Raw genomic sequence first — 144,179 nt, 5'->3', positions numbered from 1 at the left:
ATTAAGCTTTCAAAATAATAAGTTGGTTTACTTGTACCCTACCATTATGACCAACTAGTTGTTGTTGTGTTTTAGTAACATTTTGAACTAACAGAGTTAAACATATTTTGTAGGTTTCAATCCATTGTAGTTATTATCTTTACTGATACTCAAATCATCCCAGTAGGGTGTAGTAAAATATGTTACTAATTCATATTGTTGCTTTAAATTCAAATTTATGACTCCAGAGAAATTGAATTAATAGAATGTATGTTTATAGGAATGTGTGTAGTGTGTATATATTTGTCCTCAGGGTACATTCCATTATAATATATAAAATTACTGGATTATAAAGTCACTTGGAATAGTTCTCTGTGTGATCATGAGACCAATTAGATACACATTTTGATTTATTTTACTTTTAGGAAAATATTTCTTAAAAAGTAATTTTGTTTTATAAATATGTAACATTTTGCATGATTCTTAATGTCAAACCTATAAATTTAGATTTTTATAAATTTAGAATTAGGCCAGGTGTGGTGGCTCATACCTGTAATGCTAACACTTTGGGAGGCCAAGACAGGTCATCACTTGAAGCCAGGAGTTCAAAATCTGAGACGAGCCTGGCCAACATGGTGAAACCCCATCTCTACTAAAATACAAAAATTAGCCAGGTATGGTGGCATATACTTATAATTCCAGCTACTTGGGAGGCTGAGGCATGAGAATCTCTTGAACCCAAGAGGCAGAGGTTCCAGTGAGCCAACAGATATTGTGTCACTGCAATCTAGCCTGGGCAACGGAGTGAGATTCTGTCTCAAAAACAAAAAAAAAAAGAAAAGAAAAGAAAAATAAACAAGATTTACTGTAAGGAATTGGACTATGTGATTATGGAGGCTGGCAAGTCCCAAGATCTGCAGAGTGAATCTGCAAGCTGCAGACCTAGGAGAGCCAATGATGTAGTTCCAGTCAGAGGGCAGGAAAAAAGCTGATGTCCTTGGTCAAAATATGTCAAGCAGGAAGAATTCTCTATAATTCAGAGAAGGGTCTGCCTTTTTGTTCAGGCCTTCAACTGAGGTCAGGAGTTCAAGACCAACCTGGCCAACATGGTGAAACTCCATCTCTACAAAAATACAAAAATTAACTGGGTGTGGTGGCAGGAGCCTGTAAACCCAGCTATTCAGGAGGCTGAGGCAGGAGAATTGTTTGAACCCGGGAGATGGAGGTTGCAGTGAGCCGAGATTGCGCCACTGCACTCCAGCCTGGGCAACAGAGCGAGACAACATCTCAAAGAAAAAAGAATAAAAGAAATACAGGTAATGATTATTTGTTTACATATTATCTATGGCCACTTTTACACTAAAATGCGAGAGTTGAGTCATCGTGATAGAGATCTTGTAGGTCTCAAAGCTTAAAATACTCTCTGATCTCTGCTCTCTTTTCTTTGCTCAAAATTTTGGCTTCTTATTTCTAATATCCCCTGGTTCTGTTCTTCTCCCTCACTTCTATCTGAATTTTTTCCTTTGCCCATCCCTGGTCTGTCTGTCCTGCTCAATTAGATCTACTCCCAGCAGTTTTTCCTCAACATGAAACTTTGTCTTGGAAGGAAGCTTCTGTTGGTTAATTTATTTTTTCTCTTATTTTTTTCATTGTTCATTTGTTTATTTTTTGACATGGAGTCTTGCTTTGTCACTCAGGCTGGAATGCAGTGGCATGATCCCAGCTCACTGCAACCTCTGCTTCCTGGGTTCAAGCGATTCTCTTGCTTCCGCCTCCCAAGTAGCTGAGATTACAGGTGCCCACCACCACATCCAGCTAGTTTTTGTATTTTTAGTAGAGGCAGAGTTTCAGCATGTTGTCCAGGCTGGTCTCAAACTCCTAACCCCAAGTGATCTGCCCACCTTCGCCTTCCAAAGTGCTGGGATTACAGTCCTGAGCCACCATGCCTGTTCCTGCTGGTTAATTTCAAGAGTTGATAAGGCCAAGACCACTCCCTCCCTTTCATAACTTATCACTGTATTGTTCTTTTACTTACCCACAAGTTGGAGTTTATACAAATTCCTCTCAGGTAAACTGTTTTTCTCAAGTTGGCCAACTATGCTTTCCAGTGAGCATCTATCTGTTCGTGATTTTGAGATTCTACTTTGCATGGATCTGTCAGATACCCCATGCTTCCTATGTAAATGCTGATACCACATAGGTTTTATTGCTGGTATTTTGTCCCTATCTATTTATACTCTGGGGCTGATGGCAGTACTTTTTCACTTAGCTTGTTTTGAGTTTGTCAATAGGCTTCGGCTTTAGCTGCCCTAGTTTTGTGTATTTTAATGGGAGAGAAGTGTGGTTATGGGGCATTTAAGAACTAAAGAATTATTCCACTACTACTACCATCTTGCCAGAATTCCTAATATTTGTATTGTAAACCTAAATGCAGTACTAACTAGCTGGATGAAAACTATGCAGGGAATGAATTAGATTGTCAATAATCCCTCCTGGCTCTAAAACATTATGATTCTAATTTTCATTCTTGCCGGTAACCAATCTGTTCATTCTAGAAACTAGCATTAATTGAGCTTCTATTGTGTGCCAGTGCTAGGTTTAGGTTTTTATTAATATAATGATAAATAATTTATATGTCTTGCTCTCAAGGAATTCACAGTCCAGTGAAGGAAACAGATGTACACAGACAATTATAACACAACATAATTTTGTATGGTAGTAAGAGTAATGAAACGTATCTATGGGCATCTAAAGGTGAAAGTATCAAACTCTGCTTTATGGAGTATGACAAAGGCTTTGGAAAGGAGCCAGTGCTTGAGATGAGTGCTGAACGATGAAGGTCACCAAGCAGAGGAAATTGGTCTTTATTATCTTTTAAAAAGTGTGCAATAAATATATTTTAGAAATATTTTAGCATAATTTTAGAAAAGCAGGAAAATGTATGCTATTAAAAAATATAGCCGGGCGCGGTGGCTCAAGCCTGTAATCCCAGCACTTGGGGAGGCCGAGGCGGGTGGATCACGAGGTCAAGAGATCGAGACCATCCTGGTCAACATGGTGAAACCCCATCTCTACTAAAAATACAAAAAATTAGCTGGGCATGGTGGCACGTGCCTGTAATCCCAGCTCCTCAAGAGGCTGAGGCAGGAGAATTGCCTGAACCCAGGAGGCGGAGGTTGCGGTGAGCCGAGATCGCGCCATTGCACTCCAGCCTGGGTAACAAGAGCGAAACTCCGTCTCAAAAAAAAAAAAAAAAAAAAAAAAAAAAAAAAAATATATATATATATATATATATATATATATAAAAGCCGGGCGTGGTGGCTCACGCCTGTAATCCCAGCATTTTGGGAGGCCAAGGAGGGCAAATCACGGTCAGGAGTTTGAGATCAGCCTGGCCAGCATGGTAAAACCCCATCTCTACTAAAAATACAAAAGTTAGCTGGCCCTGGAGGCACATGCCAGTAGTCCTAGCTACTCAGGAGGCTGAGGTAGGAGAATTGCTTGAACCGGGAAGGCAGAGGTTGTACTGAGCCAAGATCACGCCACTGCACTCCAGTCCGGGTGACAGAGCAAAACTCTTGTCTCAAAAAAAGTATATATGTAAATATAAAGTAAATTTGATGCATGAAACAAAAACGGTTAGGTGAATGAATTCAGAAGTCTTTAGATTAGGAATACAGCACAAGACTCTTGTACCTATTCATCATAAAAGATTAAGTTCGGTCCCTCTGAATACAGGAAGGATAATCATATTATGTTACCTGCCATAGGGAGATGAGTATGGATTCAGTACAGCGTATTACAATGCGTGAATTAAACAAAATCAGCAATGGCCACTGCCATCATAACTTCCAATGTGGAAGTCTCCTCCTCAGCCTTTTCCGCCCTCCCTTAACCTTCAAAGAAGACTTTTCACATAGAACAAAAGAACCCTCATAGTTTTAGAACTGGTTTTTCACTCTCCTGCTTTTCAGCAGCTTTCTCATCAGAGGCTACTTCAGATTGACGTGGAGAATGAAAGTGACCACCGAAAAGACCATCAGGTTACATAAGTGCTCTCTTTCGGCAGGATCCTGACCTATGAGGAGTCTTTTCTTTTGCTGTCTCTCATGGCAGCACTTTGAAATCCAGGAACCAGGTCTCCGTATAGGCAAATAAAAATGAAATGATGGGAGCACAGAGCCAAAAAAGATACACAGTATCTACATAAGAGGAGGAATGGCTGGAGGACACCACCTCTTCTTTAAAGAGGGCATGTGTCTATTTACATTTAATTCTGTTATCCACAGTAGAGTTACAAATAAGAAGCCAAAGGTGATAAACAAGCAGAAAGACCTTAAGCAACACTGGTTACACCTGGCTCTTTCTTTCCTTGCTGCTGCTGCAGCTCGCACAGAGAGGGTTCTCCATGTGTTCTGGCAGGAGGTTCACACCAGACGGAGGGTTAGGGGAGCCTTTCCCCTGCTCCTCATTTCCTAGGTGGTTCTCAGATTGACCTCTATCAATGGCTCATGGCCAGTGACTGCACTCTGACCAGAGAGTTGGCCTTCTTGGGCAGCAGGATGGGCCCAAATAAGCCTTTTGAACATACCAGGTAGAATGAACTGCAGGCCCATTTGTGAATCTTATAACGTTCTTTCCTCTAGTGACTGAGATCAGATGGTTAAGTAAATAAATAAATTACAACCATGTCTGTTTTCCAGTGTTATGACTGTGGAATTTCAGATAATTTCTTTACTCAGCTATCCAAACAGTTGAGTCTCCTCTGTGTCCTGACCTAGAAGTAGATATCATTCACCATGCCTTTCAGCGTCCTCTGGTGATAAGTGATTTTAAGTATCATTGAATATAATTTTTTTTTTTTTTTGAGACGGAGTTTCGCTCTTGTTACCCAGGCTGGAGTGCAATGGCACAATCTCGGCTCACCACAACCTCCGCCTCCTGGGTTCAGGCAATTCTCCTGCCTCAGCCTCCTGAGTAGCTGGGATTACAGGCACGCGCCACCATGCCCAGCTAATTTTTTGTATTTTTAGTAGAGACGGGGTTTCACCATGTTGACCAGGATGGTCTCTATCTCTTGACCTCGTGATCCACCCGCCTCGGCCTCCCAAAATGCTGGGATTACAGGCTTGAGCCACCGCGCCGGCCCATTGAATATAAATTTAAGTTTTACTGCTGAATTTCCCGGAGATGAATTAATGAAAATCAGAGTCCCATTTCACTGTGGAGGTAACTTCTGACATTTAGGAATTGAAGAATTTGAGAGAAAAATGTAAAATTATGCCATTGCTTTACTTTTAAAATAAAGATTTCAAAATAAACCAATGACGAATTCAAAAGGGAACTTCAAAACTCAAACCCTCAACCCACAAGTTTTTTTCAGACTGCCAGATGCTCCTTATCTTCCTTTCACATTTCAAATATCTAGTATGCAGGGATCCGTTCTACTTCCATAATTATTAAGGACTCAGAGATGAATACAGCCATCAAACAAACTATAATGGCTGACTTGAAATTGTTACTGAACAAGAAATATTTTAAACCCAACTTGTACTATTAGAGTAAGGAACTACTGAATCTGATAATTGTTTGGGATTAATAATTTATGGTACATTAGACTCCATATTACTCAATCAGTTGGCTCTTGAGAAGGTAGTTGAACAATTATCAGAGATCATAGTGCAATCAACAATGATCTATTTTAAATCAGCAGTTATTAGGCTGGTGCAAAAGTACTTGCAGTATATAAATATAATATAAACTTCAGCTACATATTAAAATAATGGGAGAGGGGAATTTAAAAAATATTGATGTCCAGTCCCCACTCCTGAGATTCTAATAAATTGGTCTATTGCTCCAGGACATTTTTTTTTTTTTTGAGACGAGGCTGGCTCTGTCACCCAGGCTGGGGTACAGTGGAACAATCTAGGCTCACTGCAGCCTCCGCCTTCTGGGTTCAAGCAATTCTTCTGCCTCAGCCTCCCAAGTAGCTGGGATTACAGGCATACACCACCACACCCAGCTAATTTTTGTATTTTTAGTAGAGACAGGGTTTCACCATGTTGGCCAGTCTGGTCTCGGAACTCCTGGCCTCAAGTGATCCACCAGCCTTGGCCTCCCAAAGTGCTAAGATTGTAGGAATGAGCATCCATGCCTGGCCAAAGATCATATTTTTTCAAAATCACCCCCACCCACCCCCACCGTCACCATCCAGGTGTTTCTAATGTGCAGTCAAATTAAAAACTCCTGTCTTCGTCTGTTTTGGTTGCTATAAGAAGTATCATAAACTGGCTGGCTTATAAACAACAGAAATTTATTTCTCATAGTCTGGAGGCTGGGAAGCCTTAGATCAAGGAGCAGTAGATTCTGTGCCTGGAGAGGGCCTGCTTGGTTTATAGATGGCCATCTTTTGCTGATTCCTCATATGGTGGAAGAAGAAAGGAACTTTCTGGGGTGTCTTTTTTTTTTTTAAGATACAGAGTCTCGCTCTGTCACCCAGGCTAGAGTACAGTGGTGTGATCTTGGGTTATGGCAACCTCCACCTCCCAGGTTCAAACAATTCTCTGCCTCAGCTTCCTGAGTAGCTTGGATTACAGGTGCCCACCACCATGCTACTCAGCTAATTTAAAAAAAAATTTTAGTAGAGAGGAGATTTCACCATCTAGGCCAGGCTGGTCTTGAACTCCTGACCTCATGATCCACCCGCCTTGGCCTCCCAAAGTGCTGGGATTACAGGTGTGAGCCACCATGCCAGGCCAGGGGATGTCTTATAAAGGTACAAATCCCATTCATGCAGGCTCTGCCCTCATATTCCCAATTTCCTCTCAAGGCCCCACCTCCTAATGCCTTCACCATGGGGGTTAAATTTTGAATGAACATAAAAATTCAGGCCATAGCACTATTTATCTAGATTAGTTTTTTATGATAATTTATTCTAAATCACTATTCTCTGACTTTAATAATTTAGAAAATAAAAATTACAAAGCAAACATAATAGCACTGATACACTGATTACAACAAATTAAAAAAAGATATGTGTAGAGAGAAGGTACAGATGAGCCACTAAATGACTTCTTAATTTTTCTGTAAAGTTGTAAGACCCTTGGAATGAAATAATAAAATTTTTATGTAGATACCTAATTGAAAATAGAAGTTAAGTTAATAGAATGGAAGTCAACCTCATTTATGATAGGTGCTGGTTAGAACCCATGTTCCCAGATTCTTATCTTAACATTTCTTTAAATAGTGCCTTGATTTTTTTTTTTTTTTTTTTGAGACAGAGTTTCGCTCTTGTTACCCAGGCTGGAGTGCAATGGCGCGATCTCGGCTCACCGCAACCTCCGCCTCCTGGGTTCAAGCAATTCTCCTGCCTCAGCCTCCCAAGTAGCTGGGACTACAGGCACACGCCACTGTGCTTGGCTAATTTTTTGTATGTTTAGTAGAGATGGGGTTTCACCATGTTGACCAGGATGGTCTCGATCTCTTGACCTCGTGATCCACTTGCCTCGGCCTCCCAAAGTGCTGGGATTATAGGCGTGAGCCACCGTGCCCGGCTCTTGATTTTATTTTTTAAAAAAGTAAAGGTTGCTCTTCAAAAATAATTTTAAAAGCCACAACCAATTATTAGAAACTTTAATAAACGTTTGAGGCACTTTATATTTGTCAAGACCATGGACTCTGGAATTAGATAAATTACAGTATAAACCTGACTTAAATATTTACTACCCATGAGACCTTAACTTCTCTGAATCTCAACTTCTTCATCAGGAAAACAAGGATATTGTAGTATGTGTTAGTCCCTTCTCAAACTGCTAGGAAGAAATACCAGAGACTGAGTAATTTATAAAGGAAAGAGGTTTAATTGACTCACAGTTCTGCATGTCTTGGGAGGCCTCAGGAAACTTACAGTCAGGGTAGAGGAGGAAGCAAACACGCCCTTCACATGGTGGCAGGAGAGAGAAGTGCAGAGCAAAGGGGGCAGAAAACCACTTATAAAGCCATCAGATCTCATGAGAACTCACACTATCACGAGAACAGCATGCGGGAACCACTTTCATAATTTAATTACCTCCCACGGGGTCCCACCTATAACACATGAGGATTACAGGAACTACAATTCAAGAGGAAACTTGGATTGGGGCCCAGCCAAACCATAGCATAAGAGCATGAGGTAGAAAAAACAATGAGAGCAATTTCTCTCCTGCTTACATGGCATTGTTTCCAACCCTAAGAACTAAAGAAAAGGAAGGTGAACCCCGACTTCTCTGTTAAATGCGTTAATAAACAAACAAGAAAATCCTTTAACATACCCCATTCTCTAAATTAGTCCTTCTATATACATTTCAGTGTCTGGCATGCCATGGTAGGATAATAAGAGAATCCGAATCATTTAAAGCAATGCCTAGCATAGACTGTGCACTCAGCAATATCATATTGGTTGTAATTACCATGTGTTTCTCAATGAAGAAGATGGGAGTTTTTGTCTTTTGGGTTAAGAAAATTGTGTTTGCATCCTAAAGAATTTATATTACCTAAAATAGTCTTCCATAAAGTCCAAAGGACTTCACAAATATATAGTTAGTATTATTATCAATCCGTCAGGCAGTTGGCATATATGTTTGCAAAACTGCAAAGGAAGAAGACAACATCCTTATTCCTCTAAAACCTGTAACTTAGTGGAGCAGGGGAAAAAAAATAAGCTCTGCCAGCCAAGTGCAGTTCCAGGCTGATCAGCTTATTGAGCTGATGTCATACTGGATGCTAACCTCTCCTGTGTTATTCATTCGATTCCTCAGACATGAGCTAGGGGAGCATTGAGGGAATTAGGAAAAACAGCATCTGCAGGTCTGACACATCAGATCCATTTATATTGTATTTCTGGTGAAGGGGGATCAATTCTACCAAGAAAACAGACATGTTGATGTCCTTACCTATCAAATAAGCTGACTTTCTGCCAAATGGGATGTAATCATAAGCCAAGGGTAAGCCTCCCAATCAGGAAACCAGCAAAAGACAAGATGACCCCAAATTCCCTTTATGCTTTATGGGACTTGTGTTTGATTTAAAGCACTGTTAGAGATTGAAAAAAAGAAAAAAGATTGTACTAAGATGATGTCATCTACTTAACAGGAAAAAACTACACTGCAGCATACCTGTAGTAATTATAGTTGACAAAAGAGATATTCCAGCCCTAACATAGAAAAGGTATCATCTTCATTCTTTCCCTCAATTACCTTACTTTCACAATCAAAGTTTGAAGCCATTCTATTTCATTTCTGTGAAAAACTCCTGCAAACTGTAATTGTCCATAACTTCACGTGAGGCAAATAAAACTTTCAAGTAAAAACGATGACTTTACTATATTCATTAACTCATTCAACAGATACTTATTGTAAGGCTACTCAGTGCTCGGCACTGTGCTATGGAAAATAAGACAGGTTCTCTGCCCTCATAGACATTACAACCCAGTAGGAAGAAAGAGACAGTAAACAAGTAAAAAAATAAATAAATAAATAAAATCACTGAGATGATTAATGAAGTACCATGAAGGACATAAACATTCAACTTTGAGAGAGAATAACGGGCCACCTGCTTTAGATGTGAGGAGGGGGCTCCAGGGATTGGGACAGGGGTGGATCACAGAATTCCTTCCTAAAATTATTTATCCTAACGGCAGACATCAGAGATGTTCCAGCAGAAGAGACCACACTCTGGTGCGTGCATGCATGTGTGTGGGGGTGGGGTGGGGACGGGGTGTAGTTGATTTTATTTAAGGAAAACCAAGGTTTCCTACAATACATGAAAAGTATCAGAGAGGTATTGAAATTGACTCAGGTGTGAATAAGATTTTCCTTCTTGCTTGATTTAATCGCTAACTATTTGTGAAATCTAAAAGTCAGGCAGATGCTGGACTAGTAAAGGGAAACTAGTGATGTAGCACTGAGGCTGCCAATAGAATAATCTAGGAAAAAGACAGTAGATGTCTTAAGACTTTTTCCAGACTGGCCTGGAAACTTAGGTCTACACTGAGGTGACTTCTTGAGAATCTGGCCCCTTGCTGAGAAGACACTCCATGGCTGTAAACCTCATACAGACACTTACTTCCTCCAGGATCTTTCATTATTGGCACGGAAGGATATAGAGTCACAGAAAAATGTAATCTTGGATTTAGAAAGAAACCTAGAACAGTGTTTTTAAAACACAAAACCACCCTGAGATTTTGTTAGAAATGTAGATTTTAATTCAGGTGGAACCTGACATTCTGTACTTCTAACAAGCTCCCAGGTAAAGCCTTATAATACTTTAAGGAATAAAACAAGACATTGTGTTCAGGCCCTGCTTTGCCTCATCCTACCATCATCCAAACCTCTGTTTTCTAGACTAAGCTCCATGAACTTGTATCCCCTTGTAAATCACACCATGAAATGTCCCATTATATCAACTATATATTGAGCATATAGTTGGTTCTCAATACACTTCTGATGAATAGGTCAATGAACAGGTGAGTGGATGAATGAACATCCCTAACAAATACCTATCTGCCTCTGACAAAAACCTCCTGACCTCAGGATTATCAACCAACGAAGTATTTTTTTGGAAAGCTTTCACCATTGGAAATTTATTTATACTAAGCCAGCAACTGTCTATAATTCAAATCATCAGTCCTAGGTCTGCCCTCTGGAGAAACACATGGCATCTACCTACCTACCTACCTTCCTTCCTTCCTTCCTCTCTCCCTCCCACCCTTCCTTTTCTTCTTTCTTTTCATTCCTTCCTTCCTCCCTCTTTTTCTCTTTATTTATTTATTTATTTTTACAGGGTCTTGCTCTACCACCCAGGCTGAAGTGCAGTGGCATGAACATAGCCTCTTGGGCTCGAGCAACCCTCCTGCCTCAGCCTCCAAAGTAGCTGAGACCACAGACATGCCCACCATGCCTGGCTTATTTTTAAACATTTTTTGAGAGATAGGATCTCATTGTGTTGCCTAGGCTGGAACATCCTTCTTTTTTTTTTTTTAGACGGAGTTTCACTTTTATTTTATTACCCAGGCTGGAGTGCAGTGGCGCGATCTCGGCTCACCGAAACCTCCGCTTCCCGGGTTCAGGCAATTCTCCTGCCTCAGCCGCCTGAGTAGCTGGGATTACAGGCATCCGCCACCATGCCCAGCTAATTTTTTGTATTTTTAGTAGAGACGGGGTTTCACCATGTGGACCAGGATGGTCTCGATCTCTTGACCTCGTGATCCACCCGTCTCAGCCTCCCAAAGTGCTGAGATTACAGGCTTGAGCTACCACGCCCGGCCCTTGGAGCGTCCTTCTTTACTGACACAATCAGGACTGTGAACTGCTCAATTACAAAAAAAAAAAAAAAAAACCACTTAAGTAAAGGGTCATGTTTTAAAATGGCATATATGTCCCAACATTTTATCTTAACTTAAATCAGTGCACATTGATTCACCAATCTGTGTAGATGCAAGGTTGAGAACATGAGTTCTTTGATAAATTTTATCAGTTTATGTTGTCTATCAGCATAAGCCATGCCTCTAATAACACGTCACACACATGTGAACTGATACTGGAATGGGAAAAAGGTACATCAGTGGGAAGAAATAAAAACTGGCTTGGGCCAGTCTGCGATGATAAGGCTCATTTCAAGCAAAGGCACTGTGTTGTGTAAGGTGGAGCAAAGGTGAGAGCAAGAAAACCTGGAATGTGGCCACAGAGCCGTGGAGTTGAAATTTCTCTTTATTTACATTAAGTCAAGTTCACTACCTGCATTAGGTGATGCAAGTACTCATGCTGTTTTCAGACTGTCTTACCCATATCATAAGAACTAATAAAAAATAAATAAAAATAATCCCAGAGTTGCTAAAGATCAGGCCAATAGAAAGTATATGGTTGGTTCTCCTGCCATTTAGTAAGACACTCCAATATTTATCAATTCACAGATGGCTAGACTCTTCTTTGATTTTCATTTTGAGAATACTTTTCATCTTTGTCCAATAAATTGTTATTTAGTGTATACATTTCATATATTCTTTAATAAATTAATCTGTCCTAAAAAGTCACTTTTCCATGATCCATGATTGTTGGATCTCATTTTCCCTCTATAATTCTATTCCAGAAGAGTTCCTCTATTAATGCTCAACTTAAAATGTGAAGACAGTCCAGGCACGGTGGCTTATGCCGGTAATCCCAGCACTTTCAGAGGCTGAGGTGGGCGGATCACCTGAGATTGGAAGTTGGAGACCAACCTGGCCAACATGGAGAAACCCCATCTCTACTAAAAATACAAAATTAGCCAGGTGTGGTGGTGCATGCCTGTAATCCCAGCTAACTCAGGGGGCTGAGGCAAGAGAATCACTTGAACCCGGGAAACAGAGTTTGTGGTGAGCTGAGATTGCGCCATTGCACTCCAGCCTGGGCAACAAGAGTGAAACTCCGTCCCAAAAAAATAAAAAATAAATTTGAAAACAAAAAGGATATTTTCAAATATGTATTTATTCTTAAAATGTAGTGAAATATTTTATTTAACAGGTAGCACCTATCCCAAAATACGAATCCTTTCACAAAGGTTTTAAAAATGTTTGTGCATTCACAGGATGCACTTACATTAGTTATCTTGCTTAAGTCTCAAAGCAACTATGGGAGGTCGATGGTATCTTTTCCATTTTGAAGTAAGACAAAAGGAAACTCAGAGGTAGTCAGTGACTTGTAGTATATATAGGTCACCCAGTGGGAAAGTGGCAGAACTAGGGCTAGAAGAAACCTAGCCCTTTGATTCTTTGGTCTTTCCTTTAAATCTCACAATAGTTTCATTTAAGGTCAAGAGCAGTAAATGGGGTTTCCACCATTTTACCCCATGGCTCTACGATGCCCAAACCTTTTTAAACAATATTATTATTTGAGTTAAAGATGCCCTTCTTCCTTCCAAGAGTGTGTTAAAGCCTCCAAGATTAAAGTGAAATCAGATTAATTGGAAGGTTTCTTTTTTCATACTTACTTATCAATTAATTAACTAATTATCTTAGGACCTTGATATGTTGGCCAAGTTGGTCTTGAACTCCTGGCCTCAGGCAATCCTCCCACCTCAGCCTCCCAAAGTGCTAGGATTATAGGCATGAGCCACTGTGTCCTGCCTAGGTTTCTTTTTAAAATTTTGTTAGTTTCTTTTAGGATTTCATAATATATCTGGGAGTAGTTCTAGACAACATCACTGAGTATTTTGAAACTAGGACACCTGGGTGCAGTGGCTCACGGCTATAATCCCAGCATTTTGGGAGGGTGGGACAGGAGTGTTGGTGAATGTGAATATACATTCATGGGCGTGTATCTCATGTCAAAGGTTCTAAGTGCATGCTGAGAGGTCTACATGCTCAATATTTGTGATCCTTCAGTCTCAAATTCCAACTCTAATGTCCATCTTCAATTGGATGGCTGATATGTATTCTAAATATGTTGTGTCTAAAACATAACTCTAATATCCATGCCTCTAATACTCAAAGTTTGTTCCTCTCACTTTTAATCAATGTTACCACGCACTACTCACCTAGCAGCTTAGTCAAATAGCCCAAAGAAGGTCCTTGATTCCTTCTTTTCCTTAGCTCCTAAATCATCAGAACTTTTTTTTTTTTAATTTATTTTGAGACAGAGTCTCGAAGTGTTGCCCTGCCCGAATGCAGTCTTTACTTAGCGTCCAAAATAGTTACTGATGGTTGAATCTGGAAAGATTATGCATATAATTAGAGATTACATTTTTCATATAAATAGAAATATAAATGAGGAATATTCTTTATAAACAAAAGATCTGAACCTACGACATGCTCTTTTGACTCTCTTAATAATGAAAGTTCTCTGACATGGAATAAATTTAAACCAAATTCACACTAAATGATTTATAGGATTGCTCTTATATTTTTCCCTCTGAATTTTGAATTTTCCACCTTGAGTGTCAAGAAAGGCCATTAAAGTTGTTACTAAAGATGGTCTAAATCGGAGACTGCTTCACAGTTGCTGAATATACTTCCCCCCTACCCTCTCCACCTGCTGTTTGTAGGGTTCTATATTTATCCACTGACCTGGATAAAAAATTTTTACTAGGCCAAGCAGTGGCTCACACCTGTAATCTCAGCATTTTGGGAGGCTGAGGCCAGCAGTTCACCTGAGGTCAGGAGTTTGAGACCATCCTGACCAACATGGAGAAACACCATCTCTACTAAAATACATAATTAGCTGGGCGTGGTGGTGCATGCCTGTAATCCCAGCTACTTGGGAGGCTGAGGCAGAAAATCCAGGGAGGAGGAGGTTGTGGGGAGCTGAGATTATGCCACTGCACTCCAGCCTGGTCAATAAGAGTAAAATTCTGTTTAAAAAATTTTTTTTTACTGTAGTTTTTAAATAGTCCTTTGATAGATATGGTCTGACGTCTGTAATCCTAGTACTTTGGAAGGTTGAGGTGGGAGGATAGCTTGAGCCCAGGAGTTTGACATCGGCCTGGGCAACAAAGTGAGACCCTGTCTCTACAAAAAATAAAGAATTATCTGGGCTCAGTGGCACGCATCTGTATTCCCAGCTACTCAGGAGGCTGAGGTGTGAGGATCACTTGAGCCCAGGAGTTCGAGGCTGCAGTGAGTGGATAGCGCCACTGCACTCTGGCCCAGGTGACAGAATGAGACTTCGTCTAAAAACAAAAAAAAGATACACCAATAGCATGATAACTCTGGCAGAGTTGAGATAGGAAGTAAGAAGGAAAAGTTTCTCCCACGAGTGCATAGGACACCATATTTCCCATTTCTGGCTGTGCCTACTTGCTTTTAAATCACGGAACCATTTGGGAACAAGGCTCCGAATTCTGAGGGTTAATCTGCCTGCTTCGGAGGATGAAGGAGGCATCCAGATGGACCACTGGACCCTCTCTGAGTGCTATGTAAGTGTCCTTGGAGGGTCTGAATTTTCTGTGTTGAATCTCTCTTCACTTCATGACATTTCTCCTCCTTCGGGTGAAGGCAGAGAGTGCTGTCAGACCTCTCTCACTGTACACACTTGACTCATGAACACTGAAATGACTAAAATTCATACATCAGCCTACTCCTCCTCCTCCAAGTTGGTCCCTAATGATCCTCACCTCCTTGTATTTATCTCTTTGTGTAGGCTCCTCCCACAGTGAATCAGAGCTAAGAACTGCTCTGAGCTACCAATAGAGTAACCAACGGGTAGCTTCTAAGGCTAGGCCATAAGGGCATTGCAGCTTCTATCTTGTCTTGGATTGCTCACCCTGGCTGAAGCCAGTTGCCGTACTCTGAGGATACTCAAGCAGCCCTGGAGAGTTTATGTGGAAAGGAACAGAGATCTCCCACCGACAGCCAGCACCATCCTAACAGCCATGTGAATGAGCCATCTGGGAAGTGGTTCCTCCAGCCTCAGTCAAGCTTTCAAAAGGCCTCTGCTGACATCTGACTACAAGTACCTATCCAAATTACTCCATACTCCTGACCCAGAGAAACTGTGAAAGATAATTATTATTAAGTTTGGGGTGATCTGTCATGCAACGAAGATGACTAATGAATCCTTTAAAAAGATAGTGGTGGTGGTGTTATGAACAACAAAATGAGTAGAACTTTCTATTTTGTGATGTTATAAGTATGCAATATAAATTTACTCATGAGTTTTCCAGAAGAGAAACATTCAAACAACCAATCTGTAGACTCTCTTAAAACTCAAACGCTGTGCTAAGGACTCAATACAACGGAAGTTGTGATGTTGGTAGAAAAAGAAAGCAAATACATGAACTTTGTTAAATTATGATGTTTTAGGAACTCAGCCTGTATGACAAAGGAAAGCACAAAAGTATTTTGGACCTTTTATTTTTATGTCACAAACAGTTCCAAAGTTCAGAGGAAGGAACTTCAGTGTTTCCTTTACACCAAAGCAGACTGAGCTGTGTTATTTTATTTATCTGAGAATAGGAAGTTATGTGATTATGAATTCTGAGTATCAGAATTATTCACAGCAAAAGCCTCTTAGGCTCTAACTGCTAATCCAAACTTTTCAGAAAGAAAGTTTTGTGTTCCCCCTCAAACCCCATGGAAACTTGTTTACCTTTCATAGGAATCTGAATTTAATAAAATCACTTATTAAGTCATAAACATTTTCCATGCAAGCACCCCAGAACTTAAAATGTAACACTATAGAGTACAGCCCTGACGGTGCTGCTGTTAACACGTGGAAGTCCTTTCTTACTCCAAACATAGTATCTATGTGGCAAAATACTGAACAACCTGTACCATTTTAATAGGTTTCAAGTTTATCTCACAACTGTTATCTCATTTGAGTCTTAATACCCCTCTGTAGGTGGGCGATGCATCCCATTTTAACTGATAAGAAAACTGAGGCACAGAGGTAATTAGCAGCCTCATTTCCTTGAACAATTTACCAAGTTACTTTCTCTCTCTGGCTGGTAAGTGGGTTGAACTGTTTTCTGAGGTCTCTTCCACTCCTAAAATTTCTTTAATCCAAGTGAGTTAGGCAAGATCAACTCAGTATGTGAGATACCAAAAGCACAGATATGCAATTGGCAGATCTGGATCTTATCTTCACCACCGGCTGGCCTATAATACTTGCAGAAATCATTTTAGCTTTTTGAATCTCAGTAGCCTTCTTTAAAAGAAAGTTACTAAGCTACACCTGATCGAATTATTTGGAAGCCCAAACGACATAAAATACATACATCACGTATTTGATCTGGGAGTTTGATCTCATTAGTTAATCTCCCTGAGCCCTGGGTCCCCATGCATAAACTGCAATGACAGGCAGGAAGCAATTTCACTTTTGGTAATGTACAGTGGATGCTGTGGTACATCCCCCATGGCCCCTTCATAACTGTGACACTCATTCTCCAGCCACCTGGGGTTTTCAGCTAAGGGTTCTCAGCTTAGTCCCTCTAGAGAATTACTTGCTGCTGAAGGCAACTTATCTATTGTCACAGTCCCTTCCCAGTAAGTGGCCCACATCCAATGACTGTTAATGCAGGGCTATGAAGGGCGGGCCCTCTTGTCTCAGTCTGGGGAACATATGAAAACTATCTCAGTCCACAGCTCCCTCTGAGATGGGCAGAGCCCTTTCATATAACAGTCCCACCTTGCCGGGCGCAGTGGCTCATGCCTGTAATCCCAGCACTTTGGGAGACCGAGGCGGGTGGATCACGAGGTCAAGAGATAGAGACCATCCTGGTCAACATGGTGAAATCCCGTCTCTACTAAAAATACAAAAAATCAGCTGGGCATGGTGGCACATGCCTGTAATCCCAGCTACTCAGGAGGCTGAGGCAGGAGAATTGCCTGAACCCAGGAGGCGGAGGTTGCGGTGAGCCAAGATCGCGCCATTGCACTCCAGCCTGGATAACAAGAGCAAAACTCCGTCACACACACACATACACACAAAAACAGTCCCACCTTGTTTCTTTCCCTCCCTCCTAGATGCTGTTCCTGAGAGTACTCCCTCCCAGAAACTTCTTGTGTGCAAATTTCCATCATCTCAGTGTCTGTTTTCTGGAAACTCAACCATCCTGTTGTAACATGATGATAAGGAGATAACAGACAAGAAAATGCTTTGAACTGCAATGTTATCAGCAACATTAGGTACTGTTTATCATAGCATATAAGGATTATCTAGAAAATCCAGAATGATGCATTTTTTAATTCCTCCCATAAATTGTGCTCTGACTCTCTTCTACCATATGGCCCCAGGGAAGAGAGAGGGCAAATGCCACCTTGCACAGAAGTAGGAGACAATGTAGGAATGGTGTCTTCTAGTTAAAAAAGGAAAGTGTAGGGAAATTTTCAGTTCAGGGAGAGGAGGGATAAGAGGATAGATCAGAGAAAGGAGTTCAGATGCTAATGTCCACACCTTACCCCTCTTGGGGGTGGAAATCTGTGTGGGGAAGTGATAGAAATATCCAGATAGGTTTAGGCAAGACCAAGAACCTTGGAGCTAGTGGCTGGATTCTCTGAGAATAGGCAGAGTGAAGAAGAGAAGAGACACTCCACTAGCACAGTATGGTTAGAAGCAGTGGCCAAGCATTGACAGAAAGGATCCAGATGCATGAGCCCAGTTCTCCATGCCTTGTGTGTGACTGGTGTACAGGCAATGAAGAAACTCAAGCATGCCTTCCCTTTCTTCCAACCAGGGGTTGGGAGGCCAGGATACTGAGGATAGGGACAGAAGCCTGGGTTAGGAAGAAGAGGAAAGAATTTTGCAAGGCCCCAAAGCACTAAAGCCTACTAAAAATATGACAAGTTGACTTCAGAGAGAAATCGTGATGGAAGAACTCCAGCCTGGAAGAGGGTTTGAAGATTGCATGATAATCAAGGAGGTAGAAAAAAAAAAATCACTGTATGCCATGGTGTAGAAATGTTTTCATTTTAAAAAGCATTATTAAAAACAGAGTTATAAACAAAGTGATTTATATGTTTTGGTTTGTGGTCTGTTCATGTTATATGTTCAGAGATGTTTACTTTATATCTTAATTACTTTTTAAAAGCCTTAATACTTTGGCCTTGATAAATTTTAGTATATAATATATTCCTCATTGATAGCTCTGATAGCTTTAATTTTCTGGAAACTATCAAATTTCGCCATCTTTGTATTTCATGGGAAGTTTAGTGAAACCATTCATTAGTAATCTAGTAGTAGTTCTGACTTGTTGACATTTCCATTATAAGTTCTAATTTTGAATTATTTGTGTATAACTGAGGTTTTACTTTACATTGGGCTGAAAGTTTAAAAGAATTTCAGATAGCCTTTGTGAATACTGACTTAGATTCATTACATAAAACAGAACCATATTTTATAAGAACATGAGAAAATTTGTAATTTGCTTTTATAATGAAAAGAAGTTAGACTTTTAAGTATGAAGTTTAGCTGGTAATTAATGTAAATCAGATTATTTTGCTTTAAAAAATAACCTTTGGCGGAAGGCTGAGGAAGAAGAATTGCTTGAACCCAGGAGGTGGAGGTTGCAGTGAGCCGAGATCACTCCACTGCACTCCAGCCTGGGCGACAAGAGTAAGTCTCTGTCTCAAAAAATAATAATAATAAATAATAAAAATAAAAACACCAAGCTCTATTAAAACTGCAACAGCATATTTAAACAACAAAAAAAAAAGCTACTGGCCAGGCATGGTGGCTCAGGCCTGTAATCCCAGCACTTTGGGAGGCTAAGGCAAGCAAATCACTTGAGATCAGGAGTTCAAGACCAGCCTAGCCAACATGGTGAAACTCCGTCTCTATTAAAAATACAAAAATTAGCTCAGGAGGCTGAGGCACAAGAATCCCTTGAACCCAGGAGGCACAGGTTGCAGTGAGCTGAGACCATGCCACTGCACTCCAGTCTGGATGACTGACACTCAGTCTCAAAAAAAAAAAAAGGCTACTAAATAGTGAATGCTTGTATAATCATAATGAAATTAGAATAAATCTATATTAACATTATGAAAACAAAATATGAAAAATTTTTGTATTTTTAATAGAGATGGGGTTTCTCCATGTTGGTCAGGCTGGTCTTGAACTCCTGACCTCAGGTGATCTGCCTGCCTACGGCCTCCCAAAATACTGGGATTACAAGCGTGAGCCACTGCGCCCAGCTGGCTTGGTGATTTTAAATATCAACTTCCTCTGCTCTTGTCTTCAAATTCTAGTCTTGACCATGTGATTTTTTTTAACACACAGTATTTTTTTATCAATTACCATGGGAAGTTCATATTTCATAGGCTGACTGGGAGAAAATAGTAATTTGTGATGCTAATATGTCAATTTATTTATAATAGAGTAAAAATATTATATTGGCATTTATAGAATCACAAAATAAGCGATTTTTGTCAAGCTCAATTAATATAGAGCAAATTTTGTCTAGTTTTAGGCTATGATGTAGCAAACAGTTTATTGTAACTGTGTTAAATTTTCTCTTCCAGTATAACAAAACAAATGTTAACAGTTGCATTTACGATCTTTAGACTGTTATCTAAGTTTATTTATTATTAAGTAATTGCATTTAAAACAAAGAAGTAAAATATATTGGGAAACGGTTATGTTTAGAGAAGGCATCTTAATGTCTTATATGTCTGTAATGTAAACATACTTTTTTTATGCTTAATAAAGAAATAAAACCAATAAAAGCCCCCCAAAATTGTAGTAAAGTGCATTTATCAAATTGAAAAATTCAGGTGGTCTTAACACACTTTTGGTTTAGTATTAACTTCAGTGTAGTAACTCTTAAAGTAAAATTTTTATTTAATATATGCCTCTGAGATTTCAAAAAAATGTACATATGTTCATAGAAAAAATATGGACAGGATATACTCCAAAATGTTAATAGGAGTTTTTTTCCTCAAGGAAAGTAATTTATTTCCTTTTTCATATTTTCTGTATTTTCCAAATTTCCTATAGTAAGTATATTACTTTTGGGTCATAAAATAAACCAATAGGCTGGGTGCATGGCTCATGCCTATAATCCCAGCACTTTGGGAGGCTGAGGTAGGAAGATCACCTGAGGTCAGGAGTTCAAGACCAGCCTGGCCACCGTGGTGGAATGCCATCTCTACTAAAAATACGAAAATTAGCCAGGCCTGTTGGTGTATGCCTGTAATCCCAGCTACTTTCGAGGCTGAAGCACAAGAATCACTTGAACCTGGGAGACAGAGGTTGCAGTAAGCCTAAATTGTGCCACTGCACTCGAGCTTAGGTGACAGAGAAAGACTCTGTATCAAAAATAAAAATAAAAGTAAGACAATAAACGCTAACAAAGAGCTTGAGAGGAATGAGCATCTGATTCAATTGGTAAAAATACTCTTTAATAAGAGGACTGGAAAGCAGGCAAGGAGAGATCATAGAGTGTATCCAGGAGTTTAAGGAGAGCTAGTGAAAGATTTGAATCTGGCAAAGATCACTCTAGGTGCTGTGTAAAGAATGGATTACAAGGGAGTAAGTGAGAGGTCCTTAAAAGGACTTACAAAGTCCTCTTAGTAGGCGTTTGCAAGAATCTGAAGGAAAAATCTCTGAGTCTTTGTTTAGATTGAGAAACAAACTTTGTGTACTTTCTCAGATCTCCAGAGTGCCTGTTGCTTTACTTTTGAAGTTGGAACAAGTACCCCACCTTGGGCTTGGGATCTGCCTTCCTGAGAGCCACCAAATGGCCAGATGACACAATCCAGAAGTTAGAGGTGTTTAGCCTTCCATGAGGTAAAGTTTCACCCATGACAAATGGATCCAGGAGACAGACAGGGAGACACACTCTTTTTTCTCATGTGGAATAGTCCAAGATGGAGTTCTTCCTTGTTAACCTTTCCAGAGATATCCCATGCCTGCGGAGTGATGTATTGTATGACTGCACAACAGTAAACAGTATAACAGTGCATCTCACTGCGTCCCATCTTCCATTGCTCCTCCCCATCCTTAACAGACTGCTTCGTGGCCCGTTTTCTACGGTAGCTGGGCTTGGACCACCTTCACCAACATAGCGTCACCAGGAGCGAGTGAAGAGAGAACGAAACTGCAAGAGATGTTTAGAAGGCAGTATTGGCACCAGTTTGGTGGCTGACCTAACGTGGGGAGTGAATGAGGGGGCTGTGTTTAAGATGACGCCTAGGTTTCTTTTTTTTTCTTTTTTTTGAGACAGAGTCACTCCATTGCCCAGGCTAGAGTGCAATGGCACAATCCTGGCTTACTGTAGTCTCCGCCTCTCAGGTTTAAGTGATTCTCCTGCCTCAGCCTCTGGAGTAGCTGGGATTATAGGTATGCACTACCACAACCAGCTCACTTTAGCATTTTCACTAGAGACATGGTTTTACCATATTGGCCAGGCTGGTCTCAAACTTCTGACCTTAGGTGATCCTCCGGCCTTGGCCTCCCAAAGTGCTGGGATTACAGGCATGAGCCAGCGCGCCTGGCCCAACTCCTAGGTTTCTAATTTGGACAACTAAGTGGTCAGCACTAGCACAATTCCTAGCACATGTTAAACCCTCAGTGAATATTTACTGGATGAATAAATGCATGAATTATGGGACCATAACTAAGGTAAAGGCTGCAGAAGGTGTTTATTAATGAATCATATGTAGAATAAACTCAAGGAGATTTTAACAAACACTAGTCAGGGGTGTTTGCAGTCCTTTCTAAAGAGGCTTTCATACAGTTATATATGAATGAGTCAAGGTCTCAGAAAGAGAGGTGAAAAGCTGAGCCTAGAAGGGTGCTAACAGCCTGTCCACAGTTCAAACAGGTTTCATTCTTGTTTATGGATCTAAACTGTTCAAAATAATACAGCTGAGTTTAAACTGTTTCAATTGCCCATGATTCACAAAGCAACCAGGCCCAGTTCACATAGTGCTAAATCTAGAACCTCTCATTTCTGAGCTATTTTCATTTTATGAAAACCACAGAAAAACAGAGCTTCCAAAGATTATCTGGCCCAATCCCCTAGTTCAGGAATGATTTGGCACACAGGTTTAGCAAGATCACTGGTATTTATTTTTCTGTAGAGCTGACTGACATTCAACTACCAAATAACAATATTATGTTATGGAAATGCAAGCCAAGAAAAGCCTACAGAATTGAAAAGGAAGAAACATCTTTTGTTCAACTATAATTGGGTGGTGACCCCTGAAAGTACAGTTTTCTGCAAAGTTAGGGATATTTTGGCCTAAATGGAATTTACGGCTAAGCAAAAATGCTAGACTAGAAGTTGTTACAAAATAATTATTGTACTTGGTGCTAAAACTAAAATTACTGGTCTAAAAGCATAATGAAAATTCCAGTGCCAGTCATATCAGAGTCCTATAAGTACTCAAGTTATAAAGTCCCCAAGAAAGGGAAGGATCAAGTACGGCCAAACAGGTTTGCTTTAAAAATACTTAGACATGGCTTACTATGTTTCAGGCACTGTTCTAAGAAGTTTACATTATTAAATTAATCCTTATAACTATCCTATAGAGGCAGTACTATTATTAGCTCCATTTCACAGATAAAGAAACTGAGGCATTCAAAGGGTAAGTAACTTCCCCAATGTCACACACTAACGTGGTGAACCCAGGATTCAAACCCATTACAGAACTGGTCTGCATGAAAGGGGCATGCTGTTCAAACTATCAGCATCTTTAAATACCCAGTACAGCACATTGATCATACTGTGAACAGTACAGGGGAACTACGAGATAAAAGTAGATTCACATCTCTTATCTCATACTTGTTCTAATGCATTCACTTACTGAGCAAAATAGTAAACACATTTCCTCACACTATTTATATTGTTCTCATTCTCTCTCTATTTACATTGTTCTCATTCTCTGTCACTGAGTGAAAGTAGTTTGATTTATTGAGTGCCTTTTCCATGCAGACACAGTTTTGAACTGGAGATTCCTTGTGGAACAGGATTGACCAAGTCCTTGTATTTATAGAACATGCATTTTACAGATAAAGCAAGCAATAATCAAGTAAACAGGTAAACAGGATATTTTATAAGAGATAGAAAGAGTGAGGCACGTTGGCTCATGCCTGTAATCCCAGCACTTTGGGAGACCAAGGAGGGTGGACCACCTGAGGTTGCGAGTTCAAGACCAGCCTGACCAACATGGTGAAACCCCGACTCTCCAAAAAATACAAAATTAGCCAGGCGCATGCCTGTAATCCCAGCTACTCGGGTGGCTGAGGCAGGAGAATCGCTTGAACCCGGGAGGTCGACGTTGCAGTGAGCCGAGATCGAGCCACTGCACTCCAGCCTAGGCAGTAAGAGTGAAACTCTGTCTCAAAAAATAAACAAAGAAAAAAAAAGGAGATATGACGGCGACTAAGGCAGCACAATTGTTTAGGGAATGGCTATGGCTACAGTGCTTCATTTATATTAGGTGTGGTGATACGGGATGTCCTCTCTGAGGCGACATTTGGGCCTAAGAGAGAAAGCCATGTGATGGTCTGGGGGTTGAAAACAGGAAACAGCAAATGCAAGACCCTAAAGCAGGAGTCTGCTCGATATTTTTGAGGAACAGTGAGAAGGTCAGTTCCTGAAGAGGAATGAACAGGGAAGAAAGTGATAGAGGGTGAGGTGAGAAGATCAGGCAAGAGTCCAGTCATACGGGCTGTGGTGAGGGAGTGTGAATTTTATCCAAGTGTGAAAAGAGACTACTAAGGGACTTTGAATAGGAGAGTGAGCACATTTCATTTGTATTTTAAAAGGACCATTTTGGCTGCTGCGTGGAGAATGAAATATATGGTGAAGGAGTGGAAGCAGGGAAAATAATTAGGAGGTGATTGCAGCAGGCTGGCCAAGAAATGATGGTGGTTTGGACCAGTTGCTAGTGCAGGAGGCAGTAAGAAGGGACGGAGTTTGGGATACATCCATATCCATCAATTAGAGCTGACAGGAGGGGCTGATCCATTGAGTGTGGAGTGTGAGGGAGATCATTTAGAGAGATGAGGGAGTTGTGTTATAATTTGGGAAATATTTCTCAGGGAAGATGAGAAAAAAAATGGCATGGGAGATATCTGAAGGTAAAATGGGACTAGAGCCCTGACCAGAAAGACCACAGCTCTATCTTGGGGAACTTTCTGAGAACATGACAGGAGACCCACAAGAGGGCACACTTCTCTCTTCCAGCCAAAATCATGGACACCTTCCATTCTAGTCCCTCTTGCTGCTCAAAAGTCATCCTTCAGACCATGATTATAGACAGAGGAAGAAAATTCTACCTTTTTTGTAGGTAAGGTATTAGGAAAACTTACAGGGTGATCTACATGTATACAGAATCTATGCTATATATGTGCTAGAAATAAATACAGATATACTTCTTATTTTTAAAATATATATAGCAATGTATATATTAATATATCCATTGTATATATTGGAATATGTTGGCCAGGAATGTTGACTCACATCTGTAATCCCAGTACTCTGGGAGGCTGAGGCACGTGGATTACGAGGTCCAGGAGTTTGAGACCAGCCTGGTCAACATGGTGAACCCTCATCTCTATTAAAAACACAAAAATTAGCTGGGCGTAGGGGCATGAGCCTGTAGTCCCAGCTACTTGGGAGGCTGAGGCAGGAAAATCGCTTGAACCTGGGAGGTGGAGGTTGCAGTGAGCTCAGATTGTGCCACTGCACTCCAGCCCAGCAAAACAGCAAGACTCTACCGCAAAAAAAAAAAAAAAAAAAAACAAAAAACCAGTTAGTATACAGCTGGTTATAGACACTTTACCTTGCTTTATAGTTCAGTACTGGTCTGAGTTCCTTAGCCTCTCTCATCACTCCATGATTATTTTTCTTTCTCTCTCTCTCTTTTTTTTTTCTTAAGAGACAGGGTCTCACTACGTGGCCCAGGCTAGTCTCAAACTCCTGGGCTCAAGTGATCCTCTTGCCTCAGCCTCCCAAAGTCTGGGATTACAGGTGTGAGCCACCACACTTAGCCATGATATTTTGTCAAGCCCAAAGCCTCTCAAAGTCCTTCCCTTCCTGGTCGGGGCTCTGGAATACAAAGAAAATACCACGTGGACACAGCTACCTTTGAAACCAAAGAATTTTAGTGCAGGAAGGAAGAACTAGTCCAACCCTTCTTTAACTTTAAAGCAGAGGAAGCTGCTATAGTTTCAGCAGCTGCCCTGTATACACAATAGCCCTGACCTTTTTGGAATTGCACTTTCTGTGCATCTAGTATATTTTTGAGTTCCCAAATTTTCATTTAATACAGAGGTTGTCCTGGTCAGATTCTTCTATAATTCCACAGGAAAAAAGGGCTATGCATAAAAAGGAAGAGGATGTCTTCGACATACATTTGTTAATACCTTATCATCACCCCAGTGAAATTTTCTGAAAGAACAATCTTTTCAAGAAGCGGTTATTAATGGGAAACCCAGAAGTCAAACCCACGTTTTAAAAAGCTGTCACAGTATGACGAAAGGCTATGTATGCATCATTATCATTTCATCCAGTTTCCTCTAGTTACACTGAAAGATCTGCCAGGGCAAGGACTGGAGATGTGCCTAGACTGTGGTGGGTTTTATTCATTCAACAAATGTATTAAAACTCATACTCCTTTAAAGAAGGATCTCTGGAGGCTACTTTTCCCAGTTCCTATTGTCCACACCTTTCATTTTGGTGATAAGAGTCTACTCACATTGATTACAATAACAATTACCTTCCTATGCATCAAACCTTGTGTTAAGTACTTGATTTGCACTATCATTAATCCTTAACCCTTACAGCACCTCTATGCTACTCTAAAATGTACAGTTACATTTTTGAAATGATGAAGCTTGCCAGGCATGGTAGCTCAAGCCTGTAATCCCAACATTTTGGGAGGCCCAAGCTGGGAGGAATGCTTGAGGCTAGGAGTTTGAGGCCACACAGTGAGACCCTCCCCATCTCTAAAAAATAAAAATTAAAAATTAACCAGGTGTGGTGGCTTGTTAACTGTAGCTCTAGCTGGTTGGGAGGCTGAGGCCAGAGGACAGTCTGAACCCAGGAGTTTGAGGCTGCAACGAACTAGGATCTGTACTTTAACCTGGGCAACACAGTGAGACTGTCTCTAAGAAGAAAGAAATGGTGAAACTGAAGCACCAGGCATAAGAGATTGAGTAACTTGCCACAAGTCATAGAAGTAAGCATTGGAAGAGGTAGCATTTGAAAACTTACCACAGGCATTTAATACCCTGTTTTCTTCTGATTCTCAGTGACGCCTAGCAGTGTTTGGGAGGGGATACCCCAAAGCTTGTTCAGAGTTTCAGCTGGTGAATAAGGTGGGACCCATTCATACACTTAGCCCCTAATGGGAGATTTACCATGAAGTGAAGACTGAATAGTCACTGGTTTTGGAGGAGACTATGCGTCAAAGAGAACCATCCGATGAAAAAGGACCAACATCATTTAACATAATTTTCTTGATGGTTATGATTTTTTTCTCTAAGGATGTTTTCCCCCTGTGGTTTTCTAAATTGTCACAAAACATTTGCGCAACGACCTGGGGTGTTATGACACCCTTAGATGAAAATCTGAGGACAGCTTGGATGAAGGACAACTTTTAAGTAAGAACACAGTCCGCCCTCGCCTTGGTTAAACAAATCGAATGGAAACGATTTGTTCAGATGGGAGCATTCAATAAACGCAAGCTCTTCGAAACAGCCCTGAGTCCCTGGCAAACGCCTTTCCTCAGCGAATCGTCAAAACCCCGGCGTGCAAACAAACGTCTGAGCGGCGCACCCGCCCTGCGCAGACTTCGCCCGGCGGCTCGGGCGTGGGAGAACGTCTGGAGGACACCAGTAGCTCCTCCCTCTCGGGTTAAGGACTTGGGGAGGGGGAAGGGGGCAGAGGATCGAGGACCGCCGGGTGGGTCACCTGGTTGACGCCTCCCGCCTCCCAGGACGGTGCAGGGGAGCTCCAGGACGAGTCGCTCCACGCCAGGAAACGCCTGCGTCAGAGCGCAGGAACTGAGGCGAGAAGCGGAGGGAGCCCCGCCCTCGGGCCCGTCCTAGCGCAGTGCGCCCTTCCCCCGCCCCGGAAACGTCCCCGCCGCCCCTCCCTCCCTCCACCACCACCTCCCGGGGACCTAGGTTGTAAAATCCCACGCAGTGGGGCGGGCACAGTGACAGGGGCGAGGGGGGAGCGAGGCGCCACCACCCACTGGCACGGCACCAGCGCCCTCCAGCACCCAACCGCTGCCTCTCTCTCCCCGGCGCAGCTCCAGCCTCCCCCCGCCAGCCCAGCCTCCCTGCGCGGCTCCAGCCTCACCGCACCCACCCGTCCAGCACCGCAACCTCCCAGTCCCCTGGGCCCCCGGGCCCGCAGGCCCCCAGTCCCCGGCCAGCCTAGCTCGGCCCAGGAGGGCGCGCCCAGCGTCTGGATTCCCGCTGCGCGAGGGAGGAGCCGCGGCCTCCCCGCCCCTGGCGTTCTTTGACTCCCGGGGCCCCTTGGACATCTGGGTGTGGGGTTAGTACATTAGATGTGGCTCCTGGGCCGCCAGATGTGCGTTCCCCGCCCGGGGCAGGCGGCTGGCGAGTCTGGACGGACGCGTGGGAGGGACTGGGAGTTTTCCCTCCGAGCAGACTTAAAAGCCAGCAGAACCTCAATCCCCCTAGCTCCCCGGGACGCACTGCCCAACGGAAAGTGTCCAGCCCAGTCTGTGCCTCGCCGCCGAGCAGCCCTCGGGGCTTCTCAAAGCGGTAGAGAAAATAGGGCAGCTCTACAGGATGCCCCAAAGAAAACGCTCATATGTCGATCAGGCGACCTCAGTGCTGGCGTGGGACTACAGCTGCGCAGCCGGCAAACCCCAGATGGAGCAGGAGGAGAAGTGGCAGTAGAGTTCGCATCTGGGGCTTGCTCTAAAGCGCTCTTTGACCGCTTTTGGATTCCATATTTGAAGTTGAGAGTCGTATTCCACCTGGTACAGGCAGTTCAGGGCAGGAGAAAAGCCAAGTGAACTTTGTGACTCAATCCCCTTGGAATGTGCCTGGAATAATAATAGGGGACTTGAAAGGGTTTTATGACCGAGGTGGCTAGAGGAGACGAGTTTCCTACGCCTTGCAGTTGGCGGACGGCCGAGGGGGGCAGCATTGCCTTATGCAGAGCTTCTGCGCCTGCAAGTAGGACAAAAATAGGAGCATCTGGTTTAAATCAACCAAAAAGCATTTCTATCAGCTTAATCCACCGGCCTGCAGAACCGACAGAACAGGACAAGCCAAATATATTCCCGGTATTCTTTTAACACTCCAGTAATAGCTAAACCCAATCACACTTTACCGCTGGGATTTCTGTGTCCCACCATACAACTGTCGTTATTTTATAGATGTTTCAAATTAAACTTCCCTTTCTGGGGTTGTGTGTGGGCATGTGCTTAAGCAGTTACATTTGCAAGCAACGCTCGACTACGCTGCCCTTTTCGTTTTCCTTTTTCTTTCTCTTTTTTGGTATAAGGTCTTAGAATAGTAAAAAGTAGCTGAGGCCAACATACGGGGTGCTTACACCACTAAATATATAGCCGCATTTCCCTCCTTTAACGCCCTAATAAGAATTCCAAAGGCAAGTTGAAACAAAAGAAAATCGTGTCTGAGTGTAATGGGAGAACTTGTGCCAAGAATTACAGTCGCAGGGAAAATAACCTTGTTTTCTCCTTCATCAATGGCCGCTACCAAGCCCGGCTCTTGGAAAGTGGCCAACAGTCTGTCTGGTGGAGGGTGCTGCTAATTAGAGAGAGCCCATAAACCTCTCTGTCAAAGAGGGCATGTGACCTTCCCTTCAAGTCTAAACAATAAAGCTGGCGAACTGCAGACTGCACTCAACACTGGCTGCCCCGCGGATTCCCTAAATAGGAACAGGATGAAGGCCAAGCTCAAGAGGTTACCATAGCTCTGCTCCCACACTTTGAGGAATCGGTCACTCCACTTCCCCGTATAACTTGCTTCAATTACTCTCTACAATCTATTTAGAGGACAGCAGCTTGCAGAGAGCACTCATTGTCTAATCTAAATGAGGAAGCAATTATTACTTGCTGCAGTCTAATGTGCTTTGAGACTGGTGGGTCAAAGAGCAACCTGATTTCTTGTAACGTGTCTTTGCACTTTGGAAGATATACCTTTTTGATGACATTTATTTACTCCTGCTTTATGAAACATTTTTTTTCTATTGAGATTACAAAATTAAGGGGTTTTTCCCCTTCTCAGTCTTCAATGTCCTTTTTAATTTTAGAATTTAAGCTGAAGATCCCGACTACTTTTGCTTATTGCTTAATGCTAAATTTTTTTTTTTTTTTTTTTTTTTTGGTGCTTTCTTATAGGCATCTTTTCTGATTATTGCAAAATAGAGGTCTCTAAGTCTTTCCTTCTTTGTTTAATTTACCTCCCTGGGAGCCCCCTTCCTAGCTTTAATTTTATACAACATGTTGTAAACTATAAATAATACAGCTCCACTTTCCTAGAACATATGGAAACTGTCGCCTGCTATATATCCTAACTGTACTTGCTTTCAGCTTAAAGACTGAATAAAGTTAATCTCCTGTGTAAAAAGGCATTTGGCCTTTTGTGTGTGTGTGCGTTTTATTAGTTAAAACCCAGTATGGAACAGCACATGAAATTCTTCTTGTTGTGAACAGAGCACATAAAAGGGTTTACAAGGTGTGGTTTGAACGGAGGAAGCCTTGGAAAAAATGTTGGTGGAAAGGAGAGGAAGGAAGGAAAGCAGTTCCTGAGAGGATACTCCTCCCGTTTCAGCTGCATCCACTCTTCAAACTCTTCCTGTTTGTCTTAGTCCATAACTGATAGTACATTATTTGTCTTTATTTTTTTCTATTCACTTTAAAAGCATCCTTTCTCTCAGCACTAAGCTACTCTTAAAACGAAATCCATTAACTTCCAATGACTTGATAACTTTACTTCATTTATCATTCTGATAATTGGAAACTTTTGTATTATATAATACATGTATGGAAGGAATCATTTCCATGTTAACTTTCCAAGTATTCTGTGATCTCTAAGATAACCAACTGTGACGGAATTAACAACAGAGTCTGAAGTTACAAACGTTGCACTTGGGTCGTAGGTTGGTCACTGGCTTTTTTGTTTTTGTTTTGAGACAATGTCTTTGTGTCACTCAGGCTGGAGTGCAGTGGTGCGATGATCACAGCTCATTGTGGCCTCAATTTCCCGGGCTCAGGCAATCCTCTTGCCTCACCCCAGCAAGTAGCTGGGACTACAGGCATGCGCCAGCCACCATATCCAGCTAATTTTTGTATTTTTTGTAGAGATGGAGTTTTGCCATGTTGCCCAGACTGGTCTCAAACTGAGCTCAAGTGATCCACCTGCCTCAACATCCCTGTGTTGGAATTACAGGCATGAGCCACTGCACCTGGCCACAGGTTGGTCACTGATGACTCTCTGATTGTGTATTTGTAAAATAGGATGATGCCTCTTTGCAAAATGTGAAAACAAACATATACTACTGTTGTTATCACAACTGAATACAAGGGGCATCACAAGCCTTATAAGGTATTAATTCTTCTTCCAAATACATCACATGCTGTAACATCTCCTTCATAAGACAAATTAATATTTATAATTTCTACATACTGAATTTATGAATTTATATTTTGAAGTGAAGTTTCTTTTGGAATTTATTTATTTATTGAGACAAGGTCTCACTTTGTCAACCAGGCTGGAGTGCAATGGCACATCTCAGCTCTCTGCAGCCTTGACCTCCTGAGGTTTAAGCAATCCTCCTTCCTCAGCCCCACAATTCGCTGGAAATATGGGCAACACCACCACACTCAGCTAATTTTTGTATTTTTCAGAGATGGGGTTTTGCCATGTGGCCCAGCCTGGATTAAACTCCTGGTCTCAGGTGATCCACCCACTTTGTCCTCCCAAAGTGCTGGAATTACAGGTGTGCGCCACCATGCCCAGCTTTTAAAATTTAATTTTAAGGAAACTGTGAAATTTTATGTGTCAAATTTGGCTAGGCCATGGTACCAGGGATTTGATCAAACACTAGTCTATATTGTTTTAAAGGTATTTTTCTAGATGCAATTAGCATTGTCAGATAGACTTTCAGTAAAACAGATTACTCCCCATAATGTGGACGAGCCTTGCCTAACAGGTGAAGGGAGAATTCTACCTGCAGAATTGTCTTTGTACTTGAAACATCAGCTCTTCCCTGGATCTCTGGTGTATTGGCCCACCCTGCAGATTTTGAACTTCCCAGTCTCCACAATCAGCAGTCAATTCCTTGAAATAAATCTCTCTTTCTCTATGCATCTTATTCGTTCTTTTTCTTTGGAGAACCCTAACTCAGATACCTACTATTGACTCCTGGCACTACGATATCTACGATATCTACTGTAGCACTCAAATTGAGAGTGACTTAAATTATGCTTAGCATTGCCATGGGGGAAATGCCGACATATATCCCAACCGGTTTCCCAGTAGTTTGAGATAGCATCCTGTCAAAACACATTAGAATTCAGCCAGATATTCTTTTTTTTTTTTTTTTTGAGATGGAGTTTCGCTCGTTACCCAGGCTGGAGTGCAATGGTGCGATCTCGGCTCACTGCAACCTCCACCTCCTGGGTTCAAGCAATTCTCCTGCCTGAGTGATTCTCAGACTCCTGAATAGCTGGGATTACAGGCAGGCGCCACCATGCCCAGCTAATGTTTTGCATTTTTAGTAGAGACGGGGTTTCACCATGTTGACCAGGATGGTCTCGATCTCTTGACCTCCTGATCCACCAGCCTCGGCCTCCCAAGGTGTTGGGATTACAGGAGTGAGCCACTGCACCCGGTCTCAGCCAGATATTCTAACCTGGCTTCATTAACTCCTCTCCTCACACATCTTTTCCAGATCTCAGAATTAAGCTGTGATTGGAAGAGAAAAACAAAAGACTGATGTGCAAAAGCATCTGATCCTGTTCTCTCTTCTCCCTACGCAACTTTCTTTTTATGAGTATTCCCCAAGGTACCAGTTGAAAATATAAGAAACTGTGGCAGTCCTAAGGGACTTGAGGTTAAATGTCACCTTGAAAAATTTGCAAGGCTAATAAAAAGGTAGTAAGGTTTCAAGAGTGTGATGGTCAGATACAGGATGTATTTTGGAGATGGCCAAAACAATTTACCAACGTATTGGATGTAAGAGGTAAGGGAAGGGAACCAATTAAAAAGCAAAAACAAAAACTGCTCTGAGAGAACCATATGAATTATTAAATAACCAAGAAGAAATACTAGAATAAATAATACTTAAATAATCCAAACATTAATTTGGTTGGTAATGGTGAATTCCTTTTATTAACAGCACGAATTATATCCCTTAAATTAATTCTATGCTCCTTTACTTGGATAAAAGCATTGTGCAGAAACCTAACAGTGGTATTGTATGAAGTAGGTAATCAATGGATATTTTTGAATTAAAAAACAATAGATGTTGACTTGATTTGCACATAATACCAAAATCACATATTTGCCTTTTTCTTTCTCTTAATCTGGGATTGCCAGGTAAATAGAGTATGCATGGTGCCGTTCCTGCTTTTGTTGAGCATGGGTCTTTACTAATTTATACTTACAATTATCAATCCTGTGCTTTAAAATTTTAATTATCTTATAACAAGCAGTTTAAAAAACATTACCGGAGCCGGGCGCGGTGGCTCAAGCCTGTAATCCCAGCACTTTGGGAGGCCGAGGCGGGTGGATCACGAGGTCAAGAGATCGAGACCATCCCGGTCAACATGATGAAACCCCGTCTCTACTAAAAATACAAAAAATTAGCTGGGCATGGTGGCTCGTGCCTGTAATCCCAGCTACTCAGGAGGCTGAGGCAGGAGAATTGCCTGAACCCAAGAGGCGGAGGTTGCGGTGAGCCGAGATCGCGCCATTGCACTCCAGCCTGGGTAACAAGAGTGAAACTCCGTCTCAAAAAAAAAATAAATAAATAGAAAACATTACCAAAGACAGACCATAAGGAGAGTGTTTTAAGACTAAAATGCTGATGGGTAGGTAAAAGAGCAGAATGTTTTCCCAGGGAACAATTTATCAGCCTCTGCCCGACATACATGACATTTGTTTTGCGAATCTCTTTTTTAAGAACAGTGAATTTTTTTTTTTTTGAGATGGAGTCTCACCTGTGGCCCAGGCTGGAGTGCAGTGGTACAATCTCAGCTCACTGCAACCTCCACTTCCTGGGTTCAAGCAATTCTCCTGCCTCAGCCTCCTGAGTAGCTGGGATTACAGGCATTCATTACCACACCCGGCTAATTTTTGTATTTTTACTAGATACAGGGTTTCACCATGTTGGCCAGGCTGTCTCAAACTCCTAACCTCAGGTGATTAGCCTGCCTCAGCCTCCCAAAGTGCTGGGATTATAGGCGTGAGCCACCTCGCCTGGCCTCAATTTAAAGGAGGTCAAACACTGAAAAAAATGCTTTTCATATATTCACTGTGTTCTTTTGAATTTTTATTTAAACTTCTAACCTCTTTAGATCATTACAAGTATATACCTCATAATAAAAGTGAAAATAATTCCATTTTAAATACTATCTAGAAAGACTTTAACATGTATTATATGTCCTAGTGAAGTAACACAAAGAAACTTCTTAAAACATAGGATTTCTCTCTAAAGCTTAAATGTGAGGCAGACAGACGTCTAACTTTAAAACAGATGGAACCCCAGAACACTTCCAGGATACATAAATCTGAATTATGTGTTACATTTTATGCCTGAGACAGCTAACCAATCCAAATTGATGGTGAGGGTTTCTGTACTCATTGTGTCTCCTAGCTTCCCTTTCTAACGTCCAAATTTAACAACTCAATTATGTTTTTCATAATCCTATGGATGACCATACCAGAATGTTTATAATTTTTATAATTTGCTCAGTGATTTGTAATCCTGAGAGTGTGCATATTTTTGTAATCCCTACGTGTGTGCACATATTTAATCAACACATAATAATAAATAATACCAATTCATGGACTTCAACATATGTATACTGGCATAAAAAAAGAAATGCAAATTGTCACAAATAAAATGAGTTTATTTTATATTAAAGTTTTCAAAAAACACACCTGTAAAATTAGCCACATACTAGGCTTAGAGATAGACTTTACAAAGAGATTATTAGAAATCTGCAAATTTATTTTCTCTTAATTATTAAAGTACATAGATTTAAAAGGTGTTAGAAGACAAAATGTTAAGTCATGGTCAATGTCTTAAAAAAGAGTTATTATACATTAAATCTGTAGCATCCTACTAAAAGATTAAATCTTAGAAACATTTCAGGAAAAAAGCTACACTCTTGTTTCTGAAAAATTTAATCTTAAATGTTGTTTTTTAAGAAATATATACCACATACCACAATAACAATGATCTTCTCAAAATTTACCTAATTGCTTCACAAATGAGTCAACTTACAGAGAAGAAAACACAGAGCATTGCTTTTAAATATGTAACTCCTTAATTTTCCTGATAAAGATAATCAAATGAAAATTTAGTCCATTCCAATTAAAAATACAAATTACGCTTAATGTAAGACAGCATTATATATTTCTTAACAACATAAAAGTTCAAGCATTTTCAGAGAGCACAGACTTATTTCAAAATAGGAAAAAAGAAAAAATATTATCTAACTACAGTAATTTGGAATATTTACATACTTTATAACACTGTAGAAATCTTTGGTGGTAACATATGGAATAAGATCCCTGAAAATACTTTGATCGCTTTGTCCCATCAATCAGTGTAGTCAAGTATTTATAATCAGTAATATTGGCAGTATATTTTTTTAGCCAAATACACACACACACACACACATCTATATATTGTGAAGTATGTGAGAGGGATCTTATGCAGGACCTAGATGGGCTTACATAATTAATTATTTAGCAATAAGGCTTATTTCTGGCTCCTTTTTATACCAGGAAAAAATATGGTAAACTAAAGAATGGATCAATTCTTACTCCTAAACAAACTCTGGAAATAGTTAAATACTAATGGACAAGTTGAATAAATGTACAGCAAAATAAAATACCAGCTGTAATTTCTGGATAAACTCAAACAGCTACCAAAATAGTTCCCTAAATAGGTTTGTGCATCTAATGCCATGCCCCATGTGCGGGCAGAGGAAAAAGCAAGGCATTGTATTCTATGGTTCCATTTATCTCTTTTAAAACCAGTAGACTGAAAAGGAGAAACAAAAAAAGATCCATTCTACCTTAAACGAAACAAAAACGTAGAGGCTGATTAGACAAAGTTCAAAGAAAAGGGCACGCTAAAACACATGTAAGGGAAAAGAACTAAAATTTAAGAAATGTAAAAGAGAAAGAAGAGCAAAATGATATCAACAGTGCTTAAGGATATAAGAAAGGAAACATATCAGAGGCAGCACTGTGGATGTGAAAGAGTACAGTTAAACAGGACTTGTAGTACCTCTTTGAGACTATCTTTGACGAAGTATTTTAGGTCTAGAAGTACGCAGGAAGAAATAATTTCTTCAGTTTAGAATAGTAATATCAGTTTACTAAAGAACAGGTTTAATACTGAGACTACACTTTACAGAGATAAAATGGTACAAATCAGCCCCCACAGATAATGTTCTTGACTCACATGACCTTATTAGCAACTTCAGATGACACTGCCTTTGAGTAGGTAAGACAGGGAGAGTGTAACAGTTATATTGAGAAGTCTAGTACCAGGTCATATAAATAAAAGTCTCTTCTGAGAATTTACAATTAGAATTCATAGGAATTTGGAATAGAAATTAGAGTCCTTCCAGAAAATAAGAGGCTAAAAATTAGGGTAAAGTAGATAAGAGTTATTCAGAATTAAACTGTGGGAAAAAAAACTGAATATTTACTTGTGTTATAGATGAAGAATGTGAAATAATCCATAAGATATTTTATGACTATTATCATGAGACACTGTTTGCATTATACCAAAGTACTCCTGTGTAAACATTATGTTCTTGGCCAATACTCTGAGGAGGTCCTGAATATACATTACCAGCTGGCTTCATTTCTTAAAAGGGAGACAGGTCAAAGATCTCCCAAATCTCTCTCATTATTTTATTTTTTGGACAGACAAGTAGAACAGTCAAGTAAATTACCTGAACAAGCATTAACAAGTACAAATTTGATTACTAATCACTAAAACCACCACCAAATTTATACTGATTTAGGGTTCATAATGCATAGTTATCAGTTCAAGCTAAAAAAGCCTTAAGCGTTCAGTAACTCACAATCTCTTTGAGATTTAAAGTTAAAAAGTAATGTGTTTAATGATGACTGTAGTTTGCGTTTGTAAATTATCTCAGCCAGAAGAGATTCAAATGATTTTAGTCAACACTAGTTTATAAACTAGCAGTACATGTCAATGCCAAGCTTGTGAATGGATTGGCTGAGAAAAATTGTATGAGTTAGAAGGGATCTAAGTGCTATATTGGTCACTGATTCTATTTCACAAAAGCTACCATTTTTAAAAGCTGAAAATGTAAATGGTGTTGACAAAATGTTAAATTCAACTACTCTGTACAGCTAAATATAGAAAACTGGTTAATGTTTAAAGCAACTTCTTATTTGTTAGGAAGATAATTAAAAATAGTTAAAACTGAACAATTAGCTATACTCTTATATTATTAAAATCCAAGGAATTTAACAAATGAAACCCAAAGGAAAAGAGATGATATAATTCAAGGCATAGATTTGACATGTGAGAATATGGCAAACAATAAAGATATCGTCAGTAAAACTTAAAGTAAATGTACAGTTGTAAAATAAGTAAACAATTTTCAAGTGTGCAAAACTAGTCAGGAATAAAAGTGCTATGTGTGGATACCTGGTTTTCAAATATTTGTTTCAAAAACTCTCAGCTGATGGTGGAAAAACTAGAAAGTATTATACAAGTAAAAATTTAAAGAATATATAAAACATACTTTATTATCTTACATTATGTCCTTATTATGTCTTGGCTGGATCTGAGGCCTATTTAATTACTAGATATAACACAAAAGGAGGTAAAAACAGTACAATATCACAAAGGCTGATTTATCCTGAACCATAAAAAGGCTCCTTTCAAGTATACTGTGGGTTTGTATTTCATCTTTTATCTCAGGCACTCTATGCTGCTGATGAATTTGAAAACGGACAACATGATTTTCTATAATTTCTAATATACATATTAGTACATCTTGCATAACAGCCTTTAGTAGTCAATATTTGGAAGCAATTGTTAAAGAAATAAAAATGATCTAAATTCATGAAAATAAATCCCATCACTGCCACAATTTAAATAATCATTTAAATGTATAAATCCTGAATATATCATGTTAGAAGACGAAGCTGATGTATTTAGCATAATCTGTCTTGGGATATTTGAAGTGTAGATGACTAAAAATACACTTGTGGTCTCTTCTTCACTTTATATTTTAGTGACCCATACCGTACCTGAAGAGAGAAATGTTTTATTATTAAGAATTAGATGATTACCTTTAAAAATTACATCAGATTTAATAGTTCATACTCACAGTCATTTTTTAACCTTTTTGATATAAAGAATCAATTCTCCTAATAAGTGCACATAAGACAGCACTATTTATAAACTCATAAAAATGTAGTTGGTACTATGTTAGATATATGTTACAGATTATTACTAATGACATAAATGTGTATATATATATATATATATATATATATACATATATACATTTTTTTTTTTTTTTTGAGGCAGAGTTTCACTCTTGTTACCCAGGCTGGAGTGCAATGGCCCAATCTCGGCTCACCACAACCTCCGCCTCCTGGGTTCAGGCAATTCTCCTGCCTCAGCCTCTCGAGTAGCTGGGATTACAGGCACGCGCCACCATGCCCAGCTAATTTTTTGTATTTTTAGTAGAGACGGGGTTTCACCATGTTGACCAGGATGGTCTCGATCTCTTGACCTGGTGATCCACCTGCCTCGGCCTCCCAAAGTGCTGGGATTACAGGTGTGAGTCACAGCGCCTGGCCGATGACATAAAAATATTAATGTAACAAAAACATTTATCTCATTATTTGTTTTGTTTAGTACAATGTCAATAAACATTGATTATAATGATCAGAGGCCATTCACAGTCTTCCACTGTCTCCTGGGTACAAAGACAATATATTATTATGGTTAACTGTTTACTATTTAATCTTCATGTAGCATTAGTTGAAGGCAAAACTGTGTGGATAATTTTGTTTGTGGCTTTCTTTTTTTATGCATAGGGCTGGGACTAGGTATTTGAACTATGTGATTTGCTACATAAGAATGCCATTTTCAGGTCGGGCATGGTGGCTCATGCCTATAATGCCAGCACTTTGGGAAGCAAAGGCGGGCAGATCACCTGAGGTCAGGAGTTTGAGACCAGCCTGCCCAACAGCTACTAAAAAAAAAAAAAAATTAGCCAGGCATGGTGGCGCATGCCTGTAATCCCAAGCTACTTGGGAGGCTGAGGCAGAAGAATTGCTTGAATCCAGGAGGCAGAGGTTGCAGTGAGCCAAGATCATGCCACTGCACTCCAAACTGGGCAGCAAAAGTGAAACTCTGTCTCAAAAAAAAAAAAAAAAAAAAAGCCATTTTCTACTTACAGTGGAAGATAAAGAGTTTACCATTTTCAAAATTTTCTGATATCCTGATACATCTGATCTGAATAAAGATTTTAAAATATAAACTACTGGCTGGGTAAGGTGGCTCACACCTGTAATCCCAGCACTTTGGAAGGCTGAGGCGGGAGGATCACCTGAGGTCAGGAGTTTGAGATCAACATGGAGAAACTCCTTCTCTACTAAAAATACAAAAATTAGCCAGGCATGGTGACACATGCCTGTAATCCCAGCTACTCAGGAGGCTGAGGAAGGAGAATCACTTGAACCTGGGAGATGGGGTTGCAGTGAGCCGAGATTTTGCCACTGCACTCCAGCCTGGGTAACAGAGAGAGACTCTGTCTCAAGAAAAAAAAAAAAGAAAGAAAAAGAAAAAGAAAAAATTAGCTAGGTGCAGTACCATGTGCCTGTAGTCCCAACTATTTGGGGTTGGGGGAGCACTGGCTGAGCCCAGGGCGTTGAGGCTGCAGTGAACTGTGATCGTGCCACACCAGACTCCAATTTGGGCAACAGAACAAGGAGGCTCTATCCCCCCAAAAAAGAAAAAAAAAAATCAAACTGCTGTTGTACCATTCCAATCCTTCATTTATGGATCATTAATACCCTAAATGATAACCCAGCAGGGAAATCCTTTAAAACTAATCATTAGGAAAACAACTCAACACTTAACTAACCTCTTTCCGGCCTTTGGTGGTTTTCACAGATTTCATGCTTTGGGATCTTCGAAGCCCTTTGTGTGTTAACATCTCATCATCTGAATATGGCCCATCCGCTTCTTCATCTGTTTTCTCATCGCCGTCTTTCAGTGGAATTCCATAACCTAAACAAGTTATCAAAAGCAGCATGTTTTGGTAAAAGGACAGCAGTCAGCGCTGGCTCTTTGTCCCATTTGTGTACAGTTCTTTGTATGGTTTGCCCCCAGTTACCCTTTTTGCATCTGGAATGTGCTCCATGCCCTTTATCATTAAACTTGCCTCTTGCAGGTGAAACTCATAACTCATTCCCTGATCATTCTTATTTTTACTATGCATTTTTCAAAATAATTATAAAATACTTTATTTTTGAGTAACACATCATCTTGTTAAAAGGTTAGAGAATATAAATAGATACAGAGCGAAAAGTCTCTTCCCACCTCCTTCCTCCTCTTCATGAATTCTAAACAACCCAAGCATTTGTGTTGTAGTCTGTCATTTGTACTTTTGCCTTAACTTAGGAATTAAGGCTCTTCTCTTCAGTGTGTCATATCTTTTGTCAAGATTGGGAATGGTAGAGTTAACTTGAGGTGTTGAGAAAGACCCCAGGGAGCTAGAACTTAGGGCAAAATAAGGTCACTGGGGGAAGGTGATGAGGATGGGGATGTTAGCTGCTGTTGCAGTTGCTGAGATAAAACCCAGCCAGGTAGGCTACAGTAATTAGAAGTACCGGCTGGGCGCAGTGGCTCAAGCCTGTAATCCTAGCACTTTGGGAGGCCGAGGCGGGTGGATCACAAGGTCGAGAGATCGAGACCACTTTGGTCAACATGGTGAAACCCCGTCTCTACTAAAAATACAAAAAATTAGCTGGGCATGTTGGCGCGTGCCTGTAATCCCAGCTACTCAGGAGGCTGAGGCAGGAGAATTGCTTGAACCCAGGAGGCGGAGGTTGCGGTGAGCCGAGATCGCGCCATTGCACTCCAGCCTGGGTAACAGGAGCGAAACTCCATCTCAAAAAAAAAAAAAAAAAAAGAAGTACCACAGACTATGTGACAAATACTAGTCAAAGAAAAATAGAATCAGGCAGATCAGTGAGAGATCATATGCAAGTATGCTAGAAGGCTGTTACATGTAGCTATAAAGACTTACTACAGGCCAGTATGCAAACATCCAGGCAGTCAGGCTGGTTATTGTCAGGAAGTCTGAGAGCATCTCGTGGCTTGGTCTCAAGGACAACAACTTTTCCAACCCTGAAGCTGAGGTTCTCAAACTTGAGTACATATTAAGAGTTACTTAGAGAACCTTTAACACAAGTTCTGACACCCCCAGAATTTCTGATTCAGCAGACTTGAGGAGGGGCTGAGAACCAATATTTCTGACAAGTTCCAGATAATGCTTACACTCATGGTCTGGGGTCTACACTTTACTGCCTAGGGATGCTGGAGACAGCAAGACAGGTTATAAAGAAAGAGGTGAGATTAGAAATCCCCATGAAGTTATAAATAGTCTTCTCCTTGTCTCTTCTCTTTTAATAGAGACAAGGAGCAAAAGTGGAAAGATTTCCAGCCAGGCGCAGTGGCTCACACCTGTAACCCCAGCACTTTGGGAGGCCACGGTGGGCAGATCACCTGAAGTCAGGAGTTTGAGACCAGACTGGCCAACATGGTGAAACCCCGGACTCTACTAAAAATACAAAAATTTGCTGGGCACGGTGGCTGGAACCTGTAATCCCAGCTACTTGAGAGGGTGAGGCAAGAGAATCACTTGAACCTGGGAAGTGGAAGTTGTAGTGAGCTGAGATTGTGCCACTGCACTCCAGCTTGGGTGACAGAGCAAGATTCCATCTCAAAAAAAAAAAAGTAGAAGGATTTTCAGGGTCAGGAGGAGGCAAAGGATGGATTCCCTGCATGTGATAAAAAATAAACTGGGCTGGGCTCGGTGGCTCATGCCTGTTCATGCCAATACTTTGGGAGGCCAAGGCAGATAGATCACTTGAGCTTAGGTGTTCTAGATCAGCCTGGGCAACATGGTGAAACCCTTTCTCTAAAAAAAATAAAAAAATTATCCAGGCATGGTGTTGTGCACCTGTAGTCCCAGCTGCTCCAAAGGCTGAGGTGGTAGGATCACCTGAGCCTGTGAAGTCAAGGCTGCAGTGAGCTGTGATCATGCCGCTGCATTACAGCCTGTTTAAAAAAAATACGTATTAAAAAAATAAACTGAACACATGTTTATTGGTCTGCTCTTCTAAGACATGAATAATTTGAGAATCACTAAGTAAACTACAAAGAGTTGTTAATAAGCTTGTTACTCTCATAATAACATAAAGCAAGTATAATTTTATGCTCTTAGACTTCTAGGCTACAAGTCAGAAGAGATTTGGAAGCGGCATCAGTCATTATTTAGGCCAAGATCCTTTGTTTTCTTACAGTCGTCCAAGGAAGTGTGTGTGTTCTGGATAGAAGAGACTGCATGCACAGAGGCACTGAGGAGGGTGGCTAGGGGACTGGGGATAGCTTGGAAGAAATAGAGAGGCCAGTGTGGCCAGGAAGGGGAAGGATCAGTGGTCCTGGGAAAAAGCTCCTGAAGCAATATTAAGTGTGAAAAAAAATGTACATATAGAAATATAAATGAAAGGATTCTATCCCATGGAAGTGAGCTTTTAGGTAATTTTAAGTTTTTTCATTTTTTCTTTTTTCACTTGCCAAATTCTCTTTAAAAACTGTTTCTTTTGGCCGGGCGCGGTGGCTCAAATCTGTAATCCCAGCACTTTGGGAGGCCGAGGCGGGTGGATCATGAGGTCAAGAGATCGAGACCATCCTGGTCAACATAGTGAAACCCCATCTCTACTAAAAATACAAAAAAATCAGCTGGGCATGGTGGCGCGTGCCTGTAATCCCAGCTACTCAGGAGGCCGAGGCTGGAGAATTGCCTGAATCCAGGAGGCGGAGGTTGCGGTGAGCCGAGATCGTGCCATTGCACTCCAGCCTGGATAACGTCTCAAAAAAAAGAAAAAAAGAAAAAAAAATTGTTTCTTTTCTAATTGAGAAAAATAAGACAGGTTTCAGATTGTCATTGCTAGATTTTTTTTTCTATTGATGTTGCTTATGTAGTATTTGTGATCCCAATATGGTAAAACAGAATGAGGAATCAAGGAAAAAGTCAGAAAGGAAGTAACTGTGATCAAAAATTTATCTAAGGCCACAAATGGAGCATAGGACTACAGTTCAACAAACACAGTCCTTGTTATTTTAATTGCCTCTAATTTTGCATGATTAGGAAATGGAATTTCGTTTAAAAGCTGATTATACATCATATTCTTTTCTTCTTTCCTAATTCCAGCTAAAAAAAAATCTTATTAGCTTTCTAATTACAGCTTCAGGAAAAGTGATGGATTGATTCATTATTCTACAAGTATTTTTAAAATTCTGTTATGAATGAGGCAGTATGCTGAATTATGAGGATACAAAGATGAAAAAGACACAGCTGTCTTTTTCTACCCTCAAAAATTTTAGAGTCCAATAGGGGAAACAGATTGTAATAGGCATTACGATACTATAATAAATACTATAAGTTAAAGACAAGGTGCCGGGGAGCATACAGTAAGAGAATATAATCAGCATGGGGTGGGTTGGAAGGGGTGGGTTATGAGAAAAGGCCTTGTAGGAGGTGGTGGCTAAGCTGAATCCTTAAAGAGTCATGATTTGGTATGGCTAGCATTTGATAGGGTGGGAGAACTAGGCTGGGGAGTTAATATACCATGTTATCTAGTTTGGACTTCAACAGAGAGCAATGAGGCCTGTGGAGGTTCAGGGAGGGTATTGAAATGTTTTAAGCAGAAGCGTAACATGATTAGATATGGGATCTATAAAACATTCTTTCGGCACTTTGGAGAATGAATCAGAAATGGATAAGTCTGAGGGCAGGGAGCCTAAGTGGAGAGGTTACTGTAGTACAGCAGGTCAGAAATTCAGAAATGACAGAGTCCACAGAGTGAGGACAGAGCAAGGAGCCAAATTTAGAATTTATTGAGAAATGAAATAAACAAGTTTAGGCTAGGCGCCTGTCATCCCAGCACTTTGAGAGGCCGAGGCGGGCGGATGGCTTGAGGCCAGGAGTTTAAGACCACTTTGGCCAACAGGGCAAAAACCCGTCTCTACTAAAAATACAAAAAAATTAGCAGGGTATGGTGGCACACGCCTATAATCCCAGCTACTTGAGAGGCTGAGGCAGAGAGTCGCTTGAACCTGGGAGGCAGAGACTGCAGTAAGCTGAGATCACAGCACTGCACTCCAGCCTGGCGATAGAGCGAGACTCCGCCTCAAAAAAAAAAAAAAAAAAAAAAAAGTTTAATTAAACCAATCCTTGAATCAAAGAGAGAGGAGACACTAGAATCAAGCCAAATATTTTCATTAAAATATACATTTTTCTGGCGGGGCTCGGTGAGTCATGCCTGTAATCCTAGCACTTTGGGAGGCAGAGGTGGGAAGATCACTTGAACTGAAGAGTTCAAGACCAGCCTGGACAACATACTGACACCCCACCTCCATTAATATGTTTTAAAAAATATACATTTTCTGTTTAACTTAAAACCTGAAAATGAATACCTTAATTTTTTTTAAAATGAAGTATGGCTGATTTACTTCTGATTTTGAGATTAATAGGTTAATTTAAAAAACAAACTAAAAAGCTCACTAACTCAGAGCTAAACACTGTTACCATTTTAGTAATACCCTTCCAAACTTTCTTTTATGTATATACATTTTAAAAATTAGGGATGAGTATGGTGGCTCATGCCTTTAATCCCAGTACTTTGGGAGGCCAAGGTGGGCAAATCACCTGAGGTCACAAGTTTGAGACCAGCCTGACGAACATGAAGAAACCCCATCTCTACTAAAAAGACAAAAAAATTAGCCTGCCGTGGTGGCACATGCCTGTAATCCCAGCTACTTGGGAGGCTGGAGCAAGAGAATCGCTTGAACCTGGGAGGTGGAGGTTATGGTGAACTGAGATCGTGCCATTGCACTCCAGCCTGGGCAACAAGAGCGAAATTCTGTTACCAAAAAAAAATTAGGTATATTAATCCATTTCCTCATCTACTTATTATTGTTTTTCCCCTACAATCTGGATATGTTTTCATATCAGTAAGTACAGACTGACATTGTGATGTTTCACAGCTAATAAACCACCTTTTGCTTAATCATTTCTCCTAGGCGTTTGGTTCATTCCGATATTTGTTACTATAAACAACGAGATGAACATTCTTGTATATATATCTTTGAACAATTGTCTGATTATTTCCTTATGACATATTCTTAGAAGTTTCTTGCTGAGCTAAAGGGAATAAATTTTGATTACTGCCAGATTGTCATCCAAAAGGATTATTCTATTTTAAAGTCATACAGTGTCTAAGAGTGTTCCTCAACAGGCTTGCTGTGGTAGATTTAAAACATGTCTACAGATTCTCTTCCCTTCCCTTAACATCTCAGAGGCCTTTGTACCTGCCTTAATGAATCGCCACAAAACATGTGATGGAAGTGATGCTGCTTCTAGGACTTCTGCAAGTTTCTCTTGGCACAGTGGCCTGGGAGCCTTCAGCTGCCAGGTGAGAAGTCCAACCACTCTTAGAGACCACATGGAGAGAACAGAGGGAGATGGCTGAGAGGCTCCAACCATTCTAGCCAGCAGCTGCTTGACTCTTTTCAGCTCAGACAGCAGATGTGTGGGCTCTCTTTGAGATTATGACTCTAGCCCAGCTGCTGTCAGACCACAGCTGCAGGAGACCCTGAACAAGAATTGCTTTGCCAAGTCCAGTCACCCCCAGATCTGTGAGCAAAATAGATGACTGTGATTGTTTTAAGCCGCTGTTCTGGGGTGGTTTAGTATGCAGCTATAGATAACTAGATAACTGAAACAGTTCACAACACAGAACGCTGTTCATTAAAAACTTTCTTTTGGCCAATCTGGCAAATAAAAATTATTATTATTACTACTTTTTGATTATCTGAGGCTGAGAATCTTTTTCATGTATTTCTGACCAGTTGTATTCTTTGGTAGAATTGACAATAATGGGCTTCCTGGATTGTTGAATCTGAACCCTTTGCCTATAACATATAATTTCTGATAGTCTGTAGTTTGTCTTTTTTTTTTTTTTTTTTTTTTTTTTTTTTGAGACGGAGTTTTGCTCTTGTTACCCAGGCTGGAGTGCAATGGCACGATCTCGGCTCACCACAACCTCTGCCTCCTGGGTTCAGGCAATTCTCCTGCCTCAGCCTCCTGAGTAGCTGGGATTACAGCCACGTGCCACCATGCCCAGCTAATTTTTTGTATTTTTAGTAGAGACGGGGTTTCACCATGTTGACCAGGATGGTCTCGATCTCTTGACCTCGTGATCCACCCGCCTCGGCCTCCCAAAGTGCTGGGATTACAGGCTTGAGCCACCGCGCCCGGCCTTTTTTTTTTTTTTTTTTTTTTTTTTTGAGACAGAGTTTCGCTCTTATTACCCAGGCTGGAGTGCAATGGCTCGATCGCGGCTCACCGCAACCTCCACCTCCTGGGTTCAGGCAATTCTCCTGCCTCAGCCTCCTGAGTAGTTGGGATTACAGGCATGTGCCACCACGCCCAGCTGATTTTTTATATTTTTAGTAGAGACGGGGTTTCACCATGTTGACCAGGATGGTCTCGATCTCTTGACCTCGTGATCCACCCGCCTCGGCCTCCCAAAGTGCTGGGATTACAGGTGTGAGCCACCACGTCCGGCCCCAACAACAATTTAAAAAAAGGGAAATGTCTACATTAGGAACTACGTTATTTTTAACGTACAAATAAGACTGATGGTTCCTCTCTAAGGCATTTCTACCTTAATCAATGGCCAATACTTGATCACTACCTCTTAGATAATAGTCAACAACTTTGTAAAGGTATTCATTCTTGGGAGACCTTGGAAGAAAGTTCACTATTTTTTCTTTTTCCTGAGAAAGAGTCTTGCTCTGTCACCTAGGCTGGAGTGCCGGGGTGTGATCATGGCTCACTGTAACCTTGACTTCCTGGGCTCAAGTGATTTTCCCATCTGCCTCCCTGGTAGTTGGGTTTGTATCACCATGCTTGGCTAGTCAAAAAAATGTTTTTTGTGGAGATATTTTTCCTTTTTAAGGAAAACCAGTTTTTCATTTTTAAAATTGGTTTTAATTATAAAGATGATTTTCAATTTCTCTCAAAACTTTTTTTTTAATAAAAAGTCAAATGGCCCCGTATCTAATGAACTTAACTCATTAATAAAGAATGTATTGAAGATCTTAGTTCTCAGCCTTGCCTTTGAATTAAAACTTTCTTATTATATGTGATAAAGTGACTAATGAACCATGTCTAATTTACATGTATGTTTCTAAGATCATGATTTTTTTTAAGTTTGAGACTATATTCACTATGACATGTTCATAATTTATACTAGAATATGCCTACAAGTTAGCTCTTGAAGTAGAATATGTAATTTCAACACATTTTCCATGGGAACAATCTTATTTTCAAATTGAGTCATCTTTGATCACATGCTTAAAACTTTTAATCTGTGAGTCAATATCCTTATTTGTCCACAGCACTTACAGTAAAGAGTGTTCAACTAGAAAATTCCTTAGATGTCAGTGCACAGTTTGAGTAGAAAGAGTACTGATTACAGGTTAGAACTAGTGCTGGTGGTGAGAAGGTGTTGGTAACCACACCTACAGCTTCTAAAACTTCATGGCAGCAGAAGAGGCTACTTTGTTAGCTAGATAATCTCCAGAATCAGCAAAAGGCAAGTACTAATCCTTTTCTTTTTTTTTTTTTTTTGAGACAGAGTGTCGCTCTTGTTACCCAGGCTGGAGTGCAATGGCATGATCTCGGCTCACCACAACCTCCGCCTCCTGGGTTCAAGCAATTCTCCTGCCTCAGCCTCCTGAGTAGCTGGGACTACAGGCACGCGCCACCATGCCCAGCTAATTTTTTGCATTTTTAGTAGAGACGGGGTTTCACCACGTTGACCAGGATGGTCTCGATCTCTCGACCTCGTGATCCACCCGCCTCGGCCTCCCAAAGTGCTGGGATTACAGGCTTGAGCCACCGCGCCTGGCACTAATCCTTTTCTTTTTCCCCCCCGAGATGGAGTCTTACTCTTTTGCCCAGGCTGGAGTAGTGGCGTGATCTCAGCTCACCACAATCTCTGCCTTCAGGGTTCAAGCAATTCTCCTGCCTCAGCCTCCCAAGTAGCTGGGATTATAGACATGTGCCACCATGCCTATTTTTTTTTTCTTTTTTTTGAGATGGAGACTCACTTTCTCACCCAGGCTGGAGTGCAATGGCATGACCTCGACTCACTGCAACCTCTGGCTCTAGGGTTCAAGTGATTTTCCTGCCTCAGCCTCCCAAGTAGCTGGGATTACAGGCATGTGCCACCAAGCCTGGCTAATTTTGTATTTTTAGTAGTGATGGGGTTTCACCATTTTGGCTAGGCTGGTCTCGAACTCCTGACCTCATGCAATCCACCTGTCTCGGCCTCCAAAGTGCTGGGATTACAGTTGTGAGCCACTGCGCTTGGCTATTTTTTTTTTTTTTAAATATTGTTAGTATAGACACAGTTTCACCATGTTAGCCAGGCTGGTCTCGAACTCCTGACCTCGTGATCTGCCCACCTTGGCCTCCCAAAGTCTAGGATTACAGGCGTGAGCCACCGTGCCCAGCCTGAGCCACTGCACCCGGCCTGGCAAGTACTAATCTTATTTAGAGAAAATTTCAAAGAAAAAAAACTATGATTAAATGCAAAAAAGTAGAAAATACAAGCTTAGAAGTAAATTTTGTCCACCTAAATTCAGATAGTTATCATGTATCATATTATTTTAGTATCCACAAGCCCAATTATGAAAGAACCATGTCTGTGTGTATATATATTTTAATTTTACTGTAAGTTCTGGGATATATGTGTAGAACATGCATGTTTTTTACACAGGTATACATGTGCCATGGTGGTCTGCTACACCTATCAACTCATCATCTAGGTTAGAAGCCCCGTATGCATTAGGTATTTGTCCTAATGCTCTTCCTCTCCTTGTCCCCCACCCACTGACAGGCCCCAGTGTGCGTTGTTCCCCTCCCTGTGTCCGTGTAGAAGAACCATATATTAAAACAAGCACACCTGCTGATTCACTGGGGGCTGGTTTACTTTTCTTTTTTGCTTCTGGTAGAGGTTGGTATGGTCTTTGTCCCACAGGCTCATCACCTTGGATAGCTGTTAAATCATGCATACTGAAGCTTCTTAAACGTTCAGTTATTGCTCCTTGGCTCTATTTAACAGAGAATTGATAGATCCAAGAAAAGAATGCTTTAAAAATACTTAGTATGCTTACATTTAACTATCCCTGAACATTATATTAAGATAACTTCAGAAAAACTGAAAGAATTGTACAGTGAACACCCAATACTGTTTACAATTTGCAGTATCTGCTTTCTCACATATCTAGCATCTATTCATCCATGAATTCATTTTCTTTTTTCATGCATTTCAAAGTAAGTTGTAGACATCAGTACATTTCACCCCAAACATTTCAGCATCATATTTAATTTTAAAGTATAAAAGATGTATGATGACCTTACCCTCAGAGTAAATAGCATCCATAATGTTGCTGTCTCCCAAAACTAGTGCTCTTGGGCTTAAACTTTAAGATTTAGGGCAACTTTCAATTTTTTGTTTTACGTATTTATTTAGAGACAGAGTCTCCTCTGTCACCCAGGCTGGAGTGCAGTGGTGTGATCTTGGCTACTGCAACCTCTGCCTCCCAGGTTTAAGTGATTCTCCTGCCTCAGCCTCCCAAGTAGCTGGGATTACAGGCGTGTGCACCATGCCAGCTAATTTTTGTATTTTTAACAGAGATGGGGTTTCACCTTGTTGGCCAGGCTGGTCTCGAACTCCTGACCTTTAGGGATCTACCTGCCTCAGCCTCCCAAAGTGCTGAGATTACAGGTGGGAGCTCCCACACCTGCCCAAAGGCAACTTTTTAAAGTAAAAGAGACATGACATTGTTTTAAAGCTAAGCTAAGTCAGGACTGGTAATGGCTCTTCCTAGAACAGGTTAAAAAAATGTAAGAGCCAAAGAATCTGGAATACAAAATGACAGTAAATTAATGAATTAACAATCTGGCAAGACATATCTACTACTCTATATATGACTTTAAGTCCTTTCCCTTAACAATATGGCAGACACTAGGCAGAGGTGGGCATTTAAATGGAAATTAAGTGAAGTTAAATAAAATACAACATTCAGTTCTTTAATTGCATTAGCCACTTTTCGAAAGTTCAATAGCTGCATGTGGCTAGTGGCTACTGTATTGGATGGTGCAGATACAGAACATTTCCAGCACGGTAGCTCTGAAAGAGACATTTTCTGAACTGTTTATATATAACTACATTTCCCCTCCTAAAGCATAAAGCTTTGTAAAAGCAAAAAAAAAAAAAAAAAAAGAAATCTAAATTTACCTACTTTAAATTTGCATAGCATATAGATGAGTCACTTCTTATTTATAGCTAGATTAAAAATATTCTTCTAAGGGTTTTTTATACTTATTATTTCTTCTTTTCACACATATGAATTTATGATTTCCTCTAGTTACAGTGTTACCATAGAAACTAATCCATAATGGTTCATCTCTAAATTTCAAAGTCAAAGGTGCTACAAACATTTGGGCATTACTGTTAACTTGTATTTTATACTCAAGGAAAAGGTTTTAATTTATGAGTCTTGATTCAGTTACTCTGGGTTAATAAAATATTATGTCAAAACCAAATGCCATTTCCATATCCCACTTGAGCTGTGTATTTCTACCATATTTTTGAATTGTGATAAGAAATCATTAAAGGTCTATATTCTCAATAAAAATAATTGGATTTCACACATTTAAAAAACATTTATGGCATGGTTTAATTCATTATACTTGGCTCCTCCTTATTGGATATCATTTACTTATCAAACAGATAGTTGACAGGAGACTTTGGAGACACACTACGAGGAGGTGACCAGTGTTCATCTGAAACAGATGCCTTGTTTTCCTATTTCATCTTTGTAGTTTTGTGCCCTCTCTCAGCAATTCCTGATTTCTTTATCTACTGCCACATGGACGACAAATGACATGCACGTCCATGATACCCTTCACCAAATGCGCATGCGATTTCCAAGGCTGGCTATAATTCCCAAACCCTCACAATCAAGAAAGTACATTTCAGGATACAAATGTCTTGAAGTGTTAACAGAATCAGTCTAGTTTTATAATTATGTCATCCACAAATTTTGGTATGTTTAACAAGCATAATCAACAAATTTCTTGGGACATATGTCACAATGAAATCACATACTACTGTTACTTCTATTGTTGTGATTAGGTATATTTTGCCTCCAGAGCAAGACTGTAAGACACTAGAGGAGGACATTCTTAGGCTTCTTCTATTGTCCTGATACACCTGGTATGCTACTGATATTGAGCATGTAATAATTAAACAGAATACTATTTATGTCCCTTCTTTTTCATTACTCTTGACTGCTAAAGTCAAGAGTTCTCCATAGGTACCAGCATGTTTTTTTTTTTTTTTTTTTTTTTTGGAGACGGAGTTTCGCTCTTGTTACCCAGGCTGGAGTGCAATGGCGTGATCTCGGCTCACCGCAACCTCCGCCTCCTGGGTTCAGGCAATTCTCCTGCCTCAGCCTCCCAAGCAGCTGGGGCTATAGGCATGCGCCACCATGCCCTGCTAACTTTTTGTATTTTTAGTAGAGATGGGGTTTCACCATGTTGACCAGGATGGTCTCGATCTCTTGACCTCATGATCCACCCGCCTCAGCCTCCCAAAGTGCTGGGATTACAGGCTTGAGCCACCACGCCCAGCCCTACCAGCATGTTTTAATGTAAACACTGTAGGTTTTATGCAGAGGTTCAGCAGCAAGCTACAGGTATGGCCGCAAGTTTCTCCTAGTCCACAGGTGGACAGATGATACCACCTACCAAGGGTTCGCTTCAGGTTTAGATTAAACATGAGCAAGGCAATGCCCAGCCTTGAGGTATCTGGGTGATCTACCTACAGCCTGGATTTAAATTTAGCTCTTGAGTAACCAATGCTACTATTATAAATACTCAAGTATTATCAATCCCTTCAAGGCTTTCAGGAAAGCCACGTAATGTAGGGAAAAGCAAAAAGGGAATATGAGCCTTCTTTGAGAACCTTCAACAGTTTAACATCCATTATCTCCTTGGAAAATTGGACTTTCAGCTGTACATATTTTTATGGGCCCAGAATAAAATTAATGTAAGGGAGAAATTGGTGCAGTATTGTGCACTTTAAAAACATTACATAAATTACAAGTATCCAATGTAACCAGTTAAATGGACAGGTATAATTATAAAGTAATCAATTCTGAAGGCCACCTTATTCCCTCCAGTTTCTACATTTTCAACACAAAAAGTCCAGTAATAAAGGAACTATATTTGCTATATTAATGGTTAAGTAGAGATATCTTCCCTCTACCTTAGAATTCTATATTGCAAGAATAATATGGTTGCAAGTATGCAGTGTGGCTGTAAGTAGGCAGGGAAAAATGCAAAACTAACAACACTACAATGTTTAGGCAGATGGAATGGGTGACCTTTTTTCTTTTTAAAAATATTGTCTTTAATATTACAAAATTAGTCCATATGTAGTACACTATAAGAAATTCTGATCCATTTCTCACCCATGTTTCCTGTATCTAATGCTTTACTCCCATCAATAAAAGAAAATGATCTATTTTTGAGGCCACAAAGACAACATTATAATCACTTGTAAATAACAATGCTAAAAGGTATTGGTTTTGTTTAAATTAATAATGCTTTCTGTATCTATTTTCTTCTATTTAATTTATATAATATTAAGCCAAAAGTATAAGAAAAATGAGTAAAGGACCCAGTGCAGTGGCTCACGCCTGCAATCCCAACACTTTAGGAGGCCAAGGTGGGAGGATCATGTGAGGCCAGGAGTTTGAGGCCTCAGTGAGCTGTGATTACAACTCTGCACTCTAGCCTGGATGATAGAGCGAGACCCTGTCTCTAAAAAAGGAAAGAAGAAAGAATGAAAGGGAGAGAGATAGAGAGAGAGAGAAAGAAAGAGGGAGAGAGAGAGAGAGACAGAGAAATGAGGAAAGGTTCTAGTCTAGTCTACTGTATGGAAACAGCAGTCCTAGTCAATAAAGAGGAAAGGCAAGATTACCATCTACAAGATAATTCCATATCTCAGCACTTTAGATCTTATTCTCTGCAGAATTGTCTGTACTGTGTATGTTAAAATTGATCCTAACAATCAAAGTAACAGAGATTATGATGAGAATGCAAAAGTCAAAGTAATTAAGTATCCTGTAGAATAGTCTACACATTGAAACTGATCATTGTAAGCAGAATTGTTCTGAACCATCTGAATTTCAGGTGGCACTAAACTCTCAGGTTTTGGATTTAGATGGGCCCAAATGTCTCTTTAAGAAACTGAGAACACTGCAGGGGCTGACTTGGCAGAGGGCTGGGTCCAGAGCTAGCACACTTAGGCTCTGGAAGGGATTCTTTTGCTGTGAAGCAGCTCCCCACAAGGGCTCCACAAGAGCACATTTATATCCAAGGGCACTAGGACATCTGAATATCTATTCAAGTATCTAAGCACATGGTTGGCATCCATAAAAAGGGACCCTGCATGTATGATTAATTCTAATTTCTTTACACTCAAATAATGCTGCCTTTGTTTAAATACTTCATTTCCTGGTTAAACACTACATTAAAATTACTATATTTTGTGTTAAATAAGGGGAATTTATTTGGTTTATCAGCACCTTTGTATAAAGCCTTCAATTTATTTTCTTCACATTTTTAATCATCAATTAAAAAACATATAAGCAGCAATGCTTTATAATCTTACAAGCACAAAACATCCTTTTACAGAATAATTCTTATACTATTCAGTAATGAATAGCCACTAAGCTCTATTTCCTGTTGATCCTTGACGTTACATTATAATTGCAGATAAGGTTAGTTCCCAGTTTTTAGGGGAAAACCCATTTCCCTATGCACATTCAACAATTAATCTGTTAAAGCCCAGGATGGAATTGACTGCATTTGCATTAGGTGAATAATATATTTTAGTGTTTTTAAGATTATTGAAGAATATTGATAACATGGAGAAACATTTTAAAAAGGAAGTAAACATTATTTGTAACCTATCACCAAAACTACCTATTTATATATCCTTCTAGTTTTTTCTGACTCATCATACTTTTAGAGCAGCTTCTCAACCTTAACACTCTTGCTATTTTGCATTAGGTAATTTTTTGTTGTGGGGAGCTGTTCTGTGCTTTGCAGAACATTAAGCAGCATCCCTGGCTTTTCCTTACTCACTAGATATCAGTAGCAGCCCCCTCTCAGTGGTGACAACCTAAAATGTCCCTTGGTAAAAGGGTAGGAGCACAAAATTGCCTACAGTTGAGCACCACTGTTTTAGAGATATAAGAGGTGTTAGAAATCAGGTTTCACCTCTTTGTTTTTACAGGTGAGAAAAATTAATACTTAGATCAATGCGGATGATTTGCCCAAAATTTCATGGCTAATTTGCGGCAGAATCGGCACTAAAAAAAAAAAATCCAGATTAACTCAATTGCTGTAGCATTCAGTGTTTGTTATACCATTCTGCTTCCCTAGATTGTAGGAAAAATAGTACAACCTTCTTTTTTCCATTGTCTGGATAAAGGTTCTTTCCTGTTTTTGTTTTTTTTTTTTTTTTAATGTGTGTAATGCTAAGCAGCTGTATGTCCTCAAAGCCATTCACAAACAGAAAGCCATAAAAAAGGCAGTAAGATGTTAGGATTTTTGGATCATTTAAAGTCAATTAGATTTCAACAATTTTACCTGTAAAGCTCAAAAGTCTGTGGTAATTGATTTCTGATATCTGCTAAAGAAATTCACCAAGGAAAGGTTACCAGAAAAATTCAGACATGGTTAATCCAACTAACAGTACTTTGCTTCATCTGTCCTTCATCTGTCAGTAGTGTTGCTCACGTGCACGAAACCACCTACACTTCTCATGTGAAAAGCTATGGAATGCTGTACATCCTCAGCAAAATCCTTGTAAGTCCTTCATATGTTTATGCTTTGCTCAGCCAAATAGACTTGTACAGTGACCTTGCAAACAGATGCCTGGTAATGAGGTCATAGAACTGAGTAACATTTTCAGAAAATTGCTTTACGGTGTAATAAATGTTCTGATTAGATTCCTATTTTCACCTTTAACATGCTCAGGTGGTTCAACCTGGGAAACCTAGTCAGGATTATTACCTGTTCTTCAAGGGTCACACCAACAGTCCAAGAATTTTTAGCCTGAAAGATACTTTAAACAAACTATACATTGTAAAAATCTTAAATAATTCTGAAATCTTACTGTTGGCCTTCTTTCAGCTTCTCCTTAAACCTGACCTATTTCCTATTTCAGTTTCAATTTACTCTCAGTATGAAGTGTCTGGTTCAGTGATTCTTCTATGACAATACCCTTGTTTGACATCTGCAGAGATGAAACTAATTTCGTGTACTTTAAAATAAGCACAGTGTAACTTGAGGCAAATTGGGTTAACATTATGCTATGTTCAGCATATTTAAGGACCATTTCTAGTGAATACAGGCTCCAGGATGGGGTCTCCAACATTCCTATACTCATGATGAGAATGGTGACAGTTAGCTCATATACAGGGATGTTATAGATAAAAGAATCACAACATTGCAAACAAGTGGGGACAGTTCCAAATCCAGTATCCGATTTCATTTAGGGGATATAGGTTTCTATTTGTTTTGCAAGAGTGACTTTGATGATTTTTATCAATATTCCTATTTTTGGGGTGGACAGGTGATTTTAAGGTGTTAAACATATAAATTAAAAGAAACAATAAATCACGAAGAAGAGAGCCAGAGAAATACATACAGGATTGTTTTTGTTTTCATGGCATTTTAACAGAAAAGTATCCCTGTGAGATAATGCTTATTTTAATAATGGAGGGTTATGTGTGGGGTCTTATCACCCAGAGGTGAAATAAAATTTTCAGTTAGAAATAAAATTTTTGTGGGCTATTTCCTAGCTAATATAGACATTAGCTCCAGACAGACAGTGACTTGTGCGGGCAAAGGTTGTATCTATCTGGTTCATTACTGCATCCCAGTACCCACCATGTAGCAGGCATTAAATAAACAGATGCTGAATATGTAGGATGCTAAATAACAGTGGAGGCAAAGTATAAGATAAAAATAAATGAGAAGGGAATGAGGATAAGATAATATAGTGGGTACTGTTGATTCCCCACGTGAGAGTAGTAAACACAAGCCAAAATAAAACAAGTACTACACAAAATAGTCATAATATGTACAAAGGTATCTCGCAGAATAGAACAGACTAAATGCAAATGTTAAAATGAGGAGGAAAAATGGGATTTGTATGCTTCCTTGTTTAATACAATCTTCTAAAATGTTTTCTAAATGATTTTTCAACTTGAAATTTAATTTTCAGTTTTTCTCCACAGAACCATGCTGAAGGATGCTTTTAAATATGAAAAATTCAGAAAGCATCTTCATTGAGTGTAAATAAATACATGTACTTGGTTTGCAAAGTCAAAAATGTTAAATTTTATAACAAAAGGCAACAAGCCCTTAGTCCCCTTTTCCTCTTCATCCCTGGCCAATGTAACCCCTGTAAGCCCTCTACTTTCCTTTTATAACAGATGAGGATTGTAGTTCTCTTCCATTTTTCTTCTCCTTCCCCCATACCCTCAATATGGAAAAACTACATAGTTAAATCTTTAGTCTGTGTTCATTATTATAATGTAAATGCAGTCATACTCAATTATATTTCCTTTCTTATGTAACTTTTTTTCCCCCAGAGTTAATGATCACGCCTTTTTTTCTTTTTCATTGTCTTCCCCTCTTCCTCCTTACATTGCCTCCATGTTTTTTTCATGGTGCTCAGGGAAAATGTGCAGATGCATGGGCACCAGCTGCCTATAGCCAATGTGTAATCTGGTTGAAACATGCCCTCTCACTGGTTGTATTTTTTATTATTTATTTATTTATATATTTTTGAGGCGGAGTCTTGTTCTGTCACCAGACTGGAGTGCAGTGGCGCAAACTCAGCTCACTGCAACCTCCGCCTCCTGGGTTCAAGCAATTATTCTGCCTCAGCCTCCCGAGTAGCGGGGACCACAGGTGTGTGCCACCACGCCTGGCTAATTTTTGTATTTTTAGTAGAGATGAGGTTTCACCATGTTGGCCAGGATGGTTTTGATCTCTTGACCTCGTGATCCACCCGGCTCAGCCTCCCAAAGTGCTGGGATTACAGGTGTGAGCCACTGCATCTGGCCTATTTATTTTATTATTAGTATTTTTTGAGATGGAGTTTCACTCTTGTCACCTAGGCTGGAGTGCAATGGCTTGATCTCGGCTCACTGCAACCTCTACCTCCCAGGTTGAAGCAAGTCTCCTGTCTTGGCCTCCTGAGTATCTGGGACTGCAGGCGCCCACCATCACACCCAGCTAATTTTTTGTATTTTTAGTAGAGCCGGATTTTCCCCATGTTGGCAGGGCTTCTTGAACTCCTGACCTCAGGTGATCTACCTACCTCGGCCTCCCAAAGTGCTGGGATTAAATGTGTGAGCCACTGTGCCTGGTCTCTCACTGGTTTTAGTATTATCCCTGCGCAGCATGAACAATCCTCTTGTCTTTGTATGTCTAGAGATATCTCTCCTGGCACCTTTCATCCACCACAGCCAGTTTTGGCCGGCTGCACTTTGGACTTGCTGTGTGGTGTTCTCTCTGGGAGGTTTTGTCATCTCTTTTCTGTGATGAATAACTTGTTTCCCAGATCTCATGGGTTTCCATTTTTGTGGACCATTCCCTAGCTCTGTGAGCATAACTGTCCTGACAAAAGATGACCGGTAGGTAAATCTTGTGACTGTGCATGCCTAGAATTAAGAAATTTCTTAATTCTAAGTTCACACATTTGAGGACTCGACTGTTACAGTACTTGAGGGTGAAAATCACGATGGTATCATGAATGGTATTACTCCATCTTCAAGCATTCGTTGTCACTGTTTAGATATTTAACGCCATTCTGATTCTACATCATTTAAATGTGATATGCTTTTTATAATTGGAATCTTTATGAATTCTCGCCTTATCACTGGTGTTTCAGGATACCCAATGACTTCACTTAGAATCAGTCATCCTTTTCACTCATTGTGTTAAGTACTTTGTGGGTCCTTTCAATCTGAAGATTCATATTCTTCAGTTCTGGGAAATATTACTGTATTATTTCTTTGATAATTACAACTATTCCCTCTTTTTAGAATTCCCAGTGGCTGGATTATCTCTTGGATAATCTTTTTTAGCAGATATGAAAATCAGGAATGCATTTTCACTAAGCAAGAAATAAAAAGCAAAATGAACTTCTAAAATAAAACATAGTCCTTTAAGCTGAAAAATTTGCTATTTCTGTATTCATTTATAAACCTATCCTAATAAAAGAAAAAGCCTTTAAAAGCTAAAGAAGAGAAAAACTATACTATATTGAAGTGCTGATCATTAATAATCACTAATAATAGAGTTGTTTTATATGTGTAGTGCTGCATAGTTAATACATTTCCATTTAACCCTCAATGGAATGCTATTAGGTATATAATTTGAATGTTCCTTCTTGTTAATATATTCATTTTGATACTTGAGCCAAAGACCTCTCAGAAAAGTGAAAGTGCCCTCATTTCATATCCCTTCGCCATTAGTTATATAAAATCACCATTTAACTAGAATATTTATTTCCATAGCATTGTTTTAGTTCAAGACAACGAAAAGAGCCTAACTTCAAAGCAGAATACTATTCAGTCTCAATTTAACTTAATAGCCAAAAACTTAACTTTTCACTTGAATCTTGAATGGAGATAGACACATGATATTTATGTTTATTGGGCTCCTACTATATGCAAGCAAGCACTGTGCTTTTATACATTCTCACAGATATATTACCCCCATTTTATACATGAAGCAACTAAGGAACACAGAAGGGTATTTTCTTTCCATACCAAACACACCAAAACCAATTATGCTACAGTATTTAAAATAAACCACACAAATTACAACATGCAAAGAAATCCAAAACCATGATGCAAATTTTTATGGAACGCATTCATTTGATAACTCGGCTTGCAAACACAACAAATGACATTAGTAATTGACTAAGTATAAGCTCACATTTTAAGAACAGACTTTTTCATGCCTTATTTTGAATAATCAGTTACCTCAGATTGATTGAAGTAGAGGTGCAGAAGTAAGCCAGAAATCCTACCAAGATATTGCCATTGAGAAGAGACAGAAAAAGAGAGAGAGAAAGAACACCAAAGACAGAGAAAGAAACAGTGGTCATCTTTACTTCAGGTGATTTACTCAAACAACTTTAAGGTCATTAAGTGGGACAATTATGACTAAATGACATTTGTAGGTATGTATTATTTATTATCTACCTCTCATTTTGTGATCAATTAAGAGATTCAAAATAAGCAGAAAAAATATAAAATTAAAATATCTTTAAAATTATTTATTTGTTTTCCAGTATTAGAAAAATAAGCATACAGCAAGATTCTATCACAATTTTATAATGGTTTGAAATAAAAAGCCACCTTACTTTATTTGCTGACTTAATCTGACTGGATTAAAAAGGTAAATGAAGAAGTTACCTTCACTGCTGCAGTAACTGCAGCGGTAGCTGCCAAGTTTAAACCTTGCCGTCCAAAGTTTACCATGGTTTCATAGCCTCGTTCCTTTGCTTGCACAATATAATCATCAATCTCCTGGGGTAAAAAGCCAGAGATATCAGTTTTACTCAAAAACAGTGTTAAGAAGCCCCAACCTAGAACATTCTTCCTATAATAGTTTCATGAATTTTATAGCATTAGCATGTGTTAATAGGCATTTCTTTCCTTCCTTCCTTCCTTCCTTCCTTCCTTCCTTTCTTTCTTTGTTTCTTTCTTTCAGAAAGGGTCTCATTCTTTTGCCTAGGCTGGAATGCAGTGGCATGGGACAATAAGTACGCACCACCATGACTGAATAACTTTTAATTTTTTTGTAGAGACAGAGTCTCATTATGTTGCCTCAGCTGGTCTCAAATCCCAGGCTTAAGAAATCCTCCCACCTTGGCTGGTCTCAAATCCCAGGCTCAAGAAATCCTCCCACCTTGGATTTTCAAAGTGTTGGGATGACAAACATGAGCCACTGCACCTAGCCTAGGTGTTTTCCTTTCTGTTTTTGAGATGGAGTATTGCTCTGTCACTCAGGCTGGAGTGCAGTGGTGCGATCTCTGCTCACTACAACTTATACCTCCAGAGTTCAAGCAATTCTCCCGCCTCAGCTTCCTGACTAACTGAGATTATAGGCAAGCACCACCATACCTGGCTACTTTGTCTGGTATTTTTAGTAGAGCCAGGGTTTCACCATGCTGGCCAGGCTTGTCTCAAACTCCTGGCCTCAAGTGATCCACCCACCTCAGCCTCCCAAAGTGCTGGAACTACAGGTGTGAGCCACCACACCTGGCCTCAGCCTAGGCATTTCTAAAAATAATTTATGGAAATAAGTTATATATCTTACCCTTTCCTTTGAAGAAAGAAGTGGATGAAGGAATTTTCTATATATTAAACTTGCTCCTTTGGTATAGGGAGAAAGCAGCCATATGACAAAAGCAATCTTCAGCTCATAGTACAGGGGAAACCTAATAAGAAAAACATTTGGAAAAAAAACTGCCAGTGAAAAAATAAACCACTGTGGAAATCACAAAAACACTTTTTATAAAATTCAGTCACTATGCTAAGCTTTGTTTTTTTTTTTTTTGAGATGGAGTTTTCTTTTCTTTCTTTTTTTTTTTTTTTTGAGATGGAGTTTCGCTCTTGTTACTCAGGCTAGAGTGCAATGGCGCGATCTCGGCTCACCGCAACCTCCGCCTCCTGGGTTCGGGCAATTCTCCTGCCTCAGCCTCCTGAGTAGCTGGGATTACAGGCACGCACCACCATGCCCAGCTAATTTTTTATATTTTTAGTAGACTTGGGGTTTCACCATGTTGACCAGGATGGTCTCAATCTCTTGACCGTGTGATCCACCCGCCTCGGCCTCCCAAAGTGCTGGGATTACAGGTTTGAGCCACCGCGCCCGGCCCTGAGATGGAGTTTTGCTCTTGTTGTCATCTCGGTTCGCTGCAACCTCTGCCTCCTGGGTTCCAGTGATTCTTCTGCCTTAGCCTTCCCAGTAGCTAGGATTACAGGCATGTGTCACCATGCCCAGCTAATTTTTGTATTTTCAGTAGAGATGGGGTTTCACCATGTTGGCTAGGCTGGACTCGAACTCCTGACCTCAGGTGATCCAACTGCCTTGGCCTTCCAAAGTGCTGGGATTATAGGCATGAGCCATAGTGCCTGGGCTATGCTAAGTTTTAGAATGCAAAAGTTAGTGATCAGGAGACAACTGTGTTTGAATAATCTTGTTTCTACTATTGATCAGTTCATTAAAGTGTTACCTGAGAGATTCCCCTGCTCTAATACAAGAATCTTCCTTTGTAGTAAGCATAGGAAAGCTGCCAAACTGAATGCAGCAGTTAAGAGAGGGCACTAATACTATTTATCCAGTACCTAAGGTATGCCCAGGCTATCTGCAGAGCCAAACTGCCATGGAAGTACATAATCTACCTCATATGATAGCTGTGCCTGTCAGAGCACGACTTCATACACTTCAAGTGCACAATGTTTACCCCATACACACATCTTCATCTTTTTCATAACTCCCCAAAAATATCCCTTCCAATTTCATTTGGCCAGAATTACAGCACTCTGCAGACCTAAATTGTTCACTTGCAAGGAAAATCGCAAGAAAAATGGAAAGTATTACAATGGGTCTTCCCTGTTGGTCCAGTATACTTCCTCAACCAATGACTGTGGCTTTAACCATGTGACTTGCTTTGGCTAGCAGAAAATGAATGTGATACATGTCACACGCAAGCAGAAGCTTTAAACACCCTTTGACTTCCTCACTTCCTCACCCTCAACCTCGTGCTTTAAGCTCTTGCCTTCTAACATGAGAACAGCTGCTTCTTCAGCCTTGGTTTAAGGGGCCAGGTGAGGATTACACACCTGTGATCCCAGCACTTTGGGAAGCCAAGCTGGGAGGACTGCTTTAGTGCAGGAATTCAAGGGTGCAGTGAGCTATCATCATGCCATTGCACTCTGGCTTGGGCAACAGAGCAAGACCCTGTCTCTAAAACAACAACAAAGGTGACCTGACCCCAGCAAAGACGCAGCCAAACATTTTCCATCATGTAGCTTGAGCAAAAAAATCAAAGTTTGCTTTTCCAACCCACTGTACTTTTATGGTTGTTTCTTGCTGCAGCAAAAGTTCTCTAATGTATAATGAGAGGCTCAATATCTTGTCCACGACAAGGAACACATAAATGTAGTCCATTTATCACTAGGATAAATGATAACTGAGCAAATTTGGGTTCTTCTGCCAAGGCAGGCAGGTAGAGGGCAGTGAGGATGACTTACTGTGTAGGTCACAAAGAGGTCTGTGCCACACTGCAATTACAGGAGTTTCTGGATTCAGTTGTTCATGTTAAACATTTCCTATACTGTTCACTTTTAAATAACATATATAGGCTACATTTGCAATCAGAAAAAAATGAAGTCTTAAAAAAAGAACTTGGAAACTTAGATGTAGCATGGTTTGTGATCTATGTTCTGTCACTCAAAAACAAAGACACCTCCCCAACCAAACCCCTATATCAAAAATATAACATATTAATGAATGAGCTTTGGGGCACAGGAAGGGAAATTTTCACAGTATTTCAAATCAGAAGAGAGATACAGCGATGTTTGCAAATAAAGGAAGGTTGTTTAGAATATTTTAGTATGATGACTTCTATTTTTTTTTTCTAGCAAATCCAATAGGACCTAATGTACTACAAGAATAGGAGAAAGCAAAATGGGAAAGACAGCATAAGGAGAGAATTGAAAAGGTTTGAAACAGACCAGGCAGAATGTAAGTAGACACCGACCACGAGCAAGTAAAAGGAATGAGGTTCAAACTGATATCTATGTGAGCAGTTGATTAATTTTTTCAGCTGAATTTAGCAGCCCAGTTAAAAAAATAAAAAGGAATCATTTTGGCTGGGTGCCGTGGCTAATGCCTGCAACCTCAGCACTTTGGGAGGCCGTGGTTGGTGGACCACCTGAGGCTGGGAGTTCGAGACCAGCCTGGCCAATATGGTGAAACCCTGTCTCTATTAAAAATACAAAATTAGTCAGGCTATGGTGCCATGCGCCTGTAATCCCAGCTACTCAGGAGGCTGAGGCAGGAGAATCGCTTGAACCTGGGAGGTGGAGGTTGCAGTGAGCTGGGATCACGCCATTGCACTCCAGCTTAGGCAAGAGAGCAAGACCCTGTCTCAAAAAAAAAAAAAAAAGAGTAATTGTAAGGCTAATATAGACTGAAGGTTTGTGTGTCAAGGGCAGATGAAGATATTAGCAAAGTAGTAAACCAAAATATCTTAAAAAGAGAAGTTCTCTAAGTGATGGCAGGGTTTCGATGGAAATGCACTACTGAAATACACCACAGGGAGATTCGAGTTGTCCAGTTAAGTACTGCTCCTTGGTAAAATGTTAAAGCCTTGAGGATATAAACATGCTTTAATTTTGCCTTATCTATTTGGAACAGAGCAGCCAGGAAGCTGGTGTTGAGTGGGTGTCCATGTGGGTGCTGACGTTTTCCAGTTGGAATGTTTGTAGATGAGAGTTTTAAGGCTAGGGAGGGGGGTGCTAAAACCAGATGCTGTGGGCTTCAAAAGAGGAGTCATTTAGGAAGTGATACAGGGAAATTGTCTGAAGTCATCAGTACAGAAAAGGATGATGACAATCAACTTTCCCTATTCCAAGATACTGGGGGAAGGTGTGTGGGAGGTGAACAGGGAGTGGCGTATGGGGAGGAAAATGAGCTGCCTTTATTTGATGGAGGCTAAAAGGAAAGTAGTGTTCTATGGGAAAGCAGATGCCAAAAACAAGTTGCTGGATAATTAGGTAACTTGATCAAAATCACTTAGTAGCAAGAGCAGGGTAAGAACTCAGGACACCTGATAATGAATCTGTAGTTTGGCCACTTCCCAATAGTAAAACTTACCAAGCAACTGTTTGATCTGCTACTGTTTCAATCACAGTATAGAGAGCAAAAACAATCCAGTACATCATCCATCGAACCTGGAAATAATAAAAATGCTCATGAAACAACAGACGAAAATTATTTGCAACTCCAAATAGTTATATGTATGTATGTGTTTCTGGATACATAGTATTTTGGGTCAAATGCAGAAAGTGATGGTTTAATTTTCCACAGGTTTTATGTTTGAGTTCTTTTTTTTTTTTTTTTGAGACGGGGTCTCACTCTGTCACCAGGCTCGAGTGCAGTGGCGTGATCTTGGCTCACTGCTACTTCTGCCTCCCTGGTTCAAGCAATTCTCCTACCCCAGCCTCCTGAGTAGCTGGGACTACAGGTGCACACCACCACATCCAGCTAATTTTTGTATTTTTAGTAGAGATGAGTTTTCACTATGTTGGTGGTATGGTCTGGATCTCTCGACGTGGTGATCTGCCAGCCTCGGCCTCCCAAAGTGCTGGGATTACAGGTGTGAGCCACTGTGCCCGACTATGTTTGAGTTCTTCACATTACTACATCAACAGTCTTGGGATAGAAAGAGCAAAGATTAATAAATCTCTGGGAATTGATACAATATAATCTAGGAATCTAAATCAGGGAATTGGAAAAACAGGAAATATTTTTCTTAATTGGAAGAATGTTCTTTAAAAGATGTTATCTACTTGCTTCTTTATGAAGACTATATATTATTTATTTATTTTTATTTTTTGTAGACAGGGTCTCGCTCTGTTGCCCAGGCTGAAGTGCAGTGGTACAATTATGATCACAGGTCACTGCAGCTGCGACCTTCCACGCTCGAGTGATCCTCCTGCCTCAGCTGCCCGAGTAGCTGAGACTACAGTTGTGCACCACCACGCTTGGCTAAATTTTTGGTTTTTGTAGAGATGAGGTTTTGCCAAGTTGCCGAGGCTGGTATCGGACTCCTTGGGCTCAAGCGGTCTGCCTGCCTTGGCTTCCCAATGTGCTGAGATTACAGGCATGACCTTAACTATTTAATTGTTACATAAGTAATATAGTATAATATGATAAGACTACATTTAATCTTAGTCTTGAAAATTTTATATTTCTTCCCTATTTCCTGATATACAGAAATTGTTCAGAAAGCCAAGAACAATCCTGCGCTTCTTACTTCTATTAATGATACATCCCTAGCCGGGCTTGGTGGCCCACGCCTGTAATCCCAGCACTTTGAGAGGCCAAGGTGGGTGGATCACAAGGTCAAGAGGTCCAGACCACCCTGGCCAACATGGTGAAACCCCATCTCTACTAAAAATATAAAAATTAGCTAGGTGTGGTGACGCACGCCTGTAGTCCCCGCTACTTGGGAAGCTGAGGCAAGAGAATCACTTGAATCCAGAAGGTGGAGTTTGCAGTGAGCCAAGATTTCACCACTGCATTCCAGCCTGGCAAAAGAGCAAGACTCTATCTCAAAAAAAAAAAAAAAAAAAAAAAAGACGCATCCATAACGCTAGTTACCCAAGTGGAAGGTGTAAGTAAGGTTAGTCTTCTTCCTCTTCCCCTAATGTAAGCCTGTAATCTCCCACACATCTTTCTCCTTCTTCCGCTCTAATTCCACAATTATAGTTTCAGAATGTTTTAATCTCTTGTCCAAATCAGGGCATGCTGAATGGTCCCTGGCACACTGCCTTCTCTTGATATCTATTCTCCTCATAGAATGCTGCCAGATTACTGTTTCCTGAGTTGATTCTCCCAAATTTTACTTTTTCATCTACCTCAGTACATTGCTTTTTGTCTCTCAAGTGCACTGCAGTTTTACTAACAATTAAAATCTTTGCTCTTCTGTGCAATAATAATAGCAAATACACAATGCCATGCCAATCAGGGGGCTAGAAATTATGTTGATAAATATACCACATAAATTAATTCATTTAATCTCTGTAACAAACTTTACAAAGTAGGAAATATAATTACTTCCATCATAGATAAGAAAACAGTGGCACAGAGAGGTAAAAGAGAGGTCATTTGGCTAGGATTTGGGTCCAGGCTGCCTGACTCTGGAATTGGTTAACCCATTATATTAACCCATTATACCAAGCAGAGAGAGAAGATGTGAGAAAATGCCCAATGTGGGGTCCAAGAATGACTACCACTTTTCATGTTCTTACCTCATCAGTGACAAAAAAATTTAGATCCTTATATGTAACTGGAAAATGGACCTATTAGTTTTAATACAGATGTTTGTTTGGGTATTTCATAGGCAATATAAAACAATAACTCAAGTAGCTTTTTCAATTTTCTATTTACATGAACAAATCAATAGAAAATAGCCATGAATAACTTCTGAAGCAGTTGTATTGTGAAATAAGAATACTACCAATTTGTTCTAATTTATAGAGAATCCTGAAAGCTTAAAAAATTTCCCAAAGCAAATAATACGGTACATTATCTGTAGTTGAAATATAAGGAAATTGATTTATAAAATTATCTTAAATGTTTAAAAAGTTAAACTAATGTTCTCTTTAGTTTTTTACTTTTCATGAGTTCTTTTCAATCTCTCACCGTTCCCAATCCCAAGCTTTTGTCCAAGTATGGGGATTTTCCTCCAGGTCTAAAATCCTACGTGGGTCTCTGCACGTGTTATCTTTTCTTCCCTTCCCCCACCTTACTCATTTCTAAAAGAGGAAATGATGCTTTTACATGAGTTAATTTCCTCAGCCTTTCCAAATCCAAACACTAATTTAGTACTTTCACTTCTCAGATTATCTTTTTTTTTTTTTGAGATGGAGTCTAGCTCTGTTGCCCAGGCTAGAGTGCAGTGGTGTGATCTCACCTCACTGCAACCTCCACCTCCCTGGTTCAAGCAATTCCCCTGCCTCAGCCTCCCAACTAGCTGGGATTACAGGCACATGCCACCACACCTGGCTAATTTTTTTTGTATTTTTAGTAGAGACAGGGTTTCACCATGTTGGCCACACTGGTCTCAAACTCCTGACATCAGGCAATCCGCCCACCTCGACCTCCTAAAGTGCTGGGATTACAAGTGTGAGCCACCATGCCCAGCCCATAAAGTTGTCTTTTAGAGTCAATCATGACTATAGGCCTCCCTCGCAAAAAGAAATGAAGAAAAAAATGACTACAAACTAAACAATGTGCTTTTGTTAAGCTAGCAGGGATTTTGGGAGTCATCAAGCTTTTTAAAACTAAACAATCTTTTACTGAAAACAAACAAACAAAAAAAAACACGGGGCGCGGTGGCTCACGCCTATAATCCCAGCACTTTGGAAGGCCGAGGCGGGTGGATCACAAGGTCAAAGAGATCGAGACCATCCTGGTCAACATGGTAAAACCCCGTCTCTACTAAAAATACAAAAAATTAGCTGGGCATGGTGGTGCGTGCCTGTAATCCCAGCTACTCAGGAGGCTGAGGCAGGAGAATCGTCTGAACCCAGGAGGCGGAGGTTGCGGTGGGCCGAGATCGCGCCATTGCACTCCAGCCTGGGTAATGAGCGAAACTCTGCCTCAAAAACAAACAAACAAACAAACAAAACAAAACAAAAAAAAACCAAAAACGAAACTGTAAATACATTATAAGAGAACTGTTCTGGCTGAGTCTCCCATTCAACCTACCTTAGGACTCTTGGGGAGACTCTGAGAAACCCTTGTGCTCTATAAGTATGGCTGGAAAAACAAGTAATATAGTGAACTCCTCTCATTTTACAGAGTGCCAAAATCAATAAGTTGCTCAAGATCACTGCACTAGGAAATGGCTGAAGGAGGCACAGTCCATCTTGAAGCCCAAAGGATGCAGCTTTTTTTTTTTTTTTTAATACTTTAAGTTCTGGGGTACATGCCATGGTGGTTTGCTGCATCTATCACCCGGTCATCTACGTTAGTTATTTCTCCTAATGTTATCCGTCCCGTATTTCCCCATGCCCTGCTATCCCTCCCCTAGTTCCCCACTCCACCGACAGGCCCAGTGTGTGATGCTCCCCTCCCTGTGTCCACGTGTTCTCATTGTTCAACACCCATTTATGAGTGAGAACATGCGGTGTTTGTTTTTTTGTTCTTGTGTCAGTTTGCTGAGAATGATGGTTTCCATTTTTATCCCAATACTGTGCAGCCACAAGAAAGGCTGAGTTAATATCCTTTGCAGGGATGCAGATTTTATTTATTTATTTATTTTTTTGAGATGGAGTCTCACTCTTGTCATCCAGGCTGGAGTGCAGTGGCGGAATCTGCAACCTCTGCCTCCTGGGTGGCTCACTGCAACCTCTGCCTCCTGGGTTCAAGTGATTCGCCTGCCTCAGCCTCCTGAGTAGCTGGGATTACAGGTGCGCGCCACCATGCCCAGCTAATTTTTTTGTACTTTTAGTAGAGCTGGGGTTTCACCATGTTAGCCAGGATGGTTTTGATCTCCTGACCTTGTGATCCACCCACCTCAGCCTCCCAAAGTGCTGGGATTACGGGCGTGAGCCACCGTGCCAGGCCGGATACAGCTTTTTAAACCACCAGACCAGTCTGTCTGGTTCTTTAGGATTCTCTGGTTGTTTCTCTCTCCAGTACTCAGCACAGAGACCTCAGTGTAAACATTATCACCTCCTTTCCCAGTAAAGTGGAGGCTTAAGTGAAATAAGGCTCTCTTTACAGAAAATTTAAGAAATTCTCAGAAAAATAAAAGCATTTAAGTAACTGCTTGTTATTTTTCATTATTTTACATTTTTCATTATTTCACAACTGTCTGGATGGTTGTGATCTTCCAAGGGGATAACAACTGTATGTAATGCTCCATCAGTTCTTCTGATTTACTTGTTAATAGGGTTGAGTAGATGCAAAAGGATTGTACAGATAGTAGCCATCTGCTGATATTCCCTGAATGACGAGTTGTGGAATGAATTAGAGCTGCTGCATATTCCGCAGATTTCAAAAGTAGCTGTGCTTCAGTTAAGTGCTTATTCAATTTTCAGATGAAGTCATCAAATTTATTTTAAAACTCACAAAATAAGCAAGTGCTTTAAAGTATATATATTTTTTCTAAGAAAGCAAAAATTATATCTGTTTGGTTGTGAGACTAGTTAATAATGTCAAAAATAAAGAGGGAGAAAAGGCTTCAATTTTTTAGTTAAACATCTAACAGCAAACTATCTAATCCATAGGGTATTTCTAGGCATTTTCCGGGTGAATTGACTACAGTTCTACATATGCAAACCCCATGGTTTTAATTTGTCTTTAATGAATAAATTCTTTGACAATTTGATCTCTTGAACCTATGAATTTTTTGTTCTCATCAGAAATAGGAACCTTAAATATAGCTGAATACAGGTAAAAATTAAATGAATTCAATGGCCATGTGTTATTCATGGAAGCAACCATCAAGAAAGTTAACCTTGAAAATATACTGCTTTCTTTTTTTCCATTAATGGATTTGGTTGAAAGTTTATACCAAATGATTACTCAGTGATGCTTCTATTAAAACTATACCTCAAGGCCATTCAGCCTACTGTTTAAGGCTTTTCCCAAATGAAATAGCAGAAAGAAGTCAAAGTCAAAAAAAAAAAAAAGCCTAAATGTATGTGAAGATAAAGGAAATATTCTTTAGATCAATAAAGAACATTGATAACAAAATGCAGCATTAATACCAAAAAATTGAAAGGAAACCACCAATATACTAATTATCTTATGAACATATGTAACCAAATATAATAGAAATACTTGCTGTTAAAATATGTAAATAAAAGTCAGTAATTTAACAGGTGACTTTAATAAATCACAATCCGCCTTTTAAGCTACTGAGAAAAAAGGTTACTAACTTTGTTGTTAGTAATATATTCTCAGGGAAGTGAGAACAAACAGTATTTCTTTCCAGTTCAGAAACAATTGGTAAAACCAACAAACTGTTATTTAGATATCTTCACAAGAACAATGAATAATGACAAAGCTGTACCCAATATTTCCTTAAAAGTCCCTTTGGCCCTTGTCAGTCTACAAATCCCCCAATCCCAGTGGTGCACAATTTCAACCCAGATGGCAGTTCATTTTCAGAAACGGGGCTTGTATTATAGGAGGCTCACATAACATAGGAATTGCCTGAATACTCTGCAATGCCCTTCTGTGTAGCCTAGTCAATAACTATACAAAATTCAAGGAAAGAAAAAAACTTTTCTTGATCCCAGAGAACTTAATTATCCAACAAGGTCAAGTTTACACTTGTAAGCACTAAGATGGGGACACACACAGATATACCCTCCTTTTCATCAATCTTTCATGTAAAACATAATTTAGTCAATTCTTGAGGACTCAGGTGGCAACATTAAAAAAAAAAAATTCATTGATTCAACTGTAAGCAAATCCTACCTGCCTCATGGCATGGGAATAGAAATATAAACATATCTCCATCCTCAAAGATTCAACATTTCACTGGGCAGACAAACAAATAACTGTGATTTTTAAAAAGGCTGTGTGATTGCACCTGTAGTTCTAGCTACATGGGAAGCTGAGGTGGGAGAATTGCTTTGGCACAGGAATTTGAGGCCAGCCTGGGCAATATAATGAGATCCCATCCCTAATTTCCAAAGATGTTCTGGGCCAGATGTGGTGGCTCATGCCTATAATCCCGGTACTTTGGGAGGCCAAGGCAGGTGGATCACTTGAGGTCAGGAGTTCAAGACCAGCCTGGCCAACATGATGAAAACCCATCCCTACTAAAAATACAATAAAAATTTAGCCAGGTGTGGTGGCATGTGCCTGTAATCCCAGCTACTTGGGAGGCTGAGGCAGGAGAATCGCTTGAACCCAGGAGATGGAGGTTGCAGTGAGCTGAGATTGTGACACTATACTCCAACCTGGGTGACAGAGCAAGACTTCATATCAAAAAAAAAAAAAAGATTTCCCCTTGCTGTTCTTACTAATTAGACATCCTACCTCCCAGTATGAATCAAATTCCCAATATTTTCAGGAAAGCTTACTAAAGGGATTATTTATAAAGCTGTGTACAAGGTTCAAGAACACCAACAAACAATAGGGCACACCCCTGAGCAAGCAACTGCAGGAACTGGTATTATAATTAGGTGAGAAGGAGGGAGAGAAGGAAAAGGCTTCCTGGAATCCAGAGATGGTAACTGTAGATGAAAGCTATAGTCACAGACAACTGGTGGTGGCAGGGAGGGAGCTGGGAGAACAAATATTGTGACCTCATGCTTTTCCTGTCTTCCGATCTTGTGCAGGGGCCTCTTACGCGTCAAACCCAAAGGAGGCCCGATATGAGACTGTATAGATCAGTCTCCTGGCCATAAGCAGCAGGGCAGAGAAGTGTGGAGAGTGGAGGGGAAGCTCCAATGGAGGAGCAAATAGAAGGTTCTAGCACTGGCCGGGCGCGGTGGCTCAAGCCTGTAATCCCAGCACTTTGGGAGGCCGAGGCAGGTGGGTCACGAGGTCAAGAGATCGAGACCATCCTGGTCAACATGGTGAAACCCCGTCTCTACTAAAAATATAAAACATTAGCTGGGCATGGTGGTGCGTGCCTGTAATCCCAGCTACTCAGGAGGCTGAGGCAGGAGAATTGCCTGAACCCAGGAGGTGGAGGTTGCAGTGAGCTGAGATCACGCCATTGCACTCCAGCCTGGGTAACAAGAGTGAAACTCCGCCTCAAAAAAAAAAAAAAGAAGGTTCCAGCACTACTCAACCTGTTGGCCCTTTGAAACACCCAGAATTGAAGTTGTTGTTCACTACTTCCATAGATACCACCTCAGCCCAGACGACCATTATCTCCTGTCCAGATTATTTCAGTAGCATCCTAACTGGTCACTCTACTTTTTAAAATTCTATTCTGCATACAACAGTCAGGGTGCCTCCTTAAAACAGAAGTCAAATCATGTCGTTCTTCTCCTCAAACCTCTCTCATGGTTCCTTATCATTGCTTACTACAGGCTGGAAGGCCCTGTGTGTCTATCTGGCTTCAGCGGTCTCTCTGCTGCACCTCCTGTCCTGTTCTGCTCCAGCCACACCTGTTCTTTTACTGGCCCTAGTATGTGCTGATATGCTCCTGCCTTGAGGCCTTTTGGATGCTATTTCCTTGTCTGAAATACATTTCCCCCAGTTATCCATGTGAATAGCTTGCTCACTTGCTTCAGGTCTCTGTTGGAATATTTTCTGTGAGAGAGGCCTTTCCTGACTACCCTGTTTAAAATATCAAAATTCTAACTCCTTTATTCTGCTTTATTTTTCTCTTTAGCATGCATCACATATCATAGGCACATCTAACAAGTATTTGCGTTTCCCCACCTTCCTCTGCTTTTTCCCTAGTAGAATACAAACCCTAAGAGGACAAAGACTTTTATTTTGATCACTGATAAATCCTCCATGCCTGACATAAAAGGTGTAAATAAATATATGTTGATGAATTGTTGAATGAATGTGGGAACGTACATAGCTTAATGTGCTCCTTTTTGTAAGAACTGCAAAAGGCTAGAAAGTAGATAGGAGGTAAAGACATGATGAGTACATATAAACTAATCTTTTATGAGATCTGTTTTTGGCTGGATGCAGTGGCTCATGCCTGTAATCTCAGCACTTTGGGAGGCTGAGGTGGGTGGATCATGAGGTCAAGAGATTGAGACCATCCTGGGCAACATAGTAAAACACGATCTCTACTAAAAATACAAAAATTAGCTTGGTGTGGTGGCATGTGCCTATAATCCCAGCTACTCAGGAGGCTGAGGCAGGAGAATCACTTGAACCCAGGAGGTGGAGGTTGCAGTGAGCTGAGATCAGGCTACTGAACTCCAGCCTAGCCACAGAGCTAGACTCTGTCTCAAAAAAAAAAAAAAAAAAGAGATTTTTTTTTAAAGGAGAAAGAATGAAAAATAGCACGAGGCAACATCAAAGAATGTTTATGTTCTCAAGGATTTAACATTATACTGGAGAGATAATGAGATTCAAATTATGAGAAAGCAGGAATATTTAATGGAACAAGATCCTAGATGATACAGACAAGAATAAGATTAGGAACTTAGAAGGAAAAAGAGTGGGCTCAAGAAAGAAGCAGAGATACATCTTCCTCTGGGACAGAAAGCAAGCAAGAAGAGAGTGGCTGTGTCCAGAAGAGAGTTGAAGGGTTCACAGGTGAGGCCTTCTACCTTCACTCTTCAGTAGGGGGCAAGTTAAGGTTGGGCATGAGTGGAAAGGTGAGTGGATTTCAGAACAGCAGTAAACGTTTACAAAAGTTGTTGTTGTTTTGTTTTTTTTTTGAGACGGAGTTTCGCTCTTGTTACCCAGGCTGGAGTGCAATGGCGCGATCTCGGCTCACCGCAACCTCCGCCTCCTGGGTTCAGGCAATTCTCCTGCCTCAGCCTCCTCAGTAGCTGGGATTACAGGCACGCGCCACCACGCCCAGCTAATTTTTTGTGTTTTTAGTAGAGACGGGGTTTCACCATGTTGACCAAGATGGTCTCGATCTCTTGACCTCGTGATCCACCCGCCTCGGCCTCCCAAAGTGCTGGGATTACAGGCATGAGCCACCGCGCCCGGCCCAAAAGGATGGGAAAGGAAGCTGTCAGGGAAGAGCTGGGACAGACTATGTGACCAATGGTGCCTTCACCAGTTCTGGGTGCTGGTGCAAGGGCTATAACGAAAGGTCTAGGACAATGAAAGAAGAGAAGTATGAATGTGACATACTATTATCCATAAAATGCATAATGTGGTTAGAAAATGGCTGAGCCAGGGCCTGGTTCCTCTGCCCCTCTTTGCAGGTAGATGAGGAATGTGTCAACTTATCACCAAAAGGATATGAGGTGAGGCTTTTGAAAAGTGGATGTCTCTTCCACTTGCTCTTCCTCCCTTCTTGCTGGCTGGGATGGCAGGGAGCAGAGCACCCTTGGAAACTATGTGTTGAAGATGGGTGGAATCTGAGTTTTCAAATATTAATAGTTGCATTGGGAGAATATCTTGATGAAATGAGCACCTAACCAGGACGCCTATGTGAAAAAGAAATGCATTTCTATAGTTCTTCAGTCATATTGTTACATACTATGATCACAGCGGCTTAGCCTACCCCAATATAAGCGGTTACACTAATCTCTGTGATCATGAGAGAGCAAGGCCACAGCAGCAGTGGTTCCAGAATTAGGTAGGCTCTGGTTATAGTACTATTAGCTGCCATCTGTGGCAGGGCTAATACCAGGACTGGTGACGGTACTACAATGATTGAGAAATGGAGAAGAGGACCACATTTTAAGCAACCGTGGTTGAGATATACCCAGGGAAGTATTTTGGAAGAAACTGAAGGGTAGGAAGGATTGATGTTCTCATGCAGCAGACAGAGGCAGAGCCAGAGGAATACTATTTTAAATTATTATTGTGATCCCTTCGCAAGTGTGGACTCTGTCAATTTATTAGCTATCATCTGCATTCAGTCTATGTGGCTTCAGTAGTAATCTTCTTCTACTTCCAATAGGCCAGGAAATCAGATAAATAAGCTTGCTAGAAATAGACATAATATTTCAAGTAAATATATTCTGAGTGGGAGGACAATGAATAAAATGCAAAAAATAACATGCATAAACATCAGTAGCAAGACTCTATAAACAAAGATGTTTGATGTTTTATTTTGTTTACTTTGTTTTCTTTGCCAAGAGTGTATCTAATGCCTCATATAATACCTGGCACAAAACAGATGCTCAAAAATACTTATTGAAAGAATTAATAAGCCAAGTGCTGTGGCTCACACCTTTAATCCTAGCACTTTGGGATGTTTAGGTGGGAGGACTGCTTGAGCCCAGGAGTTCCAGACCAGCCCAGGGAACACAGCAAGACCCCATCTCTACCCCACCACGTAAAAATAATTAAAACAAAACAAAACAAAATAAAATAAAACAAAAAAATAATGAACTGGGCTAACTTAACAAGTGAGATTATAATTTCTATTTTTTCCTAATTACTTGGTAATAAACGTCTCTTGAAAGTGGTCATAATGAAATGGCAATCATTTTCACTTCTGGAGCACTTTACCTACTATATATTTTCTGACTGAGAAAATGTGATAAATATTTTCTTTTAAAATAAAAATATATAAATAAAAGAATCCTCAAATGGAATCTTAACATCATTTAAATATCAAAAGGAATTTATTTTCCAAGGAAATATAGTCTTATAATTAGGCAAGTTCTTTAGAAGAATATGGAGTCATCTGGATAGGATCTAAAATTACATTCTGATTTATATAGTGCATGGATCAGATCATCCTACTTAACAAGCCAGCACTTGCTTTATTATTACTCAAATCCATAAGGCTTTTATAAAGCCTTAGCATTTCAGAAATCCAGACGGTCATGTGAGGGAGTTCTTAGCTTCACCCTCTCAAAGGAATTAGAGGATATTTAAAGCTGGAGTGAATACTGTAAAATGAATGTACTCCTAGGCTAAATTTACTATCAAGAAAACCATGCTTCATTTAATAGGTATGCATTTACCTACCCTAATGCCAAATGAGAAGTTAGCTTCTTTTTATGATTTCTTAACATTTTTCAACATAACAAGATTCTATGATTTACATTCTTAGAGAAAACTTTTATAAAACTGATTTAGATCCCAGGATAAACAAATAAAGCAAACAAAAAGTAAGCTGCAAACAAAAGTAAATTGTAAAATGATCCTCATGATTTCCATCACAGAAATTGAAAGCAATATACAGGCCCCAAGTATACAGGGAAATATGTTATGGTTTGAGGTGTACTGTTGTAGATTTATAAGAGCCATAGATATTAGTAGCAATGGCTTATTAACTTCAAAGTATTTTTCTTAATTGATACCTTTATATAACTTACTCTTGTTATGCTATGACTAGTGAAATACTATAACAATGATAATATGTTAAATGCTATAATTATAATAATTTACAGTTGTATGATAAAAAGAAAAATTAATGTGATGTATTAATTTGATGAATATTACTTAGGGCCTACTATGAACTTTGAAGTCAAGGTTTTCCTATACCCACAAAGCTTTCATGGGGGGATTAGTATAATATAGAAGGGTAAGAATAGGTGATTACCAGCACAATGTCTGATTCAACATATAACTACTAGTATTTTATTACATATTATATTACATATTATTCACTGCCTTGTATGAATAAAATTTCTTTACTTCCAAAAGAAATCCTTCCTTAATTACCCCGACTCCCTCCAAAGATCATATATAATCTCTGTGTATTGTATTTTTCCTTTGTAACATATCCATATGGTTGGTTTATGTAACAACTACCTCTGCCATTTGAGACAAATGGGGATCAAAAGTGCCTTGTTCATCCTCATATTATCAGTACCTAGCAACCTGTGCCTGGAAAGCAAGCACAGAGGATGGCTTCCACTCAACTATTTCTTACATTTTAAGGTCTGAATTGATACAAGATCTCAACAAGTAACTCTGAACTGCAAGCAGCAGTTTATCACATACAAAATAGTCTATTTTTTCAAAGTTGTTTTCAAAGTTAACAGAGCTGAAACAGCTTTTCAAACTCTCTTAATTATAGATTCTTTGAATCATAAAGCTATTCATGCTGGTCTTTAAGAAAAAATGAAAAATCACACATGCCTAATTATTCAATTATTACCATACTAAGTAAATCCAGAGCATAACATGTTAAAATATGGTTCACTGGGAAAAAAAAATCTCTGCTGAGTCTAAAAAGAAATAAACACTACTGAATTTCAGACCACCCAATGAGAACTTTATTTTCTGACCATTACTTGTTACCCGCTCAAGTCAGTTCACCCAAAACATTCATTCTATACTACATTTCAGAGACAACAGAGATCCTCTGAAACAGATTTCTTTAAAGACAGTATAGAGTGGAAAAGATCTATTCCTGTTTCACTTACTTATGCAATAATTTGGTTACTTCATAATGATTTTACCCCCATTAAAAACAAAGAGGAATAAAATGTGAGAAATCAAATAGAAAAACTCCCTGTTTTATCCAACCCAGATGGCTTGGTTATGGGATTTTTCTCAGAGCTGTGCCAAGTTATAGGCATGGTTGAAAATAAGCTATTTGAAGTTAAATCCAAAGCGACAAGAGACCGTGGCTGAAAATAGTTTTGTTTTTTTTTAAAAGATGGAGTATGTGTTGGGGGTGAATATGTTAGTTTAGGATTGATTTAAGCTCCCTCAGCTTTGGGGTACTTCTTCCCCCATGGCCATCTAAGCAGGTTTTAACTGTCAGCAGCTCCCCAGTACTCCAACGACTGGGAGTTCTACTTTCAGATGCCAAACTGGCAGCAACATTGTTTACCTGCAGTTTCTAATTATCACTGCCAAAGACCTCACAGCATATCCTGTTGCTCTGAAGGAGAAAGCCTCACATTATATAAATGTATCTGGTGTTACAATGAGTTAAAATGGGGCAGACTGTAAATAGAAATGGATACCTCTGTCACAAAATTGCATTGGTCTTCCCCAGTGCTCTTGAATCACAGAAGCCCCACGTATCTGAACCCTGACCTCAGCAGAGTCTGAGAAACTTGAGATGGGAAAGTACAGACATGTTTAAAAATTAGATGATAATTAATTTAAAAGAAGTGTTGAAGATGCAAAAATCAGGAACTGTTTAAGGGAACTGTTCCCAGGAGCAGAATTTAGGAAGGAATGACTTTTTGGTCCCAAAATATCTCTCTCCATCCACATTGGCTGAGAATTCACACTTCACTTTTTATATTATTTAAAGTTTTATTGATTTATTTGGGATAATAAGCATTTTTAAGAGACACAGTTCCCTTTTAACAGGACCACACAGAATTTCTCAGGATTTTAGTATGGGAAAAAAAGACTCTTCAGATACAGACTGGGCTACACAGCCATCCTACTGGTTATCTCAGTTCCCATCCCAAACTGTTATCCTACTTTCTTCTTTCTCCTGGTCCTGGTCCCACTTAGGCACGTAGGCCCCCACTGCCTTATCTAACTTCACATAGTTGACTCCATGTGGCTCCTTCAGCAAGGGACCTAACCTAGCCACCAAAAGAGATGTATCATTCTCTAGGTGTCTGGCAAGGCTATGGCTGACTTAGTAAATGAAAAATTCCATTCTTTAGGTAAGATAACACCCCCATATACTACTGTTGCTTTATAATAAGTTCGACAGCACACATTAAACATACGGTAAGTATTTAAATGTCAACAATTGGCCCTTATAATAGTAGGACCACATGGTTTTCCTGAGAAAGCAAAGACTGATAGAAAAAAACCTCCGGGAAGACAAAATCTCCATCATGACTAAAAACAAACTTGTGTTATCAAATCACTTCTCTTCAAAGGCATGTACAATCAACCACACAGAAAGTTCACATTTAGGTGAGTGGGGGATGGGGGAGGGCAGCAAGTAACGGAGCACAGAATACAGGATACACAGGGTAAGGACGGGCTGCCTGAATGTCACAGTGGAAGCCCTAAGGAAACAGAGGCGCATAGACGCTGCAGAGAGCTAGGAAAGAAGGGTGGATGATTATAAATGGAAACTTCACTGAAGGAGACAATCTGGTCTAGAGCCAGCCACAAAACATGGAAACTAGGAATAAGTCCTACTCAATAAATAGCCTTCTTTTTCTTTCTTGTTTTTTGGAGATGGAGTTTCACTCTTGCTGCCGAGGCTGGAGTGCAATGGTGCGATCTCGGCTCACTGCAACCTCCACCTCCCAGGTTCAAGCGATTCTCCTGCCTCAGCCTTCCAAGTAGTTGGGATTACAGGCATGTGTCACCACGCCCAGCTAATTTTTGTATTTTTAGTAGAGACAGGGTTTCTCCATGTTGATCAGGCTGGTCTTGAACTCCCGACCTCAGGTGATCTGCCTGCCTCAACCTCCCACAGTGCTAGGATTACAGGTGTGAACCTATTTTTCTACAATATATTCCAAGTTGTTAATCAAGTTATATAAGATGTTTCTAAAATAAACTATTTATTTACATAAATATATGTTTTTAAAAGCACACAGTGCAGTAAAGGTGTGGTGAAGAGCTGTCTGAGTGCCACAATAAAATGAGATACTGCTTAGTCAGTTGTTTTTAACTTGGCTGTGAGTAAGAATCACTCGGGGATTACAGTTATACAGCTTCCAAGGTCTAAGCATCACAAGGTGCAGAGAGAGGGCAGACAGCTGTTTAAAAGGCAAGCTCCACAGAACCAGAGTCGAGAACATGCACAGAATCCTCTCGACGTGAACTGTGGTCTGCAGATTACTAGCACTGGCATCACTTGGAAAGCCTGTTTGAAATGCAGAATCTCAAGCCCAGGCTGGAACTATTAAATCAGAATCTGCATTTTAGCAGAATCCCACAGGATTCTCATGATCATTAAATTTTGAGAAGCACTGTAGTGAGAGGCTGCGCTGTGCATGTTCTGACAATATCAACTAGAGGAAGGTGGTGCTATTTTCTTTTTTTTTTTTTTTTGCCAGTTTATTATACGTATCATTTTTATTTATTTATTGCATTTTAGGTTTTGGGGTACATGTGAAGAGCATGCAAGACTGTTGCATAGGTACACACGTGGCAGTGTGATTTGCTGCCTTCCTCCCCTTCACCTATATCTGGCATTTCTCCCCATGCTATCTCTCCCCAACTCCCCACTCCCCACTGTCTCTCTCCTATTTCCCCCCAACGGACCCCAGTGTGTAGTGCTCCCCTCCCTGTGTCCATGTGTTCTCATTGTTCAACACCCGCCTATGAGTGAGAACATGTGGTGTTTGATTTTCTGCTCTTGTATCAGTTTGCTGAGAATGATGGTTCATGTCCCTACAAAGGACATGAACTCTTCGTTTTTGATGGCTGCATAAAATCCCATGGTGTATATGTGCCATATTTTCCCTGTCCAGTCTATCATCGATGGGCATTTGGGTTGGTTCCAGGTCTTTGCTATTGTAAACAGTGCTGCAATGAACATTCGTGTGCATGCGTCCTTATAGAAGAATGATTTATAATCCTTTGGATATATACCCAGTAATGGGATTGCTGGGTCAAATGGAATTTCTATTTCTAGGTCCTTGAGAAATCGCCACACTGTCTTCCACAATGGTTGAACTAATTTACACTCGGTTGTGCTATTTTCAAAGAGAATGTAGCCTTGGGGTTAGAGAAAAGATGAACTTGGTACTGAGATGATTTGTTCAGTGTAAACATTTAAAATGTACCCTTATTTTCATAATGTTGTTGACACATCATCATTTAAAGGAAAACACCAATAAGCTAAAAAGAATAGGAACTGGGCCTTTATCATACTTCTGAGGCACTGTTCATAGCTATCAATTGAGTAGATAAAAGAATTTAAAACTAAGCCGGGCACGGTGGCTCAAACCTGTAATCCCAGCACTTTGGGAGGCTGAGGCGGGTGGATCACGAGGTCATGAGATCAAGACCATCCTGGTAAACATGGTGAAACCCCCGTCTCTACTAAAAATATAAAAAATTAGCTGAGCATGGTGGCGCGTGCCTGTAGTCCCAGCTACTCAGGAGGCTGAGACAGGAGAATTGCCTGAGCCCAGGAGGCGGAGGTTGCGGTGAGCCGAGATCGCGCCATTGCACTCCAGCCTGGGTAACAAGAGCAAAACTCCGTCTCAAAAAAAAAAAAAAAAAAGAATTTAAAACTCTAATTATTCTGATAGCAAGAGAGACTTTTTTTAGCTCACTGCAGCATGGAACTCTTGGGCTCAAGCCATCCTTCTCCCTCAGCCTCAATAGCTGGGACTACAGGCATATGCCATCATGCCCAGCTATTTTTTTTTTATTTTTTATTTTTTGAACAGACAGAGTCTTACTATGTTGCCCAGGCTAGTCTCAAACTCCTGGGTTCAAGCAATCCTCCTACCTCACCCTCCCAAAGTGCTGGGATTACAGGAATGAGTCACCATGCACAGTCAAAAGACACAATTTAAAGTAAATATTTGTATAATACATTTCAATGCATTTTTTAAATGGTTTTTCAAAAAAACTTTTCATTTTATATTTTCATTACATTTCTGGTGCTTTTAAAAGTTATGATGTTTTGGGGAGTGACTTTATTTCATGCACTTAGCTACAATCTTCAGGAATAGCTCTAGCTTTTATATTTTTAGGAGGACCTTTCACGGTGTGATGGCAATCTGGTTGACAATCTGATTATTACAGCTGTAGTTGGTAAAGCACTATATTTTTAAAATTACATAATGGAAAGATGATGTACATGTCTGGGTATTCCAAAGACAGATCCTGGTATTGTGTGAAAGGGGAAACATCATTGCATAAATAATATAACCTTTAGCTGAAAAGGAAAAAATAGGTCTCTCTGATATTATTAGAAAATACTCCTTTTTAAATTTGTTTAGAGGCAGGGTCTCACTCTGTCCCCCAGGTTGGAGTGCAGTGGCATAATCCTAGCTCACTGTAGCCTCAGCCTCCTGGGCTCAGGTGATTCTCTTGCCTTAGTCTTCTAAGCCTCTGGGACTAGGCATGTGTTACTTTGCCTGGCTATTTTTATTTTTTTGCTGAAATAGGGTCTTGCTATGTTGTCCAGGCTGGTCTGCTGGGCTCAAGTCATCTTCTTGCCTTGGCATACCAAAGTGCTGGAATTACAGGCATGAGCCATCATGCCTGGCCCATTTTTAAAATAAGAATTATAGGTAATTTAATATTTTGTCACTTAAATTTAGTATTGCTTGCTTAAACTTTTCATTTTTTCAGTCCTTTTCTACCTTACCCTCTATCTTAGTTATTTAAGTGTTTATTTTACTAAACTTACTCAAAGAAACTCCTAGATATACTAATTCACCTAATTTTTTAATTTTTTGCTTTTATATGGCTTTATTCGTCCTACATTTCTTTCTTTCTTTCTTTTTTTTTTAGACAGAGACTTGCTCTGTCACCAGGCTAGAGTACTGTGGCACGATCTTGGCTCACTACAATCTCTGACTCTCTGGTTCAAGCAATTCTCCTCAACTTCCTGAGGAGCTGGGATTACAGAAATGCGCCACCACAACAAGCTAATTTTTGTATTTTCAGTAGAGAAGGGGTTTCACCATGTTGGCCAGGATGGTCTTGATCCTCTGACCTCATGATCCATCCGCCTCAGCCTCCCAAAGTGCTGGGATTACAGGCATGAGCCACTGCACCAGGCCCTCATCCTACATTTCTTACAAATTCTTTTAATTTTTATTTGTCTTTCTTCCTTTTCAAAATAGTCTTTTAAAGCTATTATAGCTGGATGCAGTGGCTCACACCTGCATTCCCAGCACTTTGAGAAGCTGAAGTGGGAGGGTCACCTGAGACGAGGAGTTTGAGACCAGCCTAGGCAACATATTGAGACCCCATCTCTACAAAAAATTCAAAAATTAGCTGGGTGTGGTGGCACACATCTGGAGTCCCAGCTACTGAGGAAGCTGAAGCTGCTGAAGGATAGATAGCTGGAGCCCAGGCTGAGGAGGCTGCGGTGGGTGACCTTTGATCATACCGCTGCACTCCAGCCCAGGCGATAGAGCAATACCACCCCTGCCTCTCTAAAAAGAAAAAAAAAAAAAAAAAAAAAAAAAAAAGGCCGGGCGCAGTGGCTCAAGCCTGTAATCCCAGCACTTTGGGAGGCCGAGGCGGGGGGATCACAAGGTCAAGAGATCGAGACCATCTTGGTCAACATGGTGAAACCCCGTCTCTACTAAAAATACAAAAAAAATTAGATGGGCATGGTGGTGCGTGCCTGTAATCCCAGCTACTCAAGAGGCTGAGGCAGGAGAATTGCCTGAACCCAGGAGGCGGAGGTTGTGGTGAGCCGAGATCGCGCCATTGCACTCCAACCTGGGTAACAAAAGCGAAACTCCGTCTCAAAAAAAAAAAACCAACCAAACAAACAAACAAAAAAACCCAAACAAAAAACAGCTATTACAGTCAAGAATATAAATTATGATATGTATTACTATAATTTCAATTTTTTATAATTAGTTTATTACTACATTGTTGATTTCTCTTATAGTCAATGATTATTTCTCCTGTGTGGAAATTACTGGTATTTTCTTCAAATTAGTGAGGTTATGTTTTCTGAATAAACGCCGTTATGTTTTCTGAATAAACGCCGGCTGCCTCTGAATTCAGGTCTCCCTGCAGTGAAGGTGGTAGCAGTTGAGTTTTCTGGTTATTGTAGCTTTTATGGTTTTAAACTATTCTATCACTAGGGATTAGGGTGGGGGTGGCTAGGCCTCCCTCCAACTTACTTCTTAGCAACATTTCCTTTAATGGAAACAACTGTTTCTGTCCCAGTTTAAAAAATCCATTTCCATTGGCACTACAGTTGGTAACATTCTTTCTTCCTAGATTTTAGCAAAAGCCTGACTGCTTAGCCTCTTAGGTTTAAGTGTTACTGTGAGAATTTTTTTTTCTATGTGTATGTTTTCCAAAGCATTTTCATTGGAAGCTAAAAGAGGACAGGCAGCTGTGAGTTGGCTGGCTACATCCTAGTGTGAACACTGTGGAAACGCTTTCAATTTACTTCAGAAGGGTCAAGAGTTCCTTTAATTCACATTCTAAAGTTTTGGATGAAACTCTGTTAGGCAAAATCCCCCTAGTATATCATCTTATTCAAATTTAATATTACTTTCCTAAATTTGGATATGTGGTAATAATCCTGAGGTGATCATAAAGAAATTGTTTCTATAAAACATAATGAAGGGTCAGGCATGGTAGCTCATGCCTGTAATCCCAGCACTTTGGGAGTCTTAGGTGGGCAGATCACTTGAGGTTGGGAGTTCGAGATCAGCCTGGCCAACATGGTGAGACCCCATCTCTACTAAGAATATAAAATTATTTGGGCGTAGTGGCACATGCCTATAAACCCAGCTACTCAGGAGGCTAAGGCAGGAGAATAGCTTGAACAAGGGAGGCAGAAGTTACAGTAAACCAAGATGCGCCATCACACTAGCCTGGGCAACAGAGCAAGACTCCATCTCAAAAAAAAAGAAAACATAATGAAGATTACAAAACACTTGATGATTATAACAGTACCAGTTGCTTTACCTGTTATAATATATATAGCGTATATAAATATATACAACATATATATTATGCTGTATATATTATATACAAAATAGTAAACATGACACATGAAAAATTAGATTTATAAAGAATAACCTAATTTACTTTAAGTAAATCCAAGTAGTTTAATTCATTAAAGTATAGCTAATTGTCCTATGTACACTTAAATTATCATTTTATTTATCAAAACGATTTACAAACAACTATAACTCAAGGCACACATGAATTCAGTGTATGTCAGCTAAAATTAAATGTTAAAGTTATTTTCAAGGATTGAAAATATGATAATATGTATTATTTTTATTTTTATTTTTATGTTTTGAGACAGGGTCTTGTTCTCTAGCCCATGGTGGAGTGCAGTGGCATGATCTTGGCTCACTGCAGCCTTGACCTGCTGTGCTTGAGCCATCCTCCCACATCAGCCTTTCAGGTGGCTGGGACTACAGGCACGTACCACCACCAAATTTTTTTATTTTTTTGGTAGAGACAGGGTTTCACCATGTGGCCCTGGCTGGTCTCGAACTCCTGGACTCAAGTGATCCATCCACCTGCCTCGGCCTCCCAAAGTGCTGAGATATAGGTGTGAGCCACCATGTCTGGCCATATATTACTTTAAATCTCTCTCCTAAGTGAAAATATTTAAAAACCAGTGTTACTGGTATAGTAAGTTTTACTTAATATTATAGAGTAACTCAACTACAAGTATCCCACTCATAAAGTCAATTTAGAAATTTGGGTAAAGATGGTAAACTGAATATACATATTCAATTCCAATCCCTCTACAAATATTAAAACAGTAAAGTGATTTTTAAAGAAAGCATAAGCTCAGAAGAATACAGAAGAGAACCTAAGAATTTTGGAGCCAGGAAGGAAATGGAGGAGTGGTAACTCAGTTAGGAGACCTGAGAAAACAGAACAGCAAGCTGGCAGGAGGAAAAACTGAGAAACAACCTAACTCTACATTGCAGAGCTCACCAAAAAAAATGGTGGCAAAATTTCTGGTCAAAGGGTTACAGAGGCAGGGCGCAGTGGTTCATGTCTAACAATCCTGGCAATTTCTGAGGCCCAGGTGGATGGATAGCTTGATCCCAGGAGCCCAAGAACAGCTTGGGCAACATAGCAAAATCTTATCTTTACTTAATAGAAAAAAATAAAGAAAATAAAAATAGCCAGATGTGGTGCCACATGCCTGTAGTCCCAGCTACTGGGGAGGCCAAGGAGGAAGGATCACATGAGCCCAGGAGTTGGAGTTTGCAGTGGGCTACAATGGGCAATAGAGCAAGATCCTATCTAACAAAACAAAAAGGGCAGGGTTGCTAATGGTAGGAAGGATAGCTGTACATCTGCTTACGGAGTAGGGAGACCCCAAGATATCTTCTCACTCCCGAAGACTGACAATGTCCCTTCTTCCCCAGGGAAACCCTTACGTTTATTCTAGAAAGGGTGAATCAGAGAGTTTCTGGATTTGCAAATCTCCAGCACAACTGAGCATGGGCATGGGGCTGATAGGGATCTAGTAAAAGTTTATAAACGGAATATTGATGCCTCCAAGCTTTATTCTCCCACCAGGATGCTGGCAAGAAAGTACCTTTCAGAATGGAAGAGTCTTCTCTGAAGAATATGACTGGCCCAAGAGAAAATTACCTAAAGATACAGACATTGGTTAACTTTCCAAGAAATGGTTGTTATGGGTTGAATGGTGTTCCCAAAACAGATGTGCTAAGGTCCACTCTAGACTGAATTAGATCTTCCCAAAATTAATAGGTTGAAGTCCTAACTTCAAATGTGTCTATATTTGGAGTTATGGCCTTTATGGTGCTAATTAAGGTTAATTACCTTAATTAGGTCATAGGGTAAAGCCCTACTGATAGGGTTGGTGTCCTTACATGAAAAGGAAAAAGAGGAATGCTTCCCTCTATGTACACACATCAGGAAGACTATGTGATGACACAATGGTCTTTTCCTTACAAGCCAGGAAAAGAGCCCATACAGGAAGCCAACCCTGGCAGCACCTTGATGTTGGATTTCCAGTCTCCAGAACTGCAAGAAAATATTTTCTGTTGTTCAAGTTACCCAGTCCATGGTATTTTGTTATGGCAAAACAAGCAGACTAATACACAGTCCTAAACCCCAATACCTCAGAATGTGACTTTATTTGGAAACAGGGTCATTGAAGATGTCGTTAAATGAAGTTATGTGACTGGTGTCCTTATAAGATGAAGAGAAGAGACAAAACAGACACACAGAGACACGAGGGGCGAGTCCTATGTGACAATGGAGGAAGACTGTGTAGGTAGACTGAAGTGCTGGAAACAATCAGCAGCTAGGAATTCAGAAGGAACCACTCTCCTCAACAGGTTTCTGAGGGAGTGTGGCCCTATCAACATCTTGATTATGGAATTAAGGACTTCTAGCCTCCAGAAATTGTGAAACAATACATTTCTGTTGTTTTAATCCACACTGCTTGTGGTATGTCCTTATGTCAGCCATAGGAACACATACGATAATCTAGTCAGATCACTCTACAGTGAAAATCACATTCAACAAGCCCTTTTATGGGCACCTGGCTCCAGGCAGCTTTCATTATTATCCTAAAAAATGAGCAGAGAATCAGAGATCGTCCAACTTTTGAGGAAATCATACATGGAAAACAGAGGCTGAAACAAATTTAAAATAGAATTCAAAGGAAAGACTATGCAGGAAAAAAAACATGTCCAAAAAACTGTCAGTCATAGTCTAAAAAAAAAAAAAAAAAGAGATCTTAAAACATAAAATAAGAATACGATGCTAAAGACAAAGGAATATTCACACAATAAAAACAGCTCTGGCCGGGCGCAGTGGCTCAAGCCTGTAATCCCAGCACTTTGGGAGGCCGAGGCAGGTGGATCACGAGGTCACGAGATCGAGACCATCCTGGTCAATATGGTGAAATCCCGTCTCTACTAAAAATATTAAAAATTAGCTGGGCATGGTGGCGCGTGCCTGTAAACCCAGCTACTCAGGAGGCTGAGGCAGGAGAATTGCCTGAACCCAGGAGGTGGAGGTTGCGGTGAGCCGACATCGCGCCATTGCACTCCAGCCTGGGTAACAAGAGCAAAACTCTGCCTCAAAAAAAAAAAAACACACACACAAAAAAAAACCCCAAAAAAAACAGCTCCTAGGAATTAAGCAGATAGATGCAGAAATTAAAACATCAATTGAAGGGTTAGAAGGCAAAACTGAGAAACTCAATCAGAAAGTGGAACAAAAGGAGATGAGAAAGAGAAGGGAAAATATTAAAAAAAAAATTAGAGAACCAGTCCAAGTGCCTTATAACTGAATAAAAGGAATTCCAGACAGAACAACAGGGGAAATTTGGTACAGAACAGCATTAAAGAAAAAAATTTAACCAAATTTCTCAGAGCTGAATGAAAAAGGATTCCCAGATTAAAAGAGACTACTGAGGGTTTGGTAAAATTGATTATAACAGACTCACACACCAAAGCACATCATCATGAAATTTTAAAACAACAGGAAAATAGAAAATATCCCATAAGCTTCCTGAATGGAGAGAAAAACAGGTAAGCATCATAATGGCTTCAGCCTTCTCAACAGCGACACCAGAAGTCAAAGACAATGAAGAAATGCTCTCAAAATTCTGAAAGAAAATGCACACAACTCTAGCAAAGTTTGGGTCTGGATACACAGTAAGAACAGAGAATACCAGACAAATGAAACATGATAGTGAATAATACCAGAGAAAAGAATGGTAATGGTAGGATACTGTAGAGATCAGCTGTGAATAGTATTATAATGAAAATGATTATATGACAGGTACTGTTATGTGTAAGGTACAGATTTAAATGCTTTCTGTTAATTAACTCATATAATGAACACAACACTTAAACGCTTTATGTTCATTATATACCACTACTTACTGATTAGAAAATTGAGGCATAGAAAGGTCAAATAACTTGTAATGGGTTGGGCTAGAATGATAACCTAGGAAGCCTGTTTCCAGACATTGTGTATTTTAGCTCTATATTCTATTGCTTCTAATTTCATCTAGATAATATAAATATTGAATATTGAGCTAACTCAAATTGCACTGTAATGATTCCAGGAAGCTATAAGGACAGGGAAATACACATATGCATAGTGGCACTGGGTAACTACTAAATCATCTTTCATAGAAGGAAGTTAATTCATGATGTCCATCTGAAAAATTAAGAAATATCAGAATAAACATGTTATTTGGAATATGGAAATAAATGCTAAAAGATTCAGATAAAAGAGTTTGAAGTAGTTGCCTCTAGAGAGTTAGACCTAGGGATGGGAGCTTATGGGATGGGAACTATTGGTTTCCATCATTGGCCTTGGAAAACTAATTGGTTTTTTTAAGTTATAAGCAAATACAGCTTTGATAAAAATAAAAACTAAATTAAAAGTAGATCAGAATGGAAAATACACAGACAAGCAAGCGGCCTGACAAAATTAATTTTAGTAAAAATCCCATCATAATTAGTAGGCTAATATTTAAACTTTTAAAATTATTAAAACCCTTAAATGAAATGAGTAATTTTTATCAAAAATACCAAAAGATACCTAGGAAACACTTCTTGAGAACAAAGAAAAGTTCTTTAGTATGTTTTTCCCCTTCTATTTCCACTCTAAAGTTAGTAGGCAACTTCAGATTTTATTATCAATAAGATCTGTAGAACTGGCATGTGGTTTATTTGTTCATTTTCATATCACCTAAACAGTCAGTCAAAAATTAGGTCACTTTCAAAAACCAAGTCAGCAGACTTTTAGAGGGCCATTTCTAGGCCATTTAAAGAGTAATCTCCCAGTTTTTCCTGTTCTTTGTTCTTGCTCACAGTAAATCTCAGAACCAAATGTCTGATTTTGATTTGTAAGTGCTGTTAGCCAATCTTTTCATTGCTGCTTTCTCCAACATTCTTAGAATAAGAACACTGGTTTCCTAGAAAAGCTGCAGCAATTACACACAACTTGGAAGTAAACACTCTATTTTCAAGTCATGAGATGGAATGAGCCTGAAAAAATCTGCAAAACCATACTAATTCTTCAGTAAGTTTACATTTCAATTATGCAAGACTGAAAGTCTTTAAGTAGGCCATATCAGCCACACTATGCAGGAAATTATATCCTAGGAAAGCTCTGTTTTAAAAATAGGCAAAGTAAGAAAGGAAGGTTGCCAAAATACACAGTACTTCCCATTTGTTTTGATTTGAACACAGCATCTGTTTTATCAGGTGCAATCTACCATTTGCAGGCTTAAGGGGAATGGTAGTAGTTAGGGTGGGAAGAAGTAAATTAACAGAAAATGTTTGCTTTCTGAAAATAATTTTGAAGTAGATAACAGCGGAATTTAGGTCATAACCAAATACCACAAAGAAACTGGGTTTCGGGATAAATGTTAAGACTGGACTACATACCCCTTAACCCAGCAGAATCAAAGCTGGTAAACTAGATCAGTCCATGTAAGAAATGTACATGATCTTAAGCACAGTATTTGATGTATACTTAAAAGTCAACTTTTCTCATTTATTTATTCAAGAAACAATGAGTACCTATTATGCAGCAGGTACTGTTCGAGGTACAGGAATATAGCAATTAATAAAACAAAAAAACACTTCCCCATGGAGCTTATTCTGGTGAAGAAGACAAACATATATAAATGAAGAATACAATATCGGATACTATAAAGTGCTATTAAAAACATAACAGGGCCGGGCGCGGTGGCTCAAGCCTGTAATCCCAGCACTTTGGGAGGCTGAGGTGGGTGGATCACGAGGTCAAGAGATTGAGACCATCCTGGTCAACATGGTGAAACCCTGTCTCTACTAAAAATACTAAAAATTAGCTGGGCATGGTGGCATGTGCCTGTAATCCCAGCTACTCAGGAGGCTGAGGCAGGAGAATTGCCTGAACCCGGAAGGCGGAGGTTGCGGTGAGCCGAGATCGCGCCATTGCACTCCAGCCTGGGCAACAAGAGCGAAACTCCATCTCAAAAAAAAAAAAAAAGAGTCTGTTTAACAATGAAAACACATGGACACAGGGAGGGGAACATCACATACCAGGGCCTGTTGGGGGATCAGGGGCAAGGGGAGGGAGAGCATTAGGACATATACCCAATGCATTCAGGGCTTAAAACCTAGATGATAGGTTGATGGGTGCAGCAAACCACCATGGCACATGTATACCTATGTAACAAGCCTGCACGTTCTGCACATGTATCTCAGAACTTAAAGTATAATTAAAAGAAAAAAAGAGAATCCATTTAAATCAGATGGCTAAGTTTAGGACTTAGCCTTGCACTGAGTGCAAGCAAATAATGTTCAAAATTTTTGTCAGAGTAAAATTAGACTGGAAATACTTAGAAGATTGTCAAGCTTTAAATAATTTTCTTTCCTTTTTTCAAAGGAGGAAATTTACAGAATTTTCAAAAACTTCTATTTCATTTTTGAAGCTCTTTGTTACAGGTGATTTCAATGCTGATGGGTCCTGCCCTGGTAAGCTGCCTGAGTGTCCTTCTTGGAAAATATCTACATGGCTGTGGCCCCTGAACATCTAGTTTTGAATTATGTAATCAGATGCACATTCACTGGCTGGTTGTGAAAGCTGTTTCAACTTTTACGTGAGTCTAGAATCTTCACCTGTGTTTCTAAAGGTAGCATGGTAGAATAGACAGAATAAAACACTAGAAACAGAAGACCTCTGATCTGGTACCAATTCTGCCTTTATAATCCATGTGACTCCAGGTAAATTTGCTTCTCTATGCCTGTATTACTGGAATATTTCCTATGCCTATTTTATGGGACTGCAGTAAGGATCTGTGAGATATTATTGGAGTAGGCAGAAAAATGCCCTCTCTCCCCTAAAGAAGTCTGTGTCTTAATCTCTGGAAACTGTGAATATGTTAGGTTACACTGTAAAGGAGAAATACGGTTGCAGATGAAATTAGGGTTCCTAATCTGCTGACCTTGAAATGGGAAGTGTATCCTGGATTAATTAAGTGGGCCCAATGTAATTGGAAGAGTTCTTATAAGTGGAAGAGGAAGCAGAAGAGAGAACCTGAGAGATGACAGCATGAAAAGGTATCAGCCTAACATTGCTTGGGGATGGAGGAATAAAGCCATAAGCCAAGGAATGTGGGCAGCCTGTTGAAGATGCAGATGACAGGGAAACAGACTTTCCTCTAAACCCTCCAGAAGGGGTGAGGCCTGTGGACTCATTTTACGTTTCTGACCTGTAGGACTATAAGTGAATAAATTTGTGTTTATGTTGTTCTAAGCCAATAAGAGTGTGATAATTTGTTTCAAAAAATTATCCAGAGTAGCAAATAAAAATAATAAAAGTACTCTGAAACTGATAGGAAATCATTTAAACAGAAAATATTATTATTCCAAGGTGACACCTCAACTTAGTCTCTCTAGCAGCTTCCCCCTGACCCCACCACCCTACCTGAGGGTCTCACTCTGTCTGTTGTCCAGGCTGGAGTGCAGTGGCACAATCAGGGCTCACTGTAGCCTTGACCTCCCAGGTTCAGGTGATCCTCCCACCTGAGCCTCCTAAGTGGCTGGAACTACAGGCACACACCACCGTGCCCTGCTAATTTTTGTAGAGATGGGGTTTTGCCATGTTGCCCAGGTTGGTCTCAAACTCCTGGGCTCAAGAGACCTGCCTGCTTCAGCCACCCAAAGTGCTGGGATTACAGGTGTAAGCCACTGCACAAGGCCTCTCTAGCAGCCTTGATGGCAGGCAATTTAGTTGCTGGGAGGTCTTTAGAGTTGATACATTTCCCTGTCAAAGGCAGATGCCCTGTCCTTGTTTCAGTGCCTGACCATTTATTTTGCTTTTAGTTCTTATTTTATTTGTGAAGTAGAGTTGATTACCATGTAATTATCAAACCAACTCCAGCCACCTGCCTTTCACCTTCCCTAGGTTCTCCTCAATTACTCATTATTCTGGTCTCAAATGGATGGCTAAGAAAACTTTTTTTCAGGATACTAGGCTTAATACCTGAGTGATCAAAGCCTGTATCACACACCCCATGACACAAATTTACCTATATAACAAACATGCACAAACCCTAAACTTAGAATAAAAGTTAAAAAGAAATGCTTTTCAGAGTCATAGTATTACTGCAAACTTACGTACAGATAATTCCAGCTTTATTAATGAGTATTCTCTAAAAACAACTGTGCAAAGCTGTATGCTTATTATAAAACAAAATACACACACACATATATATCTCATTACATAACATATTAATAGTTTTCTCATTAGTTTGAATGCTAATGGATTCTTGTCCATAGTTAAATTATCTTCACACTTGATCTTAGCCAAAAGGCCAAGAAGCAATTCAATTATCTTTATGAAATAGAAAATTTCAGGGTTAGATCATACTTATTAATTCCCAATTTACAAAATAATCTAGTAATGAAAATCTGAGTGTTATATCAAGGCTAATAAAACACATAAATTCTTGTTTTTAAGTCTTTAAAAATTAATATTAAAAAAGTTGAATTGATGCACAGCATTTATAAATGGATTAATCTTTCTGATTTATATTTTATTATTATTGTTACTAATTTTTTTTGAGACAGGGTTTCATTCTGTTGTCCAGGCTGGAGTGCAGTGCTGGAATCATGGTTCACTGCAGCCTCAAATTCCTGGGTTCAGGTGATTCTCCTACGTCAGCCTCTCCAGTAGCTGGGACTACAGGCATGTGCTACCATACCCGGCTAATTTTTATAATTTTTGTATAGACAGGGTTTTACCATTTTGGCTAGGCTGGTCTCAAACTCCTGGCCTCCTTCTACCCACCTTGGCCTCCCAAAGTGTTGGGATTATAGGTGTTAGCCACTGCACATGACCAAGCCTATTTTTTATTATAGTTAATTTAATATTTTTATATTTCTTATTGCTATCCCTTTACCTTTGACTTTTATTTTAGGGATGATATTTCTGTGCTTACTGATAATATCCTCAAGTTATTAGAGCTTCTCATCTAAACAATCTGTACTTAACTTTTTTTCCTAAAAAAAGAGCAGATTTGGGAGGGAAGATGGGAGAATACCATAAGCACAAATATATATACAATGAACACACACCCAGCAGCACACCAAATTATTATATATCCTGGGCTTCTGGAAAGCTTTCTAGGTGAAATGGGTCCAATGTTGAGAGGCATAATACCCTGTACTTCAAATGTACATTGAATTAGACTCAGAAAAAGATCGAATTTAATAACATTATAAAAAACATTCCAAATAGGGGAATGGTTCCCATTTATTAAGCACTGGCCGGAAGTAGATTCTTCAACTTATATTTTCATGGTGTTTGGAAATGATGACCAACTCTTACCTTTATCTTCCAAAAGAGAATTCCAATTAAAATACTACACAGTAGGGCAGAATGTTGTCTATGGAATTGTACAAGCCTGTAAAAGCATTACTGTGTTGCTCTAGGTATATTAATAATACGACAATGAAAACAATAAGCGAAAGTATATTATTTGACAGTAATTTCATGTTACTGAATCTAGTAATAAAAAATGTGGGGAGTTGGGTACTGTGGCTCATGTCTATAATCCCAGCACTTTGGAAAGCTGAATTAGGTGGATAACCTGAGGCTAGGAGTCCAAGACCAACCTGGGCAACATAGTAAGACTCCATCTCTATAAAAAAAAAAATAATAATAATAAATTAGCTGGACATGCTGGTACATGGCTGTAGTCCCAGCTACTCAGGAGGCTGAGGTAGGAGGATCATTTAAGCTCATGAGGTCCAGGCTACAGTGAACTATGATGGTGCCATTGTACTTCAGCCTGGGTAATAAGAGCAAGATCCTGTCCCAAAAAATTAAAAAAAAAATAAATAAATAAAATAAAAATTCTGGGTTGTATTTCATGTTTAGGGGCTTTTTCATTTCATTATTTCCAATGATTAGCATATCATTTTATAAAACTATTAGTCTATGACTTATCAGAAAAACAAAAGTCGTCCTGTATCACAGGCAGCTTGAGAAGCATTATTAACAGACATGCTGGCATCTAGAAACCAATGTATGCCAGCACTATAAAATAATATGCAAAGTATTTACTCTAACATATATTAAAATATGAACCTTCAAACCTTGTATAAAATGAATTTAAATTACCAGGACTTAATATGGTTCCATCTCTTAAGATTAATTTCACCAATCGTAGCTCCAAAAGATACACATATAAAAGGATGGAAAAATTTCAGAGCCCAACTATGTAACTTATTTACCTCTGCCAGATGTATTCCACTATTTTGACTTGTATTAATGTATACTTTACTTCAGAAGTTAGTTGTATATACAGGAGAAAAAAATGACTATAAAAGTTTAATGAAATGAGTTAGTTATAAAAGTTTCACAATCTGTCCCTTCCTCCCACCCCACAAAAACTCTGAACATATAAAGAACCATGATCTAATCTCTGATCATTTGACCAACTGATGACAAGACTATCATCTAAGATCCCTTACAAAGAACCACAGCTATATACCCCAAAGAATCAAACATAGGTGCTCAAACAAATCCTTGTATGTGAATGTTCATAGCAATACTATTCATAATAGCCAAAAGGCAGAACAATTCATATGTCTGTCAACAGATGAATGGATAAGCAAAATGTTGTACATCTACACAGTAGAATGTTATTCAGCCATAAAAAGGAATGTAATACGTTCTACATACCAAGACATGTATGAACCTTAAAAACATTATGCTGAGTGAAGGAAGCCAGACTCAAAAGATCACATATTATATGATTCTATTTATATGAAATATCCAGACTAGCAGACTGGTGATTGTCAGTGACTTGGGGTAGGAGAGGCTAGGAAGTAACTGTTTAATGGGCGCATTTGGATTTATTTGGAGTGATGAAAATATTTTGGAACTAGAAAGAGCTAGTATTTGTATAATATTGGGAATACATAAAATGCCTCTAAAATGGGTAATTTTATATTATGTGAATGTCACCTCAATTTTGAAAAAAAGGGCCATAGTTACTGATGTGCTGTTATCTCGGTATTGACCGCTTATCCTGTTAATTAACCACCAATACAATATGATTTTGCTATTCTCTAAAAATTCATTCCATCACACATACTAAACTAGATCAGAATTTGTAGGTGGGGAAGGCCATTTACTATTACATCATGTAGATAAAATGAGAAATGAGGACAACTTCAAAAATGTTAAAAAATAAATGTTAGTGACAAAAGAAAATTAGGGAATAGAAAAGAAGAAACTAAAAACAAAGAAATACTGAGGACTCATCGCTTATCAAAACAAAATCATTACAAATATTCAAGAAGGAAAAAGATTGCAGTGGTCAGTGGTGATGGAGTATCTGCAATACTCATATCGATTAGAAAGTGATGGAACACCTACAGAAGAAGAAAAAGGCTTTGGGGCCAGAGAGATATATTCTCAATGTACCTATAAATTTATAAGGCAAAAAAAACCCCACAACCCCCCTCCCCAAATGAAACAAACAAAAGTTCTCCAACCCCTTATTACACTGGAATTTATAGACTAAATCAAGAGCTATTCAATTACTCATCTTGGGAACCATACACTTATTTTCATTGAAACTCCACTTTCTGGTTGTTTTCAAAGATCTTTAAAAAGTATAGTTTTGTTACCTCACATTCATAACACCTTTTAACCCAAAACATTGCTACAGTTATTTTTAAGAGAATAGCAGTTTTTCAGTGTATATCATTAAAATATTAAACTCAGATCAATCACTCATAAAACTTTACTTACATATTCCTTCACGTTTTTTGTTTTCACAGCTTTGTATGAATAATATGCAGGATAAAGCATTCCAAACACCAGCCTAAAAGTAAAAAGAATGACAATACTGTTAAAACACAACAATGCTTTTAACAGCTCATAAAAATTTAAACTAATAGATTAAAAAATAACTATAAATTTGTGTAAATTAAATCTACTCAGAAAAAGTAAAAATATTTTTAATTAAAAGATAATTTTAATATTTCAGAAGTAGTTTCATAAAAATAAAAACTTTATTTTTTGAAAAAATTGACTTCTGAAGCTTTTTTTCTCATTGCAAAAAATATTCTGTGGTTCCTTGAACAACATTTAGAAAGTTCAGGAAATTACCAAGAATAAAATAAAAATTGCTCCAACCCTACCAGAGATTATCACAGGCAACATCTTATTGCACACAAATCCCACTATTTATCTATTTGTTGTATACCTAAGACATAAATATACACATACTCAATTTGTGGTAATAAAAACTTGGTCCTTCACTAGACTAGTTAGAAACACTGGGTTCTAATTATGACAGAGGTGTAAGGCAATTCCTGATACATTAACTATACTATGTATTAAAATAACTTTCTTTAAGTACTTACAAATTGACTTTAAATCACTAATAGGACTTAATTTAATGCCATTTGTAAAGATCAGCAAATCCCAGATCCAGGAGATATGTACGAATGAATAATAAAAACATAAGACACAGAAATTTTATGACATAGTATACACAGTTCACAATGGGTATTTTCACATATCACAAATAAGTATTTTGTTCTGAAATGTTATCCTACAGTATTTTTACTGATTGATTGATTAAGATGGTGTGTTGCTCTGTCGCCCAAGCGGGAGTGCAGTGGTGTGATCTCAGCTCGCTACAACCTCCGCCTCCCAGGTTTAAGTGATTCTCCCGCCTCAGCCTCTGGAGTAGCTGGGATTGCAGGTGTGTGTCACCACACCCAGCTAATTTTTTGTAGAGACAGAGTTTAGGTTGGTCTCAAACTCCCGACCTCAAATGATCCATCTGCCTTGCCTTGGCCTCCCAAAGTTCTGGGATTACAGGCATGAGCCACCACACCCGGCCAGTGTTATTCTTAATGTCTGCGTTGCATCATACATTGAGGTTCCCTTACTTTATATAAACAATACTATAATTACCACCTTTTGATTAATTTTTGAGGTTTTACTATTCCACATAACGCTGTGAAAAACTTTGTCATCACTGATAATTCACTTCTTGGTTGTGTTGTTGCTGCTTCAAAGGGTACACACATTTTTTATCTATTAATCTATTCTCATGCCTTAGCCTCCTGAGTAGCTGGGTAGGTGTGTGCTACCATGTCTGTATAATTTTTGTATTTTTAGTAAAGACGGGTTTTTGCCATGTTGCCCAGGTTGGTCTTGAACTCTTGAGCTCACGCAATCTGTCATCTGCCTCAGCCTCCCAAAGTGCTGGGATTACAAGTGCAAGCCACAGTGACTGGCCTAACGTGCGTTTCTGAATACCAGTAAATTTGAATTTTTTTTTTCAAGTGCTTACTGGCCTTTTGATGAGTATATGATAACTTTCTATTTTTTTTCTGTTGTTTTAAATGGCCATTTTAAAAAGAATATTTTATAGAAAAGTTGGAAAGATAGTACAGATAGTTCCCATATACTCAATACCCAGTTTCCTCTACTATTATCATTATTATTTTTAGATGGAGTCTCGCTCTTGTTGTCCAGGCCAGAGTGCAATGGCACAATCTCGGCTCACTGCAACTTCCGCCTCCCTGGTTCAAGTGATTCTCCTGCCTCAGCCTCCTGAGCAGCTAGGATTACAGGTGCCCACCACCATGCCCATCTAATTTTTTGTATTTTTAGTAGAGATGAGGTTTCACTATGTTGGTCAGGCTAGTCTTGAACTCCTGACCTCAGGTGATCCACCCGTCTCAGCCTCCCAAAGTGCTGGGATTACAGGTGTGAGCCACCGCGTCTGGCCAGTTTCCCCTATTATTAGCATCTTATATTGGCATGGTACACTCATCACAATTAATGTGCCAGCATTGATTTTTGTTTATGAATTAAACTTTATACTTTATTCAGGTTTCCTTAGTTTTTGCCTAGTCTCCTTTTTCTGTTCCTAGGATAGCACATTACACTCAGCTGCCCTCTTAGCTTTTTTCGCTGTAAACTTCTCAGACTTTGTTTTTTAATACCTTGACAGCTTTCAGGAGTGCTGGTCAAGTATGTTGTAGGATGCTTCTCTATTGGAATTTGTTTGCTGTTCTCATGATTAGAGTGAGATACAGGTTTTCAAGAGAAAAATTATACAGGTTAAATGCAATTCTTATCACATTATACCAAGGACACAGTCTATCAACATGACCTATCACTGCTGTTAATCTTGACCACCATGCTGAAGTAGTGCTTTGTCAGATTTTGCTGTTACTCTTTTTTGTCCACTTTTAATGACTATATTATTTGGAACTAAGTCACTATGTACAACCCATGATTGAGTGGGGAGTTATTCTCTACACCTTGAGAGTGGAGTGTCTACATAAATTCCAAATAATTTAGTTGTAATTTTGCGTGGGAGACCTCTCTATTCTTCCCCAGTATCAGTATGGATTCATGGATATTTATTTTACACTTTGGGTTATAATTTAGTACTACTTTATTCTGTTGCTCAAAGTTTTGGCCATTGGGAGATTTTTTAGTTAGCTCCTATGTCCCTTTGACATATCTCTATCGTTGTGAGGGTTTTGAAGTACTTTGTTACTTTTTGGTACTAAGTGATGCTCTAGGCTCATCTTGTATACAATAGTCCCCTGTCATCTGCAATTTTGGTTTCTGCAGTTTCAGTTACCTGCCACCAACTTTAGTTTGAAACTATTAACTGGAAAATTCCAGACATAATTCATAGGTTTTAAATTGTACGCTATTCAGAGTACCATAATGAATTCATGTGTGATCCTGCTCCACCCCGCCCAGAATGGAAATCATCCCTTTGTCCAGTGTATCCCTGCTATATACGTTACCTGCCCTGTAGTCGCTTAGTCTAATAGCTGTTTTGATAATCAGCTTTAAAAAACATAGTTTCTATAGGCTGTGGTGCTACCTGTGATTTCAGGAATCCACAGGAATCTTGGAACATATTCCCCTCTGATAAAGGGGGACTGCTGTACTTTCTGCCCCATTCCTAGAATCAGCCATTTCTCCAAGAAGCTCCAATTCCTTTTTATTGGAGAACAGTATTTGAAACCAAGATCTGGGACCTAAGTGTGCTCATTGCTACTGGAATGTTGTTGATTCTAGGTCCTTCTTTGTCTATTTTATATGTTAATATTTTTATAGGTTATTGTTTTCTTTTGATTTAATTTATTAATTTTGCAGAAATGCATGCATATTATATTCATTTGCTAGGGCTACCCTGACAAAATACCACAGACTGGGTGGCTTCTACAACAGAAATTTGCTTTATCACAGTCCTGGAGGCTAGAAGCCCAAGATCAAAATCTTGGCAGACTTGCTTTCTTCTGAGGCCTCTTTCCTTGGCTTGTAGTCTTCCAGCTGTGTCCTCACATAATTGCCCCTCAGTCTGTGTGTGTGGCCTAATCTCTTCTTAGAAGGAAGCCAACCATATTGGATTAAGGCCCTCCCTAAAGACCTTACTTTAACTTAATCATCCCTTTAAAGAACTTATCTCCAAATGCAGTCACATTCTGATGTGCAGGGGGTTAGGACTTCAATATATGAATTTTGGGGAGACAGAATTCAGCCCATAACACATACATATTTGCGAACTTTTGGAGTAAATAAGTATTTGCATTTACATGGGCCTTTCTTACACTAGAACAAGTATTTGCATCTCTCCAAATTTTTAGTTCATTTATAGTTTGTTTACTGATTGACTGACTGATTGGTGCAGAGGGCAGTACATACCTGGTGGCTTCCATATTCATCTGTTTGAGGCTTATGTTAACAAGTCACAGGAAGAATACCAAATCTTCTTTTGTTGGGGATTTTATACTTACCAACTAGAAGCCACATCATTAACAATCTCTGCCTTAAGGCTAAGCGTGGTGGCTCATGCCTGTGATCTGAGCTCTTTGGGAAGCCGAGGCAGGCAGATTGCTTGAGGTTAGGAGTTGGAGACCAGCCTGGCAAACATGGTGAAACCCTGTCTCTACTAAAATACAAAAATTAGCCACGCATGGTGGCGTGTGCCTGTAATCCCAGCTACCTGGGAGGCTGAGGCAGGGAATCACTGGAACCCAGGAGGCGGAGGTTGCAGTGAGCTGAGATGGCACCACTGGCACTCCAGCCTGGGCGACAGAGCAAGACTCTGTCCCACCCCTCCACCCCCACCCCCCTGCAAGAAAAATTTCTGCCTTATTTAACAATACTACTTGTGGGCCGGGCGCGGTGGCTCAAGCCTATAATCCCAGCACTTTGGGAGGCCGAGGCGGGTGGATCACGAGGTCAAGAGATCGAGACCATCCTGGTCAACATGGTGAAACCCCGTCTCTACTAAAAATACAAAAATTAGCTGGGCATGGTGGCGCGTGCCTGTAATCCCAGCTACTCAGGAGGCTGAGGCAGGAGAATTGCCTGAACCCAGGAGGCGGAGGTTGCGGTGAGCCGACATCGCGCCATTGCACTCCAGCCTGGGTAACAAGAGCGAAACTCTGTCTCAAAAAAAAAAAAAAAAAAAAAATACTACTTGTGAATGTGACTTCACTAAAGTTCCAGCCCAGACTCTGGATACAGGATTTTTAGCTGTGCTACATAGCTTGGGCTTTTCAGTTTAACTTAGCAACCCCCACCATCCCTCCATGCACAGGGACTTTTCAGTTTAGAGACATCTAAGAAAACAACTAACTAGGGTATAAACAAACACAATTCCCAGGTCTGCTGTGTGTTTGTCCACATTGCTAACACCAGAAAAAATCCCAAAGTTATGTTTTACATATTCAAGCTAATTATTTTAATTCACTTTGTACTTCCCTTTAGAACATGGATTCAATCAAAGTATTATCTTCTGTATTCCTATACAATCTAGTACTATCAGATTTACATCCAACATGGGATTCTTCACTTTTACCATGGATGGGGCTTTGATACCTCCTTCCCCTGGTACAACATTCTTTCCGCCTGTAACCCAGTCCTGGTGGTTCTCCCTTGGTGAGAGTACATGCATTCATCCTCTTGTTTTATTTTCAGACTTGTGGCCAATAATACATTTGGGCTCATGCCATCTCATTAGACTTACTGAAGAGTTTCCCAACACATTCTTCTGTGTCCACTGTCAGATCAATGTTTCCAATATACCTGCAGTACTTCCTCACTTAAAGACTTCACTAGCAGGCCTCCTCACCTCTTGCTGGCCAGCCCCTCTGGGGGCGGCATCAGAACATAATTTGAAAAGCACTGCTTTATATAAACCATCTGTTCCAACATGGTTTCCTCAATATGCTTCTTGTATTTCTACTTCAGTCCTGGAGTGTCTGCTTTATGCCTGGATTGCCTCCCTCTTTTTCTTCCTCTTCTTTCTTCCCATTCTTTATACTCTTCCTTAATTAAAACACATATTTTTCTTCAAGATCCACCCTTCCTCCATAAACTTCTAAATTACCTCTATTTTGCATTTTTAGGAGAATTTGTCATAACTAGTCATTTTCCATTTAATATATTCAATTTTAGATTGCTTGACATATTTCTTAAATGTATGTAACTGGCTTCCAAAGTAGATCATTTTCTCTCGAATAGGAAGGATTTGGTGCTAGCTGATACCATACAAATATGTGCTTTGCCTTTATTTTTTTAACTTATTCTGTATTAAAGTGATTAAGTCAAACAAATAAATAGAATACCCTTAACACCTCTTTCTTGTAAGAGTAGAAAGTAGAAAACAATAAGGCATTTCATTTTGAACATGGGAAAGATTGAATGTCTTAGTGCATAGTGGGACATTTTTTAAGGACTGCTACTATTAATATAATTTATTACTGTTCCAATGTGAATATTACTGAGAATTTATTATTAATAACTGTAATATTTTCTAGGGTTTTGGGGGGCTTGTTTTCTTTAACACTGGGGTCTGCTGTAGATGTCTGCAGCCTGGGAGGTTGGGCATAAAGCCAAAGTATGAGCGCAGTGTGTAAAATCAAATAAAGTATATTTTACAAGGCCACCTACAAGATAAATGGAGGGCTTATAAAGGGAATATTTGCTATAAGTAAAATCCACTTATATTGAATATTGTTTCAGTTACAGAGACAGGAAGAAATAATTACTCCTTTCCTCTTTGCCTCATTTCCATCTAAAGAGGGAGAATTTTGTGAAAATAAGACATCCTTCACCCCCACTAATGTAAAGTTGATTTTTGAAATGTATGAACACTGGCTATGCTGAAAATCTGCACTATTTTAAGAAATAAAAAATAAAACCACTTATGGGAATGCAGTAGTGGGAGATGGACTTCGTATCATTTTCAGATATGGAAAATACTAAAAATACGTATTTTCTAGACAGATATTCAGACACAATTCATCCTTAACCAAAATTGTTTTAGAGAATTATAGCATGTTTGAAGGCAAGTCTCAAAAGCAACTAGTAAGAATGCTCTAAATACTGGAAGTAATGTCATCAAAGTACAGAAGTTATCAGAATCATTTTACAAAAACTGATCAAAACTTCTTTTTCTGATTCCGACCACAAAAACAGCTTACTGTAGAATTTTTAGATGTAGAAAATAATTAAGCGATTTTATAAAAATCATTTGTAATTTCACTACTGAATGAACTGTCTTTTTTATTAAAGATTTTTCCAATCATGACTTTTGTAAAATTTTTCACAAGTCTGATATATATCACTCTCAAATGCTTTAAGAAACCATTAAAAAGCATAAATAATAGTGTAATAACAAAACTGGTCAAGAGTTAATTTACCTCTTAACAGGTTACAAAGCACTAATATCAAGAATTTAAACTGTTTTAATCTATTCTTCTTGTCACTCTTTCAAAAAAGTATTATGGAAAATGAAAATATATAGAGACAAAATAGTATTAATATAATAAATCTCTATGTACCTATGACCTAATTTTAAGAATTATTAACAATGAGCCACTCTTTACCAAATTTTTTCTATATCTTTTAAGAATCATTACTTGTAAACATAATTAATGTATTTTAAAAACAATTTTTTTTTTTTGAGACGGAGTTTCGCTCTTATTACCCAGGCTGGAGTGCAATGGCGCGATCTCGGCTCACCGCAACCTCCGCCTCCTGGGTTCAGGCAATTCTTCTGCCTCAGCCTCCTGAGTAGCTGGGATTACAGGCACGTGCCACCATGCCCAGCTAATTTTTTTGTATTTTTAGTAGAGATGGGGTTTCACCATGTTGACCAGGATGGTCTCGATCTCTTGACCTCGTGATCCACTCGCCTCGGCCTCCCAAAGTGCTGGGATTACAGGCTTGAGCCACCGCGCCCGGCCAAAAACAATTAATATTTTATAACGTCATTAGAATATAATTTAAAACATAACACCTTAGAGCATATAGAGATGTTTTATCCTGCTGTTTCACTCAATGCCACGTTAACAGCATTTTCTTATATCTTTATTTTTTTAAAATATTATTTAACAATTACATGGCATAGCATTCTCTTACATGAATGAAAATCATTCAGATCCTTTCCTATATGTTTTCTATTTCAACTAATGCTATGAACAATCTTTCTATGATTATTAACAACAGCAATTACTTATTGATATTTCATAAGAGGCACAATGTTAAAGCACTTTACTTATATCGCATCATTTTCATAATAACAACTAGAGATAGGTGTTATTTTAAAAACCGTTTTACATATGCAAAGACTGAGGCTTAAAAAGGTAAGAAACTAGCCCAAGGTCATACTATTTCTAGGTCTGTCAGCTGCATTCAAAGCCAGGCACTCTCACTCCAGAATCCACACTTAGAATCTCTACTTCCTAATAATATTTTCCTAGAAGTGTAATAACTGGGTCAAAGGTCTGAAATTTTGAAGGTCTTCTGCCAAATTGCTCTTTAGAAGGGCAACGCCCATACATATTCTTACCAAGAATGTATGAAAATATCCATTTAAGGACTAATTTAAAAAAATGACAAAGTCAACAGATTAAAGTAAAAGAGTAGCTAACAGGCATTCTTTTCAAAAGATGAATTGTATTTCTAAGGTAATAAGGTACAGATTAGATCAATTATGCAGTGTATAAATCACTACTAAAACAGAAAAAAATCCATAAACATCATAGTAGTATGAATAGTTAATTTCTGAACTAGCTAAAATTTCCCCTGAAATTTTCTTTAGATTACAAATTCCCTCTTTAATATGATAAAAGAATTTAAATTGTAGTTTGTTGAAAATAAATATAACAAATAATTTATGGCTGATAATTAATCTACATATTACTTATATATAATATGACCACACTTACATAGGAATTACTTGACCAAATTCTCATTTCACTGCTTTCACAATCATGCTTCCAAACAACAACAACAAAAAATGTAATTAGTGTTCTATTAGACTAAGGGACAAAACACAACTCAGTAAGACTAGACATAGGCCAGGCGCGGTGGCTCAAGCCTGTAATCCCAGCACTTTGGGAGGCCGAGGCGGGTGGATCACGAGGTCGAGAGATCGAGACCACCCTGGTCAACATGGTGAAACCCCGTCTCTACTAAAAATACAAAAAACTAGCTGGGCATGGTGGCGCGTGCCTGTAATCCCAGCTACTTAGGAGGCTGAGTGAGGCAGGAGAATTGCCTGAGCCTAGGAGGCGGAGGTTGCGGTGAGCCAAGATCGCGCCATTGCACTCCCGCCTGGGTAAGAAGAGCGAAACTCTGTCTCAAAAAAAAAAAAAGACTAGACATGAACTAAAATTGGATTGTTAATATTAAACAAACAAAATAAACTAGAGGATCAAAATCGGAATGATGGAAGACATGTCCCAAGCTCATTAGAATGAATTAGTCACAATTAACACACACGCACACACACACATGCACAAATAATATACTTTCAAAAATCAATGCAAAATACAGCACTCCAGCTTCTTTTTCAAAAATTATTATTATTATTATTTTGAGACAGAGTCTTGCTCTGTCACCCAGGCTGGAGTGTAGTGGTGTGACCTTGGCTCTCTGCAACCTGGGTTCAAGCACCACAATGTCTGGCTAATTTATATATACATTTTTTTTGAGACAGAATTTTGCTTTTGTTGCCCAGGCTGTAGTGCAAGGGCGCGATCTAAGCTCACTGTAACCTCTGCCTCCCAGGTTCAAGCAATTCTCCTGTCTCAGCCTCCTAAGTAGCTGGGACTACAGGTACGTGCCACCACGCCCAGCTAATTTTTGTATTTTTAGTAGAGATGGAGTTTCACCACGTTGACCAGGATGGTCTTGATCTCTTGACCTTGTGATCTGCCCACCTTGGCCTCCCAGAGTGTTGGGATTACAGGCGTGAGCCACTGCGCCTGGCCTGTTTTTTTTTTTTTTTTTTTTTTTGAGATGGAGTCTCGCACTGTCGCCCAGGCAGGAGTGCGATGGCACGATCTCGGCCCACTGCAACCTCCACCTCCCGGGTTCACCCAATTCTCCTTCCTCAGCCTCATGAGTAGCTGGGATTACAGGCGCACACCACCAGCCTGGCTAATTTTTTGTATTTTTAGTAAAGACAGGGTTTTACTATGTTAGCCAGAATGGTCTTGAACTCCTGATCCACCCGCCTTGGCCTCCCAAAGTGCTTGGATTACAGGCATGAGCCATCACGCCTGGCCTAATTTTTGTGGTTTTTTGTGTGTGGGGGGTGTCTTGCCATGTTGGCCAAGCTGGTCTCGAACTCTTGGCCTCACGTGATCCACCTGTCTCGGCCTCCCAAAAGTGCTGGAATCTGAGGCGTGAACCACTGTGCCTGGCCTGCAGTCTCTTATCAAAGAGTATAAACTCCATTAGTAATCCAGTTTATACTAGAGATGCCATCTAAGACCAACAAAATTTACATAAGATGTCAAGTAGGGATGGCAAAGATGCAGAGGTTAACTGCACTATTCCCAATTCCTGTGATCAAGTCAGAAATTGCTAGGTATTCCCTACATTTGTTTCTGTTGACCCTGGTCTCAGAATTCTTGTCAAAATAGTACAATAGGCCAGGCGTAGTGGCTCACACCTGTAATCCCAGTACTTTCGGAGGCCGAGGTGGGCGGACCACAAGGTCAGGAGATTGAAACCATCCTGGCCAACATGGTGAAACCCCCTCTCTACTAAAAAGTACAAAAATTAGCTGGGTGTGGTGGTGCGTGCCTGTAGTACCAGCTACTCAGGAGGCTGAAGCAGGAGAATTGCTTGAACCCAGGAGGCAGAGGTTGCAGTGAGCTGAGATTGCACCACTGTGCTCTAGCCTGGTGACAGAGCAAGACTCTGCCTCAGAAAAAAAAAAACAAAAAACAGCACCATAACCTCATGCTATCCAAGGACAGGAGTTAGGTAAACCTCTCTGTCATCTTTTGCCAACATTATTCTAAACCTTTATTCCCCTAGGTGATGTCATTCTAATTTGATCACTAAGTTATATTCCTAATCTATTGCATCTATCTCCTTTGGGGGAAAGTAATACTACATTCTTGATTTTTTAGGTATATTATAATAATCTGCTCTATAAAATTCAAAGTAGCAGAGAAATATGGCACTATTTTATTAGTCAGTATCCCTATATATGAAATTTCATGTGAGAGATTTACTCTGAAATTCAGTACAATGCAATGCTTAGCTTTCTTTGAGAAATTGATGCCTTTCCTTCTATCTGAAAAGAATTATATTATTCCTCTGTTTCCCTCCATGGGTTGCCAGGAAGCTCAGAATCAAATCTGTTGTTCTACTATATCAACAATTGTGCTCCTCCGAATTGGCATATTTATATTTGTACTCACCAAATTTTAATTTTCTTTGATTGCTATTTTTTTGTAGTCTCAATTCTCTTATTTTTCTTTATAATTTAACATATCCATTTGGTAAAAAAAAAAATCTCAAATCATTTGAAAGAGCACAACAGAGCAAAAACAGTTAATTGACCACAAAATGCAGCTCTATGGTGCCAGGCAAACCAAGAAAAGATTGGTCCCTAACCCAGCAACACATCAAAATCACCTGGAGAGCTGCTTCTTTGTTGTTCATAAATTTAACATAGGTAATTAATTTAAACAATAGAATAAGGAAGAAAACACTAAGCAAAAATCTCCCATTTTGAAACAGTGACATTTCCCAAAGATAAGCATGGAAACAGTTTCTTTGGTATCCTAACAGTAAAATACGTTATACATATAAAATTTATTAAAAACAAAGGTAAATAGTAAAAAACTCATTATTTTCTAATTATTCCTAATTATTTTAAATTTTACTATGCTCTTCAAGTTCTGTACATCTACTCTATTTGTGTGGTAGAAATACTAAGTGTGCTGTGTGCATTTCTTTCCAGCTCAACATTTAGTGAGGTCACCTTGGGAGCTTGAACTAGGCTATTGTAGGGAGTATTTTACATCATAGAAATTAGCAAATGGTATGAATCAGTCCTCTTTCCCTCAGTTGTCAAGCATTACCGGCACACCACTGCCTACATGGGTTTTAGCCAAGGGAAACTATAGTATGTTTTTATTGGGAGGACAATGGGACACTATAACAGGAAGAATTCACAGAATTTACTGAAATTAAAAAGGCAGCCCATTATAACAACCAAGTTTTCTGGCTTGATACTGGGATCAAAAAAAAGAAGCAAACAAAAACAAAACAAAACCCCCACCAATTTAAAAAATGGTTTCGTGCAAAATTAAGAAAGAGGGCAAATTTTTCTGTCATTTATAATAGTTCATCCAATTCTGTTTGAATATTAGTTCTCTAATATTAATACAGACTGTAGCAAATTTAAAAAATAGAATCAGAATCTTAATCTCAATGAAGAATCCCAGAAATAGTCTATTTTGTAACAATGGTTTTCTGGTTTTTTTCAAGGTAGTATTTTTCCCTGAGAAGGAATGTTTCTTAGGAGCTTCATAAATAAAGAGATAAATGCAATTAACAGGTTCATAAGACAACTTAATTTCACTGATCGTAGAATCCTCTGATGAATTCTCAACCCTTGAGAATTATTTGAAAAGCACTCCTTACAAATTGTTCAGTAGTTCCCAAACTTGTCTGTGTAAGAATGAACTGGGAAGGAGGATTTTTGGCAGTAGGGCCTAAGGATCCGAATTTCTAAATTCTGCATCTTCAAACAAAGCAGTGTGTGACAATATTATGCTTACTTTGGTGTTGGGTTAAAACTGATTATGATTAAGCAATATGCTGTCAGTACAGTAAACTGGTTTCAGTCTTAACTGGATTTTTAAAAGTAATGTGAAAGTGATTATAGGTTATCTTGACCTTTGCTATACTCTATCCTTCACTTAGATGCAAAAATAAGTGTAAGACATCATGATAAAAGAGAGAGTTATAAAGAGTAAAATTAAAATGACAACAATTTAATATATCTTTCTTCTTTTTTTTTTCTTTTTTTGAGACGGAGTCTCACTCTATCGCCAGGCTAGAATACAGTGGCGTGATCCCGACTCACTGCAATTTGTTTTCCGGTTCTGCAATTTCTGTTTTCCGGTTTCACGCAATTCTCCTGCCTCAGCCTCCTGAGTAGCTGGGACTACAGGCACACACCACCATGCGCGGCTAATTTTTTTGTATTTTTAGTAGAGAAGGGGTTTCACCATGTTGGCCAGGATGGTCTCGATCTCTTGACCTCGTGATCCACCGGCCTCGGCCTCCTGAAGTGCTGGGATTATAGGCGTGAGCCATCACACCCGGCCAATATATCTTTCAAAATAATAAATTAGTTCCTGCTTAAGACCAAATGGTTATAAGTAGTGCAAAGTCTAGTGATAACCAAGGTACTTGTGTACATTGTCCCTGTGATAAACTTTCTACATGAGTTTTTCTGCCACTGCAGCCATCAGGTAGCAAAAGTTCATGCATGATCACTGCCAAAATAATATGTAACTTTCATCTTATACAAATTTTAAGATAAAGAAATTTGTTGCTAAAAATCCCTGCTGGTAGAGAATTCCCATTTAGTAAAACAATGGCTAAGTGGCTAAAGCTTAAAGGAAAACATAAAAATCACATACAAGAAGAAAGGGTCAAATCCATGGGAAAAACATCCCCAAATCCTGAATTCTATAACCAAAGGTCCACATTTAAAACCATGAAGGAGAGAAAAAGACAGCGGAAATTCCTTTGAAAGACTTATATATGTTTTTCATAATAGTCATCAAAAGCTATGAAGCTTGGAATTTTCATGTTACAGCTAAACTTAGCTAAACTGGAGCTACACTTCTAATTTTACTCCAGAGCCTATAATTTCTACTCTAAAAGTAAAGGTAAAGATAAAACTAGAGGGGGAAAAAAAAACCACAGCAATTCAGACTCACTTCCTCATCTCCTCACTCTCTCCCCACTAGCCATGCCCCACTACAACCACAAGGGCCTACTATGTGGTAGACCCTAACAAAAAAAATATTTAGAAGAATGCTGAACTTAGAATAGAGTACACTGTAGAACCAAGGGCTACAGACCCTTGAAGCACTCCAGTAACTCAGCATCCTATGGGTAGAGTACCACAGAAAGGTTCACATAGCTGAAAGCCATGGTTCCTACAATCTGCAGGACTCCACAGTTTTCAAGCTGCAAGTTTTCCATCCTGATTGTCACTATACATAAAAAATTCATAGGCAAGGTAGGTGCAACTGTTCTAGTTCTACAGATGATAAAAGTAAGGCTCAGAGAGATTAAGGATCTTATGAATTAGGAACCTAGCAAGTTTTAAAGCCAAAACATAGAACTTCTAATTTGAAGACCTGTGCTCTTTCCTCTGTATCAAAAAACTCTCCTCAAACAAAACTTGTATTTCATACAATGTATAGCTCATAGCAGACAGTTCAGTGATGTTAACATTCTGAGGTGCTCTAAATAATCATAATTCCACAGATATACTACTGTCATATATAAAAAAGATACCTGAGACCCATTTTCTGATTGTACACTAAGTCTACATAAAGGAATATCCATGTTTTTAATCAACACTCATCATACTCTAAGCCCTATCAATCGATTACTCAACATCTGACCAACTCCTGATTCCCGAGTAACTCTTGATTCAGAGGCGTTGTTTACTTTAGCCTCTTAAGCACAGGATGTGTAAAACTCGAACTTACCATTAGCCCCACTGACTTGAAGATAATGTCAAAGTTCAACTGCAATCTAAAGTTTTTTTAAAAAGCTTCTGGTGAAGAAAAATCACATACAAACAATTGTGAAAACATTGCAAAAATTTTCCTCTCTTAAAATACATCCCTCTTTACAAATTAAAAGAAGATGAATAAGGAAAGCCATAAACACAAATTCTACCCTGTTCTGTGCAGTTCATTCAGTATCACATGACCACAAAGTGAACTTCTCTAAACTGAACTCAGATATAAAATTCTGGCCAAGCCCTCCCATAGAACATTTATACCTAATGTGCAGTCTAAGATACAGTCACCTACAGGCATTTCACCAACGAGCACGAAAAACGCTTCACCAGGTAAATTTAATATTTTGCTTTCAAACAATCTTTTAAGTCTCCATTAAACAATAACAGGTATCACTGATGGCATACTACATGTCAAGGTGCTGTGTTTTTCTATCTCTAGGGATACATTAGTGAACTCTCTATTGCTTTTTAATTAAAATTAAATTTGAGATGATTTGGAAACTAAAACATTCTATTTTCATATTTCTTAAACCACTTCCCTCATTCCATTTATTCAAATCAATCTAACAACTCCAGCATCTCCAACTCAGTAATACTTTTGCCACGCCACTCCCTATAGCTAGAATAATCTTGCTCTTCATCTGAGCTCTCTTCCTCTCAGAGCCACCCGGCCTGTTTACTGTCTTTCACTAATGAGCGTTTACTGTCTTTCACTAATGAGCGTTTAAAAAAAAAAGGGTTTGGTTTTCTTATTTTGTAAAGCAAGCAAACAATAACAGAAATTATATTCCAGGCCGGGCGCAGTGGCTCAAGCCTGTAATCCCAGCACTTTGGGAGGTCGAGGTGGGTGGATCACGAGGTCAAGAGATCGAGACCATCCTGGTCAACATGGTGAAACCCCGTCTCTACTAAAAATACAAAACATTAGCTGGGCATGGTGGCGTGTGCCTGTAATCCCAGCTACTCAGGAGGCTGAGGCAGGAGGAGAACTGCCTGAACCCGGGAGGCGGAGGTTGCCGTGAGCTGAGATCGCACCATTGCACTCCAGCCTGGGTAACAAGAGCGAAACTCTGTCTCAAAAAAAAAAAAAAAAAAAAAAAGAAATTATATTCCAGAATTGACAACCAGAATATAAAAATTAAGCCACTGTAAAAGCATTTATGAATATTTTCCATGTTCTTTTGAGATGATCAACTGACAAAGAGAATGTCTAGGTAATTTCCTACTACAAGGAAATCAGAGAGATGGGAACTTTATTTCTATCTGGGACAACCTGATAGAAAAAGAAACAAATATGTGCCACAAGAACTACACCACTATCTAATTTAATTCTGATATCAGTAATTACAGCACAAAACCAGCAGGCTGAGTGCCAGGCACTAGCAAGCCCCTGTGTCTTAACATCACTCAAAGACAATCTGGGATGACTATACTTGAGAAATGGTATAGTCTCCACCAATCCTAACTTTGCTACTTTTTTCCTCCCTCAAGAAATATAGTACAAGTGACCAAATGAAGGGCAATCCATCTATCAACTGAAAAGAAGGGGTGCTAAAATTCCTCATCATGAGGGGATGGTTCTCTTTAGGGACAATAAAGAGATGACAATAAAATGCAATACTATTTGATTGGATTCTGCAGTAAAAACAATAAATATGTAGCTAAACAAGGGACTACCTGGGCAACTTGAGTATTTTGGATATGAACTACTTTTGGTATTAAGAGTTTATCAGCCGGGTGCGGTGGCTCAAGCCTGTAATCCCAGCACTTTGGGAGGCCGAGGCGGGTGGATCACGAGGTCAAGAGATCGAGACCATCCTGGTCAACATGGTGAAACCCCGTCTCTACTAAAAATACAAAAAATTAGCTGGGCATGGTGGTGCATGCCTGTAATCCCAGCTACTCAGGAGGCTGAGGCAGGAGAATTGCCTGAACCCAGGAGGCGGAGGTTGCGGCGAGCCGAGATCGCGCCATTGCACTCCAGCCTGGGTAACAAGAGTGAAACTCCGTCTCAAAAAAAAAAAAAAAAACTTTTTAGAGACAAGATCTTACAATGTTTTCCAGACTGGTCTCAATCTCTTGACCTCGTGATCCACCCGCCTCAGTCCCCCAAAGTGCTGGGATTACAGGCTTGAGCCACCGCTTGTTTTGTTTTTTGAAACGGAGTTTCGCTCTTGTTACCCAGGCTGGAGTGCAATGGCGCGATCTCGGCTCACCACAACCTCCGCCTCCTGGGTTCGGGCAATTCTCCTGCCTCAGCCTCCTGAGTAGCTGGGATTACAGGCATGCACCACCATGCCCAGCTAATTTTTTGTATTTTTAGTAGAGACGGGGTTTCACCATGTTGACCAGGATGGTCTCGATCTCTTGACCTCGTGATCCACCCGCCTCGGCCTCCCAAAGTGCTGGGATTACAGGCTTGAGCCACAGCGCCCAGCCTGTTACATTTCTTAAGTGATATTTGTCTTGTGACTATATAAGATAGTGACTTACTTAGGAGATATAATAATTAAGACTGAAATGCCATGATATTAGCAACTTACTTCTTTAAAATAAAATTTTAATTTTAGAACAGTTTTGCAGAAAAATTGTGAACATAGTACTGATAGTTCCTATAAACTTTGCACCCAATTTCTCTTATTCTTAAAATTTTACATTGGTATGATACATTTGTCACAACTAATAAACTACTAATAATATATCATTATTAATTAAAATCCATACTTTATCCAGATTTATCTGGTTTTTCCTAATTTCTTTTCCAGGATCCTATCTGGGATCCCATCCATTTGCCACAGTATGTTTACTCATCATGTTTTCCCAGACTCCTCAGAAAGTTTCTCAAGCCTGACTTCTGATTACCTTGACAGTTTTCAGGAGTACTACTTAAGTATTTTTTAGAATGTCCTTCAATTAGGGACACTTGTCTGAAGTTTTTCTCAAGATTAGACTCAGGTCATCGGTTTTTGAGAGGATTTTCACAAAGATTGTGTGTCATTTTTGTGATATTCTCTTTTTCTCCTGTGAAAAACAGAAGAAATATTATATTTCACTATATATCAAGATGTACATCCTATCAACATAGCATCACTGATGATGTTAACTTGGATCACCTGGCTGAGGTGATATGTCAGGCAAAGTTACTGACACCCCTTCCCAGCTTCACATACCATGTTTTTTGGCAGGAAGTCACTACGCACAGCTTATACTTAAGGAGTGGAGAATGATGCTCCATTTCCTTGAAGGCAGAGTATCTACATAAATTATTTGGGTTCTTCTGCAAGGAGATTTATCTATTCTCCTGTAAATTCATTTATTTATATCAGTATGGACTCATGATATGTATTTTATGCTTTGGCTGATATAATCCAATATTACTTTATTTTGCTGCTCAAATTATTCCAGATCTCCTTGGGATCTTTCTCAATTGGCTCCTGAGTCCCTACAACATACCTACATTGTTCTTATTTTGTTTGAGCACTTCTTTACTTTCTGGCACTACAAAACATTGCAGACTCATCATGTGTATTTCTTGCCTATTCCTAGAATCAACTACGTCTCCAAGGAGCCTTTGTTCCTTTTATTGGAAAATGGTATTTGAAACCAAGATGTGGACATAAGCTGTTCTTGTGCTACCACAGTGCTGTTGATTCTAGGTCCTTTTTTGTCTGTTTTATATGTTAATTGTAATTTTTATAGATTATTGTTACCTTTTGGTTTTGTTTATGAATTTTGCTGAAATGTATATATTGTATATCTGTGAACCTTTATATTAAACTGCTTGCATTTATATTAAAATTTTCCTACATTGAGAGCAAGCAAATACCTGAATCTCTATATTAATTTTTAGTTCATTTATAGCTTATTTATTTTCTTCTGATGGGGAGGACAGTATACACTAACTGACCTCCTTACCCCTCACATCCTTATCCTTCCTTAACCCTGAGTTCTGGGTTTGTGGCTTATCGGGGCCAAGAAAGTGTACAAACTCTTCCTCTGTTGGGGATTCTATCCTTACCAAATCTCTGCCATCCTTAACAATACTATCCTGTGAATGCTACCTCACGAGAAGCGCCAACTCCTAGTCTCTGGATATGGGATATTTAGCTGTGGCACAGTGCTTGGGGCTTTTTAATTTAACTGATCCCCACCTCCACCTAAACTTAGAAATTTAGAGATTTCTAAGAAGACAACTAACCTTAAGAACTGAGTTGTAAATAAGAATTCCCGGGTCTGCTGTGTGTTCATCCACAATGCTGAAACTAGATACAATCCCATAGTTAGCCATCATAGTTATATTTGACATAATGCAAGTTAATTATTTTAATTCACTATGTAATTCCCTTTAGAACTTGGATGCAATCAAAGTATTAGCTTCTATATTCCCAATCTAGTACCATCAGATTTACATTCAACATGGGATTCTTCTCTTCTAACATGGATGGGGCTTTGATACCTCCTTCCTTTGGTACTACATTCCTCCCATCTGTAACCCAGTCCTGGTGGTTCTCCCTTGATGAGATAGAGTACCTACATCCATCCTCTTGTTTTATTTTCAGACTCATGGCCAATAATATATTTGGGCTCATGGCATCTCTTCAGATTTACTGAAGGGTTTCCCAGCACATTCCTCTGTGTCCACTGTCAGAGCAATCTTTCTAATATACCTGGAGCACTGACTCACTTAAAGACTTCACTAGCTGGCTTCCTCACCCCTTGCTGGCCAGCCCATGTGGGAGCGCAACAGAACATAATTTGAAAAGCACTGCTTTATATAAACCATCTGTTCCAACATGGTTTCCTCAATATGCCTCTTGTATTTCTACTTCAATCCTAGATTATGATTTTTAGCTGGAATGCCTTCTCCCTCCTTAACTTTCCTCTTCCTCACGTGGATCATTCTAGCTTCCTCCCTCTTGTTATCTATAACCTAACATTCCAACAATGAGAAACATTTATTTAATTGTTCAATTGCAGTAAACATATATAGTGGTTTCAAAATTGTTAACCATACATATTTATGGCATAAAACTTTGTCAACTACAATAGCATCATGTACGGATCTTTTTGAGTTTAGTCTCATAGACTCCAATCTAAAGTTACTTAGATCAGCAGATTTTCTCTCTATTCCCTTCAACAATGTCACCCATACTGGAGTGCAGTGGTGTCATCACAGCTTACTGCAGCCTCATACTCTGGGCTCAAGGGATCTTCCTGCCTCAGCTTCCTGAGCAGTTAGGACAACAGGCAAGCGCCACCATGCCTAGTTAACTTTTTAATTTTTTATAAAGATGGGGTCTCACTCTGTTATCCAGGCTGGTCTCCAACCCCTGGGCTCAAGTCATCCACGAGACTTGGCTTCTGAAAGTGTTGAGATTACAGGTGTGAGCCACCACACCTGGCTGTTCCATCTTTCTTTCTCTCTCTCCCCAATCCACACACTTGCCTTCTATGGAATAATTGAGACACAGTTTTTTTTTCTCCTTAAAATTCCTTTCATATATACATAGTTCTTTGTTTCTTTGGTTTTTAGCTTTATGCTATTAGACTACCTACATTGGGTCAGTCCTTTTAGCCTAACATACTCCATGAGAACATGAAAACCAAAATGTCAAGGTCATCAGGTTTCAGGAAATGTCCTTAAGTGAAAGCTGGCTCTAGTGCTCTGTTTACCTTTCTGGGCTTTTGTCCTCTGAGCTAGCTGTACTTTTTAATAAACTCAATGGTACATTAAAAAAACAAAACAGAAACAAAAATACCTCAAAAGGCACTTATTTTGGCTGTTAAAAGAGATCATCATCAAACATTTCCAGTTGTGAAAACTTATACAGTAGTATATATTCTTTATACAACATTCTTTGGTTCTAAAGTTTTTGGTTGACCATGTTGTCAAGTAGTATTGCTTCTCATTTTTGTTATACAAAAAGTTGTGGTCTGAATTGCTTCCCTGACTGGTGCATTGAAAAAGTGTAATTAAATAAATATTTTAGCTTTTTTTTTTTCTTCCAATGGGAAGGCCATCACAGTTATATTTTATTCGTTTTGCCGAAAATAAAACCCTAAAACCTGGTCTTTAAATTTTCAGTAGCTTTGTTCTAAAAAAGAACAATCAGAAATATCCATAAGGTAAAAGAAAATCAGTTTCTCATTAAGCATTTCTGGGAATAGAGGAAATAAAACAGAGAGATACAGGAGTTCTCTATACTTGACATGAATTATGTAAATTAATCACCTAAACTACCGCTTATGCAGGAGAGTATCTAATATTCTTTGATGCTTATGGTAAAAAAGCTTTTCTTTAAATGGTAATTGCATGTTTAAGAATAGATTTTTTTTCTTTAAATGTACCATCATTCAATTTTTAGGCCAAATTTGAACAATCTCAATTTCTATTCAACCCTAAAGATTTAATAGTACAAAATAAAAACTCAGGAAGCTCTAATTCTTTTCCCAAAGATAGATAAAGAGAATAGAAATGTGGTTCAGCATTACATAATGTTGCCACCCACTCCAGAAACAGAAATGAGTGCCTAGCAACAGTAAAGGGTCATCTCAGGAGAGTGCTGATTGCTCATTGGAGCATTCTAAACACAGATGCTTTTCTATCCTTATCACTTCCAGTCCCCACTGAACACATGCTGGTTACCTTGGATCCCAGTGCCATGTCATGAAAACCTTTTTCTTATGACAATCAGTAAGTGACACTCAGGGCAGCCCCTACCTTTAGGTTACATTCTTGAGGGAAAAATGTCAAAATAGATTTCGAAACATTAGAACAAAATAGGCATTCTTGGCACAGAATTGTCTTGGTGTTCTTCTTCCCTGGTGATATTTCTCTTAAAATATGAATTGTTAGTTTTTGTACTGGTATTTTTCTTATCTCATTCTCCATTCCACAGGTTTTAGCTGCAAGGCTGACACATCCAACTTTTAATAAAGAGGTTATGCATGAGCATGAGTGTGCCCAATATTATTTGATGCATATGGTAGAAGAGCTTTTCTTAAAATAGTAATCTCATGTTCAAGAATAAATTTTTATTCTCTTTAAACATGCAACCATTCACATTTTAGGCTAAATTTGAACAATCTTGATTCCTATGTGATCCTAAAGGTGTGGTGGTACAAATAAAGGCCCAGGAAACTCTAGTTCTTTCCCCAAAGATATAAAAGGATAGAAATGTGGTCCAGCATTATATAATGTTGTCACCACTCCAGGAAAAGAAGTGAGAGCACGTTTTCCTATGTTTCTTGGCTATTTGCATGCACCCCACCCCTTTTTTGGTGTGAAGTACCTTGACCATTTTTCTTTCTATATTCTTAATATGAGCTATTTCTTGCCTTTACATGTTATTTTCTCCCATTCTGGCTTCTTTTTTCACTCTCAATGTTGTCTTTGATGAAGAGAAGTGCTTAATTTTAGTGTTTTCCAATTTGTCATTATCTGTCTTTTCCTTTATGACTAATGCTTTTCTGTGTCATGTTTAAGATTGTTTTTGCTTATCTTAAAGTCATGAAGAATTTTTCTACATTATCTTTAAGAATTATTATTGTTTTATTTTTATCTGTATTGTTTTATTGTTTTATTTTTATCTGTAAGCCAATTGGAATTTATTTTTTGTGTTTGGTCTGAGACGGGACTATGATTCTGCAAGTGATGGATATCCAATTTGACACAAAACCATAATTGAGAATAGCAATCTTTCCCCACTGCTGTGTAGTGCTAACTTTGTGATAAGACAAATGACTATATATATATGGGTCACTTTCTAGATGCTATGCTTTTTATTGATCTATGTGTTCATCCTTGACCCAATATCATGTTGTCATAATTACTGTAGCATAATCCGATATAAGTAACTTATCCCACTACTAGTATCTGTAAAGCATCCCAGTATTTTGTTCTTTGCTCTCCTACTTCAAGACTGTCTTGACTATTCTTGGCTCTCCACATTTCTATGCACATTTTATAAATAACTTGTCCATTTTCTTCCCTTCTCCAGGTATACTTATTCCATACTTCATGAACTCATGAGGTTTCTTCACTTTGAATATTCACAGCCAATCTGTCAAACAATCCTATGGGTTCTATCTTTAAAATGAATTTATTATCTGACCACTGCTACCAGCCTGGTCCAAGTTACCACCCACTACTCACTGCTACTCATTGGTTTATTAATACAGTCTCTTAACTGGTTTCCAAGCTTCCAACTTTGCTTTGACACAGGCTGTTCTCCTTAGTAGAGCTTTTAAAACATAAAATCTGAAAATGTCACTTCTCTGCTCAGAACCCTCCAATGGCTTCCCACCTCATTCAGAGTCAGTTCCAGTGTCTTTAACAATGGCCTACACCTCTGGTCACACTACTTTGCTCCAGCCACAATTACCTTCATGTGCTGAGTACAGCCCTGTCTTAGGGTTTATACTTGGTTGGCTTCCTTCCTGGGATGCTCTTCCCCAGAATCCGTGTGGCTAATGCCTTCACCTTTAATTATTTGTTCAAATATCCACTTCTCAGAGGCTTTCCCCAAGTACCCTATTTTAAATTGCTAGGTACCCCAGAGACTAAATGAAAATTTGATTCTAAACAAAATGTTTTACCTTTCAACAGAAATATAACACCATAAAGAAGTTGAGGCCAGGCATGGTGGCTCATGCCTGTAATCCCAGCACTTTGGAAAGCTGAGGTGGGTGGATCACGAGGCCAGGAGTTCCAGACCAGCCTGATGAACATGGTGAAACCCCATCTCTACTAAAAATACAAAAATTAGCCAGGTGTGGTGGCATGTGCCTGTAGTTCTAGCTACTTGGGAGGCTGAGGCTAAAGAATCACTTGAACCTGGGAGGCAGAGATTGTAGTAAGCTGAGATTGTACCACTGCACTCCAGCCTGGTAGAGTGAGACCCTGTCTCAAATAAAAATTTAAAAAGTTGAAGTGTTCTATAATGGTGTAGGATGACTATAGTTACAGTAATATACAGTTTCAAATAGGTAGAACTAGAATATTGAATATTCCCAGCACAAAGAAATGGTAAACATTTGAGCTGCCGGGTAGGGTGATTATATTGATCTGTTCACTGTATATGCATTGAAACATATAAATATGTACATTATGTAAGTTTTAAAAATTAAATTTAAAACAAAGAAACAATTACCCATAGTAACCACAAACAATTTTGAAAAGCAAAGTTTTTCATTTGCTTCAAATAGCTAATTGTCTTCTTTGTATTTATTAAAAAATAAGATAGCCACAGAAATTAATCTAACCACAATAAATACCACAGAGTTGCAGATGACTTTTTCTGCTGGTTATAGAAATCACTGTTCCTTTGTTTTCTATTTTTCATTTTTAATGTATGGAGAAGAGCTATGTAAATCAAATAGTTTTTGCTTTGGTGACATTTTACTAATCCCTGATGCATATACATACGGGGAGAATTGGGTTGTGTTCTCAAAATCTTAACATAGGGTTTTTTTTCCCAATAGCAGTTTTACCAAATGTTACTTTAAATATTTACTACATATTAGCCGGGCGCGGTGGCTCAAGCCTGTAATCCCAGCACTTTGGGAGGCCGAGGCGGGTGGATCACGAGGTCGAGAAATCAAGACCATCCTGGTCAACATGGTGAAACCCCGTCTCTACTAAAAATACAAAAAACTAGCTGGGCGTGGTGGCGCGTGCCTGTAATCCCAGCTACTTAGGAGGCTGAGGCCGGAAAATTGCCTGAGCCCAGGAGGCGGAGGCTGCGGTGAGCCAAGATCGCGCCATTGCACTCCAGCCTGGGTAATAAGAGCGAAACTCCGTCTCAAAAAAAAAAAAAAAAAAAAAATTTACTACATATTATCCATAATAGAAAATATATGTAATATATATGCAAGTTATGAAATCTAACAACAAAATGAACACATGCAATCCAGTAACCAAATTAAAACGAAAGTACTGCCATAATATCCCATCTACTTCTGTGTGCCTTCCCTGTCTAAAGTGCTCTATTCACCTTTTCCCCAACAGCACACTTGATGTTCTTTAAGCTCATCATTCCTTCTCTAAACCTTTTCTTCCTCTCATGTTTGACACCTCCCACTCAAAGATCCAAGCCAGAATTCTGAAACTCCTTCTTCCTCCTCACACTCAATTGTTAAGTTTTCCCACCTCCCCTAAATCTCTTTCCTATCTGTTCCCATGTCCCAAATACTTATTTCAGCCTTAATTCTGACCTTATATTTCATGGGGACTGTCTGCCTTCATTGACTTTTCTTACCTCCCCGTTAATATCAATCATCACTTAAAATCTTTGAACAGCTTTTCCTTGCTTTCTCAGTAAAGAAAAATCCCCTCATCAGGCTATGCAGGTTAGATGAAATTGATCAAACTCCTCTGACTTTTACAGTTTCATATTTTGCATCTCTGTGCTCCACTGATATTGAAATGCTTGATTTCTGAAGGGAGTCATATTATTTTTCTATGCCTTGGTATATATTGTTTCCTCTGAGGCCTTTTCACAAGGAAGATAACTTCAAAGATGAAATTGAAAGGTCATTTTCTCTGGGAAAATATATTTGCCTCCTCTAGATGAGAACCCTTTCTCCATGTTCTCATAACATTTTGTACATACTTGAAGTAGCAGTGTTACTTTGGGCAAGTAGTTAACCCTTCTCTGTCTGCTTTTCTATAAAAATGTAATAATAATAGTGCATATCTTGCTGTGAACATTAAATGAGTTGAACCATATAATAATACCAGGATCATGGTACACATTTCATAAGTATTAGTAGTATTATTGACATCAGACAATATTATGCTTACTGACTTTTCTATTTGTGGTCTCCGTGTTGAGTATTCCTTTAAAACGGAAACTGTGCCATGTTTAGCTGTGCATCCCCAGGCCTGATACGTAACAGGTGTTCAATAAATATTTGCAGAAAGAATAAAAGAAAAAAAATCCCTTTCTTTACTGTGGTTAGGAAAGCAGAACTGAATCTTTTGTATACATAATTTGCCTAAGTTGAGACTGGAAAATAAAAATGTGACAAAAGAAATTGAAAAATATTCTATCTGACAGTTCTGGCTTTTCTTTTACAGTTTAAAAAGAAAAAGCAAATTAAGCTGGGTGCGGTGGCTTATGCCTGTACTTCCAGCACTTTGAGAGGTAGAGGTGGGCAGATCATGAGGTCAGGAGTTCGAGACCAACCTGGACAACATGGTAAAATCCTTTCTTTACTAAAAATACAAAAATTAGCCTGGCATGGTGGCAGGTGCCTATAATCCCAGTATTTGGGAGGCTGAGGAAGGAGAACAGCTAAAACCCGGGAGGCAGAGGTTGCAGTGAGCCGAAACTCTGCAACTGCACTTCAACCCAGGCAACAGAGTGAGACTCTGTCTCAAAAAAAAAGTGTGTGTGTGTGTGTGTGTGTGTGTGTGTGTGTGTGTCATGGTGGTGCATATCTGTAATCCCAGCTACTCAGCAGTTCAAGTCAGAAGATGGCTTGTGCCCAGGAGATGAAGGCTGCAGTAAGTCGCGATCATGCCACTGCTTTTTAGCCTTGGCAACACAGTGAGACTTCATGTCAGAAAATAAGTAAAGCTGGGCGCGATGGCTCACGCCTGTAATCCCAGCACTTTGGGAGGCCAAGGCGGGTGGATCAACTGAGGTCAGGAGTTCAAGACTAGCCTGACTAACACAGAGCAAACTCCATCTCTAGTAAAAATACAAAATTAGCTATGTGTGGTGGCTCATGCCTGTAATCCCAGCTACTTGGGAGACTGAGGTAGAAGAATTGCTTGAACCTGGGAGGTGGAGGCGGTGGTGAGCTGAGATTGCACCATTGCACTCCAGCCTGGGCAAAAAGAGTGAAACTGTCTCAAAAAAATGAATGAAAATAAATAAATAAATAATTCAAAACAATACAAGTTTTCCATGTTATTAAAACATTAGATTTTTAAAAAGTCAACATAGAACAACTTTACATGTAGAACAGACATGTGAAAGATAATAAAATGATTATTATTTTAAGCCATGAAGTAATATGACATAGAAATACTGGTAAGTTTTACCTTATGCATAAAAATGGAAATAATGTGAATTCTAGAAGTTGTTATAATTTCATGAAAACAATCTCAGGCCGGGCTCGGTGGCTCAAGCCTGTAATCCCAGCACTTTGGGAGGCCGTGGCAGGTGGATCACGAGGTCAAGAGATCGAGACCATCCTGGTCAACATGGTGAAACCCCGTCTCTACCAAAAATACAAAAAAATTAGCTGAGCATGGTGGCACGTGCCTGTAATCCCAGCTACTCAGGAGGCGGAGGTTGCAGTGAGCTGAGATCGCGCCATTGCACTCCAGCCTGGGTAACAAAAGCGAAACTCCATCTCAACAACAACAACAACAAAAAAAGCAAACAATCTCAAAGTTGGCTGGAAGAAGGAATTGAATGTTGTTTTTATGCCATTGCCATGGGCAATGCCACTTTAACTGGAAAAAAGAAATATTGACTATCCTTTGCTCAGATATCTTTATTAGGAGATGTTGAAGAATTTAAACTGCACGTAAAATGCTACTGGCTGACCTTTAAATAACAAACTAAGTACTCAGTTCTCTCCTTAATATAACTGGAGAGTTTATTAACTTTTTAGAAAAAAGTTTTCTGGATAGAATAAGTATGTTAGAACAAAGATCATCAATTTCTGTTCAGTGAATTATATACTGGTAGGTGGTTAAACTTCTGTAGCTAATAAACACTGCTTATTTGGGTTTAAATGCTACCACTTTGTTTTTGTCCTAATATAAAATAGATGGAAACTTTTCTGTCTCACTTTCATCTAATTGTTTAAGAAGAATGAATTGTACCTGGTAAGCAAATTCTAGGGTTCCGTGGAAAATTTAGAATTATCTGAACTATCTGAAAAGAGTCAATCACACCCTCTCATCTTAAGATAACTTTTAAAGGTTAAGGTACATGTTTATATACATGCTAATATTTCAGCTTGTTTTATACACACAAGCTATAAAATAAAGGTATTGATAATTCTGAGGGAAGATGAATTAAAACTAGTCTTTATTTTATTCAAAAGTAACATGTTTAATGGACTAAAATAAATGCTTTTAGTGGAGATGATTTATATTTATTATAGAATCATTGCCAGGGCTGGGCACAGTGGCTCACACCTGTAATCCCAGCACTGGGAGGCTGGGCGGGCAGTAAGGTCAAGTGTTCAAGATCAGCCTGGCCAATATGGTAAAACCTCGTCTCTACTAAAAATACAAAATCTAGCAGGGTGTGGTGGCAGGTCCCTGTAATCCCAGCTACTCCGGAGGCTGAGGCAGGAGAATCACTTGACCCTGGGAGGTGGAAGTTGCAGTGAGCACCACTGCATGCACTCCAGCCTGGGTGGCAAAGAGAGACTAACTCTATTTCAAAAAAGAAAAGAAACATTGGCAGAAAGACTAAAAAAATCTAAAACTCTCCCCTAGATCCACTACTCAAAAATAATCAATGATAACATTTGATTATCCAATTTCATATTATTACTATTAGTAGAGAAAGACTGACAGACTACATAGAAATGGGATCTTAAAAATATATAAATATATGTCACTGAAAATAACAGTCCTTAAACTGGGGATGGTAGTGTGCGCCAGATGTCTCAGTACTTTGGGAGGCTGAGGTGGGAGGACGGCTTGAGACCAGGAGTTTGGTCTCAGCCTGGGAGACAGAGTAAGACTTTGCCTCTTTTTTTTTTTTTTTTTGTTTTAAGACAGAGTTTCACTCTTGTTACCCAGGCTGGAGAGCAATGGTGCGATCTCGGCTCACCGCAACCTCCGCCTCCTGGGTTCAGGCAATTCTCCTGCCTCAGCCTCCTGAGTAGCTGGGATTACAGGCAGGAGCCACCATGCCCAGCTAATTTTTTGTATTTTTAGTAGAGACGGGGTTTCACCATGTTGACCAGGATGGTCTTGATCTCTCGACCTCGTGATCCACCTGCCTCGGCCTCCCAAAGTGCTGGGATTACAGGCTTGAGCCACCGCGCCCGGCCGACCTTGCCTCTTTTAAAACAAAACAAAACAAAACAAAAAATCTTTAAATTACATTTGTTTAAATTTAACAGATGATAAGTAAAACTGAAGGAATAAATAAATTGTACTTAATCAGTAGAAATGTCAGGGTCTAACATAATCCTTTAAAAAAAGGATTATGAAAGGCTGGTGTTCCAACTCTCCAGCATCTGTCTTTCTGCTATGGAAGATAAAATTTGCCCTCAAGCTTCCTTCCTCTCTTCACCCTTCCCCCTCCTCTACAGATTTTTATTACATATTATTTTTTAACCAAGATGTAGAATACATTCTAGTTTACAGTCTTAATACTGTGGATACATTAAAAGGTATGAAATGCTTTTAATTAAAAACAAACATAAACTCCACACTGACAAATTTTACAAATGATCTTTTCAAGGCAGCTTAAATGTGTACTGCTACAAATGTGCTGTACAGCCATCTCACAAATATGTTATTTTGCTGTTTGCTAGACTTTGTTCTCATGCTAACTGGAAATATAAAATGCATTTCCAAGTTGAATTTCATGAGGTACTGTAGAGAATGTTGTAATAAAATCCAGACAGTCCATCTATTACATTCTTTTCTCCTAACACTTCTGTAATTCAATCTTAAAAGACAATTAAGTTTGTCTGGAGAGATTACTTCCTTATAGGCCACTAACGTTGCTTACTGTTAATCTTCAGATAATTTTTAAGTTCTCAAATTTTCTTTTCTTTTCTTTTTTTTTGAGACAGAGTTTCACTCTTGTTACCCAGGCTGGAGTGCAATGGCGCGATCTTGGCTCACCGCAACCTCCGCCTCCTGGGTTCAGGCAATTCTCCTGCCTCAGCCTCCTGAGTAGCTGGGATTACAGGCACGTGCCACCATGCCCAGCTAATTTTTTATATTTTTAATAGAGACGGGGTTTCACCATGCTGACCAGGAAGGTCTCGATCTCTTGACCTCGTGATCCACCCGCCTCGGCCTCCCAAAGTGCTGGGATTATAGGCTTGAGCCACCGCGCCCGGCGGGTTCTCAAATTTTCTTGTTTTAATATCGTCAAGTCACTGAAAACCAAACTGAGAATATTTTACAATTTGTGTTGCCTTATTTTAAAATGGTAACAATATTTGGCAGCTCAGATATAGTTTCCTGATACTACACTATTGTTTGTTTTTTTTTTTTGAGACGGAGTTTCGCTCTTGTTACCCAGGCTGGAGTGCAATGGCGCCATCTCGGCTCACCGCAACCTCCGCCTCCTGGGTTCAGGCAATTCTCCTGCCTCAGCCTCCTGAGTACCTGGGATTACAGGCACGCGCCACCATGCCCAGCTAATTTTTTGTATTTTTAGTAGAGATGGGGTTTCACCATGTTGACCAGGTTGGTCTCGATCTCTAGACCTTGTGATCCACCCACCTCAGCCTCCCAAAGTGCTGGGATTACAGGCTTGAGCCACCGCGCCCGGCCTACACTATTGTTTCTCAAAAAAAATCATCACCAGGTTTTCTCTCATATCCTCCAGTGTAATGGTTTTCAAACCCAATCATCTGGGGAAGTTTTTTTGAAAAAAAGCATGTCCAGGCGTCATCCCATATCAATTAAATCAGAATCCTTGGCAATGAAGTCTGAAAGAGGGTTTTTTAAAGCTTTTAAATACCGAATATTACTTTGTAAGCTCTAATTCTAAATGAAGAACCCAAAGCATCTCTATGAAAATGGATACTCTTAATTTATTGTGTGTTCTGTAACAGCAAATATAATTTTGACTTTTTTAAAAAGAGATGGGGTCTCACTATGTTGCATAGGCTGATCTCAAACTGCTAGGCTCAAGAAATCTTCCCGCCTCAGCCTCCTGAGTAGCTGGGACCATAGGTACACAACACTGTACCTGGATTCTTAAGATTTTCTAAGAGCTTCAAGTTACAAAAAAAAAAAAAAAAAAAAAAAATTGGGGCCAGGCGCGGTGGCTCACGCCTGTAATCCCAGCACTTTGGGAGGCCGAGGCGGGTGGATCACGAGGTCAGGAAATCGAGACCATCCTGGTCAACATGGTGAAACCCTGTCTCTACTAAAAATACCAAAAATTAGCTGGGCATGGTTGTGCGTGCCTGTAATCCCAGCTACTCAGGAGGCTGAGGCAGGAGAATTGCCTGAACCCAGGAGGTGGAGGTTGCGGTGAGCCGAAATCACGCCATTGCACTCCAGCCTGGGTAACAAGAGCGAAACTCCGTCTCAAAAAAAAAAAAAAAAAAATTTATGGTCTATCAACCATATTTCTCAAATTCAATGACAGCATCAATTTTCAACATTAGTAAAGCTATAAAACTGCTTTTCTGGTTCAAAGCTGTAATTTTAAACTATCCCATCTTTACAAAATTCAAAGGGACAATATGGTTAGAAAATTTTGCCTGTTTATTAGAAAGTTTTAGGATTGGTTTAAGAGATTCAACATTAGCAAAACACAAGACTCTAATGAACCTACAGTAAAACAAGAATCTGCTTAGGAGTTAAAAGATATACATGGTCACTGATTTCAGGGCCCATTTGTAGACTAGCATTCTTCATGCAAAAAAAAAAAGTGTTATTTAACCTAAAGTTGGCAATCTGTTGGTATTTCTGGGCAACTGTAGGATGCAGTATAGGTATAGATAACTTTTAAAGTGAAGTCTAGTAAATTTAGATACTTTGCATTCTTGATCTAGAAATCTTTATGAACAGACCTACAAATCTACTAGCTAATATCTCACGATATGTTCCTGAGGGGCAGTGAGGCTGTGAAAGTCCTCTACTCATCAAGTGAGCACAGCACATGGAATGGCAAGGGAACAAGCCTCACAGGCCAACTAAATCCTGGCCATCAGTGGGTGACAGATGTCTTAGCCAGATCACCCCCCCAGCAATGCTGACCACATGGAAACACACATGAAAAACTCACCATTTAATAATGTTCATTTTCTTCATCTTTTTTTTTTTTGAGATGGAGTCTCCCTCTGTCGCCTAGGCTATAGTGCAGTGTCTCAGTCTTGGCTCACTGAAACCTCTGCCTCCTGGGCTGAAGCAATTCTCTTGCCTCAGCCTCCCACGCAGCTGGGATTACAGGCATGTACCACCACGCCCAGCTAATTTTTATATTTTTAGTAGACACAGGGTTTCGCCATGTTGGCCAGGCTGATCTTGAACTCCTGACCTCAGGTGATCTGCCCACGTCGGTCTCCCAAAGTGCTAGGATTACAGGCGTGAGCCACCGTGTCCGGCCCATTTTCCTCATTTTATATAAATGACACTCTGTGTGCATAAGGAATCAAAGCTACACATCAAATATAAAATGTTATTATTAGATGTTATCTCCCACTGATAGGTTTAGACCCATCCTAGATTCTGGGGCTAATGTTAGTTTCTTTCTAACTGTGGGGAATTATTCTGAAATAAAACTCAAAAAGTTAAATTACTCTTATGTAGGAATTAGGGAGTTTCAAGCAACGTGACATTTTTGATCAGCTAAACTAACACAACAGGCAAGAAATATCATTAAAAATATGAAGCAGAAGCTGTTGAGTGAAGAATATTATTCTGCATTTCAATATCAACACTATCTCTTAGGCCTGTCTGAAACTGGAAGGAGCTATAGTGCAGGCACATTAATTTACACATTTTTGAGACATTGAGTTTCTTTTTATAGCAATATCCCATATATCAAATGAATAGACAAGAAAACAACTGCTATCTGAATAGACAAGAAATCAGTGGGTGGAGTGGGGAAAGAAAACTTTTAAGTGGCTATCGATGTAAGTACTTCCAGAACCTCAAAAACCCCTTGGGTAAATAAGAAATTGGACATTCTTCTTTGGATTCATACCAGCTTTGAGAAAAAGAAAGGACAAGACACAGCCTGCCTGGCGATTTCATAGAGGTTCTGGCCTTCTGTTCACATACTCATCATGACAGGTGCAGCCCCTTCCCTGTCTCCATCTGTGGCCTGGCTCAGCACTGAAACTGGCCTCTACACCAGCAAGAAGCATATGGGCTGGGACAGGATCAGTCTCTCCTTTCCATTGCTATCTGCTCCCTGCTTGTCTAAGCTCGCCCCTTTAGTTACTGTAGATATCTTGGTCCTGACTCACTGCAAGTGTTAAACATGTTTTTAATGTAATCATTGATTAAAGGAAAAGAATTTATGATACATACTTCTAAGTTATGAAGCACAGTAAAATGAGCCCAGTGAATCTGTCATCCAACTTAAGAAGTAGAATATCAAATATCATTGTTACAGATCCCTTTCCTCTCCCAGACTATCAGAGTTAACCCCATCCTAAAATTTATCATTCTTTCATTTCTGAAAAATAGACTTGCTAAATACATATACGTGTGTATATATACATCACTAAATTATACATTGTTCAGTTTTGCCTATGACAGGGCCTTTAAAATGGCATCATACCATAGGTAATCATATCTGGCTTGCTTTTTTAAAAAAACACACACACTATAACTTTCCTAACAGTCATCCAAGTCGAGGCTTCTAAGTGGTAGTTCCTGTTGTATAATATTCCGTTATGTACCTCAATCAATGTTTACTTACCAATTCTTCCGTCCATGTAAACTATTATTTTTCATAGACTTTTGCTTTAAGAACTTTCCTATAAATATCCTTGCAAATGTCTCTTGCTTGGTATGCCAAATTTCTTTGATGGTACATAGCTAGTTGTGGAATTGCTGGGTTATAGGGTATGTGAATGATTAACACTATAAGTTAGGGCCAAATTGTTTTCCAAAGCAGTTCCAGCATCTTAGTCTCCTACTGGCATCATGAAAAGGATCCTGTTGCTCTACACTTCTTTGCCAACACTTGGTATTTTCAGACTTCTTAATTTTTGCAACCTAGTAAGTGTGAAATGGAATTTCAATGTGGTCGTAATTTACATTTTCTTGAAAACGAATGAGTTTTGTATGTCTTTTTATATGTCTAGTTGCCATTGGTTTCATCTTCTATGAGATGCCAGTTCATTTGTCCACTTTTCTTTTTAGGTTATCTTTTTTCCTGTTGATTTTAAGGAATTCTTTTCATCTTCTGATTATTATACTTTGGTAGTTATCTAAGCAATGAAACTGCTGACATTTTTTACTCTCATTGGGCAACAATTCTAGTGCTGGCTTCTCCCATTGCACCCTCCTCTTTTGCCTCAAGTTAGGCAGGAATTGAGAAAACCGCAATATGATTTTCTAATTAGCTTTTAAAATTCTATATCTTCAGGATATTTTAAATAATTTAGTTACTTTTCACATAGGCAGAGATAAAATTATTGTCATGAATGGTGAATGTAATGGAAATGGACATTCAATCACCATTGTGGATAATGCAAACTGTATCTTGATAGGGTGATTATAGATGAGTACAGACATTTGATGAAACACACAGAAATTACTGTATATAAATTCTATCCCAACAAGGAGGATTTAAAATAACAGGTATAAATTACAGCACAATAGGATCTATGTCTGGAGCTAGAGTGCCATGTAGCTTTGCTACTTGGTAGCTGTGTGACCACTTTGGGCATGTTATTTCATATTTCTAAGTCTGAGGTTTCTCATTGGTGAAATGAACATAACAGCAGTACCTGTATCATGAAGATGGTTGTGAGACAGAAGCGAATTAGTTTGAAACTGCTTAGAATAATGCCTGATGCGGAATGAGCATCAGATACATGCTAGGCTATAAAAAATGTAGACAAATGTTATCTGTTGCTTCCTCTATGGTTTGTTGTAGGGTCCGAAAAATTCTTCTCTACCAAATTGTGACATTCTCCTCCCTTTTCTTCCAAAAGGTTAAGTGCTGTAGTTTTTACATTTGGGTAGATAATACACTTAGGATTTATTTTTGAGGTTGCTGTGTAGTAAAGATCTTTCTAATTTTTTTTTATCTGAGAGATAACCAATTATGACAACACTATTTATTAAGCTAGCTATCCTTTCCTGTTGATTTTGAATTGTACCACTGTCATATCAGATTCCTTGCAAGCTTGGGTTAATTTCTGGATTTGTTATATGTTCTATTAAGTCTACTGGCAATCACAGTTACAGTACTACACTGTTGTAATTCCTACATTATAATAAATCATGATATGTAATAATGGAAGTCTTTATTCCTTGCTCTTCACAGTTATCTTATAGATTCCTGGGCTTTTGCTCTTTCATATAAACTTTATAGGTAATTAGCCTATCAGTTTCCGTGAAAACAACAATAAAAATCCTGTTGGAATTCCATTAAATTTATAATTTTTTTAGGAGAAGAACTGATAATCATCAATTAATACTGACCCGCTAACATAAACTACACATTTATTCAGATATTCTTTCAGATTTCAATCATATTTTGTAACTTTATAGTTCTTTTCCCTCCAATATTTTAGTTTTTTAACAGGAAAATATAATCTGTTGACATTTATTATTATTAATGATACATTAAAACCCATTTCTACCATCCTTTCTTCCCCCTTATGTCTCTCTCACGCAGCTGACCCCTTTATTTTGGCCTTCTGTTACCTCTTTAGCCTCCTTTCTTCTCTTCTATTAGTTTGGAAACAATAAATTATATTTCTAATCTTTAAAAATTACTATTTTTCTTCACATGACAGAGACCATACCATTCTCTTCCTACCTTTGCTGAGAATAAAGGGAAAAAGAAAAACCCAGAGATAAAGGTGAAGAAAGGATAAGAGGGATGTCAAGTGACAGTAATGGCATACTTTGAAGAGGAGATCATAATTGAAGTCCTCAAAGGAAAAAAACTGACTGCTTTCCTTTCTCATACAGTTCCTGCCCTTATCACACACTTTAAAAAGTGTGTCTAGGCAGTGTCACTTGCAGGGTTATATAGGTCATATCACTTTCAGTATTTCCTTGATATTTTTCAGTCATTCAGGAACTCAAGGTCTCTATTGTAACCATTACTCTTAAAATGGCTTACTAGCTTATATTTTTTTGATCCTAGTTTTAGGTGAGCTATTTTAGTTAAAGCATTGTAAGAATTTGTCACCAGCAAAAATCTGAGGCAACTGAGTATAGATTTACAGAGAGATACCTTTTGTATCTTAAACTTATAGGAAGCCAGTCGAAAGAAAGCAGTATTTGCATCACATTTACCACATAAAATATTCAAGACTGGTTGTGGTGGTTCACACCTGTAATTCCAGCACTTTGGGAGACTAAGAAAGGAGGATCACTTGAGGCCAGGAGTTCAAGAACAGACTGGGCAACACTGCAAGACCCTGTCTCTGCAAAAAACTAAAAAATTAGCTGGGCATGACAGTGTGTGCCTATAATTCTAGCTACTTAGGAGGCGGAAGCCGGAGGATCACTGGAGCCCAGGCATTTGAAGTTACAGTGAACTATGATTGTGCCACTGCACTCCAGCCTGAGCAACAGAGGGAGACTCTGTCTCTAAAAAATAAATAATTAAATAAATAATAATACTGCTGGCCATGGTGGCTCATGCCTGTAATCCCAGCACTTTGGGAGGCCGAGGCGGATGGATCACAAGGTCAGGAGTTTGAGACTAGTCTGGCCAATATGGTGAAACTTCGTCTCTACTAAAAATAGAAAAAAAATTAGCTGGGCATGGTTAATGTCTGTAATCCCAGCTATTCAGGGGGCTGAGGCAAGAGAATTGCTTGAACCCAGGAGGCAGAGGTTGCAGTGAGCCAAGATCACGCCACTGCACTCCAGCCTGGGCAATAAAAGTAAAACTCCATCTCAAAAAAATGTGTGTGCGTGTGTGCGTGTGTGTGTGTGGTATAAAAGCGGCTTCCTTGTAACATCTACCTTCAGCCTTGGATTCACAGTAACAGAAAAATCTGTCTTCTTTTGTCATATGATGACTCTAAATTATATTAAGACAGTTAGTTTGTTAGACTTTTTTTCTCTTCTTCTTTTTTGTGAGACAGGGTCTTGCTCTTTTGCCCAGGCTGGAGTACAGTGGCACAATTCTAGCTCACTGCAGCCTTTATCTCCTGGGCTCAAGCGATCCTCTCACCTCAGCCTTCTGAGTAGCTGGGACTACAAGTACACACTATCATGCCGGGCTAATTTTTGCATTTTTTTGTATGTTGCCCAGGCTGGTCTCAAACTCCTGATTTTTTTTTTTCTCCTTTTCAAATCCAATCCCTGAAACTGTTCCTTGGCAGGTTAACTTTCTAAGGATATGCAAAAGAGATTGAATTGTGCTCCTCTCATCATGTACGTTGGGGACCTTACCCATTACAAGGTCAGAATGTGACCTGGTATTTGGAGATAGGGTCTTTACAGGGATAGCAATCAAGTTAAAATTAGCTAATTAGGGTGTCCAATATGACTAAACCAATATGACTTGTGCCCTCATAATAAGAGAAAATTTGGACACAGACATATGCACAAAGGGAGGACGCCACATGAAGATGAAGGGAGAGATCAGGGTGATGCATCTACAAGCTAAAGATGGGCAGCAAACCACCTGAGGCTCAGGCAGACACACAGAGGAGATCCTCCCTCATAGACTTCAGAAAGAATCAATCCTGTCCACACCTTGAATTTTAGGCTCCAGAACTGTGAGACAATAAACATCAGCTGTTTAAGTAACCCAGTTTGTGGGTACTTTGCTGTATCAGCCCCATCAACTCGTACATTTCCTAGAAATGTGACATTATAAAAGGTTAATGAAATTTCCACAGGAGAATGCTTTATTTATAGGTGAGAATAATTCTTTCCTAAAATGAACATATCATTACTTGAAAGTGTCAATGCTCTCAGGATTAATATACCTGAATATTTCCTAAGACCATGTTTTGAATTATTGGTTAGTACAAACCTATTTTGTTTAGATTTGTGCTATGACTTTTACTTTTATGATTTCCTTGGTAGTTCTGATTCTGCAGAATCAATGATACTGCTAATTGTTAAGAAAAGCAACAGAGTGATAACCTTCAGCTCTGTATTCTAATCCTAATGTCTTAATAAATTTTAAGACCAGGAAAACTATAACTTGTATGTCATATGTTGTTTATAGGTTTTAAAGAATATGAAATATAACAGTTGATATGCAGAATATGTGAGTATCAAAAATATTTTCAAAGTGTAGTCTATCAGTAATTTTCATCAATTTTTAGAAATTCTCTATAAACATGAAAACAGAAATTTTGAAACAGTAAAAAGATTATGACAGATTGATCAGCAATAGTAATTTATTTTCTACAAGTAGCAACAGTATTTTTATACAGAAAATTCTTAAGCCAGAGCTATCCTAAGATACTTGTGAATTTCCAAATATCATTATAGAATTTCTCTCATAAAATATACAGAAGCAGCAAATAGAAAATAATACAGCCATTTTCAGGTGGGAATGCTGAACGAACTCTATCTCTTAAGGATCACTTTAATAGAACTCTCTGAGATGATGAAAATGTTCTATTTTTATGCTGCCCACTAAGGTGATACAGGATAAGCATTCATGTAGCTACTGAGCACTTGAAATATAGCTAGTGTATTGACAAATTTATTTTTAAATAAATTAAATTATAATTAATTTACATTTAAATAGCCACACATAACCATATGCGATAGCACAGTTTTTAGCCTCATGCCCTCTCCATATATATTTTTCTTCTCTTTTTACGTAACACAGTGGTTCCCAACCAGTGGCAGTTTTGCCCACTAACTGACATATGTCAATTCCATAACTGGAGCCCTTTTTGGCTGTCATAACTGGTGGATGCTGCTAAACATCCCACAATGCACAAGACAGTCTCCCAGGACAGAGAATTATCCACTCAAAAATAAAAATAATTCAGAGGATAAGAAACAGTGATAGGCCGGGCGCGGTGGCTCAAGCCTGTAATCCCAGCACTTTGGGAGGCTGAGGCGGGTGGATCACGAGGTCAAGAGATCGAGACCATCCTGGTCAACATAGTGAAACCCCGTCTCTACTAAAAATACAAAACATTAGCTGGGCATGGTGGCTCGTGCCTGTAATCCTAGCTACTCAGGAGGCTGACGCAGGAGAATTGCCTGAACCCAGGAGGCGGAGGTTGTGGTGAGTGGAGATCGCGCCATTGCACTCCAGCCTGGGTAACAAGAGCAAAACTCCGTCTCAAAAAAAAAAAAAAAAAAAAAAAAAATCTAGTGGAAAAAGAAATAGCTAACAGAGCAGCAGTAACAAAAAATAGACAAAAGCAAATTGTTTCTGAAATTCAGGCTAATAAAGGAATCTTGTTGGAAGTTCTAGCCCATGCAGTGAAAACAAAACCCAATAGTTCAGAATGTATTTTATTTCTTAATGAAAAAACAAAAACAAAAACAAAAACAAAAACAGAAAAGATGACCTCTTACAGGGCATTTCCTACATATATTTTTAAGATGACATTTCAATTTTCTTGAAAACATCATTGTTCCCATTTATCTTATTTCTCATTGTCTAATAGCAATGTATCTTATTCTTAGATACAACCCATGAACATGTAAGCTATTCACATATGGATCTCATAAAAAATGGTAAAGACAAAATCTACCTTAACCTAATCAAAATAAAATATTTTAGCTATCATTGAGATTTTATAACCAATTAAAAAATTTAAAGCACATATAAGGAAAAATATCACTCAGGTAATTTTGACTGTCATCAAACTTCCATAAAGATTTAAAAATTAGGATGTTTTTCATTAATCCTATCATAAACTTAACAAACATATACCCTAAGAAATGGTACATTCTCTTGCTGTATGGTAGCAAAGATGAATATAAGAATGACAGTCATGGCCAGGCGCCGTGGTTCATGCCTGTAATTCCAGCGCTTTGGGAGGCCAAGGCGGTAGGAACGCTTGAGGCCAGGAGTTGGAGACCAGCCTGGGCAATATGGCAAGACCCCCATCTCTACAAAAGTAAAATAAGAAAATTAGCTGGGTGTGGTAGTCCTGGCTACCTGGGAAGCTGAGGTGGGAGGAATGCTTGAGCCCAGGAGTTTGAGGCTTCAGTGAACTAGGCTCATGTCGCTGCACTACACTCGAGCCTGGGCGACAAAGTGAAACCCTGTCTCTAAAATAAACAAATAAAATAAATTTAAAAAACAAAAGAATGACATTCACTTCCAGTCATGTTATTCCATTTTCTTTCCTATATTTGTTAAAGTATTCAATCCTACTTCCCTATCTTATCTCCAAAACCATTTTAGCTAGGTTACCAAGTTTAAAGGGATGATTTTTAGTGACAGTGCAAATGCAGAGCCTTTTCTCTTTTCCCAATCTGGAATAAGTATGTCTGGAAAGAGGCTCATTAGAGAAAAAACCTTTTATTCAATGCTCAGATTCTTTCAGTCTCTCTTTCCAAATAATGCATTCACTGCAGCTTTCATGAGAAAAATTAATTGTGAAATAAGCTCTGGAGAAGGGCAAAAAGACAGTCCCCAAATTCATGGAGCATAATATTTACTATCAACAGTTCTGTAATTTATAGTTCACATTCATTATTTTCATTCTTTTACTGCAGAAAATAAATATTTATTAAGCTTCTTTTGTGTGCAATGAACATATTAGAGAAAAGATCTCCCTCATGGAGACTATTTTCTAGTTGGAGAAGACAAATGATAGATTAAAGAAGTGAAGTATGTATAAAAGTACCAAATACTACAGACAAGAGAACACGGAAGGAAAGTAGGAGTGCAGAGGTCACTGAGAAAGTGAACACCTGAAGTAAGTGAGGCAGGAGGGTATCTGTGGGAAGTGCACTGAGGCAGGGGCCATCAAGTGCTCAGGCTCTCAGGTAAGATGCAAGCTGGAGCAGTCCAGAGACACTGTGGCTGGAGTTACAACGGCAGTGGGCAGGTGGAGAAAAGGTTGGAGATGAAAAAATGTCCAGACCATGTACTGTTTGTAGACCATGATAAAGACTTGGCTTTCCAGAGCGAGGGAGAAAGTCACCTGAGGATCGTTAGACAAGTCACATGACTTGGGTTTCAACAGGACTATTTTGGCTGCTGTGGAGGAGGGACAAGGGCAGACACAGGATGCTATGCTACTACAATGCATTTCAGAGATGATGTTGGCTTGGACTAGAGTGGTGTATGTAAAGGTGGTGAGGACAGGATGTATTTTGAGAGCAGAGTCAATAAGATTTGTGGATTCAATGTAGGGAGCAAGAGAAAGCAAGGAATCAAGGATGGTATGATCCCAAGGTTTTTGGCTTGAGCTGCTAGAGAGTAGGGATGGCATTAACAGAGTGGGGGAAGGCTGCCAGAGGAGCCAGATGGGGAAAGAAGCTTAGGAGCCTAGTTTCTGATGTCTTAAGTTCAGCCTGACTTTCAGATGTTTCCAAGTGGAACGAGGAAGGCAGCTGAAAATATGATCACGGAGTTCAGTAGAGAGATCTGGGTTGGAAATATAAATTAATAGGAATCCTTAAAGGAGTACAAATAGAAAAGACAAAATGGTCTAAGGACTGATCCCCTTGACATGCCAACTTTAACAAGTCAGGGAACGTGGAGAAATGTGCCACGGAGGCTGAGAAGGGAGTGGCCAGTGAGTTACAAAGAAAACAGAAAAAAAAAAACAAAAAAGACAAAACAAGGTTTCTTGGAAATGAAGTGAAGAAAATACTTCAAGGAGAAAGTGAGCAATTGTATCAAAAGCTGCTGCTAAGTCAGAAGAGAATCAAACAATTTGGCCAAGTAGTAGTCACTGTTGATCTGAGAAGGGCAATTTCAACGGAGTGGAAGAAGGGAAATGTCGAAATCGTTTGGGTTCCAGAGTACCCTGAAGGAAAGAAAGTGAAGATGATGTATAGACTATCCTTTTTAAAAAAATTATTTTTCCTTTTTTTTTTTTTTTTTTTTTTTGAGACAGGGTCTCGCTCTGTTGCCCAGGCTGGAGAGTGCAGTTGCATATGGCTCACTAGAGCCTCAACATCCCAGGCTCAAGTGATTCTCCCACCTCAGTATCCATAGTAGCTGGGATTACAGGCATGTACCACTACGTCCAGCTAATTTATTTTTGTTGATGTATTTTTTGTAGAGATGGGGTTTCACTAGGTTGTCTGAATTGGTCTTGAACTCCTTGGGCTCAGGCGATCTGCACTCTTCAGCTTCCCAAAGTGCTGGGATTACAGTGTGAGCCACTGTGCCTGGCCTAGACTATTCTTTTGAGGAATTTTTGCTTTAAAGAGTCAGAGAGAAATGGGGTGATAATATGAAAAGTACGGTAGGTTGCCGGGCGCGGTGGCTCAAGCCTGTAATCCCAGCACTTTGGGAGGCCGAGGCGGGTGGATCACGAGGTCAAGAGATCGAGACCATCCTGGTCAACATGGTGAAACCCCGTCTCTACTAAAAATACAAAAAATTAGCTGGGCATGGTGGCGCGTGCCTGTAGTCCCAGCTACTCAGGAGGCTGAGGCAGGAGAATTGCTTGAACCCAGGAGGCGGAGGTTGCAGTGAGCCGAGATCGCGCCATTGCACTCCAGCCTGGGTAACAAGAGCGAAACTCCGTCTCAAAAAAAAAAAAAAAAAAAAAAAAAAAAAAAAAAAAAAAAAAAAAAAGAAAAGTACGGTAGGTTAAAAGATTTTTTTTCTGAGATGGGAGAAATAATAGCATGTTGGTATGCTGTTGAGAAAGATCTAGCAGAGAAGGAAAAAGAGATGAAGCTGAAAAGAAGGGGGGAATTGCTGAAGTATGGCTTTTAAGGTGTGTAATTTAGCCTCTGAAGGTATCCATTATAGCATTCAATATAAATGAAGAGAATCAGAGAAAAAGAGTTGTGGTTTTTACAAGTACTGCCAGACAATTAAATTATGGTAAAACAAAATGTATTATCATTGTAAAAAGGGAAATATAGATATGTGGAATTAAAAAGGAAGTCTCCAAATAATCCAATTCTACATAAAAAAGTAGCACTTATCAAATACCTGAGTATCTAATTTTACATTTAGAAATGATCAAGCATCATAAAATAAAATAGAAACAAGGTAAACTATATTAAAACTATAAACTCCTGGCTGGGCACATTGGCTCACACCTGTAATCCCAGCACTTTGAGAGGCCAAGGCGGGTGGATCACGAGATCAGGAGATCGAGACCATCCTGACCAACTTGGTGAAACCCTGTCTCTACTAAAACACAAAAATTAGCTGGGCGTGGTGGCGTGCACCTGTAGTCCCAGCTACTCGGGAGGCTGAGGCAGGAGAATTGCTTGAACCTGGGAGGCAGAGGTTGCAGGGAGCCGAAATGGCGCCACTGCATTCCAGCCTGGTGCCTGGCAACACAGCAAGACTCTGTCACACACACACAAAAAAACAACCCAAAAACTATAAACTATCTATGCAACGAAGAATAAAATATCTAAAACAAAAGTGAAATTAGATTGAAAAACACGTTTGCATCAAATATCACATATGGTTAATTCCTTTATCATGTAAAAAGCTCAGACAAAACAAGTAAATTATCAAGCAATCAAGAGATAAATGAGCAAAGTATATACGTACTGTATGCACAATCGGATATATAATTAATAAAACTTGGGATAAGCATTCAACCTTGCTGATAAATAAAACACAAAAGCAAACAATGAGATCTGTTATATTTATTGGTAAAATATTAAAAAATTAAAACTTCTAATTCTGGCTATATTGTGATAAAGACAGTATTCCTACATTGCTGCTAGCAATATAAAATATTAATATCCTTTGGGGAGCAATTTGGCAATTCATATCAGTGATCATAAAAGTATTCAGTGTTTGACTCAGAAATACTCCTCTTGTGTATTTATCCCAAAGAAATATGTACTTCAAAAGAAGTATATATAATGTCCATTATAGCATTATAATTGCATTTCAGCATTACTTATAATAATGAAATATTAGAAAATATGTAAATGCAAAATTAAATACAAATAGATGAATGGCTAAGAAAATAATATTGGCCTGATCAAACAGAAGATATTAAATAAGATTTCAGAGAAACATGGAAGATTCTTACAATATAATAATAAAGAATAACATTTTTACTACACTCAAATTATATTACACACAAAATAATTCAAATTAAAAAATGTATATTGAAGATAGTGTAAACATTCAGCATGCTGGGACTTTAGGAGAGTATGTTTTTCCTTGTTCTGATAACTACTATTGGCATTTACTGAATACTTAATATGTGCCAGATACTGGACTATGGACATTACATATATGAATGCATTTAATCCCATGGGGTAGGTTATAATGCATAAATGGCAGAGCTAATAGTTGAATTTGGCAATTTAGCTTTAATCTTGATCTTAATTACAATGCTGCATCATAAAAACAAATTAAGAAAAGTTAGGGAAATAAATGGGATTTCCCTCAACTTGTGAGAGTCATGTTTCAAAAGATGAGGTGTGGATATCACGTATGAATGGAACATCATTTGGTAATATCAGGTTACTAACCCTTAAAAATTGGTAACTAATCTGTCAATCTTGCCTGTGAAGTTAAAGTAAGTTGAGTTTGAACAGACAGTAAAGGAAAAATAATTTCGTATCATCACAGAATGCTAAGGCCTCATAAAAGAGTTTGGGGGTTATCAGGTCTCTTTGCCCCTTCTGAGAAATAGAATCAAGGTCTACGGGCTGGTCCGAGTGCAGTGGTGTTTACAACTAATTGATCACAACCAGTTACAGATTTCTTTGTTCCTTCTCCACTCCCACTGCTTCACTTGACTAGCCTTAAAAAAAAAAAAAAAAAGAACGGAGGTCTACAATTAGCAAGAGACTGCCTCAGGGTTATTCAGCTGGTTAATGTAACCAAAGCCAGTTCTAAATTCCAAGTTTCTTGATAATAATCCAATGATATTTCTTCCTACACCATTTTACTCACTTTCCTCATAAAAAAGCTATCTATGTAACTATTACGTTTTAAGTGTACACTCAATGCCAAGGACTACACTTACATGTTTTAGTTAAACTAATTTAATCTTCACAACATTTTTTTTTTTTTTTTGGAGACAGAGTCTTGATCTATTGCCCAGGCTGGAGTGCAGTGGCACGATTTCAGCCCACTGCAACCTTTGCCTCTAAGGTTCAAGTGATTCTCGTGCCTCAGCTTCCCAGGCAGCTGGGATTAACAGGTGTGCACCACTATGCCTGGCTAATTTTCTTTACAACTGTCTCATGTGGTAAGTATTATAATCACTTAAAGACAAGAAGACTGAAGCTCAGAAGAGTTTAGCATGCTCCCCAAGACCACACAGTTGTTAGGAATGGTGTCCAGGGCCAGGTGTGGTGGCTCACACCTGTAATTCTAGCACTCTGGGAGGTAAAGGTGGGTGGATCACATGAAGCCAGGAGTTCGAGGCCAACCTGGCCAATATAATGAAAGCCTATCTCTACTAAAAATACAAAAAAATTAGCCAGGCGTGGTGGTGCGCACCTGTAGTGGGGCACGCCTGTAGTCTCAGTTACTTGAGAGGCCGAGGCATGAGAGATGAGAATCACTAGAACCTGGGAGGCGGAGGCTTCAGTGAGCCAAGATCACACCGCTGCACTCCAGACTGGGTGATAGAGAAAGGCTCTGTCTCAAGAAAAAAAAAAAAAAAAAAAAAAGTCCAGGGCTAATTCCAAAACCAGGGCTTTTGCCCCCAGTGTTAAGTGCAGGATCTGGGGACAAAGATTTCTGATTCTCTAACCAGATATCCCTTCCTTATCCAACACTGGGTATTAGACTGAGCATACAGGATGCTCTGGGTATGGAGGTTCCCTGCCCATGCTACCACAGGTTCATGTTGAGAGAAGGGTCTGATCTGGCTCAGGAAGAGATGGTTGTCTCAGTAAAAAGAATACAAGTAAATTCTATCTCCTGGTGTGAAAAAGGTTTCCAAGTTTGTGTAGATCCTGTGATTGCTCTTTCATGTTTAGAGAAACTGAATAAAGAGGAAAAACAGAATGATGTTTACATTCTCTGATAAGTGTGCTTTCTAATGTGCTAATGTGTTCCTGGTTCACAAAATACAGTTCCTGACACTTGATAGACACATTTCTTTTCATGACCTCTTCTTCCTCACATTATTGTTCCCTGTCTTTAGCCCCAAAGCTTACATTCTGTAGCTCAAGCACTGTAGGCTTTAATCCCCTCTCTCCAGTTAGGGAGCCTCCTAAGGAGTCTCTTTGTCTTCCAGGTCTCCATTGCCAATCATTTCACACAAGGGCAGAGAATCTTCTAAAGCAAAGCTGTTGCTGCCTTATAACATTCACCCTTTCTCTCTTGAAAACAGGCCCCAGGCTACTTTTCCAGCTTGCTTTTTCCCTACCCAAGTCCCTCACGCCCACTGTAACTAATCTGGGCTTTTCCTCCTCTGGGCTTTGGCTCACACTGGTCCCCATATCTGGAATCCTTTCCTTTTTTCATCTTTGGCTGCTAGATTCTGTCCATTCTTTTTTGTTTTGCTCTGTGGCTCAGGCTGGAGCGCAGTGGCATGATCATGGCTCACTGCAGCCCTGACTTCCTGAATTGGAGTGATTCTCCCACCTCAGTCCCTGAGTAGCTGGGATTACAGGTGTGAGCTACTGTGACTTTCTAATTTTTTTTTTTTTTGTAGAGACAAGGTTGCCCAGGCTGGTCTCTAACTCCTGGGCTCAAAGAATCTTTCCGCCTTGGCCTCCCAAAGTGCTGGGATTACAGGTGTGAGCCACTCTACCTGGCCTGTCTACTCTTTAAAGCCCATCTCGAAGGTAATTTCCCTTGCCTTTTCTGATTCTCTAACCAGATATCCCTTCCTTATCCAACACTGGGTATTAGACTGGGTGTAACTCTTACAAGAGTTAACATTTGGACCTGTACTGCAGATATCTGTGCACGTGAACTGTCAATTCACATGATCAACTACGTGTTACTGATCTTTGTGTTACAGGTAGCACCTAAAACAGACATTCGTATTCATTGTCAATTATAAAAAACAAAAGTCTGATGAGTAATGCAACCTATACGTGCTTCATAATTTTCTGTCAGTTGAAGAACTGGTCAAAGAAATTCAGAGGCTTTTTTTTTTTTTGTAAAGTACAGCTTCTTAATAGGGCACTTGATTTTCTAGGTGTGGACACAACAGTTGATAGACATCTACTGGGTCAAGAAAGGTATGCCTGAATTAGGTAAATGACAGACGCAAAGAGAGGCCAGGAAAAGGCTGAAAAACAAACTGAAGGTATCTGTGATATCCTTTTGTTTATATCTTGATTTTTAGTTTTGTACAGGGGAACAAAGGAAGCTTTGAGGCTTTAAAACTAGAAACTTTGTAATGTAATCAAACGAAAAATTTTGAATGCTGTCCTGCAAATCTGATTAAATAGGATAATTCACTTCCAAACAAAATAAACCCCAGACTAAGAAAATTTAGCTCCTTTTAACAAAAAAATCTGGTAATGTTAATTTTTCCTAAATTCTAAAGCTAATCAGAGAAGCCTGCCTCCTCACATAAACATTTTTTCATGTACCTTTATGAAACCTTCTGAGATAACATTAACTACTACAGAGATGAATAATGAATCCACAGGCCCTAGCTGTAACTACGTCATTGTTTACTTGGTGACTTTTTTTTTTTAAATCAGGGAGGGGGGTAAAATGGGGAGGATGAGAGAATATCAGTTTAAATTGTATTCAAATACGTTTACACGGTTAACACCACAACGCAAGGAATTTTTTTTCTCACAGGCCTGTAGCACTTGTTGGTAGAAGAACAATGAAACCGATAATTTGAACAAAGGCAACAGGCACCTGCAGCCTTTCAGTCACTTAGCAATTATTTCCGCCAAGACAGGGCCAAATTCGGGGATCTGGGCAAGCAGCCGGGTGTCACCTTTCAATACTAGGCGCCTTTCTCGGTAAGCTGCAAATCTTGGGACAACCAGGACCCTTCCTAGGGATCCTGGGCTGGGAGCGGTCTCGGGTTTTTAGACAAATCTCTCCTCCTACCACACGTGACCGAATGGCAATCAGCCGCCAAGAGAGACACCGCAACGCATCAGCCGCGGGATACAAAGCCTCGGCACTGCCGCCGCATCCTCTGGAGGATCACGGAGCCTCCCGCGCTCGGCGTCTGCGGAGCCTGCGCAGGGAGCCGCTGCGAGGCGCGCCGCTCCCGGGTCCGCAGGGCGGTGCCGCGCTGCGCGGGGAGCAGGAGCAGGGAGCGCGCGTCGCCAGCTCTGAGCGCCTGCCCACCCAGCACCGCCGGAGCAGGGGCGCCGCGTCGCACGCAGCCGGGCAGCGCCGCAGCCGCAGCCGCAGCCGCAGCCGCCGCAGTCAGGCCCTCCGCCGCCGCAGGGAGCCCCACAGCGACGTGAACAAGGGTAAGGAGGGCGAGGGCTCCCCCAGCCCCGCCGCAGGCCCGAGGCCGGGCCACCGCGTCCCCGCCCAGGCCCAGGCCTTCCTTTTCCTCCTGGCTCCTTCCCCTCCCCACAGCTCGCTTGGGCCTCGCACCGGCTGCAGGGAGCCGTGAGCGGCACTTACACTACGGCTCTGGAGATCATCCAGGACACCATCTTCACTAGGGCTTGGGCCCCAGGTCCGGGCGGGTGGGCGCAGAGCGCTGCCGACCGGGCCGCCAACGGCAGGCCGCGCGCTTCGCCGGCTCCTCGAGCTTTCCGGGGCCGCGCTGACGCCCTCGGGAGCCGGGCCCGGTGTGTGCGCGCGGCGGCCTGGGCTGCGCGGCGGTCGGTCCCCCGCCCGCCCCCGCCTGCCGGCCCAGCCGCCGAGCCGGCCAGCCCCGCCCCTGCGCTCCGCTGATAGGCGGCGGCGGCGGCGCGTTGGCCCGGGCCCGGGTCGGGCCCAGGCAGCCGGGCTCCCGGCCCGGATCGGCGGGACCCTAGTCCGCGCTGGGCGGCCTAGCGGCCGCGGCCGTAACCCTGGCCCCCGCGCTCTAACCAACCTTACCCTCCTCCTTAGCTCTTTGGGACGCCCACCTCGC

General features: G+C 39.6%; 1 protein-coding gene across 2 annotated transcripts; it reads right to left on the bottom strand.

The window, feature by feature from the left end:
* Window positions 1-35,925: 35,925 nt before the first annotated feature.
* Window positions 35,926-143,949, bottom strand: REEP3 (receptor accessory protein 3). 2 transcript variants are annotated; one of them, XM_039477779.2, is made up of 8 exons: window positions 143,723-143,949; window positions 95,879-95,951; window positions 64,046-64,122; window positions 60,479-60,599; window positions 59,572-59,685; window positions 48,954-49,101; window positions 39,773-39,918; window positions 35,926-37,922 (listed from the first exon to the last, which is right to left on the bottom strand). In XM_039477779.2, the coding sequence occupies exons 1-8, from the start codon at window positions 143,752-143,754 to the stop codon at window positions 37,866-37,868; spliced, it is 768 nt and encodes a 255-aa protein (XP_039333713.1). In that variant the 5' UTR covers window positions 143,755-143,949; the 3' UTR covers window positions 35,926-37,865. The 2 variants fall into 2 exon arrangements, with proteins under 2 accessions (XP_039333713.1, XP_074238398.1); XM_074382297.1 differs by lacking the exon at window positions 143,723-143,949 and adding an exon at window positions 113,076-119,838.
* Between the last annotated feature and the right edge of the window lie 230 nt (window positions 143,950-144,179).

This window comes from Saimiri boliviensis, chromosome 12 (assembly GCF_048565385.1).
Source record: "Saimiri boliviensis isolate mSaiBol1 chromosome 12, mSaiBol1.pri, whole genome shotgun sequence".
Lineage (NCBI taxonomy): Eukaryota > Metazoa > Chordata > Mammalia > Primates > Cebidae > Saimiri > Saimiri boliviensis.
The sequence above is the reverse complement of the archived record's forward strand: the minus strand, read 5'-3'. Positions and strand labels throughout refer to the sequence as shown.

Bases quoted from the DNA above. Each gene is read 5' to 3' on its own strand.
- REEP3 (XM_039477779.2), bottom strand. From the start codon at position 143,754: ATGGTGTCCTGGATGATCTCCAGAGCCGTAGT. The intron at 95,952-143,722 runs GTAAGTGCCGCT...TTTTACTTTTAG, and splicing joins ATGATCTCCAGAGCCGTAGT to GCTGGTGTTTGGAATGCTTT. The intron at 59,686-60,478 runs GTAAGATATATA...TTTTTACCCCAG, and splicing joins TTCTTTCTTCAAAGGAAAGG to GAGATTGATGATTATATTGT.